Here is a 144,179-nt window from a genome sequence, read left to right as displayed (position 1 = left end):
GGGGGTGGGTCCTGAGAGAGGGAGGATATATTGCCTTGTGAGGAGACATCTCTGCATAGCCTTCCAGCATGGGTAACAATAAGGTCATGGGTGTAACAAGGGTGTTAGTTCTTAATAGGAATGGGGTGGGCCATGTCTACTAACTCTGACGGTTCAATGCAGTGTGAGAAAGTCAAAGTCCTTGTGAGCACTCACCTAGAAGACCCCATCCATGTCAGAGTACCAGATTTCCAAATCAAGGTTCATGTCTTGGTTAGGTGTTCAATCTGAAAGTCCAGCTACTCTAAGTCTTGGGTTTGGTTTTCAGAGTTCTCTGCCCACCCCTCACCCCTCCTCCTCAAATAAGAGGGAAGGGAGATATTTTGTGTATAGCCACCGAGGTCTTCTTAGCTTTCACATCTGGCTTTGAATTTTCTGTTACCCTCAGTAGTTTATTATATGTAGTCATCTGATCTTGTTAGCCATGTAGTTGCTATTCTTTCCCTATATTTCAAATCCTTATACATTGTAATCACCAGTGCATTTAAAATGCTCCCTCAGGTGAACATTTAAGCCATTTTTTTGTGGTGCTGAGGACTGAGCCCAGGGCCTCGTGCATGCAAGACAAACACTCTACCAACTGAACTATAACCCCAGCCCTCTGGTGAATATTTTAATCATTATACTACTGCCTGGTGCCAGAGACCATCTGTTTCCCACCTGTCACTAATGAGGAGACACCCATTTCTACCAGAGAGGGGAGTGATCACTCCAAAAACCCATCCTATTGGCTGCTTTTTCAGGCCACAAACAGTACCAACTGTTGCAGCTGGGATTCACTGGAAGCAGACTGGGAATTGGAGTTTGGGCTGTAAAATCTGTGTCAGGGATAAGTATTTTGTGAAGGGAAGAAGAAATGTTCGACAGAGGGAGAAGTTGAACTGCTATGTAGGTCTAAGAATGCCTTGGTCAACCCAATAAGGAACTCAGGAGCAAATAATGTTCATCAAAGTATCCTGTGTAAAGCCAAAATGGTCAAACACTGATGGCCCTGCATCTCTCAGTCACCAGGTACAGGCTGTCTTCAAAAAAAGTGTGACCTGAAGGTAAGGAGACTCCCTGCAGTTGTGGAAGGAGCTGACAGCTGTAGGCTGTCTGCTAACCAAACTCCAAACAGGTGGGCAACATGTACTCCATGAGGAGGGATTGAAGTGGCCTCTGACTATTTCTACCATGGATTTGAAAGATTAGGGTCTGAATCCTGGCACTATCACTTACTTGCTGTGTGACATGGGACAAACTGCTCCACTTTGCTAAATCACTCTTTTCACATTTTAAAATGGAAATACCTACCTCATAGGGTACTTCTGGAAAAATTAAAAGAAGCTATGCATACATGGTAGCACTCTGTGGGCTCTAAGGTGTGTTATTAATGTGAATATTTTTTATAAGAAAAATCTACATTTACTGAGATTCAAAGAACTATTTTTTTTTCCTTTTATCTTCTCTGGCCCACTTCCACTTCTTTCAGCTACCTAAATTAAATTAAAACAAATAATACACTGGATAAAATTCATGTATTTTTATCTATTGGTATAAATATGCACTCATGTAAAGATCCATGTGTGACTTATATTTGGATATTCAATAGTGCCTAGTACAGAGTTGGCTCTCAATAAATAATTTTTTCAATGAATGAATGAACAGGAATGATTATGCCCACTTTTAGAGGAGAAAAACAAAGTTATCCAAAAAGAATTCTCTGAAAAAAATACATATTTAAACAATAAATCCAGGATCCTTGATTTTCTGATGCAGCTACATTAGTAGACTATCAAGTAAGAATCCTTTAATTTGGAATGTTCTTACCAGTAGGCTGAGAATTCCCCATCAGATAGGAGCTGTCAGCTAGACAATATCCGTCTGCTTTCTTGTAATAGGCACATCCTATTAAGATTTACCTGGTGGCTTTACTATCAGTTATATCAATAAATATCTTGTTTAGATAGACATTGCTTTTTTGGGGGGGTGTGTACCAGGATTTGAACTTAGGAGCACTCAACCACTAAGCCGCATCCCCAGCCCTTTTTTGTATTTTATTTAGAGACAGGGTCTCACTGAGTGGCTTAGGGCCTCGGTAAGTTGCTGAGGCTGGCTTTGAACTCATGATCCTCCTGCCTCAGCCTCCCAAGCCACTGGGATTACAGGCATGTGCTACCATGCCTAGCTAGACATTGCTTCTTGATAACCTGTGAGAATCAAATGTGACTATATACCATAAGGCTATGTAATAGACTGTGGACATGCCTCGTTTTCCATTCATATAACTTTCTGTCCTCTCTTTTCTGTGCTTGGAAGGTAATTTCAAGCGACTATGAAGAAGTCCTATCCTTAAGGCCTTGCTTAAAAGTGCTACTTTCTCTCTGAAGGCTGGGCTTTAAGGAATCTCCCCTTTCTTTGCTACCAAACAATAAGCTCCTTGAGTGTCATGGCACAGATATTCAATAATATTTGTTGACTGATTGAATGACTGAAAGAAATATTTTTAAAAAGCACTAAAAAAGGGTCTTTCTTGCTGAATTGAAGGCTCATTTGTCACTACTCTATTGAATGTGCTGATTCGGAAAAGAATGGAGCTAATTTAATTTTCACTCTAGGTTTTTCTCAAGGTTGACAAAACTTCCTATAGAAATCATTTTTTTCTTTTTAAATAATTTCAGTTTAATAGGCTACTAGTTTAATATACATAAATATATATGTGTGTGTATATATAAATGTATATACGTGTGTATTTACTTAGTCCATGTTATAGTCAATAAATTTGTGACATTTTTTACCTAAATTTTCTTTAAAAAATTTTTTTTAGTTGTAGATGGACATGATATCTTTATTTAATTTATTTATTTTTATGTGCTGCTGAGGACCAAACCCAGGGCTTCACATATGTGAGGCAAGGGATCTACCACTGAGCCACAACCCCAGTCCCTACCTAAATTTTTTTTTTTAAAGAAAGGAATGATAGGACAGTGGTTAGAGGGAGGATATGGGAATCAAGAGTTTTTTTTTTTTTTTTTTTTTTTTTAAGAGAGAGAAAGAGAGAATCTTAATATTTATTTTTAGTTTTTGGCGGATACAACATCTTTGTTTGTATGTGGTGCTGAGGATTGAACCCAGGCCACACGCATGCCAGGCGAGCATGCTACCGCTTGAGCCACATCCCCAACCCCCTAAATTTTCTATATAAAGTCATTTCCAATAAATATAGCCATTAATGTCATAGACCTTTAATAATAAGAATACATTTTAAAAGCTATAGTTGGGGAACCTTCCCTCCCTAAAATTGAATAATCAGTAATGTCATAACTTGCATGTATAAACAGAGTCTGAAAAGTTACATCTCAATTTGAGTAAAAAAAATACCCATATCACCTACTTTGAATTGCAATCTTTCCATTACTCTGTATAGTATTTAACATAGAATTTAGTAGCTTCTGAAACACTCATTATTTATCACTACCTTTGTAGAACAGTGTGACAATTTAGAAATTGTTTTTCTTTGTTATGGAAACTTTCAAGTATACACAAAGCAGAATAATATGATGAAATGTCACTTTATATAATGAACTTCCATACATACATGTCACTGCATTTTAATAATTACCAACTCATCCCTCCACTTGTATCATCAATACTCCCTTCACTCTTCTGAACCTTACCCCACAACCTATCATAACCAGGGTTGATAGGATCCAGGTTCAAAATGGTCCTGGGGGCTGGGGATGTGGCTCAAGCGGTGGCGCGCTCTCCTGGCATGCGTGTGGCCCGGGTTCGATCCTCAGCACCACGTACAAACAAAGATGTTATGTCCCCTGAAAACTAAAAAATAAATATAAAAAAATTCTCTCTCTCTCTTTAAAAAAAAATGGTCCTCAGTGCTAGGTCCAATCACTCAGAAGCAGAACTCTATAAAGACTGAGTAAGGTGGGCTGGGGCTGGGGCTCAGTGGTAGCACACTTGTCTGGCATGTGTGAAGCACTGGGTTCAATTCTCAGCACCACATATAAGTAGATAAAATAAAGGTCTATCGACAACTAAAAAAAATATTTAAAAAAAAAAGACTGAGTATGGCTGAGAGGTAAACTAAGGTCTTCCAGCCAACCTTCACTGATCCAATCTGTTGGACTAACAGGTGTTTTCTGGCCTCTGTGTGAAATGTGCTCACTCATGCTTGAAGTTTCTGCAGGTGGGAAGGTAGTCTTTTTTCAGACCAGTGCTGAGTACTTCTGTCTCCTCCATTTGAGTGGTATGCCTTCTACAAGTCAGCTGAGTCAGTCCTCAAATCTGATAACACAGTTTTTGTAGTCACAGATGGCCCCTTATTTATAATGTTTTAATTTATGATTTTTCAACTTTACCACGGTGTGAAAGCAATACATAGTCAGTAGACACCAAAGTTGATATTTTGAATTTTGATCTTTTCCCAGGCTTATAATATGTGGTGTGAATCTCTCTGGTGATGCTTGGCAGTGGCAATGAGAGCTCTGAGTCAGCCACATAATCACAAGGTGAAACAGTCTTCACTCTACAGTGTACTGTGGGCAGCATTTTTTGGACATTATGCTTTGTGTTTTCTCATCCCATCAAATCTATAAAATATCCATCTTTATCTTCTGCTGTGTATGTAAATGGTGAGTACCCATACAACCATTCTGTTTTTCACTTTCAGGAAAGTACACAGTATATTATAGGAGATAGTCAACACTTCATTATCAAATAGGCTTTGTGTTATCTCATTTCACACAACTGTAGGAGAATGTAAATGTTCTGAGCATATTTAAGGTAAACTAGGGTAAGATGTGATGTTTGGTAGGTTAGGTGTATTAAATACTTTTTAAACTTTTTGATTCAGTATTTTTAAGAATTTTTTTAGTTGTAGTTGAACACAATGCCTTTATTTTATTTATTTGTTTTTATGTGCTGAGGATCGAACCCAGGGCCTCACACATGCTAGGCGAGTGTTCTACCACTGTGCCACAACCCCAGCCCCAATTTAGTATTTATTGATTGATGTGTTCATTTCTTTATTTCTGCTAATTTAAATTCTTTAGGTAAATATAATCCAAATATATACATACACTTACATACATATTTAAGTATATGTTTATATATACCATATATTTAAGTATAATTTATAAGTATATGTTAAAACATTTGAAGGTCATATATTTTGAAGGTTTTTTTCCCTTCTATTGAATTTTCTATTAAAATTAGCTGTGAAGCAGGGTGTGGTGGTATACACCTATAATCCCACTGGCTTGAGAGGCTGAGGCAGGAGGATCATGAGTTTAACCAGCCTCAGCAACTTAGTGAGAGACCCTAAACAATTTAGGTAGACCCTTTCTCAAAATAAAAAAAAAGTATAGTGTTAAAAGAATAATATTGAAGATCACAGATTACAATGATATAGTAATGATAGTGGTAGACTTTTCCATGATGTGATATATATATATATATATATATATATATATATATATATATATGCTGGGGATTGAACCCAGGGCCTTGTGCATGCAAGGCAAGCACTCTACCAACTGAGCTCTATCCCCAACCCCTACTTTTATTTTATTTATTTAAATATTTATTTTTAGTTGTAGGTGGACACAATACCTTTATTTTATCTATTTTTATGTGGTGCTAAGGATCAAACCCAGGGCCTCATTTGTGCTAGGCGAGCGCTCTACTGCTGAGCCACAACCCCAGCCCTCTACCATTATTTTTATACAGAAATATTTATTATATTACATACATTTTTGACTTAAGATATTTTCTACTTAATGATGGATTTGATGGAATATGACTCCATTTTAAGTTGAGAAGCACCTGTTTACTGTAAATATTTAATGTTTTCAATTCAATGATTTTTAGCATATTCACAGAATTGTGCAACAATCAGTACTGTCTTATTTTAGAACATTTTATAACTGCAACAGGAATGTCTATACCCAATTAAATAGCTGCTCCATTCTCCACCTGACCCTGGCAACCACCAATGTACTTTATGTCTTATAGATTTGCCTTTGATAAACATTTCATATAAATGGAATCATACAATGTGTGAGGTTTTGTGTTTGGTTCCTTTCACTTAGTGGACATTTTCCAGGTTTGTTTTCATGACTGAATAATATTTCCATTATATGGATATACCATTTTTGTCTATCTGTTCATCTTTTGATAGGCATTTGATAGTTTCCACTATTTGGTTGTTGTGAACAATGCTCCATGAACACTCAAGTGTAAGTATTTCGGTGGAAATATGTTTTCATTTCTCTAGGAATAGAATTGCTGGTTCATATGTTGACTCTGTTTAGCCTTTTGAATAACTGGATGTGACAGGTGTTTTTTTAAATACAAATTCAATTCTTAATTCTCAGCATGTAAATTTTCTGCTTGGATTATTCACCATCCAGTTTATTCTTTCATTTGCATCCCTGTTACTCAAATATCTCATAATCATTTGGTGTCTGCTCAGAGAATAAAAACAGATTTAATTATGAACCTTATTAAAGACAGAATATGGCAACTAAAAATAATAGAACTACACAAAAAATTGGATAAAGGAGGAACTGAGCACAACTAGTATATACACCATCTAATTCTTATTCTAATCAATTTAGAAAACAATGAAAAACTCCAATACAATGCTTATACCTTTTTTTTTTTTTTTTTGGTACCGGGTATTGAACCCAAGGGCTCAACCACTGAGCCACATGCCCAACCCTTTTTAATATTTCATTTAGAGACAGGGTTTCACTGAGGTGCTTAGGTCCTCACTAAATTGCTGCGGCTGGTTTTGAACTCACAATATTCCTGCTTCAGCCTCTGGAGCTGCTGGGATTACAGATGTATGCCACTACACCCAGCTACTACTTATATCTTATCAGTTTTAGTTCTGTTATTTTAGCAAAAAATTCAAAGGAAGTAGTTGGTCTTTAACATGCTTTATAACTTTCTTTAAGCTGCAGTTGAGATTACAAGCCTCTCTAATTTCCTGTACTATTGCCTGAATAATCCCTTTTCCTGAGTGGCCTCACAAAGATGTTGCTTGAGTTGCTTTGCTTGTGATGGTATTTCAAACAGGAACATAAAAGGAACTGGCTGGATCAGCCAACAACTGACCTGTTCTATTCTCTTCCTCCATTTACCCCAACATGAACAACTAGCTTCATCTTTACCCCATTTCTAAACTCCCCTGTTCACCCACAATACCACTCCTCAGAAGAGGATGAGAGGAAATATAAGGGAATGTATAAAAGAGCCATTCTGGGGGGCTGAGGTTGTGGCTCAGTGGTAGAGTGCTTGCCTAGCATATATGAAGCACTGGGTTCAATCCTCAGTACCACATAAAAATAAATAAATAAAATAAAGGTTTTTTAAAAAAATATTTATTTTATTTGTTATACCTGACAGCAGAAGGCATTTCAATTCATAGTACACATATGGAGCACAATTTTTCATGTCTCTGGTTGTACCCAAAGTAGAGTCACACCATTCAAACCTTCATCCATGTACTTAGGATAATGATGTCCATCTCATTCCACCATCTTTCCTACCCCACCTCCCCTCCCTTCCTCTCCCTTCCCTTTGCCCTATCTAACATTTCCTCCCATGCTCCCCACACCCCATCCCCATTATGGATCAGCATCCTCATATCAGAGAAAACATTTGGATTTTTGGCTTAACTCTTGAGAAAAATGAGAATTCTTGTGGTAAAATTTTCTACATTATATAAATTCAAGGGATTGTAATGATCCCATGGTCCAATTTGGCTTATTTCACTTAGCATGATATTCTTCAACTCCATCCATTTACCTGCAAATGCCATAATTTTATTCTCTTTTATTGCTGAGTAATATCCCATTGTGTAATATACCACATTTTCTTTATCCATTCATCTACTGAAGTGCATCTAGGTTGGTTCCACAGTTTAGCTATTGTGAATTGAGCTGCTATAAACACTGATGTCACTGTGTCACCGTAGTATGTTGTTTTCAAGTCCTTTCGGTATAAATCGAGGAGTAGTATAGCTGGGTCAAACGGTGGTTCCATTCCAAGTTTTCAGAGGTATCTCCATTCTGCTTTCCATAGTGGTTGTACCAATTTACAGTCCCACCAGCAATGCATGAGTGTACCTTTTTCCCCACATTGAGATCAGATGTTGTGACATTAGGATTTTTTTTTTTTTAAGAGCCATTCTGGGATAGATTGGCACAATAGAAAAATCTTGAGTAACTTCATGCCTTAACTCCCCACCACTAAGCTTCAACCTTTCAATAAGACTATTTAAGTTTTACCCATTTCCTGTTGGTGGATCTTTATCTCACTAAAGTTTTATCATAGAAATTTTCTTACACTGTCTAAACAGGCAGAACACAAACTGGATTTGACAGCTACAGTGATTATCCTGGTAATTCAGGGGGGCAAAAGCCTTAGCTCTTGAGTACACTATCTAAATGCAAGGGATTGTAATGATCCCATGGTCCTTAGGGTTCATAGTTGGCCCATTATAATCTGGGCTTTCAGGTCTTTCAGTAATTAGAATCCAGTTGATGAAATAAGACTTTTACTAAATTCCTCTTGATGTTAAGCAAAGTTTCATAAACATAGCAGATAATTGCTTGACTTTTATTTTAGAGTTATAGTTTTAAGAATTCTATTAAAACAAAGTGAATTTTAACAAATAGAGTCTTACAATAATTCTATCAAAGCAAAGTTTTAATTTAAAAACAAAAAGCAGATTCCTCTCAGACATATGTCTCTGTGTGTCTGAGACCGAAATGACTATAGTTTACAATGAACTAGTCATTACAAGTCTCCATGATCTATTTTGGGGCAGGCCCTCTTCGTTTGACTCTCATGGAATCTGAAAGGTTAAAAACTTGTATCATGCATACTACAAAACACTAGAAAAACAGGACCTTTATCACACAGTTCACTTTTTAGTTTATTTTTTTCTGATTATAAAATTATACATATTCATTGTGGAAAATCTAGAAAATAGAATGTGCTCTTTGACCCACTGATTCCATTTCTAGAAATCTATTCTTGCACATGGGCTCAATGATTTAATATGTTCATGAGTGTTTACTGAGGCATTGTTTTTAATAGCAAAATACTAAAAGTAAAAGAAATGTCCATCAAAAGGGTTTAATTACTGTATCTCAATGCTATGGAATGTAGTCAGCAACTTTAAAAAGTGACATTAATCTGTATGAACTAATATAGAGTGGTTTCCCAGCACATATATTTTTTTCATCATTAATTGCATCTTTTTAAAAAACATTTATTTTTTTAGTTTTAGGTGGACACAATATCTTTTTTTTTTTAATATTTATTTATTTAGTTAGTTACTTAGTTAGTTCTCGGCGGACACAACATCTTTGTTGGTATGTGGTGCTGAGGATCAAACCCGGGCCGCACGCATGCCAGGCGAGCGAGCTACCGCTTGAGCCACATCCCCAGCCCCCGGACACAATATCTTTATTTTGTTTTTATGTGGTTCTGAGAATTGAACCCAGTGCCTCACACATGCTAGGCAAGTGCACTACCACTTGAGCCACATCCCTAGCCCCAATTGCATCTTTATCACAACCAGACATTGATCTCCCTGTGGAAGAGACTGAGTCTTTTTTTTTAACTTTTAGTAGTAGATGAACACATACCTTCATTTTATTTATTTATTTATTTATTTATTTATTTATTTATTTATTTATATGTGGTTCTGAGGATTGAACCCAGTGCCTCACACATGCTAGACAAGCGCTCTACCACTGAGCCATAACCCCAGTCCTGAAGAGTCTGAGTCTTGATTGCTTTAGTGAAGTACATTATCTTAACCCAGAACTAAGGAGACAGTTCAGACTAAGAAAGATTATAAACAGTCCGTCTCTTTATCCATATAAGTTTCAACTTTCTACTACCTTTTTGTTGGGGTAGGAGGTTGAATGTTCTATTATAATTTTAAACCAAATAACACAAGCATAAGCTTTAAAAATATGAAATCCTCTAGGATTTTAATAAAATGCAACATCCCATGTCTGACTCCGCTCTATTTTTTAAATTTATTTTATTTATACAAGACAGCAGAATGCATTATAATTCTTATTACACATATAGAGCATGATTTTTCATACCTCTGGTTGTATACAAAGTATATTCATACCAATTCGTGTCTTCATACATGTACTTTGGATAATAATGATCATCACATTCCACCATCATTTCTAACCCCCCTGCCCCCTCCCTTCCCCTCCAACTCCTCTGCCCTATCTAGAGTTCGTCTATTCCTCCCATGCTCCCGCTCCCTACCCCACTATAAATCAGCCTCCTTATATCAGAGAAAACATTTGGCATTTATTTTGGGGGAATTGGCTAACTTAGCATTATCTTCTTTAATTCTATCCATTTACCTGCAAATGCCATGATTTTATTCTCTTTTATTGCTGAATAATATTCCATTGTGTATATATGGCTCCTCTCTATTTTTAGACACACTTCCTAAAAGTAACCATTTTAATCAGTAATTTTTTTAAGTCTTTTTTTTTTTTTTTAGTTTTTGATGGACCTTTATTTTATTCATTTACTTATATGTGGTGCTGAGAATCAAACTCAGTATCTCACACATGCTAGGCTAGCGCTCTACCACTGAGCCTCAACCCCAGCTCCTAATCAGTAGTCTTTTAAAATTCTTTCAGTAGGTATCAACCAATGCTAAATAACAAGCATGTGATTTAAAAATTCAAATTGTACTAGAGATGCATTTGGGGGGGGGGGTTACCATGAATTGAACCCAGGGGCACTTAACCACTGAGCCACATCCCCAACCCTTTTTGTATTTTATTTACAGACAGGGTATCACTCAGTTGATTAGGTCCTCGATAAGTTGCTGAGACTGGCTTTGAATTCAAGATTCTCCTGCCTCAGCCTCCCAAGCTGCTACGATTACAGCCATGTGCCACTGCACCCGGCCTAAAGATTCTTTTTTTTTTTTTTTAAGAGAGAGAGAGAGAGAGAATTTTAATATTTATTTTTTAGTTTTTGGCGGACACAACATCTTTGTTGGTATGTGGTGCTGAGGATCGAACCCGAGCCGCACGCATGCCAGGTGAGCGCACTACCGCTTGAGCCACATCCCCAGCCCCCTCAAGATGCTTTTAATGCAAAACATTGGTCTCCTGATACATCCACTCTATTTCTGTTCCTCAAAGGTAACCAGTTTCTTGTCCTTTTCCTTGTTTTTCTTAATAAGGTAATGTGTTCATATAGCTCATAAATCAGAACCACATTATAAAGGTTCTCATTGGCTATATCACGCCCTCTTCCTTTTTACCCCATTTTATATGTTTTTATATGTTCTTCCAATGTTTAGATAAATATATACTCCTCCCTCCTTTGTCACACAAAAGTAGAATACTCTAAACAGTGTCCTTCGCGTTTTTTTTTTTTTGGGGGGGGGGTGGTACCAAGGATTGAACTCAGGGGCACTCTAGCACTAAGCCACATCCCCAACCCTATTTTGTATTTTATTTAGAGACAAAAAGGGTCTCACTGAGTTGCTTAGTTGCTGAGGCTGGCTTTGAACTGGTGATCCTCCTTCCTCAGCCTCCAGACCCGATGGGATTACAGGTGTGTGTCACTATGCACAGGTACAGATTGCTTTTAATTTTTTTATTTTTTATTTTAATTTACACAAGAAACATAAAAGTTAGACATTAATGGGTACCATGTCATGTTTGGAATGTTTGATACATGTATACACTGTGTAATGTTTAAATCAGGTTAAATGTATTTATCTCTTCAAATCTTTATCATTTCTTTGTGGTAAAAACTTTCAAAATCCTTTCTTGTAGTTTTTTGAAATGTACAGTACATATTCTTACTATAGGCACCATAAGGCCACCCTACAGAGCCAGAACTTCTTGTTCCTGTCTAATTGCAACTTAGTAATCATTGATCAAACTTCCCCTCTCCCTCTCTCTACCCTACTTTCCCCAGCCTATGCTAACTACCATTCTATTCTCAACATCTATGAGCTCAGCTTTTTAAAAATTCTATATATTAGTAAGATCAGGTACTATTTATCTTTCTGTGTCTGGTTTATTTCACCTAACATAATGACATCCAGTTCCACACATGTCACAAATGACAGGATTTTGAACTTATCGTGACTGAATAGTATTCCACTGTGTATATGTACCATATTTTTTATGCATAGATTGAATCCATTTCTGGACTATTATTAATAAATAGTGCTTCAATTAACATGGGAGTGCAGATGTCTCTTGGATATACTGATTTCATTTCTTTTGGCTCTGTACCCAGCAGTGGGATTGCTGTATCATATGAAAGGTCTAATTTATATTCACACTCTCAATATTTAAGGATTCCTTTTTCTTGTCATCCTCACCAACATCTTTTATCTTTAGTCTTTTTGATAATAGCCATTCTGACTGGGGTGAGGTGATGTGTCAGTGTAGACCTTATCTGTTAATCAATACAATGTGCAGAATGGGGGAAAATATTTGCACACCATATACCTGAGAAGGAACTTGTATCTAGAATATAAAAATAATATATTAAAAGTAAATACTTTTAAAGCCCAATTTTTAAAATGGGAAAATAATCAGAATAGACATTTCTCCAAAAAAATACAAATGTCTAGTATGTACATAAAAAAACGCCCAAATTATTAACCATTAGGTAAATGCAAATAAAAATCACAATAAGATACAATTTCATAACACTAAAATGTTCATAATTTAAATAAGGTCTCTAGTAGGGTAGGGAGTGTAGTTTGGTGGTAGAGCACTTGCCCAGCATTTGCAAGGCCCTAGGTTTGATTCCCAGCATTACAAAGTAAATAAATACATAAATAAACAAAAAAGGACCACAATTAGTATTGATGAAGATGTGGAGAAAGTTGAATCCTCATACATTGTCAGTGGGACTACAAAATGGCATACTCACTTTGGGAAAGGTTGGAAGATTCTTGAAAAATTAAACATAAACCTACCATATGACCCAGTAATTCCACTCATTTGAATCTATCCTAGTGAAATAAAAATGTATGTCCATACAATAACTTCCTATGGATGTTCAACACAGTATTATTCATAATAAACCAAACTTAAAATCAACATATATGGCCATCAAGTGTTGAATGAATAAGGAAAATGCAGTGTATTCAGACAATGGAATACTACTCAGCAATAAAAGAAAGCAGAATATTGATATATGCTACAATTTTGATGAACATCCAAAATGTTATGCTAAGTGAAAGATGCCAGACACAAACTGCTGTATGTTATGTGACCTCATTGTTAGGTAATGTCCAGAATAGACAAATATGTAGAGAGAAAGTAGATTTGTGGTGGACTAAGTTTCGTGGTTAGGGTGAATGGGTTAGGACTCCTAATAGGTAAGAGGCTTCTTTGGGGGGTGATGAAAATATTCTAAAATTATATTATGATGGTAACATAACTTTATACCAAAACAACTGAATTGAAGGGGTGACATAAAAAGATGATAGAACAAGAAGCCCTGATATTCTCCTTTCTTCCACAGACACATTACATAATACACAGATTGTCTTTATGAGAAATCCCAAAATGAATGGAAAGGCTCCTGTGTACCTGGCACAGTGCCACATGATTGAGAAGAAAGTCCCACCTTCTCCCTGGAGAAAGAAGGAAAGGACTAGACCATGTGCCCAACATTCTGACTTTTCTAGAGACTACCTAGGGACTAATTTATGCCTTACCCAAATCTGAGCACCGATGAAAAATGATCTCAGGCTGGCTACCTTCTGAGAACAAGGTCATCTGCTGAGAGCCATAGCTAAGTAAGAATGACGCATGGCAATTTTCTTGTCAGCCTACCCCATGTTGCTTAGAGGGAGGACTCTCCATTGTGCAAATGGACTTGCCTTGGACCCAGGTCATTTGCAGTGACATTGCATGAATATTTGAGTAAGGTGACCCTGCTCAAGGACCAGGGTGGATCCGGGTTTAGGGAGGATCCTGCTGGATTAGGGTGGGTCCAGGTTTAGGGTGTATCCTGCTGGGAATAGGGAGTATCCTGGTCCTTGGGTTTAGGGCGGTTCCAGGTTTAAGGTGGACCCTGCTGGGAATAGGGCGTATCCTGCTGCCTCAGGTGCCCGCCCGCTCCTTGAGATCCCATTGAGTTCTCACGGGATTCAGAGAGTATTTTGGGATGCAGAGCCCAGTGGAAGTGTGGATTTTCCCCAGAACGTGCGTGTAGAGTGCCGGTGACAGTTTGGGAATAAAGAATTGCTGTTTGAATCTACAAGGCTGTGAATGGCTTGTGATTTTGTGCCCAGCCAGACTTCGGCAGTCATCAATTTAGGCTAGCACAATGTGCTCACCATATCCTTCCTCTCCCCCAACCAGCACAGGACAAGTGGATAAAATATCCCAAATCCAAGATTCTCCTTGGAGAAATAAATGCTTGGACTGGCACCCAACATTCCAATTTGTCAAAGGCTGCTTAAGGGACTAGATTCTGCCTTGTTTGCCAGGGATCCTTGGTGGACCTGAGTAACACTGAAAACAAAATTGAAGGATTGAACCAGTATGTACTCAACCCACCAGATCCCCTCCCTCCAGCTCAGTGTACCATATTTGAAACAACCACCAGCTCCTCCTGGCTTATTAACCCAACGAAGGGAAACAAAAGATTGAGACAGCCAATATTGAGCCTTTGTGGGTAGCTGGTTTCAGTCTTATCTGTCTCATAGTACAGAAAAGAACCAACATACTCTGCCAAGGGCTAATAAAAACAAAACTAAGAACTTGGGGCATGTTGAGCTTCAGAAAATCTACAGTCCAGCATAGAGACACCATAGGGAACAAGAGATTATGAAGTCCAGAAAAAATAAACCAGCAAGTCCCTCTTACTGGGAATACACAAACACATGTAATCCTGAAAAGAAGCATATACAGAAAAGATTTGAGAGGCCTCCAGAATCTCTAGCAAGGATGATTGAATAAATATATTCTCCTATGCAATGCCAGTCCATGAAGACTGAAAGAAGTGGTATTGTTTCCTAATGCACAGATATAAACACAGAGTCAGGAAAAAAGAAACAGGAAAACATGGCACTCAAAAGTGGAATGAGATAAATTTCCAAAAACTAACCTTAATGAAGAAAGAAAAGAAAGAAAGAAAGAAAGAGGCAGAATGCTTAGCCAAAGAAATTCCAAAATCTGGAGAAGAAAATAGATATCCAGATCTAGGAATTACCTGATAAAGAAATCAAAGTGCCTACCATAAGGATATTCAAAGATCTTGGGAGAACATGGAACATTCATGAATGAAGTAAGAATTTCAATGAAGAAATATAAAATATTTTCTTCTCTTGTCTTACTGAATATCCTTTAATTCATCCACTGGTCCTCTCATTACTTTAAACTTTCTTTACTCTTTTGCATTCTTGTATCTCTGACTGAATGACTTCAAATGATCTGACTTTGCATTCACTGATTCTTTCTTCTGTTTGATCGAATCTGTGGTTTAACTTCTCTAGAGAGTTTTTTCAATGGAAAAACTAATTTAATGAAAAATAACTAGTAAATGCAAAGATATTCAGTGTTCATGGGTTGAATGATTTAATATTTTAACATGTTATCACTACCTAAATGATACACTCATTCAGTGCAATTGCTATTAAAATCTCAATGATTTATTTTGTAGGAATAGAAAAATCATCCTAAAATTCATATGGAACCGAAAGGGTCCACAAGTATCCAAAATAACCTTGGAAAAAAACAAATTTGGAGATCTCACATTTAAACAATCATTGCACAACAATGTGAATGTACTTAATATCACTGAATGGTACATTTACAATGTATAATGTGGTAAATTTTATGTTAAATATATTTTATTGGGGCTGGGGTTGTGGCTCAAGCGGTAGCGCGCTCGCCTAGCATGCGTGCGGCCCGGGTTCGATCCTCAGCACCACATACCAACAAAGATGTTGTGTCCGCCGAGAACTAAATAAAATAAATATTAAAAATTCTCTCTCTCTCTCCCCTCTCTCCTCTCTCACTCTCTCTTTAAAAAAAAATAAAAAAAAATAAATATATTTTATTAAAATTTAAAATTTTTCTATGGATCTCAATAGATATTTCTATGAAAGAGATATTTGTATGTGCTCATTGTGCATTTAAATACTTATTATCATCAGTAACTAGGGAAATGTAAATCAAATCCACAGGGAGGTACCACTTCATACCTACTAAGATGACTATAAAAAACATGGAGTATAATAAGTGTTGATGAGGATATGAGGAAATTTGATCACTCATATTTTGCTGATAGGAATGTGACTTGGTGCAGCCATTTTGGAAAACTATTGTGTAGTTTCTCCAAAATTTAAACAGAAATGTGGCATGACTCATGAGTTCTACTCCTAGGTATATACCCAAGAGAAATCAAAACATACATTTACAAAACACTTGCTTATTAATATCCATAACAGTATTATTAGTAAAAGCCAAAAGGTGGAAACAACCCAAATGTCCATCATGTGATGAATGGATTAAAATGTGATAGATACATACAACAGAGCATTTTTCGGCCATTAAAAAAATGAAATAAGCTGCGGTTGTGGTTCAGTGGTAGAGCACTTGCCTAGCATGTGTAAGGCACTGGGTTCGATCCCTGGCACAACATAAAAATAAGAACAAATAAAATGAAGGTATTGTGTCCATCTATAACTAAAAAGATACTTTTAAAAAATGAAGTAATGATGGGCTGGGGTTGTGGCTCAGTGGCAGAGCAAACATGTGAGGCTCTGAGTTCGATCCTCAGCACCACACAAAAATATAAATAAACAAAATAAAAATAAAAAACAAATGAAATAATGAATGGTACATACTGCAACATCTACAAACCTTGAAAGTATCACACTGAGTGAAAGAAACCAAACATAAAATGCCACATATTGTGTGATTCCATTGAAAAGAAATGTCCAGAGATGGCCAATCAATTAAGGGAGAAAATAGAGAATAGGTTGTCAGGGATTAAGGGGTGAGGGATTTGAGGTAATAGATGAAGGGTGTGGTATTTCTTTTGGGTTAATGAAAATGTTCTAAAAATAATTTGGTTATTAATGCACAACTCTTTTTTTTTAGTTCCTTGTTTATTGGTACAGAAGGAAAGAATAATGACTCTCCTCTATTTACAGTACTGAATCCTTCTTTTTTTCTTTTTAACATTAGCTTTAACTAGTTATACAATGCAGTAGAATGCACTATGATATATAAATGGAGTATAACTTCTCATTTTTCTGGTTATATCTGATGTAGAATCCCACTGCTCATGTAGTCATATATGTACATAGGGTAATAATGTCTGATTCATTCTACTGTCCTTTCTACCCTTACACCCCCTCCCCTCCCTCCATTCCCCTCTGTCTAATCCTAAGTACCTCTATTCTTCCCTAGCCCCTACTTAATGTGAATTGTTATTTGTATATCAGAGAAAACATTTGTCCTTTGGTTTTTCTGGGATTGGTTTATTTATCTTAGCATGATATTCTTTTTTCCCCCTCTGGACAATAATTACATTTTATAAAAAAATTATATGTTTTAATTAGTTATACCTAACAGTAGAATGCATTTATACACTTTGATATATCATACATAGATGGGATATAATTTTTCATTTTTCTGAGTGTACATGTTGCAGAATCATATTGATCATGTAATCACATATATACATTCAGTAATAATGTCTGTTTCATTCTACCATCTTTCCTAGCCCCACATCCCCTCCCGTCTCTTCCCATCACTTCCCTCTACCTAATCTAAGGTAATGCTACTCTTCCCTAGTGCCCCCTGCCTTATTATGAATTAGCATCCACATATTAGAGAAAACATGTGGCCTTTGGTTTTTGTGAGATTGGCTTATTTCACTTAGCATGATATTCTCCAACTCCAACCATTTACTGGCAAATGCCATAATTTCACTCTTCTTTAAAGCTGAATAGTATTCCATTGAATATATATACCACATTTTCTTTATCCATTCATCTACTGAGGGACACCTAGGTTGGTTCCATAGTCTAGCTATTGTGAATTTAGCTGCTATAAACATTGATGTGGCTGCATCACTATAGTATGCTGATTTTAAGTCCTTTGGGTATAAACCAAGGAGTGGGATACTGGGTTGAATGGTGGTTCCATTCCCAATTTTCTGAGGAATCTCCATACTGCTTTTCATAGTGGTTACACCAATTTGTAGTCCCACCAGCCATGTAAGAGTGTACCTTTTTCACCATATCCTTGCCAACATTTATTGTTGCCTATATTCTTGATGATTGCCATTCTGACATGAATGAGATGAAATCTTTGAGAAGTTTTGATTTGCATTTTTCTAATTGCTAGAGATGTTGAACCATTTTTCATATATTTGTTGATCAATTGTATTTCTTCTTCTGAGAAGTGTCAGTTCAGTTCCTTAGCCCATTTATTGATTGGGTTATTTGGTTTTTTGGTGTTAGATTTTTTGAGTTCTTTATATGTCCTAGAGATTAATGCTTTATCAGAGGTGCAAGTGGTAAATATTTTCTCCCAATCTGTAGGCTCTCTCCTCACATTATTGTTTCCTTTGTTGAGAAGAAGCTTCTTAATTTGAATCCATCCCATTCATTGATTCTTTTTTTTTTTTAATATTTATTTATTTTTTTTTTAGTTATTGGCAGACACAACATCTTTGTATGTGGTGCTGAGGATCGAACCCGGGCCGCACGAATGCCAGGCGAGCGAGCTACCGCTTGAGCCACATCCCCAGCCCCTATTCATTGATTCTTGATTTTACTTCTTGTGCTTTAGTAATCTTGTTAAGGAAGTTAGATCCTAGGTCAACATGGTAAATATTTGGGCCTATTTTTTCTTCTAATAGCCACAGGGTCTCTGTTCCAGTGCCTAAGTCTTTGATCCATTTTGAGTTGATTTTTTTTTCCAATCACATCTCTTTTTTTATTTATATATGACAGTGGAATGCATTACAATTACATATACATTATATATGTAATTGTAATGCACCCATTATACATTACAATTACATATAGAGCACAATTTTTCATATCTCTGGTTGTATACAATGTATATTCACGCCAACTCGTGTCTTCATACATGTTCTTTGGATAATAATGTCCATCTCATTCCATCATAATTTCTAACCCCATGCCTCCTCCCTTCCTCTCCCATCCTTTTGCCTTATCTAGGGTTCGACTATTCCTCCCATCCTCCCTCTCCCTACTCCACTATGAATTTAGCCTCCTTATATCAGAGAAAACATTTAGCTTTTGTTTTTTTTGGGATTAGCTAACTTCACTTAGCATAATCTTCTCTAACTCCATTCATTTACCTGCAAATGCCATGATTTTATTCTATTTTTGCTGAGTAATATTCCATTGTGTATATATGCCACATATTCTTTATTCATTCATCTGCTGAAGGGCACCTAGGTTGGTTCCATAGCTTAGCTATTGTGAGTTGAACACAACTCTTATTATGTACTAAAAGCCATTGACTGTTACTCTTTAAATGGGTTAGTTGTATCTCAAGAATGTAACAAAAAATATGCTTCTAATAAATGAAAAGTTGGGGCTGGGGATGTGGCTCAAGCGGTAGCGCGCTCGCCTGGCATGCATGCGACCCCGGTTTGATCCTCAGCACCACATACAAACAAAGATGTTGTGTCCGCCAAAAACTAAAAAATAAAAATTAAAAAAAAACCTGTCTCAAAATTTATAAAATTAAAAAAAAATAAATGAAAAGTTAAGAAATATTAGCATCAAAGTACAATGTACTAAAATGAATCAAGTGAAAATTTTATTATCTGAAATTCTAAAAAATTAAGTGAATAAGCTAATGGTAGTTTGTAGATTACAGAAGAAAAACCCAGTGCAAATAATAAACATAAGTTAACAGAAATGATCTAATTTAAAGATAGGAAACAATTTTAAAAAAATGAATAGAGTCTTAAGATCCTGTAGAAAAATGCCAATAACTCCTCAGTGCTTGTCACTGGAGTTCAAGAGTAAGATTAGAGAGAAAATATAGAATAAAAGAAAGTTGAAATAATGTCTGAAAATTCCCTATATTTAAAGTCAGATGTAAAATTAAAGGTATATGACATAAAAGTACTCAAAATCAAAAAATAAGAAAATTTAAGAAGCAGAGAAAAATGATATATTGCATAAAGGGTTAAAATATATGTACTTGTTATCAGAAGACATGAGAGCAGGAGATGTTTAAATTGCTATCAATCCATATTCCTTTATCTAATGATAATGACCTTCAAGAATGAAAGGAAAACAACAATACTTCCAGAACAAGGAAAATTAAGATCATCTCTTGTCAGGAAACCTGCAATAGAAAATTAGTAAAGAGCTGGGCACAATGACACATGCCTGTAATCCCAGTGGCTCAGGAAGCTGAGGCAGGAGGATCACAAGTTCAAAGCCGGCATCAGCAAAAGTGAGGCACTAAGCAACTCAGTGAGACCCTGTCTCTAAATAAAATACAAAATAGGGCTGGGGGTGTGGCTCAGTGGTCAAGTGCCCCTGAGTTCAATCCCTGGTTTAAAAAGAAAGAAAGAAAGAAAGAAAAGAAAAATAGTAAAGAAAGATTTTCAGTAAAAAGGGAAATAAAACCAATGGACTGGCTGGAGATGTGGCTCAAGTGGTAATGTGCTTGCCTGGCATGCGCAGGGCGCTGGATTCGATCCTCAGCACCACATAAAAATAAAATAAAGATGTTGTGTCCCCTAAAAACTGAAAAATAAATATTTAAAAAATGTTTTAAAAAACCAGTGGACATTCAGACCTTCCAAAAGAAATGAAGAATACCAAGGAGTATAAATATATGAAAAACATTAAAGAATTTTTGCTTTTAATCATTTAAATATACATATGATTGTTCAATGCAAAAATGCAATTAAGAGGCTTCTATATAAAAATATATACATGAGAACTATTTCACAAACAATAGTAAAAGGCACAAATATTCTTTAACATGGACGCAAATATATTTTACATAAAATGGTAAAATAAAAGCCCTAAGTGTACTGTGAAAAGTTAAAAACATTATTTTACACCCTAAATTAATGACTAAAAATAGCACACAGAAGTATACTTTAAAAGTGAATAGATAAATTAAGATGGAGCTATAAAACAAATTCACTTAACCCAAAAGAAGTCAGGAAAAGAGAAACAAAGGAAGAAAAATATAGGAGAAAACCAGAAAACAAATAATAGAATAGTAAATATATTCTAAAACACAAATAAGATACAACTACATAACTACTAAGAATCATAAAATAAGAAGGATAATAACAATTGGGAAATAAATGAAAGTAACTCAAACTCTAATACACTAATGGTATGTTTGTAAACTGGTATAAACACTTTGGAAAATGATTTAATACTATATAATAAACTGAACATATGCAGGTCCTATGATCCAGCAATTTCACTTTCAAGTATAAACCCAACAGAAATGTCTTTTTTTAAAAAAAATTTTTAGTTGTAGATGGACAAAATAACTTTGCTTATTAATTTATTTTTTATGTGGTGCTGAGGATCACCCAGTGCCTCCCACGTTCCAGGCAAGTACTCTACCACTGAGCTACAGCCCTAGCTCAGAAATGTTTTTATTTGCTTACCAAAAGTATTGTACAAGAATATTCATTTATAGCAATATTTCTAGGAGTCAAAACCTGGAGACAACTCAAATATTGATCTAAAACAGAATGTATAGATTCTGGGATTATCAAAATGAAATAGGATCATGGTTTTGTACTGAGTCACCTTAGATTTTCTGTAATTGTATTTTCCAGATTTCCTTCCCCTATATGGTAACAGATTAGGATTGGTCAGAAAGGAAGTTGCACAAGAATTGAAAATCAAAGTGAAAGAGCAGCCATTTTTTATACTGTGAAGATCAGAGCAGGGTGCCAAGAACTATAATTTCTCAGGGGCATTGTTGCTAATATGCTGCCTCCTCTTGTTGGAAAGAGAAAGCATATAGGTCAACATATCCTCTAACTGCAGGAAGATAGCCTTCTTCAAGTTCTGTGAGTTTGGGGCCAGGTATGCTGCAGAGCCAGGTGTGATGCAGCCCCACGGTGAAAAAAAACAAGTTTTCATTGTTACTTTGTTAACAACATTAGAGGAGACAGAGACAAAGGGTCCAGCATGATCTGGGGAAATCCAGTTCCTCCTTGTGGATTCCAGAGTATCCTGGCACTCCTTACTGATTTCCTTTTTTAAATGAACTTTATTAACATATAATTTAATCTCATAAATTTACCAACTCTAAATGACAATTAAATGCTTTTTATTAAATGGATTGAGCAATCATTGCTACAATTCAGTTTCAGAAATATTTCATCACCCCAATAAGATCCCTTGTGACCATTTAGAGTTACTAATGTGTTCTTGTCCTCAGTCCCAGTAACCTCTAATCTATTTCCTGACTGTAAAGATTTTTAAGCACTTTATTGAGAAATAATTTGTACATCATATGATTTAAGTTCTCAATTCAAGATTTTCAAAAATTGTGTCATATGTGAGATTCACCCTTTAAAATTTTCAGTTATATAACACAGTTATTAACTATAAGCACCCATGTTTTACAGATGATTTCTAGAACTTGTTCATATATTATATATATATAAAATTTTCACCCTTTAACCATTATCTCCCTATTTTTCTCTTACCCTGTCCCAATGATCACCATTCTACCCTCTGCTTCTATGAGTTTGACTATTTTTAGATTCCACAAAAATGAAATCAAGCAGTTTTATCTTGTTTGTGCCTATTATTTCATTTATCATAATGTTCCATAATGTTCTCAAGTGTCGTCCATAAAGATACATATTCCTTTTACTTAAAGGTTGAATAATATTCCATTATATATGTGTGTGTGTGTGTGTGTGTTTGTGTTTGTGTATGTGTGTGTGTGTGTGTATGCCACATTTTCTTTATACATTCATTCATGGATAGACATTTGGCCTGTTTCCACCTCTTGGCTATTATGAAAAATGTTCTGATGAATATAAGAGTTCAAATAGTTCTTGGGAATCCTGATTTAAATTATTTTGGATAAATATGCAGGAGTAGGATGGCTGGGTTGTATTTCTGTTTAATTTTGGAGAAACCTCTATACTGTTTTTCATAGCAGCTGCACCATTTTACATTTCTACCAAAACTGTACAAATGCTCCAATATTTCATGTTTTTGCAAACACTTGTTATCAGTTTTTAAAAATAATGACTGATGTAACAGGTGTAGAGTGATAGCTCAATGTGGTTTAGACTTGCATTTACCTGATGATTGGTGACATTGACCATCTTTTCATGTAGCATTGAACACTTGTCTTCTTCCAAGAGATTCAAGACATTTTCCCATTTTTAATCAGGTGGAATATGATTTGAAAAAAATTTCTTCATTCAAAGGTTACCCTTTTACTCTTGTTTCACTTGCCACGAGGAAATTTTTAGTATTATGTGTTATGCTCGGATTCGGAACCCCGAAAAGACCACCAGAGATCAAGATCGATATAATCATCAAAGATGGCCAGGCTGCTTCTCCCTCCCAAAATGGCAGGAACAAGACAGCACTCCCACCTTTCCTACAGCCCAGCTTTATAGCCCAGAAAGTTACACAAAGGGGGGTTACAGATAACAGAACTCTGACAAGCATCACACTAATGGTAGTTTACATTTTTTTGCTGGCCCCAACATCAGAATTTATGAGGACCATTAGAGCCTCAGAGAGGGTCGTTGTCTGGCCAGGGAAGGCCAATATTTATGAGGTGTCACTAAAGTTTCAGAGAGGGCTGCTATCTGGTCAGAGAGCCAGGCATGGGTGAGTTCAAGGCACGGGCAGGCATTCCAAGCAGGTTCAAAATTTGCAGTAATTTATAGTAAAGCTGTCTTGTTCCTGCTGGGATGGCCACAACTCCATTAATAGCTGTGGCCAGTATTTTTATTTCTCCAGTGAAATCATTATCAATAATACTAGGGAAGACCTGAAAACCTTATAAGGTAGTAGAGGCTCTTCCAAGAATAAGGGCACACGAATGAGATGGAGGGGGACCCATAATTCCAGTGGGTATTATCTGGGGCCCTTGCATGGAGTCTAATATTGTATCGGTGGTGGCACAGAGGTCCAATCCTGCGCTGCCTGGGGTGGCTCGTTGGAGGGAGGCAATCGTGGAGAAGGATTTTGAGGTAGGTTGGGAGTTTGGGAGGGAACAAACCTTATTGCCCCTGGGTTTGTCCTGGGAAGAAATAGGCTGTCCAAGGGCATTTGCCTTAGATCTACACTCACTGGCCCAGTGACGACCTTTACCACATCTAGGGCAAAGGGTAGCTGGGGGCGGTTTAGCCCCGGTTTGAGGAGATGTTATCCCTAGGCTTTGTTTGCCTGTCGAACACTCGAGTGCAAAATGGCCAGGTTGTTTACAAGTAAAGCAAGTACGCGAGCCAGGATTGCGAAAGGCCTTGGTAAAGGCAGCACCTATGGCCAGACCCATGGCATGGGCTGCACCCACCCCGGCACAGAGTCTAATTGAAAGGGTAAAGTTTCTAAGCTGCAAAGCCTGAGTTAAAATGTAAAGGACCAGGCATTGTAAACCTGCTTCTAAACTGCAAAGCCTGGGTTAAATTCCTGTAGCTGTTAGGACAATACCCGAACTGCTCAGTAAATATTCCTCCTGATCCTCTGGTTGTTTAATAACTTAGGACCCTGTGTAGCCCGGCATGTAGGCATTCAAGGCCCAAAACCAATCAGTTTGAATGTGTACCCCGCTTAGAAGTGACCAATCACCCCTGCCCAGCCTGTTCCCGCCAATGAATGTACTAATCAAGTCTAAGAATTATTGTTTGATTTTCCCGCGGTGTATGGTGATTTGTTAAAAGAGACTGTGATGTATGCAAAGCCCCCGCCCTCCCCAAAAAGTGTACTTAAGCACTGCTCAACCCCTGCCCGGGGCTCTGGGCTGCTCTCCTTTCTTGAGTGGGCACGGAGCCTCAGCATGCTGAATCAATAAATCCCCTTCTGCCAATTGCATGAGTGGTCTCTTGGTGGTCTCTTTCTCTGACGCTTTGCCGGACCCTTACATAATAAAGTCAGAAAGTTCCCCTTTATCCTAACATCCTGACATGCCGGGTTGGCGTTTTCAAAGGCAAGATGTTTTACAAAGGTGCTTTCGCTTGGTCCAAGCAGGCGTTCTGCGGCTAGGTTAAGCTGGGCGACAAAGTCGCTATAAGGCTCGTCAGGCCCTTGTCGAATTTTTGCCAGGGAAGTGGTAGCCGAGCCCTTTTGAGGGAGGCGTCTCCAAGCATGTAAGCCAGCCATCTGAATCTGTGCCAGAAGTCCAGCAGGGAAACGCGCCTGTTTAGGGTTAGTGTCAAAGGGCGCATTGCCCACTAGCTTGACATAAGTCCAGGATTTAGAGGAGGCCTTAGTTAAATTTTTTTTTGAGCAGTTTCCCTACAGTGCTCTTTGAAATCTGCATTCCATAACAGGAAGTCTCCGGCACTGAGGGTAGCTTGGGCTAAAAATTTCCAATCATTGGGAGTAAGCCATTGTGCACTGTGGCTTTCTAATAAAGCCAATGTGTAAGGTGCAGTGGGGCCATAGTGAGCACAAGCCTTTTTAAATTTTCAAGAAAACGCAGGCTTAATTTTTTGTAGACACTCTGGGTTCTTTTCTGCCTATGGGTGACCTCCTCATCCTCTGAGTCCTGCTCTTCCTCTTGCCATCTCCCCCCCCCCCTTCATCCCCTTGATCCATTTCCTCTGCTTCCTCCTCTTGACCCTCCTCTTTGTCCTCAGCCTGGGCGGGCTTATCTGTCTGACTGCGGGTGACTGGGAAGGCGAGAACAGGCCGCTGGCGCGGCTTAGCCTTTGTATTAGACCGCCTTGGGTTGACTCCGTGCCTAAGGCTAATGAGCGGAGCTCAGAGTCAAGGGATCTTAATTCTTTTAAAAGTTGGATCTGTTCCCGTCTATGTTGGAGAGACTCTCCCAAGGGAGCCAGGTCAGGCAGGGGAAGTCGAGAAAAAATATCTGAGGGGGCAGTTGGCCCCTGAAGGGCCTGAGCACAAAAGGCAGGGGGATATAGGAGGGAGGTGGATGTGTGAGTCCTATAGACTGTGGCAGGGTCCTGAGAGGTGGCAGGTCTTCTGAATGGTAGCGAGCTGCTTCCTTCTCCAAGGTAGCCTCCTCCCCAGGGATCAATGTGTCTCCAGGATTTAAAACTGGATAAAGGTAGTTGGTAACCATTGGAGCCTTATTTATTAGGGTGGGGTTTTGAGGGGGACTAGGAAGGTTCCCAGGGTCCTGGGGAGACTGAGAAGGATCTGTGTCTATACTAACTGAAGGGCATGCCACGGGGGTGGGGGTGGGGGGGGACGAGAGGTCTTTTGCATAGCCTCTTCCCCAATCCTGACAAGTTTTAAGGTACCATTGTCAAAGAGTGAACTTTTAAGAATTTCATTAAGTTCCAGTAAGAAAAGGTGGGAACAGGCACCTTTTCTGGGCCAAAGGATTCATAATAATCTTTTAAACATTCTCCTACTCTAAGCCATCTTTTACCATCAATGGTCCCTTCAAGGGGAAACCATGGACACAATTCTCCTACGTATGAAAATAATTAATTTTAAGTCCTTTTTCTTAACACGCCCCCCCCCCCGTGTCTTGAGGGCCTCCTTGAGGCCTGACAAAAACAACTCATGTGACGAAACTGCTTGTCCCATGGTGTGTCACTCACCTTGCCTCACCTTGCATCGTCCTCACTCTCCTCCTGGATCTGTCTCTCGGTGGTGTCTGCCGAGGCGGTCGCGAGCTCCCGATTGGCCAAGTCTTCCCGGAGGACGGCGTTCCCCCTCAGTCAAAGGCTCAAGCCCCTCGGTGGGCGCCAGATGTCCCGGCCGGCAGGACACATCAACATGGGCAGTGAACCTAGATGGGGAGGAATGAAGGGACAAGAGACACGAAGGGTGACAGCAAGACAGGAGTTCTGATCAAGCTGCAAACTTTTATTGTTCACACAGGGGTATTTATGGGCTGGGGATGGGGGGAGCTCTCTTATTGGCAGTTGCTGGAAGTCTTCACAAGGTGAGATAACGCAGGATGTTTCAGGAAGACAGATAGCCGCAGGATGTCTCAGGGAGATAGATGGCTGCAGGGTATCTCCCAGGCAGGATGTCTCCCAGGGGGCTGTTTCTTGTAACTGTCAGGCTATTCTTTGAAGGAGAACTCCCTTCTAGTCCCTGGCACAAAGAGGTGTTTATTGTGAGCTACCTCGGTCCTCCGTGCGCACACAGCAACTGGTGACGCTGAGAGGCCCGAGCCCAGGGTTTGCAGCAGTTTTATACACTCTTTGGGGAAGGCAGAGACTTCACATAATGTAAGAGGGGTCCGGCGGAGCGTTGGAGGGAGAGACCATACACAAGAGACTTACTCCATGCAATTGGCAAAAGGGGATTTATTGGGGATCCATTCCAGCGCGCGCTGGGACTCTGTGCCCACTCAAGAAGGGAGCGCAGCTCAGAGCCCAGAGCAAAGGTCAAGCAGAGCTTAAGTACACTTTTTGGGGAGGGCGGGAGTCTTTGCATACATCAGAACAAATCATCATGAGGCGCGGGGAAATTGAACAACAACTCTGAGACGTGATTGGCACATTCATTGGTGGGCGAGGGTGATTGGTCATTCGTAAGCGGGTTACAAATTCAAACTGATTGGTTTGGGCCCTGTGAGGAACTGCACAGGGCCCTAGGCTAAATGGCCAGTAGGGTGTTGTCTTAACTATCTCAGGAATCTGGGTGTAACAGAGGAACTTAATACCTAATCTTTTACATTCAAGCTTTCCAGCTTAGAAACTTTACCCTTTCAATACATCATAGCATCTCTTAGTAAATCATCACACACCGCGGGAAAATCATAAAACAACTCTAAAACATGATTAGCACATTCACTGGTGGGAACAAGTTGGGTAGGGGTGACTGGTTACTACAAGAGGGGGATTCGTTTAATCTGATTGGTTTAAGCCACGAGGGGAGTACATGCTGAACTACATGGTTTCCCAACATGTTATCAACCACTATAAACTACTGGGAGGGTCATCTGGCATCCCAGGTATGTCTCTGTCTCATGCTGATTGGTGGTTGCTAGGGGGTTGCTATGGGTCCCCACCTAGCCTGACTGAGTCAGGGACACCTGGGGCAGCAGCAGATGTCTCCTGTTATTTGTAGACAAACAACTCAGCTGGGTGGGTATGTGCTTAGGAATGCTCTGTGGGTGTTTCCAAGGACAAGGGTCACGCTCCCTTCCTTGGACAGGCTTTGCTCCGAGGTAGAGGTTGGTTTCTCATATGTAGTTCTCCCTTGTCTATTTTTACTTTTTTTTCCCTGTGATTTTGGTGTAATATCCAAGAATCATTGCCAAGACCAATTTCTTGAATCTTTGTCCCTCTTATTTCAGTCAGTTTCTAGACTCAAAACCCCTTGAATGATCAGGATTCCCCAGAGGAAGGACGCTGGTACAGGACTGACAATTTATATTTTTAATCATTCTACCAGTCTTCCATCCCATTTTTCATGACTTAGTGTTAATAGATGTAATGGTTAATTTTCTGTAATGGTTAATTTTATGCATTAATATGGTGGGGCACAGGATGCTCAGGTTAAACATTATTATTTCTGGGTGTTTATGTCAAAGATTTTTGGATGAGATTAGCATTTGAACCAGTGGTCTTAATAAAGAAGATTGTCCTTCCCTGTGTGGGTGGGCATAGTCCAATCCTTTAGGAACCCAAAAAGATAAAGAGGAATTTACCCCTTTTTCTTCCCACCTCCCGCTCTTCCACAAAGGGACCTATGTCCTTTTATCAGGATAATTGTACATTAGGGGAAAGGAAATAATTAAAATTTGGAGGCTGATGAACACTAATTCTAAACTGACACTAATTCAAGGCAATCTAAAACATTTCTATTGTCACCAAAGTAGGGTATTACATAGGTAATCAATGAATTTTTAGCTTGGCTGCTTCTCACAGTGGGTACAGAGGCATCCCTGAGCCAATCCTGTGGTTATTTTCCCAGTTCCAGAACCCATAATTGGAATAGACACACTCAGCAGCTGGCATAATTACCACATTGGTTCCCTGACCTGTGGAGTGAGAGCTACTATGGTAGAGAAGACCAAGTGGACATCACTAGAATTGCCTCTATCAGTGAAACAGAAAACCAAAAACAAAGCCACATTTCTGGAAGGATTTCAGAAATCAGCACATCCGTCAAGGACTTAAAAGATGGAGGGAAATTGATGCCTAACATATCCCCATTCAACTCTCCTCTTTGGCCCATGCAGATGGATCTTAAAGAATGACAGTGAACTATCATAAACTTAACCAGGTGGGATGTCAATCACAGTTGCTGTGATTGTGATTTTATTACTTGGGCAAATTAACATATCTGCTATGAAGCTATTCATCTGGTAAATGCTGTTTCCTCCATCCCTGTTCATCAGGCCATGAGAAATAGTTTGGTTTCATCTAGTAAGACCACGATGCACTTTCACCATTCAACCTCAAGGGTTTATCAACTCTTTCAGCCCTATGTCATAATTTGATTTGCAAGGATCCTGACTGGCTTTCCCTTCTATAAGATATCACACTAGTCCATTACGTTGATAACAGTATGCTCTCTGGACCTAATAAGCAATAAATAGCAACTGTTCTAGAATTATTGGTAAGACATTTGCATACCTGGAAGTGGGAAATAAATATGATGAAATTTCATTGGCCTTCTGTCTCTGTGAAATTCCTAGGGGTCCAGTGTTATGAGGCATATTCTGATATCCCTTCTAAGGTTATGGGTACGTTTTTGCATCTGGTCCCTTGTACAACTAGAAAAAAGAACAATGCCTACTAGGCCTTTTAGAGGTTTAGAGGCAACATATTCATCATGTGGGTATATTACCCCAGTCCATTTATTGAATGACCCCAAAAGCTGTTAGTTTTGAGTAAATCCCCAAACAAGGTCCAGACTGCTGTACAAGCTGCTCTGCCACTTATGCCTTTTGATCCAGCAGATCAAGGGGTGCTCAAAGGGTCAGTGGCAGATAGGGAAGATGTTTGCTGCCTCTGGCAGGTCACTGTAGGTGAGTCTCAGTGCAGACCATTGATATTTGAACAAAGCCCTGTCATCCTCCACAGATAACTATCCTCCTTTGAGAAACAGTTCCTTGTCTAATAGGTCTTAGTGGAAACTCAACATTTAATCATGGGCCACCCCATTACTATGCAATCTGAGCTGCCCATGATGAACTGGGTGTTGTTATCTGACCCACCAAACCATAAAGTTTCATGTGCACAGAAGCATTCCAAGACTTCCAAATGGAAGTAGTATGTATGTGATCAGGCCCAATCAAGCCCCGAGGCACCATTAAAGTCGCATGAGGTGGCCCAAATGCTCATGGCCTCCACTCCTACACTTCTCTCTCTCTCTCTCTCCTCTCTTCTCATATCTGTCTCTCCTCCCCCCCCCTCTCTCCTCCCCCACCCTGTCTCTCTTCCTATGGCCTCATGGACAGCTTCCTATAACCAGAACAAGATTTAGGATGGTTTACAGATCATTCTGCACCATATTCAGGCACCACCCGAAAGTGCACAACTGTAATGCTTCAGCCCCTCTCTGGCCTCTCTGGGGCATCCCTGCAGAAGAGTGGTAAATAGAAATCCTCCCAGTGGGCAGAAATTTGAGCAGTGAACCTGGTCATGCTCTTTGTTTGAAAGGAGAAATGACCTGTTGTATGATTATATTCTGATTCACTGACTGTGGCCAATAATTTGGCTAAATGGTCCAGAACTTGAAAGGAACATGATTGGGAAATTGGTAACAAGGAAATTCTGGGAAGAGGTATGTAAATAGACCTCTCTGAATGGGCAAAAAATCATGAAGATATTTGTGTCCCATATAAATATTCACCAAAGGATAACCTCAGCAGTGCAGGATTTTAATCATCAGTAGATGGGAAGACCTATTTTGTGTACACCAGTTAGCCTCTTTCCCCAGCCGCCCCTGTCATTGCCCAATGTGATCATAAGCACAGTGGCCATGGTGGCATAGATGGTCTTGGCCTGTTTCCTGTTACTATAACAGAATACTTGAGACTGGGTAATTTATAAAGAAAGGTAGTTTATTCATCTCATAGCTCTGGAAGCTTAAAGTCAAAGATTGGGTAGCTGCATCTACTTAGGTTTCTGGTGAGCATCTTGTACTGCTCCATACATGGAAGAAAAGCAGAGAGTATGTGTGTGTGTGTGCAAAGAAAGGAGGGGACAAATGGAATCAGATGCTTTATAACAACCTACTCTCACAAGAACTAATGGAATCTCAAGAGAAAGACCTTAATCCTTCTTAAAGGCCCCACATCCCAACAGTGCTATATTGGCAACCAAATTTCAAATGGAGTTTTAGCAGGGATGAACAAATCCAAACCAGAGCAGACGATATACTTGAGCTCAGAAACACGGACTTCTACTAACCAACTCTGACTTGGCTGCAGTCACTGTTGAGTATCCAATTTGTAGCAGCAGGGACCACAATGAATTCTCAATATGACACCAGGCTGATTAGCCAGCTGCATGATGGTAGTTGATTACATTGGACCACTTCTGTTATAGAAAGGGGCATAATTTTGTTCTTACTGGAACAGGCACTCTAGATACAGATTTGTCTTCCCTGCATGCCACACATCTGCCCAGATTACCATCTTTGGACTTAACATAATTCCTTTTCAACCATCATAATCTTCTAATACTTGTCTAATATTCAATTTCTTGAGTTCAGGTGCATATGCTTTTGAGATATGCACCTGAACTCAAGAAACTCACTTCATGCAAAAAAAGTGCAGTAATGGGCTCATGCTCATGGAATTCACTGCTCTTACCATGTTTCCCACCATCCTGAAGCAGCTGATCTCATAGAATGGCAGAATGGCCTTTTGAAGACTCAGTAGTGCTAGCTAGGTGGCAATAGCTTGCAAGGTTTTCTAGAAGGCTGTAAATGCTTTGATTCAGCATTTGGTATATGATGCTATTTCTACTATAGCCAGGATTCAAGAGATGGAAACTGAAGTGGTAACATTCATTATTACCTATAGAAATCCACTATCAAAATTTTTGCTTGCTGCTGGGTGCACACCTGTAATCCCAGCAGCTTGGGAGGCTAAGGCAGGAGGATCATGAGTTCAAAGCCAGTCTTAGCAACAGCAAGGTGCTAAGCAACTCAGTGAGACACTGTCTTTAAATAAAATACAAAATAGGGCTGGGGATGTGGCTCAGTGGTTGAGTGCCTCTGAGTTCAATGCCCAATACAAAAAAAGAAAAGAAAGAAAAAAGAAAAGAAAAGAAAAGAGAAAAATTAGGGCTGGGAATGTAGCTCAATGATGAGCACTTGCTTAGCATGTGCTAGGGCCCTGGGTTGGATTCTTAGCACCACATAATAATAATAATAATAATAATAATAATAATAGGGCTGGGGATGTGGCTCAATGGTTGAGTGCCCCTGAATTCAATCTTGCCACCGTTCCTGGCTAACTCTCTCTTGTGGCATAAAATATATTGACCTTACAATGATATTTTGGTGTTGGTATTTTTACTTCATTGTATTTAATAATTATAGGATATCAAGAAGAGCAAACATCATTCAATGATTCTGGAAAAGGAGCTACTGCACTTTCTGGTTGGACATATTATAGTTTTATCATATTGGATGAAATTATAACCTTTTATTGTCTTTATTTGGGGATTAGGTAGGTTTAAGGAGATGCATATGGGTACCAAGTTGACAAGGGGTAGACTTGTGAGGTTTATTTTATTTATCAACTTGATTCCACCTGGGATTTCCTAATTTAACATTATTTCCAATTATGTCTCTGAGGGTATTGTGGAAGAGATGAGCATTTGAATTGGTAAATTACCCTCCCCAATGGGGCTGCCAGTCTTTCAATACATTGGGAGCCTAAACAGAATAAGCTTCCATAATCATGTGAGCCCATTCCTCATAATATATTTCCTGAGATACATCCCCTTCTATTGGTTGTATTTCTCTGGAGAACCCTGAATAATAAATAAGTTGTATATATCTAGCAATTGATCCATTTCTTCTAGGTTAATAATTTTGTTGGTATGTAGTTATTCATTGTATCTAATGATTATTTTTATTTCTGTAGCATCAGTTGCAATGTTTCTTTCTTATTGTATTCATTTGATTCTTCCCTCTTTTTTCTTAGTTGTCCTAAAGGTTTGTTCATTCTTTTTATCTTTTCAAAAAATATGAAATCTTAGTTTCATTGATTTTAAAAAAAAATTTAGTTTTTAGTTGTAGTTGAACACAATACCTTTGTTTTATTTATTTATTTATCTGTGGTGCTAAGGATAGAATCCAGTGCCTCGCATGTGCTAGGCGAGCGCTCTACTGCTGAGCCACAATCCCAGCTCCTCATTGATTTCTATTGTCTTTCTATTCTGTTTCATATTTTGCTCTGAATTTTATTATTTCCTTCTGCTAACTTTCTTCTAGGTGTAGTGTTAGGTTGTTGATTAGAGTGTTAGATTGTTGACTGAAGATCTTTCTTCCTTTTTCATGTAGGTATTTGTGGCTTTGAAGTTCCCTCTTAGTGTTTTTGCTATACCCCTTGAGTTCTAGTATGTTTTGATTCCATTTTCAATAGTCTCAATATATTTTAATTAAACTTGCAATTTCTTCTTTGACCCATTGGTTGTGCAGGAGTCTGGAAGTTTAATTTCCACTTACTTGTGAATTTTCTAGTTTTCTTTCCATTAATTGACTTCTAGTTTCAGACAATTGTGGTCACAAAAGATACCTGGCATATTTTCGGTCTTCTTAAAAGCTTTTTTCCATATTTTTTCTTAAAATCATTAAGACTTGTTTTGTAGCCCTAACATATGATCTGGAGAATATTTTATATGCACTTGAGAAGAATAAGCATTCTGCTGCTATCGGATGGAATGTTCTGTATATGTATGTTTCGGTTTAAAGTATAGCTCAAGTCCAATGTTTTCTTTTTGATTTTTCTGTCTAGGAGATCTATTCAATGTTGAAAGTGCCCTACCATTATTGTACTGCTGTCTATTTCTCCTGAAAACTTTTGAGTTGAGGTGAACTTTGCCATACACAATTCTTGTGACTCCTGCACTCTTTTGGTTGCCACTTACTTGGAATATCTTTTTCCATCCTTTCATTGTCAGTCTGTGTGTGTCTTTCGAAGTGAAGTGAACTCAAGAACCTGGGGCAGGGCTGGGGTTGTGGCTCAGCGGTAGAGCATTTGCCTAACACATGCAAGGTGCTGGGTTCGATTCACAGCACCACATAAAAATAAATAAATAAAATTTAAAGATATTGTGTCCAACTACAACTAAAAAAATAAATATTAAAAAAAAAAAACCCGGGGCAGGGGGGTGGCAACTTCAAGGCCAGTCTCAGCAACTTAATGAGATGCTTCTCAAAATAAAAACTAAAAAAGAGCTGGGATTGGCTGATTTTTGCTTAGCAATGTATTCCCCAGCTCCATCTATTTACTGGCAAATGCCATAATTTCATCCTTCTTTAATGCTAAGTAATATTCCATTATGTATATAGGCCACATTTTCTTTGTCCATTTATCTGTCAACTCCTCAGTTTATACCAAGGTATATTATTATTTTTTGTGCTATTGTAATGGAATTATTTCCCTAAATTTCAGATATTTCATTGTTAGATATACACAGACAGAGGAATGGATTTTGAAAGGTGGTGCATACATTCAATGGCATATCATTCAACATTAAAACAGAAGAAAATTGTGCAATACTTGAAAAAAAAAGATCTGGGGATCCCTAGTATAAAAAAATGAAGTGAGCTCTTGCAGACAGCATATAGTTGAGTATTTTAAAAAAATACAATTCAGCCACTTCATGTCTTTTGATTGGAGAATTTAATTGATTTACATTCAAGGTAATAATTGGTAGGGAAAGATTTACCATTGCCATTTTGTTCATTGTTTTTCTGGCCTTTTTGTAGATAACTTTGTGATCTGATGAGCTTCTGTAATGGAATTCTCTGATTCTTTTCTCTTTATCTTTTGCATATCTACCATAGGGTTTTTCCTTTTGTTATTACCATAAGACTTACATAAAACATCATACAGTTATAACAAGGATATTTTAAAGCTATAACTTTAATCATATACAAAAAAAACCAACTCTTTTACCCCCACACACCATTTTATGTTTTTTTTTTTATAATTTTTTTTTTAATATTTATTTTTTAGTTCTCGGCGGACACAACATCTTTGTTGGTATGTGGTGCTGAGGATCGAACCCGGGCCGCACGCATGCCAGGCGAGCGCGCTACCGCTTGAGCCACATCCCCAGCCCCCCATTTTATGTTTTTGATGTTACAATAGACAACTTTTTATATTGTGTATTCACTAACAAATTATTGTAGCTACATATTACAGCAATAGTTAATTGAGAATGGCAGTGCTCCAGACCCTGCAGGACAAGTTTTGATAATACTCCTCTAATAGGTAATCTAGCAATCTCTCCAGAAACTTATGCAGTACATTTTTCCAATTTTTTTCTTAAAAGTAAAGAATTTTTTTTTGTTCCATGTTTTAAGCAAAGGTTATCATGCATAGGTCGTTCTAGAAAATGTTTTCACCTCCAGCTAGGCTCTAGCTATGGCAATGAGTTTACCATATCTTTGGCATGAAGCTGAATTTTATGCAAATTGCTGGTTTATGAAAGAAGAGGATTGATGCTATGTCAGTTTAGTGAGGTGCTCCAGTCTGATTTAAATTCCATAGACTTGTGATTGTGGCATTTATTTTTATACTGAAATGGGAATATGAGTACTTAGGTTTCCGTGTAATGATTTTGCCAACTATTCTGCCAGTAAGTCAGTAGAAAATTCTTAATTATCTGTTGTGAATGCTGATGTGCTTCCTGCCAATTCAGTAACAATTACCACACATTGTCATCTGAAATCATCCTGCTTATGGAAGATTATGAACAAATGTTTACTGCATAAATGAATGATGTGTTTTTCTTATTTGTTTTTCATGGAAGGGAGAAAATCATAAATAAGTATATCATGACTCAGCCATCAAAAAAGTGGGTCCATCATCATTTAAAGGACAAGTCAGATGGTTAGTCACAGATGAATAGTGTCATGATGGGGGCTTTTATGAACGTGGATCGTCTTTGTTACTAGCATAAGACATAGGGTCTAGACCAAAGAACTGGCAAGAGTGATGGTTAGACCATAAGAGGTAGTAAGTCTTGTGTTCATTCTCTTTATTCCTGCCTCTAAGCAAGTAATCTCTGCTTAACACCAATTCCAAAACAAAGTCTTCATACTGAGTTGGAATACTTCCTTAAAGAAGTCTCAGTTTGGGGCTGGGGATGTGGCTTAAGTGGTAGCGCACTCACCTAGCATGCGTGAGGCACTGGGTTTGATTCTCAGCACCACAAAATAAAATAAATATATTGTGTCTACCTAACACTAAAAAAAAAAAAAAGAAGAAGAAGAAAAAGAAGTCTCAGTTATCACTCTCTATTGCCCCTTGTAGATAGACACAGAGAATGCAACATGAATTTTCTAATAAAGAAAGTAGGGGCTGGGGTTGTGGGTCAGTGGTACAGCACTTGCCTAACATGTGTGAGGCACTGGGTTTGATTTTCAGCACTACATATAACTAAATGAATAAAATAAAGGTCCATCAACAAATAAAATCATTAAAAAGAGATGAAATTTTAAAAAGAGAAAGATAAAATAATCAGAAGTTGAAGACTCTTAGCAACTGTGTTCCTAAGTAACTGCTTAGCAACTTAGCAGTCAGTGAATAGGGAAGGGTCACTTTTATTTATTTATTTATTTATTTATTAGTTTTAGGTGGACACAATATCTTTATTTTATTTTTATGTGGTGCTGAGGATCGAACCCAGTGCCTCACGCATGCTAGGTGAGTGTTCCACCTCTGAGCCACAACCCCAGCCCAAGAGAAGGGTCACTTTTATATTTGGAAGTTACATTTATTGATTTCTTTAGGATAGTAGGGTTTGGACTATTGAGGTTCTTGCCTAGTACTTTGTCTTACATTATTTCCTAGACTTTGTCAGCTTTGTTTTTCTTTCCTTCTTTGGGAGTATATTTCAAAGTCTCTAAAGTTAAAACACCACTCACACTTAGACAATGGTGCCTGCTCCTGGCAACTACCCAGGGAGTTACTAGATAGTCTTTGTGCCAAGTTCAAATTCATTCTTTTCACAGTCTTCCTGCTGTCTAAATTTCTGAATTTGGAACCTTGTGTGAATCTTTATCATCTACTACAAAATATGATCTGGTCCTCAGCCACTTGCACTACCAAGTTTTGATATAATTTTTTTTTTCATCTTAAAGTCTAAGTCTGCTTCTAGGCCCACTTTACATCAAGTCTTCTTTGTTATAGGCCTTGTTTGTGCCAAGAGTGGTTTATAAGCATTGTAGTTGTGAGATTTCTATGTGAACTGATGTAAGAATTATTCAAGTAAAGAAGGGATTAGAGGTGCTACACCCACTCCCAACTCCCTTTCTCCACCTGCAAAACAGCTATTCCAACTGGCAAATCCTCTACATTTAACAGTTACGATAAAAAATGAGTACTATTTATTCAATGGACATTAGGCACTTGTCAATTGACATAGAACCCTGAGTTCACTTTTAATGTCAAAGGACATGAAACTCAGAGAGGACACAATACATGTAGAAGTTTATATTACTAGCTTGTGGCAGATCAGGGATTCATAAGTAGGCCAATGTTGGATTAGTGACATCAACAAGATGACAGAATAAGTAGTTCTACTGTATATCTACCCACAGAAACAATAAAAAACCGTGACAGTTGGCCCAAAATACCTTTGAGAACTTCACAATCAAGGTTAGAAGTTGAAAAATCTCAGATGAGCACAAAACTGAGCAAAATTGCTTCAAAAATGGTCATGTTGGTCCCTTTCCCAAGCCAGCACAGCCGGGTGCCACAAGAGATCCATTTGGCCCTGATTTCTGTCAATGGGAAAGAATGAATGAAGGATGTATCCAGCATTCCCAGCTGTATTACCCAGGGTTCTCTAGAGAAACAGAATCAACAGGAAGTATAATTATAAAAGGGGGACTTATGAGGTTGGCTTACACTACCAGAAGCTGGATAGTCCACAATGGCCGTCTGTAGGTCGGAGAGCTGGAAGAACCAGTAGCTGCGCAATCCAAGAGGCTGAAGTCCTGGAACAAGAGGATCAGTGGTGCTGCCCTAGTCTGAGACCAAAGGCTTATGGAGAATCCAGCTTGGAAGAGCAAAGGAGCGAAAGTCTGATATCCTCAGACAATCGCAGCAGCAATCAAGAACAGGTTCAAGAAGAATCAAGTTTACATCTGCTTCCTTGTCCTTCCAACTTTTATTGCATCCAAGCCATCATCTTATTGGATGGTGCTGCCCACACTTAGGGAGGGTCTCCATTTTAGTTGGCTATCCCACATGCCAATCATTCCTAGACACACCCTCACTGACACACCCATAATCCTCTTAAACCTTGGCATCTCTTCATCCAATCAAGTTGAAAATTCAAATTAACCATTACACCAGCCTTTAAAAGTATTACCCAAGAAATCTATTTCTGTCTTCACTCAGAGTGCTAAAGTAACTAGCATAGTTAAAAGTGTCTGGGAGCAGTTAAGAAAAATGAAAAAAAAGTAGGAGGCACTGATCAGCCAGCAGGGTTCTGCAAGATTGAAAGAAGGTATATAATCCTGATACTTCTCTTTCAAGAGAAAGGAAGAGAATTGGAGCTTGAACCCAGTCTCTCAGAATTCCAGGGTATTCCCTCAAGAAAAGGGGGTGGATGAATCTTAGCAGCCTGCTAGGCACTGTGGGATTAAAAGAAGACACACAATTATGAGATTTCTCCTTTAGCAGGAAAGTAGAAAAATGGAGTGAATATCCACCCAATACATTGGCGTTTCAGCACTGCCCTAGGGAAGAGAAGCAGGCGACTCTGTTTTAATCAACTTATTTTTTTGACAACATTCAAAATTCTCCCTTCTAGCTATTTTGAAGTCTCAATACAATATTGTTAACCAGAGTGACCCTACTGTGTAATAGAACATTCGAACTTTTTCCTTTTACCTATCTATAACTTCATACTCTTAACCAATCTCTCCATATCCTCCCACCCTCCTTGTCTCTGGTAACCACGTCCTACTATCTACTTCTGTGAGATAATTTTTTTTTTAGATTCTACACATGAGTGAAATCATGTAGGAATTATTGCTCTGCTTGGCTTATTTCACTTCACCTAATATCCTCTGGGCTCATCCATATTGTCACAAATTGCAGGATTTAATTCTTTTTTATGAATGAATACTATTCTACTGTGTATATGTAACACATTTTCTTTGCCCATTCATCTGTGCATAGACAATGAGATTGATTCCATATCTTGGCTATTGTGAATGGTGCTACAGTAAACATAAGAGTGCAGATATCTCTTTCACATACTAATTCCTTTTCCTTCCCCAGAAGTGGGATTGCTGGATCACATGGTAGTTCTATTTAAACATTTTTTTTAGAAACCTCTACACTGTTTTCCATGACTGTACCAATTTATATTCCCACTAACAGTGTATGAGAGTGTTCCTTTTTCCACATATACATCAGCACTTTTGTCATGTACTATATTTTCAAATTGCTTATACTAAGTAGAAAGAGCAAGTACAAGAGATCTAGTTCATCACATGGAAATTATAATTAATAACAATACAGTATTTTATATATATTTGTTTGTTTTTTGGTTTTTTGGTACCAGGGATTGAACCCAGGAGCATTTAACCACTGAGCTACCTCAGCCTGTTTTTTTTTTTTTTTTTTGTACCAGGGATTGAACTCAGGGGCACTCAACCACAGAGCCACATTCCCAGCCCTATTTTGTATTTTATTTAGAGACAAGGTCTCACTGAGTTGCTTAACGCCTTGCTTTGGCTGAGATTGGCTTTGAACTTGTGATCCTCCTGTCTCAGCCTCCCAAACCACTGGGATTGCAGGTGTGCACCACTATGCCTGGCTTCCAGCCCTTTTAAGTTTTCATTTAGAAACTGGGTCTTGTCAATTTGCTTACAGCCTCTCTAAGTTGCTGAAGCTGACTTTGAACTCGTGATCCTCCTGCTTCAGCCTCCTGAGCGGCTAGGATTATAGGAATGAGCCACTGTACCCAGATGTATACTCTTTTTTAAAAAAATTTTTTAGTTGTTGATGGACTTTAATTAATTAATGTATTTATTTACATGTGGTGCTGAGAATCAAACCCAGTGCCTTCCACATGCTAGACAAGCACGCCACCATTGAGCCACAACCACAGCCCTGTATACTCCTGAAAATCACTAAAAGAGTGAATTTTTAAGTGCTCTTACCACAAAAAAAGGTATGTGAGGTTGTGTGTATGTCAATTAGCTTAATTTAGTCATCCCACAACATATACATATTTCACAACATATTGTGTAGAATAAATATATAATTTATGTACAATTTTTATATACAATTTTTATGCATGCTTCCATTTATATGAGTTATCTAAGATAGTCATAGACATAGAAGCAGGGAATAGAATGGTAATTGCCAAGGCCTAGTGAATAGGAAATGGGGAGTTAGTGTTTTATATGTATAAAATTTCAGTTATGCAAGATGATTAATTTCTAGAGATCTTTTGTACAACACTATGCCTAGAGTTAACAATACTGTGTTACCTGTTAGAAATTTAAGAGAGTATATCTTCTGATAAGTGTTCTTACCATAATAAAAATTATTTTAAAGAGATTGGTAAGTATATTTTTAAGTTTTATATCCAGATGTTTTAACACTGTGAGATAGAGTCCTAAAAAATGCAGAGAAAATTTTGAAATGGAAGCCAACAATCTGGACTTTAATCTCATCTCTGGATTACCTGCTAATAATATCAATAATTCTGGGGCCTGAAAAAATGCATACTGATTGGGCTAACCTCATTTTTACTTGTATGTAAATGCTATTCAACTGATTGACAAAAATTTTAGTAGATTTTGCTATGGGACTTTTTTTCATTCACATTGATTATCTTTTTGCCAAAATATAATTAATTTTCAACACGCCTCTCAGGAAAAGGCACATGGGCACATATATAGCAGGTGGCAATCACCGTACAGTTCATAAATGAAAATTTTCTCTTATAAATCTATATTTGAATAGCTATAGAGAATAAAATTGGCAGGCAGTGAATAACAAAATCATAGCTGAGAAAACCATGGCAAACTACACCAAAACCATTTCCCCAATTGCCTTTGAGATTTATGCCACAAAATATATAATACCATCTGATATGGTTATGTAAACCTCATTGTTTAGAAAAATGTATTCACTCTACTTCTCTTTCGATCCTCACAACAATCCTATGAACAGAAAATACTATCCAGTATATTAGAGTTAAGGGAACTGATATATAAAGGATTCATATGATTTGCCTATTTATCCCACTAGGAAAAAAGGCAGTTCCGAGACTTGAACATAAGTTTGCTTACTATGGCTTTTTTAGCACCCCAGAGCTATCACCCTTTATTTTCTGAAGACAACCTTATAGCAACAATCTATTGCTCCATCAATAACTAAACCATGCCTATTAAAAGTCCAACTGAGATATTGTCCAACTGAGATATTTCTTTCTTCCTCTTTTCCTTTCTTTCTTCTTCTTTTATTTTTTTCCTTTTACTCTTTCTTTTTTTAGTATAGGATTTTGCTATGTTGCCCAGGCTGGTCTCAAACTTGTGGCTTCAAGCAATTCTCCTGCCTCAGTCTCCTGAGCAGCTAAGACTACAGGTGTGTGCCACAATACCAAGCTCAAACGAGATATTTCTTATGCTGAATTCCTCCCCAATAGAAAGAGTTATAGTAAGTGTGACAATTTTTAAATATTTTGAAATTTTAGTTATGACTTCCCAGAATGTGTATTCTGAATGTTTATTCAGAATGTGTGAATAAGAACAGATAAGTTATGTGGTTGTCTGATCTGGGTAAATAGACACTAAGCCTTACATATATTTTATTTGTGGAAGAATCAATATATCATAAATATATGATTTTATCATTACATAGTAATCATTATATGCAATAATGATATTGCTTATCAGATATTGAGCATCTATAGTATGCCTAGACTCTCTGTTGAGCACACTATGTACAAGGTATAACTTACAGAGGATTCCATGAGGAAGTGCAGATGCTCAATATCTGGTAGGCAGATATCTTCCTATGAGTAACTTACTATCAGTTCTCACTTTAGAGATCAAATATTTAGGGTCCAGAGAGAATAAATAACTAGCTTGATAGTATATGGAAAAGCTAGGATTTAAACAAATTATCTCACTTTAAAATAAACTTTATCAACCAAGATGCTATACTGATTCTAACATAAAGGGTGTATTTTCATTTCAAAAATGAAATAAGAATTTTAAAACATAAAATAAAAAATAAAGGTTGGGGTTGTGGCTCAGTGGTAGAGCCCTTGCCTAGCACGTGCAAGGCCCTGGGTTCAATCCTCAGCACCACATAAAAATAAATAAACAAAATAAAGATATTGTGTCCAACTACAATTAAATAATAAATATTTTTAAAAAATAAAAAGTAAGAATAAAAGCAGGGGCACTTAGTCAAATTGCCAGCTGTTCTGAAAACAATTTTATAAGGATTATTTCCCAATCAGCAATTTTATAGAATTTTCTTTGTCTCTCTGCCTTTTGCTTACTCTTGCTCTAGATTAAACATATGTAAAGTTCATGGTAGTCAAGAGTATAATTACATCTATGCATGAATATATGTACATATGAACATGCATATATACTGATTACTTTGTAGTTCATATTCTTTTTTTTCTTTAATTTTGAAGAAATTTTAAGCATAAAACCGATACTTCCAATTGCAATCCAACCCTACGAGGTACTTCTAGCTTTCACCCATTTTATAATTTTTTCTCCCTTTTTCTAGAGAGAAGATTGGTTTATGACAACATTAACTCATTTACTCCAATACAAACAAGATAATTTGAGACTTGCTGCATTTATATTACTACATAAAACAACCAGGGCTGGGACTGTAGCTCAGCGGTAAAGCACTTGCCTAGCATGTGTGAGGCACTGGTTCCATCCTCAGCACCACATAAAAATAAATAAATAAAATAAAGGTATTGTGCCCATCTGTAACTAAAAAATATTAAAAAAAAAAACAGCCAGGTTTGGGCTGGGGTTGTAGCTCAGTGGTAGAGCACTTGCCTCGCATGTGTGAAGCACTGGGTTCGATCCTCAGCACCACATATAAATAAACAAAATAAAGGTATAAAAAATTTTTTCAGAAAGAAGATTTCAAGTTTAAATAAAATGAACCAACCAGGTTAAAAAGTTAAAGATTTGGTACAGTTCTTTTTATCTCTAGATTGAGGGTGTATAGACAAGGTGCTGTGTTCAAAAGTTACATGGGTTGGGTATTTTCAAAGTAGTTCGGTTATTCATTTGAAATACAGTTGGGTTCATTTGTTTCTATTTTAATTCAGTTTTTGGTCTACCTCCACCTCCACTCCTGCCACCCTTATTGATCCAATTTTATTTATGTAAATGAAGAACATTAACATGATTTCTAAAGTCAAAATTATAAAAATGTAAAAAACCTAGGTGTCCATCAATGGATGTATGGATGAAGAAAATGTGGCACATATACACAAATGGAGTTTCATTCAGCCATAAAGAAAAATGAAATTATGTAATTTGGAGGAAAATGGTTGGAACTTGAAACCTTTATGTTAAGTAAAATAAGCCAAACTCAGAAGTTCAAGGGTAGTATATTTTCTCTCCTATGTGGATGCTAGAGAAGAAAAAGGGGGAAAAAGGTTGTGAGGAGGAGGGAATCTCATGAAAATCAAAGGGAGATCTGTAGAGGAAAGGGACTGGGGGAGGGAGGAGGAGAGGGAACGGGAGAAATACTGTTGTTTTATTCAGCTTTATGTCACTGTGACAAAAAGACCTGAAAAGAACAACTTAAAAGAGGAAAAGTTTATTTTGGCTCACAGTACCCGAAATCTCAGTCCAGTGTCTGCTGACTCCATAGTCCTGGGCCCAAGATGAAGCAGAACATCATGGCAGAGAGCTTGGTAGAGGCAAGCAGCCCAGGACATGGCAACCATGAAGATAGAAAGAGAGAGCTCTGTTTACCAGGGAGAAAATATAAACCTGAAAGTCATGCCCTCAGTGACCTACTTCCTCCAGCCACACACTACCTGCCTATAGTTACTGCCTAGTTAATTTGTATCTGTGGACAAATCCACTGATAAGGTTACAGCTCTCAAAACCCAATCAATCATTTCACCTCTAAACCTTCTTTCATTGTCTCACACATGAGCTTTGGGGAACACCTCATGTCTAAACTATAACAACTGGGGAATGAGATTAGAAAAATTATATTGTTCTATTTTGTGCAAGTATAAATATGTAATAATGAATCCCACCACTATGCACAATTATATTTCACCAGTAAAAATATGGAAAAAATTAAAACTACAAACATATATATTCATAGATACAGGATTCCCTCCCTCATCCATTCCATCCTGTACCCTAACCTCTGAAAAAAATCTTAGATAATACATGGTTTGCATCCTGACAAAACTCAACCTTATCCACCAAAATCTTATTCCCTAGCATTTGATTTTCTAGAGTGGGCAATTAGAAAACAAAGTCTATAAAGTCTTTTTGTGGGGTTAATCATGAAAAAAAGGTTCAAAAGCACTATAATAATCTATTCCCCATAATTATAATTTTGTCATTTTTAAGAATGTTAAATAAATTGAATTATACAACTCGTAACCTGTTGGGATTTGATATTTTTTCATGAAGCATAACATGCTTGAGATTCATCCAAGTTGTTGTGTATAAGAAAAATTCTTTTTAATTGTTAAGGAGTGTTCCGTGGTATGAATATACCAGTTTATTTAACCATTCATCCACTTCAGGCCTTCTGGGTTGTTTCAGTTTTAAAGATTATAAAATAAAACATTTCCCATATAGTTGTGTGTGTGTGTATGTGTATGAAAATATGTTTTCATTTGTCTGTTATACATGCCCAGTGCAATTGTGTTGGGTTTTATGGTAAGTTTATGTTTAACTTTTGTGGGTGTGTGTGGGCAAAGAAAGAAAGTTTGGTGAATGTTGATGTCAAACATCATCCAAGAAAGACCAGATAGAAAGGTACTTTGACAAGAGAGCTCAGGAATTGTCCAGGGCCACATGCAACTTTTACACAAGCTGGTCGTGGGGGTGCAAACTTGTAATCCCAGCCACTCAGGAGACTGAGGCAGGAGGATTGCAAGTTCAAGGATAGCCTCAGCAATTTAGTGAGGACCTAAGCAACTCAGCGAGACCCTGTCTCAAAATAAAAAATAAAAATAAAAAGGGCTAAAAATGTGGCTCAGTGGTTAAGCACCTCTGGTTCAATCCCTGGTGCTCACACAGTGAAAGACACAGGCTCCGGGGATACCAGGAATGACCTCAGCCATTCACCACCATCTGGGCAAGCTTGTCATAGTTGATACAACCACCGGTGCCCTCATGCCTTGCCACCAGTATCTCTACTTCTTCCTCTGTCATGTTTTTATCCAGTGTGACAAGGAGATGATGGATTTCAGTGCCCATGATAATACCATTCCTTCCTTGTCAAACACCCAAAGACCTTTGGCATAATCCTCATAGATTCCCTGGTTCTTGTTCTTGGCCACTGACTGCAGGATGGGCAGGAACTGCTCCAAGTCCAGCACCTTCACATTCATTTCTTCACTCTTGGAGTTCCCCAGGATACCGAGCACCACAGCATTGGTGGCACTCACCACATCCCCACACTGGCTATACAGAATCTTATCATTGCACATTTGGTCAAACAACTGGAAGGGCTTCTTGAATTCTTGAATTCTTGAGTCCTCCATAAAAATCACAGATTTTGAGTGCTCAGCCAAGTGCATGTTTAATTGTATAAGAACTGCCAAACTATTTTCCAGATTGTCTGTACCATTTTAGATTCCTGCCAGCAATGTATGAAAGATCCATTTCTCTACATCCTCAATAGCATTTACTAACACCAATATTTTTATTTTATCCACTCTGATGGGTATGTAATAATATTTCATTACGGTTTTACTTTGCATTTCCATAATGACTGATAATGTTGAATATCTTTGAAGGTGTTTATTTGCTTATTGATAGTTTTCAGCACACAGATCTCCTATGCTCTGTTAGAATTATACCCAATTATTTCATTTTATTTGATGATCATAAATAGTATGAATAATAGAATGTTTCTCCACTTATTCATTGCTAGCACATATAAATATTGATATTTAAGCTGGGCATAGTGGTGCATGCTTGTAATCCCAGTGGCTTGGGAGGCTGAGGAAGGAAGATGACAAGTTCAAAGCCAGCCTCAGCAACTTAGCAAGGTTGTAAGCAAATCAGTGAGACTGTCTCTAATAAAATATTAAAAAGGGCTGGTAATGTGGCTCAGTGATAAAGTGCCCATGGATTCAATCCCCAGTTCCAAAAAAATTTGATACTTATGTGTTTATCTTATGTCCAGTGTTCTTAGATCTTATAAGATGTTTTGCTTATAAGTTCTTGGTACTTTCTTTTTTAAAAATATTTTTTGTTGTTGTAGATAGACCTTTATTTTATTTATTTATATGTGGTGCTGAGAATCAAACCCAGTGCCTCACACATGCCAGGTAAGTGCACTACCACTGAGCCACAGCCCCAACCCCAGTTCTTGGTACTTTCTTATAGATTCTGCAGAATCTTATATTCACGCAATATGATATAGAGAAAATTTTATTGCCTCCTTTCTAGTTTGTGTCTTTTCTTTCTTTCTCTTGCCTTTTTTTTTTATACTGTCCAGGACTTCCAATACTATGATGAATAAGTGGTGAAGGTATACATCCTTGCCTTATTTTTGGTCTTATTCTAGAGCATTTAGTATTTTACCATTACTTAAGAGGTTAGCTATAGGTTTTTTGTAAATGTTCTTTATAAAATTGAGGACATTCTTCTTTATTCTTACTTGAGTGAGAGCTTTTATCATGAATGAGTATTCAATTTTGTGGCAATTTTTTCTAAATCGGTTGATATATATTTTCTTTAGCATATTAATATAGTAGATTACATGGATTTTTTGAATATTGAACCACTCTTGCATTTCTGGAGTGAGCCCCACTTCACTGTGGTATATAATTCTTTTAAAATATTGCTAGATTCAATTTGCTAATATTTTCTTGAGGATTTTTGTATCTAAGCTCATACTACTGGCTTATGGTTATTATTGTTTCATTATTTTTTACTATCTTTGCTTATTGTTGGTATCAGAGTACCACTGGCCTCATAAAATGTGTTGGGAAACATTCGTTCTACTTCCATCTTTTGGAAGAAATTGTGTAAAACTGATATTGATTCTTTAAGTGTTTGGTAGAATTCTCTATTGGTGCTTTGAAATTTCAAATTTGTTTTATGAGTTTTAAAATTATAAATTCAGGGCTGGGGATGTGGCTCAAGCGGTAGCACGCTCGCCTGGCATGCGTGAGGCCCGGGTTCAATCCTCAGCACCACATACAAACAAAGATGTTGTGTCCGCCAAAAAATGAAAAAAAAATAATTCTCTCTCTCTCTCTCTCTTAAAAAAACATATTCTTAAAAAAATAAAATTATAAATTCATGTTATTTAATAATTATAAACTATTAAATTTATGTATTTCACCCTGGGTAAGTATTTTTTGGGGGGGTAGGTTTTGAGCAATTGATTGATTTCAGATTGTCAAATGTCTGTGCATAGAATTATTCAAATAATCACCTTATTATCTTGATAATGTCTGCAGTATGGATAGTGATATGCCTTCTTTCACTTCTGATATTAGTAATTTGTGTCATCTCTCTTTTTCTTCAGCATACCAAGAGATTTATCAATTTTATTGGTCTTTCCAAAGAATCAGCTTTTTCATTCATTGATTTTCTCTATTGTTTTTCTCTGTTCAATTTCATTGAATTCTGCTATTATCTTTACTATTTTCTTCATTTTCTAAGACCTGTCTTCATTTTTCTCTTGTTTTTCTTTTCTTTTTCTTTTTCTTTCTTTCTTTTCTTTTCTTTTTTTTTTTTTTTTTGGCACTGGGGATTAAACTCAGGGGCACTTAATCACTGAGCCACATCCCCAGCCCTTTATTATATTTTATCACAGACAGGGTATCACTGGGTTGCTTAGGGCCTTGCTAACTTGCTGAAGCTGGCCTTGAACTTGCAATCCTCCTGCCTCAGCCTCCCAAGCCACTAGGATTATAGGCGTGCACCACCATACTCAGCAAAATGTTTTCCTTTTCCTTTTTATTCCATTCAGCATAGATTTTATGTTCTCTGAGACTTCCTTTTTTAATCATTAGATTATTTAAATATGTACTATTTAATTGCCAAGTGTTTGGAGATTTTCCCTTTGGCTCTCCATTGCTGTTTTCTAGTATGAAACCAGTATGGTCAGAGAACAATTTACTATGACTTAAATTCATTTAAAATGGGATTTATTTAAAAAAATTACTGTTACCTAGGTTATGGTCCATTTTGGTCATGTGTCATGTGCTTTTGGAAAAGAATATATATTATACTACATTTAAGTTTGCTCTAATTTGTTATACATGACAGTAGAATGCATTTTGACACATTGTACACAAATGGAACACATTAGATTTTATAAATATAATGCTGGGCAGAGCATTAGATTCAGTGGTTAATGGTTGCACTAGTTTTCTATGGCAACTATAAAAAGTAACCACATACTGAATAGCTTAAAACATCACAAATTTATCATCTTACAGTTCTGTTATTCAGACATCTAAAATGGATCTCACTAAGCTAAAAATAACAGGGCTACATTCCTTTCTGGAGACTCTAAGGGAAAGTCCATACTGTACCCTTTCCAGCCTCTAGAGGCTGCCCATGTTCTTTGGCTCATGGTCCTCTTGCTCCATTTTCAAAAGCTGCTCTGGATTGAATTCTCTTTACATCACTCTGACCTCCACTTCTGTCTGCTTCTTCCACATTGAAGGGCCACTGTGATTACATTTAGCCTACTCAGACAATAAAAGATTATCTCCTTATTTTAGGACCAAGTGGTAAGCAACCTTAACTCCATTGGTTACTTTGTTTTCTCTTTGCCATGTAATATAAAAGGAAGGATGGTGGAATGAGATGGACATTATTACCCTATATACATGTATGATTACACTAGTGGTGTGACTCAGCACTATGTACAGCCAGAGAAATGAGAAGTTATGCTCCATTTGTGTACAATGTGTTAAAATGCATTCTACTGTCATGTATAACTAATTAAAGCAAAATTTAAAAAATTTAAAAAATAAATAAATTGCCTGTTATTTGTGTAGTTTTGTGGCTAGTTGAGCTTCCCCCTCTAAAGGGTAGAGTATAATTAAAATTTATTTATTTATTTATTTAGTAGATTCACATAGTGACTTTGTTCTCTAGGGCATCCCTGCTTTTTCAGAAAGTAATGAAAAAAGAAATATGCTATATTTGTCTTGAAGTTTTGTGTTTGGGTTCATTCTGTTTCACATTTTATTCCAAATGACAAAAAAGAGGACATTTAGGTCACTTATTATGTAAAAACTTCCTGACTCAAGTTTTCTCGTTATGGAAGTTATATGAATTCCTAAACACTAGCCTATAAAAATAATAAAAATAGAAAATTTTATTATTCATCCTGAACTCTTTCAAAAACTCTACCAAACTTTACATTTCGTTCTCAGGTACCACTCTTGAATCTAAGAAACTTTGAGTTAACTTTAAAACAGGGACATCTGTTTTAAAAAGCACTTAGGAACATTTCAGTACTTTCTTTAATAATTCATTAGGCTACCTTTAGCCTCTGTATCCCAAGAAGTCTAGGCCACTGTTTTGCTCAGTAATTATACAGAGGAACTGGAGTAGAGGTTGGTGTATCTGAATGATGTGGTTGTTAAAGTCACTTGTAAACTTAATAGCTGAAAAGGAAGTAAAGTTTCTCAGATCAACCTGCAATTGATTTCAATTAATTCTGCTTAGGTCCAAATGTGGCTTGATGAAGAAATTAGAAGTAAGTGGGAGGTGTGTCGTTTTCACACAATCACTTGGGAAAGAAAGAGCAAAAATGTTTAATATCATCATAGAGTCTTCACATCTTGAAAGAATTAAGAAGAATTAATGGTCATCTGAAATCACCCATATGATGCTAGAATCTCCTTTCTACAATACTCTCACTGAATTTTTGCTAATATCTGCAATGACAGTTAGTGAACCCAATTCCAATTTCTTACATTGATCCAAAATCTGCAGCTTCCACCCATTATTTCTACTTCTATTCTGTGAAGCCATTCACAAAAAGCCTAATATATTTTCCACAAATATTTGAAATCAACTCTTATATCCTCCACTTTATAACATCTCTAGGCTGAATGTCTTTAATTCCAAGTATTCATCCTATGACAGTGGAGGTGTTTAACAATACCTGGGAAATGGAAGAATGAGTGGTTACTCTTCTTTGAAATATTCATTTTCTACATCATTTTAAAAATGAATATTTGTGAAATAGTTACTAGGTATTAATTTTCTTTAATTTTTGCTGTGTGCTATGTTTATTTTACAGTTAAGGAAATTGAGACATGGAGAGGCTAAGTCACTTGCCCAAAATTATAGATGTAGAAATAATGAAACTGGAATTAAAAGTATAGCAACAAAGTTTGCATTATACTATGCTGTATTCTTTAAAAAGTACGTAAAAAAAGAGCACCAATATCATAGGAGTGGAACAGAGTAAAATAGGACTATCATTGCCTTTTTAGATATTACATTTCCACAAACATAGCCTTAACATCAATTTAATGTGTGGGGAGACAATTAATGTTATTGACACACTTTTGGCTTAATCTTTTAAAGTGACGCATTTTCAATCTGCATTCATGCAATTGGGAGTTTTAACTCAAATATACCACCTTATATTTCGCCCCTGTGAAATTTCATCTTTCTTGATTCAGTCCATGTTTCTGATTTGTCAATCTTTTTGAACTCTAATCTCGCTATCTAATAAAGCCATCATTCCTCCATGTTTGTGTCAACTGGAATACAAATGAGTCAGTAATACTTTCTATATCTTCTTGAGAAGATTGATGATCAGGAGAATATTGTAGAAAGTCACCTGTGACAAACCACTAGAAACGTCCTTCAAGGATGCCATAATTTCCCTTATCAGCACCCTGTGAGCACAATCATTCAGCCAGTTGCCAGTTCATCACATTGGTTAAACAGCCCATTCCTAGCTGAAAAGTAGAAACTATATAAATGTCCATCAATAAATGAATGTATAAGCAAAATGTGATATATACATACAGTGGAATATTATTCAGTTTTTAAATGGAATGAAATTTCAATACATACTGCAATATGGATGAGCTATGAAAACATGCTAAGTGAAATAAACCAGCCACAAAAGAACACATACTGTATAATTCCACTTCTTATATAATTTCTGAGATTAGCCAAATTCATAAAGACACACAGTAGAATAGACATTAACAGGGACTAGAAGGAGAATAAAAATAATGAGCTATTGTTTAATGGGTGCAGATTTTCTATTTAGGCTGATGAAAAAGTTCTGGAAATAGATAGTGGTGATGGTTTCACAGCACCATGAATGTATTTAATGACACTGAATTGTTCATGTTAAAATGGTTTCTGTTATGTTCTATATATTAGCACAATTTTAAATAGTCATCCCATATTTCTCTGCTTTTCAAACAACTCTGTCAAATTATTTACTGAAGTCCCGAAGCACTATGTCTATATTTTATGATTAACCAGTTTGGTAATGCAATCTTCCTCAATGACCCTATTCTTGAAAAAAAAAAACAAAATTAGTCTGATATCTAGATCTATTTATCTATAAATATACAATTCCAGTTGGTACCATCTTTACCCAAATATGTAACAGCATTTTTAATAATCCTTGCTATAATATTAGTTTGCATCAATAAGTTATTTTTTTAAGAAACTACTTTTTAAAGAAATCTACTTTCCTCTCTTTGGAAAAAATCTTTATCATGTATTAAGTTTCAACCACCTAATAATCATTCAAAGACTTTCCTTCCATGTTATGTATATCTTCATTTTATACATTGGAAAAAATGAGGCTCAGAGAATAATTTATGTGACTTAACTGAAGCCACACATTAGTAAGTGTCACATCCAGGATTCATCACAATGCTTTCTAGTTCTAATGTCCTTGTTTATTCCTTCAAGCTCCTTTGTCTACTTCTACTCTTGCAGGACATCTCTTTTCTCCAATCAGAGAAATAAAGGAGTATAATCAGACTTAGAATTATTCCTTCTCTATATCATCCATCAAATAGCATCATTATCCTTAAGCACTATGTATGTATCTTTTTTAATCTCCTTCCTCTTGCTGCTCTGAATATAGATTCTCTAAGAATAATTTTTTTTTTTTGGTTTTCAGCATTTATTGCAACTCTTAGATCATTTAAAGGTCTTTATGGTGACTATTCATGATTACCTATGTCATCTTCTATGTATTTGTCCTTGGTTATATTTTCTTCCTTTCTTGTTTTCAATAATTCATTCAATCAGAAAACCTTAACTGAGGACCTTATGGGCTAGATACTGAGGGTATGGATGTGAGCATGGTAAACATGGTTCCTGTCCTTATGGAGTTTGTAGTCTAATGAAAAAGGGAATTAGAGACATTTATATTGCAACATGGAAAGCACTAAATAAAGGTGAAGGACTCAAAGAGTGGCATGTCTGGCTTCTGATCGGGAACCTTCTTTGAGCTAGCCATGAAAGAACAAATTAAAAATGGGTGATGTTGAGAAAGGCAAGAAGATTTTTGTTCAGAAGTGTGCCCAGTGCCATTCCGTGGAAAAGGGAGGCAAGCACAAGACTGGGCCAAATCTCCACCTACTGTTTGGGTGGACGACAGGTCAGGCTGCTGGATTCTCTCACACAGATGCCAACAAGAACAAAGGTAGCACCTGGGGAGAGGATATACTGATGGAGTATTTGGAGAATCCGTGGAGCAAAAATGATCTTCACTGGCAGTAAGAAAAAGGGAGAAAGGACTGGGGATGTGGATCAAGCGGTAGCGCGTTCGCCTGGCATGCATGTGGCCCAGGTTCGATCCTCAGCACCACATACAAACAAAGATGTTGTGTCCGCTGAAAACTAAAAACTAAATAAATAAATATTTTAAAAATTCTCTGAAAAAAAAAATAAGAGAGAAAGGTCAGACTTAATAGCTCGCTTCAAAAAAGACACTAATGATTAATAGCTACTGCCTTATTTATGACCAAACAGAACTGTCTCTTGGCTTTTTATGTGTACCATAATTTAATTGATGTGATATACCAGAAATCAGATCATGAGTGACTGACAAAAATATTTTTTAATATTAATTTTTAGTTGTAGTAAACACAATACTTTTATTCCATTTATTTATTTTTATGTGCTGCTGAGGATCGAACCCAGGGCCCCATACTTGCTAGGCGAGCGCTCTACCAGTGAGTTACAACCCCAGCCCTGACAGAATTATTTTTGTTGGGCAATCCTGCTTTAAGTAAACTGACTTGTAGTTAAATTAATACTTGGCTTATACTCCCACTTCAGTAAATTCTATCACTGTTTCCCCTTTTTGAAGTTATGGTTGGACTTAATTAGTAATGTTCAGTATTTCACAAAAATGGTGAATGACATCTGAAAACTGGTTTATATTTAGATTTATATAACGGATTATGTGAGTATGGGGGAAATCCCTTCACTCTCTCAGAACCAAGCATGATTCACATTTGTTTCAATTTGTGCTCATTACCCTATTAAAGGCAATGGTTGAAGATAACAAAGCAGTGTCTACTTTTTTTGTTGACCATGCCAATTTAATTAGAATTCCCCGTATCTAAAATGCTATTCTTTCCTTATGGAGAGGCATTTTAGTATGGTTTATGTATGATATTAAATAAAGAATATTTAACACTTCTCACAAAAAAAGGTGAAGCACTGAGTTCTGTGAAAGTTCAGAGGAAGGAAAACTAAGGGTGCATGATGAGACAAGTGATAAGAGAGAAAAAAGCAGGGCCATGGAAATATTCCTGGAAATGACCCATGAACTGAATTTTAAAGGATTAATAGGTAGGTCTGGAGAAGAGGGCAGGGAAAGGATCACAGCAGAGGAACCAATATGTTCAAATCCCTAGAACCAAAAAAGAGCTTGATGGCTTCACAGAATATGAATAATGTGGTGTGGTTGGACTTTAAGATGAAAGCAGAGGAATACTCTGGTTGGAGGTGGAAATCACAATCTGGATCACAGCCATGCAGCACCTTATAAACTATGCTAAGTTGATTACACTTTATCCCGAACATTATAAGACGTGTTTGCTTGATTTTAAGCAGGCAGTATCATGATAAGATAAATGTCTTATTTTCTAGATAGTCTGGAAGCAAAGTGGAGAATAAACTGGGTGAGCCTATGAAAAAATAAAGTGTTAGGGCCAGTGAAGAGGATGCTACGTGGGGTGTGAGGCTGAAAGCCTAAGGGAAAAACTTGGAAAATCAAAGCAGAGTTTTCTAGAGTTTACTAGTGCTCAGGAATCAAAGAGCAGCATTAAGGACCTCCCATTAAGCAGCATTAAGGACCTCCCATTAAGCAGCATTAAGGGGGTGGGCCTTTACAAATGTTGCAGTCCTTGGGGGGCTTTGCATGAAAACAAGGGAGAACCAAATCAGCCCAAACAGTACCCAACTGCAACCCACCCTTCATCAGCTCATACTGACTGGGCTAAGAAGATTGTTCTGATTGATCACCCTTTCTATCTGCCTAGCAGATAAAAGTTCTAAGAAAAAAATAGGTACTTCCTGAAGGAAAACAGAAAACAATGGTGGGAGTCAGATTCTCTCTATTTTTACATGTGATGTCCCATGTTTAATTAAAAATATTAGATGTTCTGCAAGGACAAAACAAACAGGGAATCCAGAAATTTGAGTTAACAAAGACTTTAAAATATTGATGATTAGCTGGGCTCAGTGGCACATGCCTGTAGTCCCAGCACTTGGGAGGCTGAGGTGGAAGATTCATGTGAATCCAGAAGTTTTGAGATAAGCCTGGGCAACGTAGTGACATCCCACACAGTCTCTCATGTCTTTTCACCCTTGTAAGTATATAAGGTACGTATGTGTACTTAAAACTCTATATAAAGCTATATACACTTAAAACTCTCTATATGTACATATATAGAGAAGTTACTTATGTGTTTAAGAAATATAAAAAATAGATAAGATGGAAAATTTCATCAGAGAATTTGAATCCATAAAAAAAATCATCAAATAGAAATTCTAAATCTGAAACCTAATCTCTGAAATTAAGAACTACATATAAGCACTTAACAAAATAGAGCTGGTGGAAGCCAGGATCAGTGAATTGAAAGACAGTTAAATACACAACATCCAAACCAAAGTACACAGAGAAAAAAAACAGATAGGTGGAAAATATCTAATATTTATGTAATTAAATCTCAGAAAGGCGAGAACAAATGGGGCAGAAGTAGTATTGAAAGAGATTATGGTAAATGCAGAAAAATTCTTTTTTTTTTAAAAAATATTTTTTTTTGAATTTTTATTTTTAATATTTATTTTTTAGTTCTCGGCGGACACAACATCTTTGTTGGTATGTGGTGCTGAGGATTGAACCTGGGCTGCACGCACTCCAGGCGAGAGCGCTACCAGTTGAGCCACATCCCCAGTCCCAGAAAAATTCTTAAGAGCAGTCAGAGGCAAAAGGAAAAATTATCTTCAAAAAAGTAAAACAGGTCTTAAAACAGACTTCTCTTTTCTCCCTCCAAACATTTTGAAATCTACTAACCTAAAATCAAGGACACATTTTTAATGATGCCTTTAGATATTTTCATTATAGTTTACTGTTAATATGGTCACTTTCTTTCAGTGCTATAAACATTTCCATATTATCAATGAGTTCTCCAAAATGGGCAGCCAATATGGTATGGTGGAGATAGCACTATTCTGTCTCTAATAAGCTGTGTGATCTTGAGCAATTTAGTTAACCTCTCTAGACCTCAGTGACATTTCTCTTCTGTAAAATTAGACAGTATCCACTTTGTGAGGTTAGTGTGGAACTTAGGTGAAAATTACTTTTAATACAATATACACTGTAATATAGGAATTCTGTAAAAAACAGTCAATATTTTCTTGTTGTTCACTTTGTTTTGCTTCTTATAGAATTTTTTAAGGGTTCACAGCTAATTTGAGAGGGGAGTGCAGAGATTTCCCATATACCCCCTACCTGCCCTCACACATACAGTATCCAAAGAACAAGTAGAGTTTATCTGATGCTTCACTTTTAGCAGAAAGGGAAACAAGATCCATCATCAGATGGCAAAGAGGGTGATGATGATTACCAATTATTAGGAGCACTCTCTATGTGCCTGTTTACCCTCATTTACCCCTAACAGTAGCCATGTAAAATAAGTTCTATTATCATTCTCATTTAACACTTAGGGAAACTGAGGCACAAGGACATTAAGAATGCTTAAAGTGACAGAGTCAAGATCTAAACCAATATGAATCTGGCATTGAAGTTTGTGTTTGGGATATTAGATGACCCCCTCACCATTTGTTTATTCCAGGTTGACCATGGTCCTTGGCAATCATGTTCACACACTTAATCTGGAAGATTTGTGTTACACACCTCAGTGACACTACTTCCATGACTACCTCCATTAGCCTGACCCAGTTTTCTCTGTGATTTATTCACTCTCTTCTTTATAATTTGTACATTGATGGCTCTGAGGTCTCAAAATAAGACATTTCCCTGTGATTTTAGTTTTTCAATGCAGTTATCTTTCTACTCGTTGAACCTCCCTTTCCCACTTTGTATTTTCTCCATGTCTCAATTCATTCTCACAAGTTTTTCATCTTCTTCAGTGAATAACATGGTTTCATTTTAATAGTTAAGACTCAGCTGGACTGATTTCTAGCTTCATTATTTGATAATATCCAAAGTTCTCTGCTCTCTGGACAGGGAAATGTTCTCAGCATGGGCCTAAAGCAGAGTTGGGAGTTTCCTTATCTCTTCCCTCTTCCCTCTTCACTGTATGGAGATCTTTAGGGTTGGGATAGGAAACAGGAAGAGGAAAGTGGACTGTCATTTTCTCTATCTGTGGAAGGTTTCTTTTCTCTACTTATGGATCATAATTATAGTAGAGTCCATAGTAATGATTCCCAAAATAGGATATGTATTTTCAGAGGAGGTACAAGATAACCACTTGAAGCTTTAAGAAAATATTAGAACTTCTACCTTCAACTTTTTCTAATCCAAAGAAAAATTTAAGAGTCAGCTTGACTGATGTTTAAATATACAAATTGACATCAGAACCCTTCCTGGATTCATACATCAAGTAGTCCCACAAAAGGCTTGGGGAAATTCTTGAGTAAGTGGAGGGTTCTACAAAGCAAATGGCACATCACTAGCACTCACCCACACTTTTAGTTTTTCAATTTGCCTGTGGAGAGTTATTGTGTCTTGAATGATAGTATCTCCTCCAAAATTCAGTGCAACCATATTAAGAGATACGGCCCTTGGGTGATAAATAAATCACAAAAGCAGAGCACTGGTGAATGGGATTAGTAGCTTTATAAAAGTGATCAAATTGCTTCGCTTCTTACTAGGAGCAGAAGGGTGATCCCTAACCTCTACCACCAGCTGCAAGCAACACTGGAGATGCTCAGATGTGTTAGTTATTGGGGGCCATATCCTAGACCTGCTGAGAATCAAAAGTCTTAATGGGGGCTGGGTGTTGTAGCTCAGTGATAGAGCATTTACTTCGAAAACATGAGGTACTGGGTTTGATCCTCAGCACCATATTAAAAAAAATAAAATAAAGATATTGTGTCCATCTAAAACTAAAAAATAAATATTTTTTTTAAAAAAAGAAAGGTAGGGGTGATGCATGAAAAGCAAAGGGAAACCAGTTGGAGAGGAAGAGGAATAAGGGATTGGAGATGGGGAGGGAGAGGGGGAGGGAGAGGAGGAGGGGGAGGGGAGAGAGAGGAGGAGGGGAGGGAGAGGGGAAGTGTACAAAGAGCATATAACAATGAATCCCACGATCATGCAAAATTATAATTTACCAATAAAAATATGGAAAAAGTAAAAATGCTCAAGGTAGAAGGAATCATTCTTTTCCCCTTCCACCTTCTGCCATGTGAAAGCACAATATTCCTCCCCACCAGAAAGATGCAGCAAGCAATAAGGCATGATCTTGAAAGTGCAGACAAGGCCCTTACAAACAGCAAAGCTGCCAGTGCTTTGATCTTGGAGGCTCAGCCTTGAGAACTGTGATAAGTGTCTTTTCTTTATAAATTATCCAATTTGGGGCATATTTTTCTAATAATGGCTCAACTGGACTAACACATAGGTTAAATGTATGTATGCATAATATTATATATTTTTAGCTAATCAACAACTGACATAATATAAAAATTATCTTAGAGGTTATTTGCGAAGAATTCATGGGTTGAAGTAAATGCCAATAATGCAAGCACAAAGAAAATGGCAGAGCATATGTTTCTCATTCCCTCAGAACAGACAGTTCTTTATCTTTATTTCACAGTAAAGATTGAGACACTCTAATCACATACAAAAAAAGTCAGCCAAAGTTTTTCTAATCATCAAGACCTGTATTAGAAATATGGATTTATAATTATACTTTAACTCAAGTTTGCTTTACCATATAGTTCAATTCTACACACTTCAAAATAAATAGTTGAAATGTAAGCACCTCTCCAGAACCATTCTTGTTGCCTAGCTCCTTTGTTTTGTGATACCATTAAATAGGTGAATGGAGCTAGGTGCGGTGGTGCATGCCTGTAATCCCAGCAGGTAGGGGGGCTGAGACAGGAGGATCATGAGTTCAAAGCCAGCCTCAGCAAAAGTGAGGCGCTAAGCAACTCAGTGAGACCCTGTCTCTAAATAAAATACAAAATAGGGCTGGGGATGTGGCTCAGTGGTCGAGTGCCTCTGAGTTCAATCCCTGGTACGCCCCTCAAAAAAATTGGTGGATGGAAATAAGAGATTTCACGATAATTTCAAAGTTTCAGGTAATTGGATGAGTTATGATGTAAAAACATTTTAACAAAATGGTAGATGTTACTTTTGGACAAGGTAAATCTGAGGTCAGATGAAGACAATTAAAAAAACTGAGTAATATATTACACACACAAACAAAAAATGGTGCAGATAGATATACATACTTAGAGTTCTGTTTTGAAGAATTTGAAAAAATTGATTTGTAAGTTCAAGTTTCTATAAATTGATATGCATTGCCACAGGACAACAAAACACTGTACCATATTTTATTTAAAAACACATGCATTTTAAATGTTAAGTCCATTTATAACTAATAACACATTTTGAGTGAAAGAAGTCAGTTCCCAAATGGTGGTTCATAAAAACATATAAACACCATAGCATTTTAACTAGGAATGAAATATCTCATTAAAAAACTGACTTCTCAGCAGATACAATGGAAACTGAAACACAAAGGAATACTGTTGTCATAGTGTGAAAAAATGAAGATGGCCATCATCAGTGAAAATACCATTAAAGATGAAGCACCATAAAGACACATAGAACAACAAAATCTGAATGAACTTATAGTCAATAACCTTGTATAGAAGGGAATTCTTCAGGGCTGGGGTTGTGAATCAGTGGCAGAGCACTTGCCTAGCATGTGTGGGGCCCTGGGTTTGATCCTCAGCACCACATCAAAGTAAATAAAGTAAAGGTGTTGTGTCCAACTACAACTGAAAAATAAATATTAAAAAAAGAAGGAAATTCTTCAGGCAGAAGGGAAATAATCCCATATGGACACTAAAACATATAAAAAAATGAAGACCAATGAAGAGGTAAATATATGAATAAAGGCAGGTTAATTTGATTATAAAAAACAATAATAGTAAAAATTAGTATGGTTTAAAATATACATAGAATGAAAATGCATGCATTTACTGATTCAGAAAGCCTTTTGGGAAGAAAAGCAGATTATAAAAGGAAAGATTCATGTGTATTATTTTCAGTATCATATCTTTCCAAGAAATAAAATTCTACACAAAATTTTAAAATAAATGAATGAAATACATGTCAGTACTATGGAGTTTGAGTTGGCTTGCCCAGTCCCCAACTTCATGGTTGGGCATATGATATACATCTAGCCAATAAAATACCATGATTGGTTAAGTCGGGTATATGACCAAAGATGAACCCGTAAGAATCAGCAAACACCAGCTCTAAAACTTTGGCTGGAGTGTTAGGATACAAGGACTCTTGTTTCATTAGAGTTTCTTAGCAGTAGGACATGAGTCTTGAGATTCCAAAGGCCATCTTATCTGAAATTAATAAAAAACAGAAGGAAGCAGAGATGATAGATGGAAAGAGATGTTGGATTTAAGCTCCCAGAACCAGTCAAATCCAGAACTGGTCCAATCTCTGGAATTTGCAAGTTTGCATATTGGTGAATATTTCCTTTTTAAAAAATTAAAGTATGACCATAATGAGACAAAATGGGAACATAAGTTGAGTTAAAGAGTTTTAGAATTATGACATCATCAAGAAAGTGGAAAAGAAGTAATTTGTAATAAGAATGCATGTATAGGGCTGGGGATGTAGCTCAGTGGTAGAGTGTTTGCCTACCATGCATGAGGTCCTGGGTTTGATCCTCAGCACCAATCAATCAATCAATAAATCAAAACTTACAACTGGTATTGTCCAGAAGAAAATTTTTTTTTAAAAGAATGCATGTGGGGCTGGGGTTGTAGCTCACTTGCTTAGCATGTGTGAGGCACTGGGTTCAATCCTCAGCACCACATAAAAATAAATAAATAAAATAAAAGTATTGTGCCCATCTACAACTAAAAAAGACTTTTAAAAAGAATACATGTGTAATTCTCTAAGATAACCACTAGAAGAATAACTAAAGAATGCACAACCAACCAAGATAATACAAGAAAATTGAATAATAACAAAATATTGATCTTAACAAAAACAAAAGAGAAAAATAAGACAGACCAGTCAAGTATAAAAAATATGGAAATTAAAAACCCAAATATTGCTAATTTCATTAAGTGTAAATGGACTTGTGATGAAAATGTTCCAAGAGGGGCTGGGGATGTGGCTCAAGCGGTAGCGCGCTCGCCTGGCATGCGTGCGGCCCAGGTTCGATTCTCAGCACCACATACAAACAAAGATGTTGTGTCTGCTGAAAACTAAAAAATCAATATTAAAATTCTCTCTCTCTCTCTCTCTCTCTCTCTCTATCTCTCTCTCTCTCTCTCTCAAAAAAAATGTTTCAAGATATTGTGGTGAGACTCACATAATTCTATGTATATACTAAAAGTAATTGAATTGTATAATTTAAGTGAGTGAATTGTGTGGTATGTGAATTACATTTCAATAAGATATTTTTTTAGAAGTGAAGAGAATAAATGTACTAAACCAAATTGTCAGAAAAAAATAAGGCTCAACTATATACAATTTACAAGAGAATGGAGAAACATATATCCTGTTAACACTAACCACAAGAAAGCTGATGTAGCAGCACTAATATAAGACAAAACATGACTAGAGATAGAGAAGAATATTTCATAATAATAAAAGAATCAATCAACAAGGAAAATATAACAAATTCTAAAGCAATGTATATCCATTACAGATATAAAACAAAAATTGATAAAATTAAAAGGAGAAATAGACACATCCACAACTTATAGTAAGAGTTTGAACATAATTCTATTAATAATCAATAGATCAAGAAAATAAAATGTCATTAAGAAGATAAAGATCCAAATAATAAAATTAACATACTTCCTTCCCTCCTAAATTCTGCTGAAAACACTCTACCCAGCAACAGAATATATATTCTTTTCAAATGCAAATGTAACATTTACAGAAATTGACCATATACTGGATCATAAAGTCAGCCTCTAAAAATTTCAAAGGATTCAAATCATTTAGATTATATTCTCACCATAATAAAGGTAAGCCAGAAATTCATATCATGATGATGATTAGAAAATTCTCAAATGCAGTCATGCATAGCTTAACAATGGGGATATTTCTGAGAAATGTGTTATTAAGCAATTTCATCACTGTGTCAACACTATAGAGTATAATTACACAAACTGAGACAGCTATGACATCACTAGCCTATAAAATGTTATGGGACTGCCATCGTATATGTGGTGTGTCATTAACTAAAATATCATTACGCAGTGCATAATTGCACTTGGAAAGTAAGCAACATATTTCTAAATAACTAATAAATCAAAGAGTAAATCTCAATAGAAATTAGAGAACATTTTGAATGAATAATAATGAACATACAATATTTCAAAATTTTCAGAATCAAGGAATGCTTAACATGATATTTGTAACCTTAAATGCATAGTGTAGAAAAGAAGAAAGGCTGAAAACTAATAATCAAGATTTTCACCTCAATAGGCTATGTAGGAAAAAAAAAACTGAAAATGTATATCAAAGGAAGTAGAAGGAATAATTATGATGAGAACAGAAATTAATTAAGTGTCCAAATGCAATAGAAACATCAACAAAGACAAAAAATTAGTTTTCTGACAAAAAAACAATAAAATGTGTATCACCCTAAAAATATTAATTAATGGGACAGAGAGAAAAAAAATATCAATCATCAGTATATGAAGTCCATATAAAGTACATACTTTATACTGAAGTCCATCAGTATAAAGAAATCTATATCACTATAGGTCCTAAAACATGAAAAAATAATATCAGAATATAAAGAACACAAATTTAGACCAATGAATTAGGCAATTAAAAATTTTTTTTAGTTGTCAATGGACCTTATTTTATTTATATATTTATATGTGGTGATGAGAATTAAACCTAGTGCTTTTCACATGCTAGGTAAGTGCTCTATCACTGAACCACAACTCTAGCCCCGAACTAGATAATTTATATGAAGTGATAAATTGCTCAAGAAACAAAACTCAATGAACAGTGTCTGCTGTAGTCTGAATGTGTCCCACCAAATTCACATGTTGAAACTAAATCACTAATATGATAGTATTAGGATGTGTGGCCATTAAGAGGTGTTTAAAACTCATGAGGACTGAGCTTTCATAAATGGGATTAGTGACCTTATAAAAAAGCTTCAGAGAGCTGCCTGGCCCTTCCATATTTTCTCCCATGTAAGCATATAACATTTGTCTCTTTTTACCCTTCTGCCTTCTTCCATGTAAGGACACAGAAGCAGATGCCATATTGGAAACAGAAAGTAAGCTTTCACCAGACACCAAATCTGACAGCACTTTGATGCTGGACTTCCCAGCATCCAGAATTGTGAGAAATAAATTTATGCTTATAAATTACCAATTTTAGGTATTTTGTTATAGCAACAAAAATAAATGAAGACAGTGTCACAAGAAGAAATAGAAAATCTAGGTATGTATTATATAAAATGAAGAATTTATTAAGCACCTCCCCAAAGAATACCCCAGGATCCAGTTGGCTGTATACATAAATGTTTCTAGACATCTTAGGAAAACAACAACAACAAAACTAGTCTTCAAAATAGTTCTAGAGAACAGAAAAAGTGAATATATATGAACTCCTTTTATAAGGTCAAAATGATCTTTTAAACAAAATTTGACAAGGATTATAGAAAGGGAAGTTACAGAAAAATCTCATGAGCACATATGCAAAACTCCTAAATGCAGTATTAGCAAGTGAGTCAAGATCTATGTACAAAGACATTACAACAAAAGCCAGAGAACTTTATTCCAAGAACACAAAGCTTTACATTCTAAAATCAATAAATATATCTACCATATTAAAAGAAAAATGGGGGAAAACTTATGCTCATCTCATTAGATAAAGAAAAAAAATTTTTAAAAATACAATCTTCACTCACAATTAGAAAAAAATACTCATAGTAAACAAATAATAGAAAAGAATTCTCTTAATCTTGCAAAATATACCTATAAAATCATTAAACACTAAACATTATGCTTAATGATAAATTATTGAAAAACTTCCTCCCTGGGATCTGGAATAAGAAAGTGTTTTCACTATTTTTACTGAATATTAAACTTAGTGTCCTAGCCAACGCAATAACACAGAGAAAAAAGTTGTAAAGAGTATATGGTAGGGGGCTGAGGTTGTGGCTCAGTGGTAGCGCACTCGTCTGGCATATGTGAGGTACTGGGTTTGATCCTCAGCACTATATAAAAATAAATAGGGCTGGGGATGTGGCTCAAGCTGTAGCGCGCTCGCCTGGCATGCCTGCGACCCGGGTTCGATCCTCAGCACCACATACCAACAAAGATGTTGTGTCCACCGAGAACTAATAAATAAATAAATATTTTTAAAAAAATAAATAAAATAAATAAATAAATAAAATAAAGGTATTGTGTCCATCTACAATTAAAAAAATATTTTTTAAAAAATAGTATATGGTAGGAAAGGAAGAACCAAAACTCTTCCTATTTGTAGACAGTGTAATTATGCACAAAGAAAATCCAAAAGAATCCACAGAAAATCAAATAGAATTATGGAACAAATTTATTGATGCTGCTGCATACAATGTGTATGTAAAAAATCAAATTAAATCAAATTTTTATAAATCAGCATCAAATAAATATGAAATGGAAGTTTTAAGGATACTATTTGCAATTGTATCAAAAACATCAAATAATTAGGAACAAATCCAACAAAAGATGCCTAAGAGCTTTATACTGAAAACTATAAAATATTGAGAAAATTCATTTTAAAAGAATTTAAAAAGTCAATGTCATGTTTATTGATTACAAGAATGAGTGTGGTACAGAAAATTTGATTGAATTTCTTCTCTCATATGCAGAAGCTAGAGCAAAATAAGGGGGGAATGCTGAGGGCCATTGCCAAGTAGGAATGACGCATCAAGATTTCCTTGCCAGTGTACCCCATGCTGCTTAGAGGACATTCATGGGACATTGCATGTATGCTTTAGTAAGGTGACCTTGCTCAAAGACCAGGGCGGATCCGGGTTTAGAGCTGATCAGGTTTGAGGAAGTTTCCTGCTCCTTGAGTTTAAGGCGTTCCCAGTTTAAGACAATAGGGGTTTTAGGGAAGTTGGAGGTTGAAGATTATTGCTGCTGGGATTAGGGTGTTCCTGCTGCTTGTTCCCGTTGAGTTCTCCTGAGATTCAAATGGGATTTGGAAAAAGCCTCGTGGAGTAGGTGATTGGGGGCGGCGGCATATTGGAGATTGCCCCAGAACCTGTTTGTGGAGAGGCCGGTGTGAGTTCGGGAATAAAGGATTGCTGTTTGAATCTACAAGGTGTGTGGTGGCTCCTGATTCTGTGCCAAGCCGAGACCTTGGCAGGGGAAAGGGGAGGGGTCAGATATTAAAGATACAGGGAAGATCAGTGGAGTAGAAGAAAGAGATTGAGAGGGAGAAAGGAGGGTGGGAAAAGGGAGGAAATGTGGAATAAATTCAACAAAGTTCATTATATGCACACAACATATGTAAATATACCTCAGGGAATTCTACCTTTATGTGTATATAAAAAGCACCTACCAAAAATAAATAAATGAGTGAATGAAGATCAGCAGAATAGAGGAAGGAGAATAAGGAGAGGGAGGACAGGAAGGATGTGTGAGAATGGAGACTGAAATGAAGTACATGAAATTCCATGCATGTATGACTTTCTCAAAATGAACCCAACTACTATGTATAACTATAATGCTCTAAAAGAATCAGTATGGTAAACATGTGAATTCTCCCAAAGTTGATCCATAAACGTAATGCAATATCAGTCAAAATCTCAATAGCTTGTTTTTATTCCATTTAAAATCAACACATTGCCAGGGGCAGTGGCACATACGTGTAATCCCAGCAGCTCCGGAGGCTGAGGCAGGAGGCTTGTGAGGTCAAAGCCAGCCTCAGAAATTTAGTGAGGCACTAACCAACTTAGTGAGACCCTCTCTCTAAATGAAATACAAACTAGGGCTGGGGATGTGGTTCAGAGGTCAAGTAGCCCTGAGTTCAATCCCCGGTAACCCCCCTAAATTAGACACATTGATTCTAACTATTATATGAAAATGCAAGAAGCAAGAATATCCCAGATGATCTTGAAGAAGAAAAATATTGAAGGACTTACATTATAATATATTGAGACTTAAAATAAATCTTTAGAGATTAAACAGTGTGACAGAAAGACAAATAGATTAATGAAACACTAAAGGACCATAAACACATTCACATATATGTGGCCACCTGGTTTATGATAAAGGTGCTAGTGAACTAAAATTGGAAAAAAGAAAATAATTTTAGCAATTGGATATTCTTCTCTATATAAAACAAATGAATCTTAATACCTTACCTCACATCATACATAAATATCTATTTCAGATGTATTGTGAATCTAAATTAAAATGGCAAATCAATAAAACTTCTATAAAAAAGCAAAGAAGAATATTTTATGACCCCAGCAAAAATTATTTATTTTTTTTCCAGATGTCAGTTTTGTGGTTTTATTTAAGTACAAATAAAATGTACACATGAGCCATCTTTTCATTTTTTTCTTCACTGTGCAACCTGCCATTAGGATTAATAACTCTGGTAATCAAATTGGCTGCTCTTTCCATGAAGGCTTTGCTGTTCTTGAAGGGAACACTGAGCAATTGAAGCACAGTAAGATTAGTTGCACATCAGCAGCAATTCCCGTTCCTGGACATTGTGGACCAGGAACTTCCAGAAGCCACTGGAGCATGTGCTCCTTTTTCTCATTGCTCTCATAACCAATATGTAGCTGCAAGATCTGTTCCTTAAATATTCTCTGCATCAGGTTGTTAATACCTCCAGGTTTCTCCTAGTTGCACTTATTTTTAACATATGGGTCTGATGGGTGCTGGATTAACTTCTTTTTTTTTTTTCTTTTTGCACCAGGAATTGAACCTAGGGGCACAAAACCACTAAGCTACATTCCCAGCCCTATTTTGTATTTTATTTAAAGACAAGGTCTCACTGAGTTGCTTAGCTCCTCACTTTTGTTGAGGGTGACTTTGAACTCAAGATCCTCCTGCCTCAGCCTCCCAAACTGCTGGAATTACAGACATATGCCACTGCGCCTGGCCCCAGCTCTTTTTTTATCTTTTATTTAGAGACAGGGTCTCACTAAGTTGTTTAGACCTCACTAAATTGCTGAAGCTGGCTTTGAATTTATGATCCTCCTGCCTTAGCCTCCCGAGTCACTGGGATTATGGATATGTGCCACCATGCATGGCTGGATTAACTTCTTGGTCCTGTTTTTGACAAATTTGGACTTCACAAGAGGTCTGATGGCAGCCTTGATTCTGAATAGGGGATGGCTGCCACCTTCCTAGGAAGCACTGAAGAAGAGCACTGATTTCTTAGACTAAAAGGCACTAATCATAGGAGAAAAAAGTTGACAAACTATACTGCTTTGAGGGCTGAGGCTGTGGCTCAGTGGCAGAGCACTTGCCTTGCATGTGTGAGGCACTGGGTTCAATCCTCAGGATCACATAAAAATAAATAAGTAAAGGCATACAGTCCATCTACAACTATATAAAAAATTTTTTAAATTGAAAAACATACTGTACTGCTTTGAATTCAGTTAATTCTGTTAATTAAGAAACACTACCACCAAGCATGTTGGTGCATGCCTATAATCCCAGTGGCTCAGGAGGCTGAGGCAGGAGGATCATGAGTTGAAAGCCAGCTTCAACAACAGTGAGGTGCTAAGCAACTCAGTGAGACCCTATCTCTGAATAAAACACAAAATAGGGCTGGGGATGTGGCTCATTGGTTGAGTGCCCCTGAGTTCAATCCCTGGTACTAAAAAGAAAAGAAAAAGAAACACTATCAAAGGAAGAAAAAGCAACTGGGGATGTAACTCAGCATTAGAGCATTTGCCTACCATGCATGAGACCATGGGTTCAATCCCAAGTACTCCAGAGAAAGAGAGAGAGAGAGAGAGGGGGGGGGGGGAATAAGAAGCAATGCACAGTCAGAAACTATATTGTAAATTACATAATTGACAAAGGCTTGCTTGTATCTAAAATATATAAAAATTCCTACAAATAATTAACAACGGGGTAGACAACCATATAGAAAAATGGGTTGGGATTTATGCACAGAAAGACAAATAGATTAGTAGAGCATAAAAAGACCAGAACACACATGAATGCATGCATGCAATTTAAAAACTTCTGTACAGAAAAGGAAACAATATTGAAGACATAGCCTATACAGTGGGAGAAAATCTTGGCTGGCTGCTCTTGCAACAGAGGGTTAATAATCCAGAATACAAAAAGAATTTTTAAAAATTTAACACCAAATAATGAAACCAATCAATAATGGGCAAATGAACTGAACAGCCATCTCTCAAAAACAAGTAAGAACAGCCCACAAAAATATGAAAAATACGTTGAACATCTTTAGCAATCAGAGAAATGCAAATAAAAATTATACTGAGCCTGGAGCAGTGGTGCAAGCCTGTAATCCCATTGGCTCAGGAGGCTGAGGCAGGAGGATCAAGAGTTCGAAGCCAGGGCTGGGGATGTGGCTCAAGTGGTAGCGCGCTCTCCTGGCATGCGTGCGGCCCGGGTTCGATCCTCAGCACCACATACAAACAAAGATGTTGTGTCCACCGAAAACTAAGAAAAAAAAATATTAAAATTCTCTCTCTCTGTCTGTCCCCCTCTCTCTCTCACTCTCTCTTTAAAAAGAGTTCGAAGCCAGCCTCAACAAAAGTGAAGTGCTAAGCCCTGTCTCTAAATAAAAAATACAAACTAGGGCTGGGGATGTGTTTCAGTGGTCGAGTGCCCCTGAGTTCAATCCCCAGTACTGAAAAAAAATCTCTACTGAGATTTTATCTAACCCTAGTCAGAATGGCAGTCATATAGAATACAAAAACTAATAAATTCTGGTGAGGATGTGGGGGGGGGAAGAGAACTTATACACTACTGATGCATATGTAAATTGGTATACCCCCATGGAAATCAGTATGGAGGTTCCTCAAAAAAACAAAAAATAGAACTACCATATGATCCAGTTATTCAACTTGTGAGCATATATTCAAAGGAATTAAAGTCAGCATACCATAAAGATACCTGTATGTACATGCTTATCGTGGTCCAATTCACAATAGCCAAGCTATGGAATCAGCCTAGGTGCTCATCAACAGATGAATGGATAAAGAAAATGTAGTATATATTGAAAAACCAGCCTCTATCTCAGAGCAAAACTGTCCAAGGAAGGTACATGGCCTTTGTCCTTGGAAAAACCCACAGAGCACTCCTAGGCACATTCCCACCCTGCTAAGTTGTTTATCTACAAATAACAGGAGAGATCTGCTGCCCCAGGTGTCCCTGACTCAGTCAGGCTAGGTGGGGACCCATAGCAGCCCCCTATCAGCGACCAATCAGCATGAGACAGGGAAATACCTGGGATGCCAGATGACCCTCCCAGTAGTTTATGGTAGTTGATAACAAGTTGGGAAACCATGTAGTTCAGCATGTACACCCCTCTTGGCTTAAACCAATCAGTTCAAATGAATACCCCTTTTGTACTGACCAATCACCCCTACCCAACTTGTTCCCACCAGTGAATGTGCTAATCATGTTTTAGAGATGTTTTATGATTTTCCCGCGGTGTGTGATGATTTGCTAGAAGAGGCTATGATGTATGTGAAGTCCCTGCCCTCTCCAAAGAATGTATAAAACTGCTGCAAACCCTGGGCTCGAGGCCTCTCAGCGTCACCAGTTGCTGTGTGTGCGTGCGGAGGACCGAGCTAGCTCGAAATAAACACCTCTTTGCTGCTTACATCGATCTTGGGTCTCTGGTGGTCTTTGGGTGTCCCGAATTTGAGCATAACAATATACCTAATAGAGAATTATTCTGCCATAAGGAAAAATGAAATCATATCATTTCCAGGAAAATGGGTAAAACCAGAGAACATAAATTTAACTGAAATAAGTCAGATTCAGAAAGGCAAGTATCACACGTTTTTTTCTGGAATCTAGGAAATCTGGGGTTGGGGGAAGATGACTTGAAAGTAACAGGTAGACTACTAAAGAAGAAGCAGGGGATGAAGTAGGGAGGAGGCTAAGAGGAGATGAGGAGAGGGGTGGATATGATCAAAGTATGTTATATGTATGTATTAATATGCCACAATGAAATACAATATTCTATATTGTTGAGGGCCACAGCCTAGTCAGGATGACGCATGGCAGTTTGCCAGAAGGGAGTGGTTGAGAGGTGACACCAGGGAGCCATTGAGATGGTTATGTTAAGCTGTGTATTCAGTTGTATATGGACCCCTGCTGTGGGGCAATAGGGTGGTTCCTGCTGACTGGGGCGGGCGCCCACTACTTTGGAGTTCCTGTTGAGTTCTCGAGTGGGGTAGGCGCAGAGCCCAGGGGAGAGCTGAGAGAGTTCCCGGGGAGTGTGCGTGGAGTGTTGGTGGAGTCAGGCAATAAAGTTTCCTGTTTGAACATACAAGTGCTTTGTGGCGGCTCGGTGAGGTGATTTGTGCCCAGCCAGACTGTGGCACTATATAATTAAAATTCACTAATAAAGGGCTGGGGATGTGGCTCAAGTGGTAGCGCGCTCGCCTGGCATGCGTGCGGCCCAGGTTCGATCCTCAGCACCACATACCAACAAAGATGTTGTGTCCGCCAAACACTGAAAAATAAATATGAAAGTTCTCTTTCTCTCTCCCTCTTTCTCACTCTCTCTCACTCTTTCTTTAAAAAAAATTCACTAATAAAAACAAAGAAGTGATGGGTTGAAATGTTGCACTGAGTTTTATTAATATATTCAGTTAATGCATGTTAATAAAAATGAGGTAAATACATTTTAAAACTGACAGAAGTACAGGGAGAAATTAGATGATTCAACAATAATAGTTGGAAACTTCAACACCCCATTTTCAATAATCTATGGAAAAGTTAGATAAAAGATAAAAAGGAAATAGAAACCTTTTTAATATTTAATTTTTAATTTTTTTGGTACCACAGATTGAACCCATGGGAGCTTAACCACTGAGACACATACCTGGATCCATTTTAAATTTTTTTTCCTGAGACAGAATCTCACTAAGTTGCTTAGGGCCTCACTAAATCGATGAGGCTGGCTTTGAACTCACAATCCTCCTGCCTCAGCCTCCCAAGCTTCTGAGATTACAGGCATACCATACTACATCAGGCTGGAAATATAAATCTTTAACACTACAAACCAACTAGATCTAACAGCAAAAAGTAGAATATACATTCTTTTCAAGTGCAGATGGAGTATTTTCTAAGATACACCATATATTGGGTGACAAAATGAGCCTCAATACATTTAAAAGGAGTTAAACCATACAAAGTAAGTTCTTTGCATGTAAGAACGCGAAATTATAAATAATTAAGATAAATTGGAAAATTCACAAATATATAGAAATTAAATGACACATTCCTAAATAAATAATGGACCAAATAAGAAATCTCAAGAGAAATTATAAAATATAAAAATGTTGGGAGGAATGAAAATGTAGACACAACATATTGAAATTTATGTGATACAGCTAAAATAGCATTTACAGGGAAAATCATAGTTATAAACACCTACGTTAAAAAGAAGATTCAGCTGGGGTTATAGTTCTTGCTTAGTATGCATGAGGTCCTGGGTTCAGTTTCCAGCACTACAAAAAATAAAAACCAAAAGGAAGACTCAAATGAATAGCATAACTTTCCACTTTAAGAAACTAGAAAAGGAGAGCAAAAAAAATCCAAAGAAAGTAGAAGGAAATAATAAAGATTAGAGTAAAAAATAATAACATAGAGAATAGAAAAAAAACTAGAATGTGACCCAGCTATCTCATTCCTCACTATTTATCCAAAAGAACTAAATCAGTACACTATAGCAATACAGCCACTTCAGTGTTTATAGCAGTACAATTCACAATAGCCAGTATATGGAATCAACCCTGATGTCCATCAGTATTTTATATGGATGGAAATAGAGAATATCATGCTAAATGAAATAAGCTAGACTCAGAGAAAATCAAGAGCTGAATGTTTTCTCTCATGTGGAAGAGAGAAAAACGTTTTCTTATGTGGAAGCTAGAGCAAAATAAAGGAGAGAGTTGGCAGCGGAGAGGATAGGATATTATAAAGAGTTAGGGAAGATCAGTCGAGTAGAAGGAGAACAAAAAGGAGGGAGAAAAGAAGGGAAAGGGATAGAAAAAAGAATATATATTTGGAAATTACCCATCAAAAATAACTGAATAAGGGAGTGAAAGGAAGATCAATAGAGGAGAGGAGAGAAAACTTGGGAAGGGAGGAGGGAAGTAGAGAGTGGATATTGAAATCAAATTCTCTGCATGTATTATTTTGTCAAAATGAACCAAAATACTATGTATAATTATAATGCTCTAATAAAAAAAGAAAGAATAGAGGACATCAGTGCAAATGAAATTCGGCTTTTTGAGAAGATCAAGAAAATTGAAAAACATTTAGTTAGATTGGCCAAGGGGAAAAAAACCCCTCAATTTAATAAAAACAAGAATGAAAAAGGACATTACTACTAGTCTCACAGATATAAAAAGGATTATAGGGCAATACTATGAACAACTATATATCTACAAATTAGATAATATAGATGAAATGGACAAATCATTAGAAAGACAAAGACTATAACTGATTCTGAAATATCCTTTCAAAAGTATCAGGTTTTTAGGGGTTAGGGTGCAGCTCAGTGGAAAGGTTGGTGCCTTGCACATATGAGGCCCTAGATATGATCCCCAATACCACAAACAAATAAAAATCAGGTTTTTTAGACTTGTAGAAATTAGTTTCCAGTTTTTGAAAAATGTCCATTCACTTGATATGTTCAGGCTACTTTAGGGAAACCAGTTGCTTGCCAATTGGATCCTTTGCATGGATAAATTCATCATATAGGTTTGTTTATATCTGGAATGTTCATTGTTTTTAAAGACTACAGAGTACATTGGATGTCATCATAAGTTAGCTCTATCCTAGAGAAAAATGGTTTTAAAATATAGTACTTGAAATTGTGAAATCAAGCTGGATTTCAATTAAGTTAGGGTTTTAGTTTTAGTAAAAAAAAATTGAGCAAGTCCTATTTAACTTGACTGCCCTTTTCTGTTGACATTTTATTTTGGGTTCTAAAACTGTCTGATTTCCAAAATTTACATTTTCACTGTCTGCTGAATATGCAAATAGATGAGCAAAGTTTAGTTGTACTTAGACAAGATATCAACAATCATTTTTGTCTCATAATTTTTGTAATTTCATTATGATTTTCATAAAAATCAAGATGATTTGAAACTTACTCTTCAAATCAATGTACCTAAAATATAGGAAAGAGAGTGATTTGATACACCACTTAATATACTGTAGAAAGTATGACTTGGTAAGATCTAACAGAATCAGCTCTACACACAAGAGGCCAACACACACGTTGAATCAAAATTTCCCCTTTTGTTCACTCACTGGCCATGTTAGTTGTAAATTCTCAATCAGGAAATGTAACTTTATTTGATTTCATAGAGCAGGAAAGGTAATTATACAAAAATGTATATTTGTTCATGTGGCATGCCTAGGCTACCAATTCTTTCTTTCTTTCTTTCTTTCTTTTTCTTTCTTTCTTTCTTTCTGTGCTGGGGATTGAACCCAGGGCCTTGTGCATGTGAGGCAGGCATTCTACCAACTGAACTATGTCCCCAGCCCACCAATTTCAAATGAATAGTCGTTGGTTATTTTTTTGTAAAACCAAAGGTTTTCAATTGATTTATTAATATTTCTCGGTCTCATCTTGGAATTGTGAAATTTGGTTTCTGTATGTTCTTTCATATCTCCCCCTACCATAACAGGTCCAAAATTGTTTTCTACTTATTGTCCAGTATATTGTATTTTGGTTTTTTATCTCTCTACTTCAGTTGTATGTATCCTTCCAACTGTTATTAAAATAACATGGCCATTTTCCTTTCTCTTTGGGGTGATTTCTGGGTCAAGCTGGAGTTGGTATGGTAATCATTCTCTTTTCCTTTATCTGAACATTTAAAACACATGGTCATTATATTTATAATGTTAAGAAGTAAGGTAGCACTATCTCTAAACCAATCATAATAGTTAATCTACAATCAAAGTCAAAGACCAAATTAAAGCCCATGATTATGAAGCACTTAAGTTGCATGTTCAAGTTGCATCCCTCAGAGGGATGCAACTTGGATGACCCACTACTGTGAATAGCAAATCATGGTAACTAACATAAGTGGTCAGAGTTGAAAACAGGGCAATGACCATAGATAATCTATACCACATCTGCTTAACCATTGCTTTCAGCTTCTATTGCAGGGGACACAATTCGGGTTTGGTAAATAAAACTTGAGTGCCTATTGCTGAAAAATGCAGGACTTTCAGCACTAAAAGTGGCCTAGTTCCAAAGAAGTTAGGATGATCCGTCATCCTATCCATTCAGTGCTCTATCCAGTGGATAGAGTTTTGACAGTTTTCAAATTTAAGGTTGCTTTTGGAGGAGAAGATTAGTTAACTTTCTAAATTTCTCATTTCAGAAATGAATCTGATACTATGCATATTAAATATCATTTATGATGTACCTTTCTGACTCACCAAAATTTAAACCCATGACAATAGGGGGTTTATGTTTTCTTCACTTCTGTACTCCCTATTCTTGACACATAATAGGCATTCAATAAATATTTTTGATGAATAAATGAATTAATGCCTCCTGTAGGAGTGTGGAAACAGATTGGAAATATTACTTGGATAGTCTAGGTAGTAAGTTAGTGGAGTGGTCCAGATTAGTGATGGTAGAGGTGCCGGAGATAATGAAACATGGATTCATTCCAGGGACAGCTAGGAAGCAAAATGCCCATGATTAATGATGGAGGAGAGATTAGCAGGGAGAGGGAAGTAGAAGGTCTTAACCTGCAGAACTGGATGGACAAAGGTGCTCTTCAGTATGAAAACACCAGAACAGTACCAGGCTTATAGGGAGAAGATCATGAATTCTCTTTCATATTATTTGAGTTGCCTTTGAGATGACTAAGCAATTTTAAATTAGCAGTAGCAAAAAAAAAAAAAAGTTGGATATCTGATCCTAGAATTCAAAGGAGAGATGTTACCTAGAGAGATATTGGCTGGAGAGATAAATGTATGTGTCATCAGTTTCAGTAGGTGGTAAATAAAGTGATGTTTATTGATGATTACCAAGGAAGAAAGAGAAGGGCATAAGATTACGCTGAAACTGTTATGATGCACACATTTAATCATTCAAATTAGTGAAATTACTTGATTATAAACCAGAGCCTAAGCTAGAATTTTAAATCACAAATATTTTAAAGATTTTGAAACATAATAATTAGAAGAGATTTCCAGGTATTCTTCAATTTTTCCTTAGGAAAATTTTTCTCATTTTTAGAGATAAGGCATGTTTCACAGCAGAATAGGGTGTCCATTGGTTGCTTTGGTTTTTGTTGTTGTTGTTGTTGTTCTTGTTTTGTTTTTTATTTTATTTTATTTTATTTTTTTTGGTTAAGGGTAATTATGGAGGGGAATAGTTATGATTTTTTAGATATTTATTAAAATCTCCTGTGTACTCAGCACTGTGCTAGGTGCTATGAAGAATATAAGATATATATCATGAAGTGACTTTCCAAGTTCAAAATGAAGTGATAGAAATTAGATTAGAATCCAGGGCTTCTGATATCTAGTGGAAGTAAGTGCACTGCTTTTTTTCACTAAATCGATCATCCACTCGAAAAATATTTCTTGAGTTCCTATTATATAAAGGCACTGTTACAGGCACTTGTGATAAATCTTCCTGCTTTTTCATAGGCCTTCACTTCTGGTGACTAATAGCATTCACATTGCCCTTCATATTTAGTAAGCAGAGTTTACAGACAGTTGGGTGTGGCTTACAGCTGGATCATCCACTTTCAATTTATAATCATTTCTTCTCTTAGTGCCTGAAGGAAAAGGAAATAAGTGGTGGATTAACATATGAAGCAATTAGAGAATATATAGTAGGCATATAATTAAATGCTAAATTGCATTGCCTGAGTGTAAGTGCAACAAGGATCCAAGACCCACAGTACAAGATAGCAAGCTTAGATAGGGAAAAGTCTTCCAAAGTAGTAACCATCCCACGTTTATGCGAGAAAGTTCAGCAAACATTTGTTGGGCAGGCACTGTGCTAGGTGCTAATGATATAAAAAATAAGATGTGGATCCCTCTCCCCAAGAGCTCACTGCCTAGAAGAAGAGAGAGAATGAAGTATATATAATTTCAGTCTAATATGGTAAATAATGAGATATAGGTCTGGCCAGGATGGTATAGAAACAAAGATGAGGAGAGCTTTGCCCAAAAGGATAAGGGAAGACTAATGTGAAACTCAAGGCCAACACCTGAACTGAATATTGAAAGTTGCTAGATCTTACATAGTCCAAGAAAGTTGTAAAGCACAGTTTTAAAAAGTAAGAAGAGCATGAATAAAGAAACAAAGGCCTTTTGTCTACTCCACTTGTCAGAAAAACTGGTGACAAATAAGTACTCCCTAAGTGGAATAAGATAAAAACTACTCCATATCACTGACAATATATAAAGCTAGTTCTTGCAGCTAATATTTATAGAGGTCTATGGGCCAGGTACTGTGTTAAATCTTTTATCTGGATTATCTCACACCATCCTCATAAATATCCTTGAGAAAGATACTCCCATCATCCTCAGTTTACAGACAAGGAAATTGAGACACTGAAAATTTGGTCTGAAACTAGGGTTTGTGCACAGGTCATTTGGTTCTTTGCCTCCCAGACTAGATTATGTTATTGTGAATATTAGCTCCCCACAAATTTTATCCATTTATAATCTCTTTAGCTTTTTATCTTATAATACTTGAGGGTACTATAGATGTGTCTGATCATATTATTTAACCAATGGCCAAAATAGCTCCCCCCAAAAAAACAAAACTCCAAAAATGCTCAAGGTCACCAGGGACAATGGCAAAGCCAGTTATTAATATGTGTCCTCACTAAAGTATGTCTAGGTATGACGTTAATATGAATGAGGTCACAAATAATCCAATGTAAGTGATGAGATGCCAAAGTTATAATTTTGTTTTTACTTTTTACATCTTATTAACTATAAGTCATTGGATCTCAAACTTTTGTGTACTGTGTACCACAGTCTTACCTAGCAAAGTTTGTTATACATACAGTTACTGGGCCCCATTTTATACCTGTACTAAAACTTCTGGGGTAAAGGCTTGGGCTGTTTCATTGTTAACAAATTACTACTTGGGTCTGGTGGCACATGCCTATAGTGCCAGTTACTCTGGAGGCTGAGGCAGGAAGATCACAAGAGCAGATCCAGCTTGGGCAATTTAGTGAGATCCTGTCTCAAAATACAATTAAAAGGGCTAGGGATAGCCGGGTGCAGTAAAGCATGTCTATAATCCCAGTGGCTTGGGAGACTAAAGAAGGAGGATCATGAGTTCCAAGCCAGCCTCAGCAATGGCAAGGCACTAAGCAACTCAGTGAGACCCTATCTCTAAATGCAAAATAGGGCTGGGGATGTGGACCACCCCTTAAAAAAATGGACTAGAGATAGTGTAGGTTAGTGATAGTGTGCTCATGCATGATGCCCTGGGTTCAATCCCCAGTAATATAAAATTAAGATAAATCCCTGAAATTATTCAATCCCATTAAAGTTCCACTTTTACCCATTCTTCATTACATTCTCTTCCCCATTCTCCATGGCAAAAAGTTCTAGGGGCTGGGGATAGAGCACTGAATATGACAAAACCAAGCTCCTACCCTAGTAACACTTCTTTCCAGTCAGGAGACAGATTAAAAACACAAACAAATAAATAAGAGGTGGTACAATATTGTATTTAAGAGCCTGGACCTTGCAGACAAAACAAATTTTGTAGACTTGAAACATGGTTCTTCCTTATGCTAACTGTCTAACCTTAGGCAAGTTACTTAATTGCTCAACAATTTCTTCCTCTGTAAAATGGAACTAAGAACATTCCCTCACAATCCCCTCAGGGCTGTTGTAAGGATCTGACAAGGTAAAATACTATCGAAGAATCTATCAAGATAATGTACAAAAAAGTAGTGTGGTACAGTAATTGTCCTCAGTCAGAGTTAACTCATAATTTTGCAAGCATCAACACTATGAGGTTTATTTACTTCTCTAATATTGTCAGTAGATATATCAAATTAAGTTAAGTTTCTCTCTTTATTCAACATTGAACAGACAATTTTTTAAAAATGTTTATTTTTTAGTTGTAGTTAGACACAATATCTTTGTTTTATTTATTTATATGTGGTGCTGAGGATTGAACCCAGGGCCTCACACATGCTAGGCGAGTGCTCTACGGCTGAGCCACAACCCCAGGCCCAAACAGACAATGTTTTAGGGATGTCCATGGCTCTCTAAATCATTCCTCTGCCTGTAATCCCAGTGGCTGGGAAGGCTGAGGAAGGAGAATCCGAGTTCAAAGATAGCCACAGGGGAGAAAAAAGTGAGTCTTGGCAATTTGGTGAGGCCCTAAACAACTTAGCGAGACTCTATTTCTAAATAAAAAATATTTTTAAAAAGGGCTGGGGATGTGGCAAGTGCCTCAGCGCCTCAAGCTTCAATTCCCAGTATTCCCCCCACCCCCGGGCAAAAAAATAAATAAAAATTATTCCTCTGCTAGAGAGGCTTGTTTCCTGGGTAGCAACTATACATACACAAGCTCAAATTGCCAAACATAGAAAAGATTACAACTCCTACCTCCTTGATTAGGTACCTGAGTAGTTCCATAGGCTGGACAGAATTAGGAATGTTAAAGCCTCTCCAATATTCAGTGAAAGTTTTAAAATAAACAACCAAAACTAAGAACAACAGAGGGGGCCAAATGATGAGAGCCAACTCTGGTTGTGAGATCAACTAGATAACATGAAATAGAGATACATACAAATAACAGTTCATATTTGTTAGGGCAAAAACATTCACATACATCATTTTCTGTTTTCATGCCCCATAACAACCTTGGGCAATATTATTATTATTTGACTGAAGTGTAAATTAAGGCTCAAAATACTCAAAAGAATAGCCCCAGGTTACTCTGCTAGTTAGTGTTAGGGGATAGAGCAACAATATCCCCAACAATTCAAAACCAGTTCATTTTCTTATGCTACATTTCACACAAATAGCATTTTTGTTCACAAAAATATTTAAAATACTAATCCATCCACTTTAAAAATGAAAAGTAGAAAATAGAAGTTGTGTTCATTATACAAAATGCAAGTAGATTTTAATTCTGTTTAAATTTTCTATTTTATTTAAAGTTTTATTTAAATTAAATCAAAAAATTAAATCAACTTGTCATGGTTGCAATTTTACATTTCTTTATGTGATTATTTGGTCTCCCCTGCTACACCAAAATAAATCATATCCATTTTTACCTAACCCATAGTAGGAGATCAATATATATTCCATGAATGAATGGTTGATCCACTGGTATTGATTGTAGTCAGAAGGTCATAGGCATGTAGGTGAATTTAGCCTTTGGTTTAGGCAGAAACAGTAAAAATGCTAGGGGTAACCTATTCAAAGATACCGAAAATAGCTGGGCACTGTAATCCCAGTGGCTCTGGAGGCTGAGACAGGAGGATCATGAGTTCAAAGCCAGCCTCAGCAAAAGCAAGGTACTAAGCAACTCAGTAAGATCCTGTGTCTAAATAAAAAAAAAATACAAAATAGGGCTGGGGATATGGTTCAGTGGGCAAGTACCCCTGAGTTCAATCCCCAGTATCAAAAGAAAAAGAACTGAAAATGGGTAAAGGAGTTACTCCTCAGTTGCCAGAGAGGTTGAATTTGCTTGTGCTGGATTTAGTGACTTAAGGTCAAGGATAGGTCTGAACTAAACAGAGAAAATGCAGTAACTAAGCAGATGTTTATAGGGTAGAGAAAGTCAAGAGATTGTGTCAATTTTCAAAAAGAATAAAAGAAGGACAATTTCTTAACTGTGAGTTTCTTTTCTGTGGTCTTCAATAGATCTGTTACAAGAATATCTGGGTAGTTTAAGGAGATAGATTCCTGGACCCCAGGAAGGGATGCCAGGAGAGGATAAAAAAATGTATTTTTAACAAACTCCCTAGGTAATATTCACTTCCAAGTTTTAGGAACTGCTGGACCTGGAGCAACAGACTAGCAGAGGGTATAGTGCATGAGGAAAAATCTGCATTATATTATAAAATGAGAAAAAGAAGGCATTTATTTATTTATTTTTATGTCAGCGTTTTTGCTGCTATGAGTAAAAGACCTGACAAGAACCATTTGAGGGGCTGAGGTTGTGGCTCAGTGGTAGAGCACTCACCTAGCACGTGTAAGGTCCTGGGTTCGATCATCAGCACCACATAAAAATAAATAAATAAAAACAAAGGTATTGTGTTCAACTACAACTAAAAAAAAAAGAACCATTTTACAGGAGGAATAGTTTATTTGGGAGCTCATGGTTTCAGAAGTCTCAGTCCATAGACAGCTGGCTCCATTTCTTGAGGCTCAGGGTGAGGCTCATAGTGGAAGAGTGTGGCAGAGGAAAGGGGCTCAAGACATGATGATCAGGAAATCAAGAGCAGCACCAATCACCAGAGACAGAAGATATACCCCAAAAGCAAGTCCTCCAATGACCCAGCTTCTCCAGCCACACCCTATCTGCCTTTAGTTATCACTGAGTCAATCCCTATCAGGGGATCAATTCACTAAATAGGTTAAGGCTCTCATAACCCAATCATTTTACCTCTGAATGTTCTTGCACTGTATCTCACATGAACTTTTGGGGGACACCTCACATCTAAACCATAACATTCCACCCCAGTCCCCAAAAGTTCATTCTCATCTTCCAATGCAAAATACATTTAGTCCATTTCCAAAAGTCCCTATAGTCTCAACAGTTTCAAGATTGCCCAAAAATCCAAGTCCAAAGTCTTCACTGAGACTCAAGGCAAACTCTAAAGTGTGAGCCCCTGTAAAAATCAAAAGCAAGTTACATATGTCCAATATATAAAGGTACAGAATAAACATTACCATTCAGAAAAAATAGGGGGATAAAAAGAAGAGATGGGACCAAAACAAGACTGAAACCCAGCTGGGCAAACAAGTCCTGTAGTTCCATATCTGGCATCTGGAGCACATGGCATTGTGATATTCTCTCCAAAAGGCTTGTGTGACTCTGTCTCTCTATCTTATTTGTCAGTTGCAACCCACATGGCCTTTACATTGATTTGTCTCTTCTCAGTTCCTGCAGTTTTCCTGGGTTGATGCTCCATGTTACTGGCATTTCTTACTCTTGGGGGTTTCCACTGCAGCTTCAGCTTCCTCCTCACATCTCCATGTATCATTGTTGGCAGGGACTCAGACCCTGCTGCACTTTGCCTGGCCTCCAAGGCTTTCCTTTGAAATCTTGGTGGAAGCCTACATGACCCCCTAAGTCCAGCATCCTGCAATCCTGCAGAACCAGCACCACATGATTGATGCCTAGGTGTGCCACCATCTGGAGCAGTAGCCAAGCCTCCAGAGATGCTGGCTACAGCAGTCTGTGAGAGCCTGGGTAGCTGAGCATATTGAAAAAGCTTCCTGCAAGCAGGATGCCCCACTGTTTTCTTCTCAAAGGAGCCTGAGATGTGGCTGGTTTTGCCAATTCCTGGGATGTCCTCAAGCCATCTTTCTTACTTTCTCTGGGAAAAGTCTTTAGCATTTTTTTAGTGGCACTAATGTTTTTAACTACTGCAACTTCCTTAGCCCCAGTTTTACACCTGACTTTCAAGTCCAAATCTTTCTGTTCTGCTTTATCTCCCAAATATAACAATTAAATTGGCTAAAAACCACCAGCAATATCCAATGCTATTCTGCCTAGAAATTTCTTTCAACAGATTAAGAAGTCCATAACTTTTAAAATCAGCCTCACAGAAAGTCTCAGGACATGGGCAAAATGCAGACAACTTCTTAGCCAGAATGTAACATGAATGGCTTCTAGTCCAAATTCCAATAGAGTCCTCCTTCTCTGAAACCTCATGAACCCCTTCACTGTGCACAATCCTATAGACATTCTAGTCTTCTGAGCTCACACCAGAATTGTCCATTAAGTTCCAATCTAAAGCTTTTCCAGCTTGCATTGCTAAACTTTCCAAAATTCTTCCCTCAAATTCCAAAAAACTTCAAAAGCTTCTGAACCACATGATCAGGTTAGTCACAGCAATGACCCCACTTCTCAGTACCAATTTCTACTTTAGTCAGCATTTTCACTGCTGTGACTAAAAGACCTGACAAGAACAGTTTTAGAGGAGGAAAAGTTTATTTGGGTCTCATGGTTTCAGAGATCTCGGTACACAGAAGCAGACTCCATTCCTTAGGGCTGGAGGTAATGTAGAACATCATGGTGGAAGAATGTAGTGAAGGGAAGGGCTCACATAATGATCAGAAAGAAAGGGAGACTCCATTCATCAGATACAAAAGATACACTCCAAAGGCATGCCCCCAATGACCCATCTCTTCTAGCCATACCCTACCTGTACCTGCCTTCAGTTACCACTCAGTTAATCCCTATCAGGGGATTAATTCACTAATTGGGTTAAGGCTGTCATAACCCAATCATTTCATTTCTGAAAGTTCTTGCATTGTCTCACATATGAGCTTCTAGGGGATACCAAATATCTAAACTATAATAGTGGCCTTTCAGAATGTTTTTAGTAGAGTCATGATGACAGAATTCAGATTTTGGGGGTTCCTGACCATCCTTTAGGATCCAAAATGAAACAAAGCTTGAAACCCCATGAGCTCAAAGGTTTGGGTTACCCCCCAGATCTCTATATTTTTCTTTCATCTTTTTGTGTTACCCCCAGATCTGTACAGAGTCAATCAATCCTTGGGGTGGACAGAGTCCATAAATCCTTGAGGTATGTTTATCTATTACAGCAATTCATCTATTGTACTGAAATTCTTTTTACCTATTTTTCTTCCTCATTTAGACTCAGAATTCCTTGAAGTGAGGAGCTGTGTCTTTTCTCTATTTTAATCTCTTTTCTTTTCCAGCTTTACTGAGATATCAGTGATAAGTAGAAACTGTATATATTTAAGATGTACAACTTGATGTTTTGATAAGTAGCCCTATCTTCCTTTTCAAATCTCCAGAGTCTGGCATAATACCTGGCATACAGGAGATATCTGTTAATGCCTGGTGAATGAATGACTGGAGAGCAATTGGAGGCAAAGGGCACAGGCTAGCAGTGAAAGTAGATGAATCTTATGTTTGAAGGCAAATGAGAGTATAGCAATTGATGCTGTTGGATCAGGGAGCAGGTAGGAAATCAGTTCTTTCAGAGCATGGAATAGATGCAATTAAAAACGCAGCTTTAGATTTAGAAAGAAGAATGACAGCTCTTTCTCTGAGTCTTGGAGGAAGCATGAGAGGGTGGGGGTACAAGATGAAACAGCTTAGCTAGATGGCCCTTTTCCCTTTTAACTTCATAAGTCATGAAGTTAAGGCCTTTGCTGAGAATGAGGTACAAAAAGTGGAATCTAGAGCCTGAAGAAAAAGACTACAAGAATATTGGTTGAAGTGTACTGGTGAATTGATAAAAGATTAATAGATCCCCTGCTGTATTCCTGGGCACTAAAAGCATGTTATCACAATCAGACTTCTGTAGCCCGTGAAATAGCAGGTTGCATCTGTAACTCATGCTGATTGGGAATGGTTACCATACCTGAGGCCTGAAAGTAATTGAAGTCACTGATCTGTCCCTCTCCTGAATTCTCTGCACTTTTCTTTCACCTCTCAGTTTAAGACACTCACTGCAGTGAATCTACTATTGTAGATATTTGTCTCTTTCTTGGTAGACTGTAAATAGTTGAAAACAAGGGCCATAATTTATTCACTTTTGTGCTGTACCTTAGCATAGTGCTTTGTACATAACAAGTAGCAGATTCTGTATCAGGCACACACCTCTAATATAGCATTTATCACATCATACTGTATTTGTTTTCTTGTCCAGCTCCCCTTTAACACCATGAGTTCAAGGGCAGGGAAAGTTATATTGGTTTATATCTCCCTTGTGTTTAGAGCTTAGTTTTGCAAATGTTTGTTGAATCCAATATTGTCAAAATGAATGCAGAGATGAAAGAATGAATAAAGATAGAAAAATGTGGAGATCTGGGGATAACCCAAAAAGATGACACACTGCACAGGCTCTGCGTTTTTGTTGCTTACATAATCACCTGTCTAACCCTGACATCAGTAAGCCTGTAAAGCTGGTGGGAAATGATGCCGGGGACCTGTTTTCACATACACTGCAAATGTTTGGAATACACATTTCAGATCTTCTTATCAAATCTGGTCACTCCCTTTACAGCACAGAGTTTGGGTAAAAGGGCTAAGGGTTCCTTGCAGTTAAATAACTGCTTTGTCCACCTTTATTGTGTACCTATTTGAATGGAATCAATGTTACCCCACTATGGTCACTGTTTTCTTGTAGATTACAATTTAGGGTTGATATTGCAGAGAAAAATTAAAAGACTAGGGAAGCAATGTAGAAACAGCATTGAATAAAAACTGGAAATCCACATTCACTGCAGGAAAAACAGCTAACTTGAAGGGAGTCTTTAAATGTTCACTGGTTAGAGCTCCCCCACCCCACTTTTTTTTTTTTTTTTTTTAATAAGACTGGCTTGCAGTCTGTGAGGCCGATATAAAATAACAAAAGCTGGACCCTTATTTAGGGCATACTATGTGCCCTGGCATTAGTCTAAGTGTTAGTTTGTTATCTAATTTCTCACAATCATCTTTTGAGATGGATACCAGTATGATCTCCATTTTGGACAAGATGAATCTGAGGGACAGAGAGGTAATATATAACATGATCAAGGTCACAAAGCTTCAAGTAACAGGAGCTGAGAGTCAAACCCAAACAGTCTGACTGCTATACACCTAAAAGGAAAGCACTGGTTTAGGTGTTTGGTTTACCTGTGTGGGTTATAAAGAAAAAAACATTTATCTTTTCTGACTATGGTGATCCCAGTATTTATATAGAGCCTGTTAATGCCAGGGATGCCAAATCGTGCTTTGGTTGCATTCTCTCATCCTTCCTCACAATACGCCCCTCAGGTACTATTTTATCCCCATTTTAAAGACAAAAAAAAAAAAAAAAAGAAAGAAAGAAAAAGATTTAAGGTTCAGAAGTTAAAAATGATTCGCCCAAGGACTGAAATGCAGGCAGGCAGACTCCCTATGAGCTTCTCAGTCTTTCCTGGCGGTAAAATGATGCGAACGGAGGACCTCAAAGGGATGCCACGAGAGTACAATGAAATAATGGATGTGAAAAGGCCTGGGTGAACAAGTGCAAGGGATAAGGCCTACCACTTGAATCTCTGTTTAAAACCGGTTACACAGGGCCCCTGTCCAACGGTTTCTAGTCCCAACCCTGCCCCTTCTTCGCCCAACACATAGTGATATCTTTGAATCTCTTTCTCTATCTCCTCAGATCCTGCCCCTAAACACTTGGCGGAGCGGCAGAGCGGAGAATAGAAGGTACGCGCGCGAGCAGGAGGTGGAGCCTGCCACCCAGATCCGTACAGGGGGTGCCCTGGCACATGCGCCATGGCCCTGTGGCTTCAGTTGCCCCGTCTTTGCAACCAATCAGGATCCGCGGCGCGCTCGGAACGTATCAACGCTGTGTGGGTCGTGTGCGTGCAAGGGGGGCGACGTAAGGGCGCTCCGCGAGCCCGTCTCTCCTCGAATGAAAGGAAACAACCTCCGGCGACAGAGCCCCGCTCTTAGGCACTGCTGGAGAACCTAGACCGACTTCTTTCTCTTTCCCCTCATTGGCGCTTCCCTCCTGCCGTCCGCCTCTGGGCCCGGCTGGTGAGTACCCACGGAACCCAGGGGCCCCCCATTCTCTGCCCGGCGGGAGAAGACAAGGAGGATGGCGGTGGCCAGGCCGCCGCCCCTGCCCGTTGTTAAGGGGGGGACTCTTGGTGGTCTCGCTTTATTGTCAGGGACCCCAGAAGCGACGTTCATTGTAGGCGCTTGGCAGAGAGGCTGCTGAGAAAAGTGCTTCAGAGGTGCGAAGGGAGAGGTTAAGCTTAAGCCTTGACTTCGGGGGAGGGGGCGCAACATTAGAGGAGGGAAAAAATTGGGAATTTTTAGTCTTTACTGTTGCTTAGGACATATTTGGGAAGAAAGGAGACTCCCAGTTTGGGAAGAGTGAGAGGAAGAATTTTTAGGATGGAAAGAGGGTTAACCTTACGGAATGAGGAAAAACTCCGGGGTGGGGGGAATTAGGGATGAAACTGATGTATAGGGCAAAGCTTATAGCGAAGAGTGTTAGAGGAGGATCTCCTGGGGGAGGGGGTGTAAAGAAAGTGGTAGGATGATATTTCCTGGATTTGTGAGGATTGGAAAAGGATGATTAGGGGACCCTGACTTTACGACTGAAGGGAACCTGCCGAAGTGTTTTAGAGGAAGATAGTTTTTCGAGTTTATCTAGCGCTTGATTAGAGGGAGATGTTGGAGTCTAGTGTGAATTGGGGACTAAATAACGGAGAGGATCCAGTATGTTATGTGTACCATCTTCTATTATACGAACAGCCCAGTATTCTTTTGCAATTTCCATTCGCTTCGATATTCTACTTGGAAGTTTAAAAAAATCTTTTGTTTTTGAAAAACCTTTTTATTTTCATGTGCTTCCTGCGTAATATCAGGTCTTATTCATACAGTTCAAATTCTTTCTCTACCCTTGGGTTTGAAACAACTGGAAAATTCCTTTAGTTTCCTTTTGAATAACCGCAAAAAGCAGTGCGAAGCATGTAACAATATCGTGCAACCAAATTCAGGTGCCCTTCCGGTACATCTCTTATTCGTTTATTTCTCTGCACTGTAACTTTCCTGATAGAAATACTGCATCTTTTGAGGATCGCTTTTATGTATTTTGACCTGTATATTTCAGCTTGCTTGCGTGTGGAATGTTTTAATCTTCCGGAACTGCAGTTTTTTTTTTTTTTCTGTGTGTGTGTGTGTGTGTGTGTGTGTGTGTGTGTGTGAAAATGCTCTTTCAGATAGGCATTGGATGAGCTCTCGAGTTGGTTCTTGAACGCTCTCCTTGAGGTTTCAGGTTATTTCTACCTTGGTGCTTCACAGCATCTTATAAAATCAGAAACGTACGATTGTTTCAGCCTAATGAGTCTGGCTTTTATATTTTTCATATATTTAAATTGTGTTTTTCAAGCAGTTATTGTTGCTTCCTTATTTTTGTTTTGTAACGTTATCCATGATGATGTTTTCTTTTAAGGAAAAAGGTTTCATTGTTGGATGAACATATCAAACTTTGATCTCTGCATGCCCTGAAAAACCTTTTAAACTAAAATTAAAATGCCCTATAGCTGTAGATCATTATGACCACTCCCCCATTGATCCTTGGAATGCCCTTATTCTACTTAGCTAGAGACCACAAATATGATTGACAGTATTAGATAAAAGTCTGTATTTTTATGATAAAGACATTTTTGCTAGGAGTCATTGTTTCCATGAGGTTTTCCACTTCATGTTTTATAAGGAGGCTGTGAAAAAAAATAGCAAGATATGCACAGATGCATTATCTGAATTATAGTGGAAAAATCCATTTAGTCATTGCACATTGGGGAAAGTTTTTAATTGGTTTTTTGCACTTTTTGTGTGGCTCTGTTCACTTTACAAATTAAATTTAAACTGATTAAAGGAAAAATATGCTGAAATACTTTTTAAGGGAAAATAAAATGTACCTTTTTTTTCTCTTTAAAATCTTTAATATCCAGAAACCCAGGTTCCCAAAATTAGGATGAGAAATGTACCTATTTATAAAGTGAAAAAGGCAGAATTCAACATGGATGGAATTGGGGGGATTACATTTCACAATTTTGAGAATAAAAAGTGATTTTCCACTCTAGGAATTTCCTTTATCCTAAGCCATTTTTATAGCCAGTGCTAGGATTCTATAGAAATTACACATTAAAGATGTCTGTACAGATTAGATTTATAATGTGCCATCCTTTCAACTAGCCGGGATGATCGGGAGAAATGCTGAATACATTACAGTGACTTCAGAGTGCCTATTATTCGTTGCATGGTAGTAAAAAAAAAATACTAATTTAGAACCCAGACAGCATATTTTGGTGCTATTTATGAATCTTGGTATTTTGTATAGATAATTCTAAAGATTTGGGCAGCTATATTCTTGATAAAGCAACTGAACACATACTTGCCTGAGCAAATGCAAACACACTTCCCCTTTTGTTTCTTTTGTTTCTGTTATGTCCTTTCCCCCCTTTAATCCTGAAAGTATTTGCTGCCTGTTTTCAATCAGTTTCACGGTTTATAGCCAGTGCTATGAATTCAGTACTATTATAAAGTATCTGATGCCACTTGGAAGACTGAGGTATTTAAAATTATAGATAGCATTAAGAGTTTAATAAGCCCATCAAAGCAAAGATTGTCAGGGCCTTTGAAGTTTTGTTAAAAAGAAAACCCTAGATATAAATGAGTGAGATGACATGTTTTCTTTGTGGCTTCATGTTAAATTTTGATTAAGTATCCAGATTTTTATATTGAATAGTACCAAATGGTTTGTAGATACAGTGTTGCTGCTGCTACTACTATTCTTGGTGAACAGATGCTTCTCAGAAAACTATAGTGTGGTGTTAGTGAGTCAGTTTTTTCAACGGTGTTATTAAAATGTTTGAGTATAGAAAATGGAAAGAATTTAATACATTAATTTTAAGACAGCAGTGTAAGATTTTATTGATTGTGATGCATGTGCAACTGGGATTCTGAACTGCTTAGTCCTATTGACTTGGGAAAATACAAATCAAATAACTGATTTTTAAATTTGTTTAGTATTGTTCTGAAAAATCCATGTTGAGAATGATGATCTAAATCTGAAACCTACTGTGTTAGAGCTTTTCTTCCCTTTTTCTGTTTGACTATATAACCTATTATTATAACTTAATCAAATGTAAGGCTTATTCAGAAAATTTTCCTTCTATTACACAATATTACTAATTTACATATGAAAGTTACTGCATTTAGAATACCAGTGTCAGTTTGTGACTTAATTAATAAGCAGACTTGAAGTAAATCACAATCATATAAGTGGTTTTATAAATAATGAAATCCTAAAGACTGAATTTTTTGGTAGCTATTAGAAGCTTAACTTTTTCTTGAAAAAAGGAATAGAATAGCCAAAATTAATTTATTAAAGATCATATGCATGTTTTTTTAAATTTGCATTTTAAAAATAAGTGCTCCAGAGTTATGGTTAAGTAAATTTATATTACTTTCATTGTTTTATAAATATGTGGACTCCAAAAATTGTGCAATTATAGAATTCTGTTCCCTCTGAATATTTTGTAGTTTTCTCAAGTTTTTGTATTTCTTTGTCTCCTTGAAGGGGTACCTAACCATACTTGAAAAATATTTTTCATTAATTACACAAACAAATGAATATTTACTATTGTGCATTTTTAAATCCTCACAGAATAGTTCTAATTATTTCACATATCCTCAAATTTGAGAGCAGTTTGATTTTTCTCATTAGTCTAGACTTTATTTAGGGGTCTCTCTCTCTCTCTCTCTCTCTCTCTCTCTCTGTGTAAAATTGAGACATTTGGGGGTTTTAATATTAATTTATCTATTACCCAGTAACTTTAAGTGTATGTATTGAAACCTAGTTCAAACATTAAACTACTTACATGAATACGTATAAACTGATATTAAAATGAAATTAACTGTTTTGTTGCCATTTTTATTCTCTGTAGCATTTCTTGAGACTTAAAGTGGCATTCTAAAGGCAATTTAAAAATCATGTCAAGCTCAATTGAACAGAAAAAAGGGCCTACAAGACAGCGCAAATGTGGCTTTTGTAAGTCAAATAGAGACAAGGAGTGTGGACAGTTACTAATATCTGAAAACCAGAAGGTGGCAGCACACCATAAGTGCATGGTAAGTATAGAGGCAGCCAACCAAGAGACCTTGAAACCATTCATGAGAGAATCTTAATAACACATGATTATTCCCAAGTACTTTTTTAAAAAAAGCACTCAGTTAAAATTTTAAAACATGGCTTAACACTAATGCTATGCCATTTTTACTAGAAAATCTTTTTCAATTTAATATTTTTTTCATTGATTTACTATATAATAAATTTATATGTGAACTTTAACTTTTTTTAAAAATGTGATTTATAGCTCTTTTCATCTGCTTTGGTCTCATCACACTCCGATAATGAAAGTCTTGGTGGATTTTCTATTGAAGATGTCCAAAAGGAAATTAAAAGAGGCACAAAGCTGGTAAGTTGGTATTTCTGCCTCTTGAGTATAAAAATTACTTTAAACTCATTAAGGATGAAATTGCTTATTTTAGAGTGTATTGCATTATTAACTGAGTATAATTTCAATTGCAGGCTTTTTTTCTGAGCCAGCAAAATCCAATGCTGGGTTTAATTTATTTACCACTCAACAAAAAAGAATGAATCAACTTTTATATTATTCAACTAATTTTTTCTTTTCTAAAGGAATTAAAATCTTTTCAGAGGCTGTGTTTGCTTAGAAAACAAGCAGTTTGCTTAATTTGCATGTATCTTGTGTTAAAATTATCATTCAAGTATATTTTTCATAATTCTAGTATGTTTTCCTTTTCTTTCATTAAAGTTATTGTGGTCATTACAAATGAAGATGACAGTGTCCCCTCAAGAGGGAAATGTTAGCACTTGCTGAACAAGGTATTTTACTGTGGCTCTGCTATATGACACAGCATTTATCACTTCAGATAACTTTTGGAAAAATTTACAGGAGCTTTTCTAAAACTGTGCTAGAGTAATGTTCCTGTAGTTGTCTTTACTACCAGTAACCAGATGGGCAAGGATTTATATCACTCTATTGGAAAAATACTGTTATCTTAATTGGTGTTTATGACACATGGTTTATTTTAAAACATTTAATTAATTGAAAGATTTATTTTCATTTGATTATTTGTCTTGTTTGAGCTCTTTATTGAAATTACATCCATAAATGTACCTTTACAATTTTCATTGTTAAATGATTTATTATTTTAAAGATGACTTTGGCAGAACATATATCTGTGTTCTTAGGCACTGATAATCTAATTCACAAAGAATCTGAGATGCTGATTTTCAGATGAAATGATTATGGGAACAGTTTGATGATAGGGATAATGTATTTTGAAAAGTAGTCTTCTAGTATTGGGGTAAAAGCAATTTGAAGAAATATAAGTTCAAAGAAAACATTTGAGTTGTTTTTTTTTTTTTTTTGATAAGTAGTTTCAGATCCTAGTGTTAGTATTGGTACAAATGAAAATTCAGGGGTTATACCATTTTTGTTGTAATGAGACCTCAATTGCAAACCTTTATCTTTCCTACCCCTAAAACTGTAAATAGCAGGTTATTTCTCTGGGTCATGTTTCCCTTGCCTCCAAAAAAAAGGGATAATGACAGTACTTGCCTCGCAGAATTATTGTCAGGATTAAAGGAGAGACATTATATAGGACTGAGCATGGTGCTTGGCATACAGTTAGTAATTGATAAATAGAGGCTACCACTGTAGTTATTGCTTGTAAATAAAAATAAGATCCTGTAAATATCATTGTGGGCTAATGAGAAGCATGGTAGTCTGACAAGTCATGAGGCCTATTTAAAAAAAAAAAATTGGCACTGCAGATGGTAACCAGGGCCTCATCAACGCTAAGCATACATATTACCACTGAACTACACCTCCAGCCCCAAAGCTATTTTTTAAATAACTGCTAAGAAAATATTATATAACCTTATACAAGCGATTAACTTATTTGTTGTTTCACCAACTGTAAATAGATAATGCCATATGACTGCTTACTACACAGTTATGTTGCATGACTAAAAAGGTCTATGAAAGATATAAAGAATTACCTTAGAAAAACTGTTTTGGAAGTCCTTTGACAACATTGGCATATAACATTGAGGGATACCTCAGAAGGGCAGCACTTCCGAGCCTGGATATATCATTTTGTTTCCTTTCCTTTTTCTCAGATGTCAGAATTTAAATGACTTATTTAGAGGATAGGATTTATATGTTTTACTCATTTTTTTCTGTGGGATTAAACTCAGGTGTTCTCTGTCACTGGTTTACAACTCCATCCTTTTTTATTTTGAGATGGTATTTCTAAGATACAGAGAGTGGCTTCGAACTTGTGATCATCTTGCCTTAGCCTCCTGAATCACTGGGATTACAGGCATATGCCACCATACCCAGCATGTATTTCACTTTGAAATAGTTTTTAAGACTCATTTTAGCCTTCAGTTTTGTTCCTTCCAATATACTGTTGATTTTTTTAAAAGAAGTGATACCAAATAACCAAAATTCCAGATTATAGTTTTCTTCTTTATTTTCCCTGTATAAATTCATCTAAGCAATAGAAGGGCTGTAAATCAAATAGGAAGAGAGAAAAAATGAAGAGCTTTTTGTAACTAGATAAACTACGTACAAAATTGACAAGAAACTTCCATAATTGACTTTTTAAGGTATTTTATCCTGTAAGCCAGTTTGCCCCGGTTCCTGTTCATCTGGATTTCTAGGTGAAAAGTAGGTCATGAATACCCATTGAAAATAACCAAAAACAGGAACACTGGCTCCTGAGTGCTTTTGAGATAGATTCCAGTCTGTACCTGGTGTTGGCTCCAAAGGTGCTTGCTTGTCCCAAAGATAAGGACAGAAAGAAGAGGTGAGGGCTTAGAAGTGAAAGGGTTTAGGCAGCCAGGTTAGTCAGACCCTTGTAAGGAGGGGAACACTCAGTAAGGCAGCAGGTACATGTATGTAGTTCTTACATTCTTGCAGCCATAGGTAGTTTTCCAAGGTTTTCACAACAACCAAAAGGATCAGAAGAGGAAAGGTATTTTGCAGGAACATAGTCATCTTTTTAAAATATATAGCACCAAAATGGAACAGAAAAAATTTGCCAGAGTATTAAGGCTTTATCATTTGAAGTCCTGTTTTTAGAGTTTAGACAGATAAATGTTTTTCCAGAATGATTTCCAGTTCATACTGAAGCCATATGGAGATATCACATCTGTACCATCTATTCTTATTCTCTAGCCATCTAGCCAAGAAATGCAAATTCCCAAGTAAAATTATGAGTTACCATTGCTTTTTAAAATTTGTCTAAGGAGATTCTTGAGCAGCATATTTGAAGAACATAAACTCTTTGAGCATGAAGCTAGTTGGTGAAAGCACTAAGAAGATTGACATTGGATAGCTACTCTTACTAATTGGTACCAGTGTCAGATATATCACAGATTGCAAGAACAGAAAGAGTTCAGGAGGCCATTTAGTTCACCTTCTTTACCCCTAGGCAAGATTATCTACAAGCCATCCAAGATAAGATTTTTGTCTGCCCTGTTCTTAAATATGTCAGGAAATTGTGATTCCGCCTAAGTAATCTGAAACAGGACCAGTAGTAATATATAACATTCTTTAGAGTTGAGAAATTCATCCCTCTGTATAACTCAAATATCTCTTAACTGAAAGCCACTTATTCTAGGTCTGTTTCTTTCCATTAAATAAATGGTTGGGTTTTTTTCTTTCTTACTAAAAATTCTTCATATGCTTGATGATTTTTCTTGGGTCACTCCTAAACTTTCTTTTTCAAACTAGGTTTTACTCACATAACTTATGAAATCCTCTGATCATTTTCTTTACTGCTAGTAATATAAATAGCTAATGTTTATTGAATTCTTTTTTTTTAAAGAAAGAGTGAGAGAGGAGAGAGAGAGAGAGAGAGAGAGAGAATTTTTTTTTTTTAAGAGAGTGAGAGGAGAGAGAGAGAGAGAATTTTTAATATTTATTTTTTTAGTTCTCGGCGGACACAACATCTTTGTTGGTATGTGGTGCTGAGGATCGAACCCGGGCCGCACGCATACCAGGCAAGCGCGCTACCACTTGAGCCACATCCCCAGCCCTTGAATTCTTAATATGTGCTAGGGACTAGGCTAAGTATTTTAAATGTGTGATCCTATTTATTTATCACGATCAGACTGAGATAGGAAAGTATTCATTCTCATGTTACACAGGGAAACTGAGGCTCAGAAAAGTTAAGTAACCTGACTGTGATCATATAGCTAGTTAGTGGCAGAGTTGGGATTTAGATCCTGAGCTAGTTAACTCCAAAACCAGAACTGCTAATCACCAGGTTGTACTGACTTGTCTTTTAAGCTGCCCAACCAAAAATCACATTTTAAAAAATGTGGTGGTTAAGGCTGGGAATGTGGCTCAGTGGTAGAGTGCTTGCCTAGCTTGTGGGAGGCCCTGGGTTCTATCCCCAGCACTGCCAAAAAAGAAAATGTATTGATTAGATGAAGATAGAAATAGTGCCAAATTTAGAACATACTCAGACTCCTACTAATTAATATGTTCTGCTAATAGCATTATCTTGTTAATTTTTAGGACAAAAACCCTATACAAATCCTTCATAAAACTGTCTGATTCCTACCCTCAAGGTTTTTTTTGACACTTCTGAAAATGAAAAGACTTAGTTCTGCATAGTCTTTATTTACTATCAAGGGACTGTGAGACACTCCAGAGTAACAGGGTGTCTGACTTTGAGATAGATATTGGGCATGCCATGAATCTGAATATGGGTTTTTTGTTGTTGGTGGTGGTGGGTTTTTTTTTTTTTTTTGCAGTTCAGGGGATTGAACCCTGGGCCTTGCACATGCTAGGCCAACACTGTACTACTGAGCCACATCCCCAGTCCATGAATATGTATGTAAGATAGTTCATAATATGTGTCTTTTTATTCTGTTTGGGAGGGATCTTGCCTATTTAGGAAATTAAGACTGTTTTCTAGATATAATAAGATTTTTATTTATTTATTTTTTTAAAAAATATTTATTTATTTATTAGTTATTGGCGGACACAACATCTTTGTTGGTATGTGGTGCTGAGGATCGAACCCGGGCCGCACGCATGCCAGGCGAGCACGCTACCGCTTGAGCCACATCCCCAGCCCTTAATAAGATTTTTTAAAAAATGGAATGAATGCAGGAAATAGGTGAGCCATACCAAAACAGGTCATGGAGATAGACAGTAATAGATTAGAGTAGTAAGGTGAGAAGACTGCAGGGTCATTAAACATCAGACAGGAATTGCAACTCAGATAAGAGGTTATAGGGAAGGGCAAAACAGGATTTTTCAGGAGAAAAGTGACACACAACAGACAGTGTACAGAATGAAATATGATGGCAGCATATTTGTCTGCTCTGCAGAGATGTCCTGCGGGCATCTTAAACTTAACCTGTCTAAACCAGTATTCATAGCCTCCCCACCTTGAAACCTGATTCTCATTCTCTTTCTGAATCTTTTACCTTCAATTCTTCCTTTCCCACATAGGTCAAGTCAGTTCTATTTCGGGGATGTCTCTGCCTTCTTTCTTAATGTGACCCTATATCTAGTCTTCTTCTTCCCATCTTTGCAACACACGCACACTACTGGTTGATATTTGATCTCAACCCCAGCCCTTCCAAGTGACTTCTGATGTATGTCCTTAGTTATACACCATTGCCCTTGGATGAGGTTGGCAAACTTTTCTGTAAAGCACCAGATAGTAAATGCTACTATCCCTCCCTAACTTAAAATATTTAATGATTTCTTAACTACATGCAAAATAATATCCAGAAGCTTTAGCCTGCCCTTGATATGTCTGTCTTAATACACCTTTTCCATTTTTATCTCATTCTCTAATCCTTTACCAAACATCTTCTGTGCGCTTGTGTCCATTTGCTGTGCATGTACTGATGTCCAACTCTGTTTATCGGTCCTTTTTCCTCTCAGCACTTCAGAGAAGTTCTGTTTTCTGAGGTTCAGCTCAGAATTCAAAGTTGCCTCTGCCATACAGTAAGTACAACACAATATGCGTTGCATTTGGTACACATGCACAGGCCTTTCTTCCACATTATGCTGTGGACTCCAGGAGAGTAAGACTATATTCTCTTTGCCTAGCATAGGATTATGTGGGGGTAATGCATGGGGAACACTTAGTGTGGTGCTTGATGTCTCCTTTGTGCTCAATAGTATTCTAATAAGTAAGTGGGCACTCATTCATTGCTGGTTGAATTTCAAGAAAGAAAGGGCTTCAATTGGATAATAGTGTGAAGCCTTAATAATGGGCTTGGTATAAATTGACCAGGGAAGTCATGGCATAGCATGAAATTCCTGTTTTGGTTAATCACTGTTTTAGTGTTGTTTGCAGCTTTCAGTGGTTTGAAAAGGGAGGAGAGAAATAGATGGAAAAATTAGCTTGGTTATTTCTTCAGGATAGTGGAGAGCTGTATATGAATCAAATATAAGGGTTTCAGGTTTCACCCTTCATTCCCCAAGTATGATGTTATTTTTGTGGTTTCCTTAGGCATTATATTTGTCAAGTCTTCTGTACATTACAGTTTGAATTTATGTATCTATTTATTAAATACTCTGCACCCAGCACAATGCTAGATATGTTGGATATCAATGTGAACAAATATAGTTTAGCCTTAGAAGTAAAGTATGCCACAAAAAAGCCAGGAAAGAGGACCACAATTCACTGTACCTGAGAAGGCAGAAGGGTCCATAAGAAGTGAGATTTTAAACATGTTCCACCAGGAGAGTGATTCCAAAGAAGTCAAAGGGAGAAGAGTTTCAAGGAGAAAGAAGTGGTCAAAAATATTATATAAGTACTAAATTCCAGTGCTGTTTAAGGTATAGCATGTGTGGCTCATTTAGCATTCAGTAAGGGCAAAATGAGGTGCCCACAGTGTAGGGAGTGCTTCCATTTGCTTTCTGCACACACACAGGCAGATGATAACAAGTGACCATTAGTACTACTAAATCCTTAGAGCAGTGGTACTTAATCAACTCTGCTAAGTTGGAAAAGGACCAAAGGGGAATTTGCAATCAGCTATCTTTTGAAAAAGGTTCCCAAGTGACTTTTTTAGAAAAAATATTTTTAGTTGTAGATAAATTATTTTATTTATTTATTTTTATGTGGTGCTGAGGATCTAACCCATTGCCTCATACAAGCTAGGCAAGCACTCTACCACTGAGCTACAACCCCAGCCCCCCCCCCCCCAAGTAACTTCTGATGTATGTCCTTAGTTATACACCATTGCCCTTGGATGGGGTTGGCAAACTTTCCTGCAAAGCACCAGATAGGTGGACACAGCAGCATTGTTTGTATGTGGTGCTGAGGATCGAACCCGGGCCGCATGCATGCCAGGTGAGCGTGCTATCGCTTGAGCCACATCCCCAGTCCAAAATGCTGTTTTTTAAAACTCCATATTAGAGTATGTTATGAGTTCATGTTTCACCCTCCTATGCAGTGCCATTCATCTTAGGAATTTTTAATAAATGATTTGAATAGCTGTCAGTCAGCCAGATAGTTCAGAGGCTACTCTGCCGTCTAACTATGTTGGACATGTGTGACTTTACTATAAAAGCAATGAACCTAGAGTTATGTAGCATTTGGGGCCATCTCTGAAAACTTGCCCCAAGTGCACTGTCCAGCTTTTTAGTTCTTACTGGAGTTAGACATAGCTTCTTTAAAAAAACAAAAAGCAAAAAACTGTAAGGTAAGCTATTTCTGTTTATTTTGACTTGTATCTCCTGTGGAAATATCCTTGGTACCCTGTCACCTTCTCCAAATGCTTTTGGCATTTTTTTCTTTGCCTTACAGGCTCAGGAACATGGCTGCTTTTTTGTACCCTCTTTTACATGCTAGGTGCATTTGTAGATGTTTTCTTGAAGCAAAGTGTCTCCAGAGTAGTTAAGTGCAGTACTTAGCTGTGAAAATTTGAACATACACCTTGGTAGTCAGTTACTGACATGCATAGTGCATATTGAACAGTAATGCTGGATGAGTTAAGCTGTAGAGAGCACTTCCTCCCTGGGTTCCATATGGTTCTATGTAGCCACAAGATTCCATGTTCCCCCCCAAAGCCCTCTCTTTCTGCCTATATTAGAAGTTGGCAACCTCATTTTCTGTTTACTCCCCTATAGCTATTGTGAAAGCACTATTCTTCATTTGTTCCTTAAGACTTTTTGCAAACTGAATTTCAGTCTTGGCCTAGTTCAGTTGACTGAAGAGGAGGTATGTCCCAGTCTTTGGTTCCTACTGTACTTTAGCTAAGTCTTAGTCCTCTGAGTTCCTTGTGTCCCCTCTCATTCAGGACTTAGTTCCTCTTTCATCTGTAGTTCAGCTCCTTAAGATTCTGATTATGTGGCACAACTTAACCTTAAGTTAGTGTGGTTTCTGACAGTATTATAGAGAGATCACACAAATATCTATAACAGGATGGGCCTATTATTTCCTAATTACCTGAGATTGGAGCTGGTGATTAATTATTGTGGTTTGCTAGGTCTACTAGGTAGCAAACTAAATAAGGTGATACAAATAATAGAAAAAATATTATCAATGAAAAAGTTTTTACCTCCCTTTAAAATAAGAACATGAAATTAGGATATGAGTAGGATAAGCTGAGAATGTTTATACCTATGTTGGAGGAAAGAAATTGGCTCTCAACAGAATATTTGAGAGGTGGGTCAGACCTTTTGGGGGCAAGCAAGGAAGTCTACCATTGTTCTTGAAAAACATATTCCTGTCAGGTTAAGTTTTCTTTTTCCAAATTTGAAGGAGTCATGGGTACAGTGCAAGCATGATGATAAATGGAAGTTAACAGTCATTCTGCTGAGGGGCTAGTAGGGACTGTGGCAAATTGGAAATCAAAACTTTTTTTATGAAAAGTGGAATACTACTTGGGCTGCGGTTGTGGCTCAGCAGTAGAGCATTCACCTAGCACATGCGAGGCCCTTGGTTCAATCCTCGGCACCACATAAAAATAAATAAATAAAATAAAGGTATTGTGTCCAACTACAACTAAAAAATAAATATTAAAAAAAGAAAAGTGGAATACTAGATACCATTACTTGGTGCAAACAACAATGCCTTGCTTAGTGGTGGTGTTTGGTGGGAGTTTCTGTTTTCCAATTTTTTTTCAAGGGAAGACCTCTTTGGTTATGTATTATTTCATGTAACTGTGTGTGTGTGTGTGTGTGTGTGTGTGTGTGCGCGCGCGCGCGCGCACGCTTATGCAGTACTGGAGGTTAAACTCAGGGACTTGCACTCAACCACTGATCTACATCCTCAGCCCTTCTTTTTATTTTATTTTGAGATGATCTAACTGGGTGAATCTGGCTTTGAACTTGTAATCCCCTTGCCTCAGTCTCCCAGGTTGCTGGGAGTATAGGCATGTGCCTCCCTGCAACAGCTTATAACATTTTTTTTAAAAAGTTGTACTAGCCAGCTGCCTGCTTTCCTAGATTCTTTAAAATTTTCTTTTTATCTCTTATTTCCCAGTCTTGTGTCTAGCAGAGCTAGTATCTCCCCCCAAACATTCTTGCCACCACTCATTCTGTGGGCCTTCAGCTGGGTTGTTCTTCCCAATTTCACCTCTCCTGATCCTAAATCAGACAGTTTATGACTGTTTTAGAAGCATCTGAAGATAATTATGTAAAATCTGTAATTATTAGAAACATGAATGAGAAAAATATGCTGTCAGTTATTAAAATCTTCAATAACAGAGTAAACTTAAAATCAACAGATTGAGCTCTACTTTGTATGGTACAGTGTTAGTCTTCAAAATAATTCAGTCTAGAAGGAAATGATGGATTAAATCTATGCATTTATAAAAATAATTAGCTATATGCAGGAGTAAAATGGTAAAAGCAAAAATGAACACTGTGTATCTTGTCCCATGGGAGTTCAAGTGAAAAGGATTATTTCATTGGTTGGAATACAGCATAGTAGATTTAAAGATAAGTTATTTTCCCTCTTTCACTCACAGGTAAGCAAACAAATATAAGTTTTGCATAATAGTTTTATTCTGAAAAAGTTTTGCTATATGTTAGTACCTTGCCAGAAATATGACTGTTTATTTGTGAATGCTGCATAAAGTAGATCATGTGAATTCAGCAAAATTCTTACTCCTAATCTTGAGAAGAATTGTATACTCTGAAAATATTTTATTGGTCTGTTTTCCTTTTTCTTCCTCCAGTGAAACTGACAATAAAAATAAAGTAAGCTTTTACTTACTTTAATAAAAAAAAAATCCCATGTTGGACTGGGGTTGTGGTTCAGTGGTAGAGCGCTTACCTAGGATGGTTGAGGCCCTGGATTCGATCCTCAGCACCACATAAAAACAAATAAACAACAACAAATAAATAAAGGTTAAATTCTTTTTAAAAGTATCCATGTTGCTGTAGTTAACTGGTTATTTACAAAATGGGTTTATTTTACCATAGCAGTTAAAACCACTTGCTTTGGGCAGATCTGGATTTATAACCTGCCAAGAAAATATTTTGGACTTTTGGTTTCCTTCTCATTCTCACCAAACTGAAAGACAGGTATTGGAAGCATTTACTGGAGTATTCCCAGTATGGATTTGTTTGTTTGCTTTTTTTGTGTGTATGATATTGGGAATTGAACCCAGGGCCTCACACATGCTAGGCAAAGACTCTGCCACTGAGCTGAATATGCCCAGCCCCAATATGTTTTGTTTGGTACTGGGGATTGAACCCAGGGGTGCTTTACCATTGAGCTACATCCCCAGCCTTTTTTAATTTTGAGACAGTGTGGTAAATTGCTGAGGATGGCTTTGAACTTCACAATCCTCCTGCCTCAGCTTCCCCAGTTGCTGGGACTGCAGGTGTGCACCATACACTGCACCCAGCTTTTTTTAAAAGTATTTTTTGCATAACAAAGTACTTTTCCTGTTGTAAAAAAATCACAAAATGCAGGAAATTGTGAAGAAAACTAGAACTAACCACACAGAGATAGCTACTTCACATTTTGTTATATTTATTTCAACCTCTTTTCAATTACCCTTGTCTCATTTTTTTCATTTGTACATAAACATTTTCCTATGCCCTTAAAACTTCTTTGAAAAGATTGGCTATAGAGTACTCCTTTATGGGTGTTCTATAATTTATTTAAACGTTTTCTATTGATTTCAATAGGCTGTTTTATATTTTGGGTTATTCTCAATAATTCTGTAATGAATATATTTACATACAAATTGTTTGCACCTTACTTTTTTCCCTAGATTTGTAGATGTAAAATTATTTAATCAGGGGGCATAAATGTTTTCTTTTTCATTGGTCCATTATAATTATACATAATAGTGGGATTCACTATGCTATATTCATACGTGCACTTAACACAATTTGATCAATCTCATTCCCTCGTACCTTCCTTTCCACTCTTCTCCCCCCCCATCTCCTTGCTCTACTCTATTTATCTCCATTCTAATATTATTATTTCATTTAGTGCATTATAATTATATCAGAAAGCATGATTCACTGTGGTATATTCATACATGAACATAGCATAATTTGGTAGATTTCATTCCCCAGCAATTCCCCCCTGAGGATATAAACTTTTAAAAAGCTCTTTATTAAGTAAGGCAAATTTCTTTCCAGAGAGTATGTACCAATTTCCAGCAGTATACAAGAGTGTCAGTCTTACTGTATCTTTGACAGTGTTGAGACCAATGCAGTATTTTTAACAGCACCTGTCCTTTCAGTTTTACTTGCTAATTAAATTCATTTTTTTTCAAAATGAATCTATTCAAACCCATTTGGGGTATACTTTCAAGATAAACTACTTATAAAATTCTTAATGAAATGAGGTAATGTTTATTAAGTTAAAAAATTAGATTGCAAAATAATATGCGTAGATGTAGAAGAAAATATTCACAAAAGCATTGCGAGTGACACTGTAAGGTGTTTCTAAGAGGGGAGTATGAGTGGATTTTTAAGTTTTCTTTGTTCCTTTTTGTATTTTACAAAAAATATTCATAATAAGTATGTTTTCTGATGAGAAATGTAACTTACTAAAATAATAAAGCTTTATAATTAAATTGCAGTACAAATGATTTATCTCCTTCAGAAAATTTAAGCCATCCAAAAACTTTCTGTGCTTGATGTTTTGGCACAGCTTTTCTTTTTACAGTAATATTTTGAAGTTTCTATTTTCATTTGAGGAAGTAGGATATATGTTGAGTATTAATAATGGGTACTAGCTTTCATGTTTTCTGGGAAGTACCTGCATTTGAGAATATTTCTGGTTTTGCCTTGTATGTGAGTAGTTTTAAAATGAAAGTTTGAGAGAATTTGAGTGTTTGACTTGCTTAGGGAAATGTAAGAATTTTTATTGGAATTTATATTAGCCTCTGGTACACCAAAATTGCTTAGGGGCCAAGTAATCCAAAAGTTAGAATGGTAAGTGTTCTTTATGTTCAGATTAATAAAGAAGAATGAGAACAGATTAGAACAGAGTATCTAGCAACCAATGAGCAAATTAACAGTTTTTTTAGATTCACCTTTCTGTGGATTTACTTTGGTATGGCATTTACAGCTTAGGAGATAGCCTCATTAAAATTCCACTGAGTACTGTACAATATAATATGTGAACCAAAACCATTCACTATCATTGTTATGTACTTTTTAAAAATATTTTTTCCTAAACATAGAGCATGAGGTAGTTAATTGGTATGAATTACCCAATAAATTTAGGTGAGTTGTATTAAAATATGTTGAAAGAGTGTATTCTTTTGTGTTTGCCTGAATTCATAAACAAAAAGTAAGTAACAGATTAAATTAGACGAACATATTTTCACAGTATGAAGAACTTGACATCACAAAATATTCCCAGAGCTTGAGGTATTGAAAAAACTACTTAATTATTTTATCTTCTTTACTTCCCTCACTCTAAATTGGTTTTCCATATTCCTAAATAGCATTGACATTTTTTCCCAAAGCTTCTCATCATTTTGATTCAGTGGAAATTTTAAGGAAAAAAAATTTTTTTTCAATATGAGACATTTTTCCCAGTTACTCATATCCAGGAAGATCTGAAATCCAAAAAAAAAAATAAAATAAAAAGGTCTCTTTTATATTATATATATAGCTCTCATCCCTGATTTACATTATTTCAAAAAAATTTAAATGTTTTTTAGTTGTAGATGGACACAGTATCTTTTTTTTAATTTGTATTTGGTGCTGAACCCAGGGCCTCACGTGTACAAGGCAAGTGCTCTACCACTGAGCTACAACCTCAGCCCTCAAAATTTTTGATCACAGTAAAATAATAAGTATTTAAATAACATTCCAGTTTTTAACATGGGGGGAATACCCCTAAAATAATTTTATTCAATTTATTTCTAGGAGAGAAAAATAAGAAAAATAACATTAATTATGAGATTTTTCAATAACCAGTTTCTTTTTCTTGACAGAAATTGATATGCCTCTAACCTGATATCATAGTCTTAGCCAAATTACATACTAATAATACTATTTTGTTGTTTTGCTGTAGATGTGTTCTTTGTGCCATTGTCCTGGAGCAACAATTGGTTGTGATGTGAAAACATGTCACAGGACATACCACTACCACTGTGCATTGCATGATAAAGCTCAAATACGAGAGAAACCTTCACAAGGAATTTACATGTAACTATTTAACTTATTTTTGTTTTAACAGTCATACTTTCTTTAGAATTTTGTACAAAGTTTTTCCTATTTCAAAGCATTTCATCATCATCATAAAGGGTGTTTTGATAAGTAATGCTTAAAGAAATGGTGGAAGAAGTTTTATAAGATTTTTTGAATCCAGCTTGTGAGTGGGGTGAAATGTACTGCTCATTTTCTTAATCCAAAGAATTAGTTTAGTTTGCTTACTTGATAATTTTTTATTTCTTAATTTTTTTCATAGGGTTTATTGTCGAAAACACAAGAAAACTGCCCATAACTCTGAAGGTACGTCATTTAGCTATTTTCCAATTTCAAGAAGGAATATGAGTAAAATATGTGTAATGGTTCCATATTAATTTTTGCCACTTGATGTATACCAATATTAAATACATTTAGGAGAATTGAAGAAAGTATTAGGATGAACTAATATACAATAGTGAAATATATAAAAATTTTCTTTTCTTTTTTTGATACCAGGGATCAAACCTCCAGACACTTAAGGACTGAGTCACATCCCCAACCTTTTTTTTTTTTTTTTGAGACAGGATCTCTCTAAGTTGCTTAGGGCCTTGCCAAGTTGTTGACGCTGGCTTTGGACTTGTGATCCTCCTGCCTTAGCCTCCCAAGTCACTGGGATTACAGCCATGTGCCACAACAACTGGCAAAAATACAGATTTTTATGAAAACTTTTACTGCAAAGTTCTTATAAAATATACATTGAAAATGTCTTTTCTCTGTAGAAAGAAATGATGCTAGGGGGTGACATGTTTCCATAAGGGTCATAATTAGAATCCTTGCTTCCATGAGATAATTACAGATAATGTGATCTTAGGAATACTAGTACATAACTAGACTTTCTGTTACATTGTGTTATCCTTATCCATGGTTTTACTTTCCATAGTTTTACTTATACCTGGTCAACCATGGTCCAGAAATATTGAATGGAATATTCCAGAAATAAACAATTCATAAGTTTTAAATAACTTTTGTTATATCATTTTAATTTATCTATTTTATCATTGGTTATTGTTGTTAACCTCTTACTGTGCCTAATTTGTAAATTAAACTTTACAGGTATATATATATATAGAAAAAAACAGTACATATATACTATCCACTTTCAGGCATCTACTGGGAGTCTTGGAACATGACTACTGTACTTTTTTAAAAAATACAGACATGTTTATAAGTAACCAATTTTAAAATGTAAACTTTGAAAGTTATTTCATAGTTTATTTCCACTTAAATTTATACAAGACCAGATTAGTTGTTTAGTTGTGTGTGTGTGTGTGTGTGTATTTTTTAGCCAATCTTGTACTTTTCTTTAAAAGACATGGAGAAGTTCTTAGATTGAATTCCAACTTGTTTTGAACAGATGGTTTTGATACTTTTACTAGCAGTATAAAATAGCTTAGATTTAATCAGAGATTTTTCTATTCTTTCATTTAGATTCGAGATCTTTAAAATGGTTGTTAGCTTCTGAGAACATGCTGCTTAAATTTAAAATGGATTGAGAACTGTTGTTTTAGGAAGTTGTTTCTTTTACAGAGACTTCACTATTAGTGTTAACATTAAAATTATGTTAAATGGGCCATATTAAAATGGCCTTTTTTGATCTCTTAGATCTTGACTTTTATTATACAAAATAGTATTGATTTCACATCTGAACTCCAGATTAATCCATCTATTATAAAGTTCTGGTTAAAAATACAATCATTTTGTACATGTGTTGAAATATCATGATGTACCCCATATGTACAAATATTATAGGTTAATCTAAAAATTTTTAAAGAAAGGGAAATTGCATGGAAATGAAGGGAGACCCTCATTGCTATACAAAATTACATATAAGAGGTTGTGAGGGGAATGGGAAAATAAACAAGGAGAGAAATGAATTATAGTAGATGGGGTAGAGAGAGAAGATGGGAGGGGAGGGGAGGGGGGATAGTAGGGGATAGGAAAGGTAGCAGAATACAACAATTACTAATTGGGCATTATGTAAAATTGTGGATGTATAACCGACGTGATTCTGCAATCTGCATTTGGGGTAAAATTGGGAGTTCATAACCCATTTCAATCTAATGTATGAAATATGATATGTCAAGAGCTTTGTGATGTTGTGAACAACCAATAAAAAAAATAAAATTAAAAAAAAAGAAATGTTTAATATGATAGAAATGCTAATTTCCCTGATTTGATCATGATGTACATGTATCAGGTTATACTGAACCCAATCAATATGTACAATTAAAATAATAATTTAAAAATAAAAAAAAATTTAAAAAGTAGTCTGGCAAAAATTACTCTTAGGTAAACAGACTGGATAAATAATAAGGACAAAATGCTTTTAAGACCATAAAGTGTGACTTTAAAAAAACCCTTCATAGTTCTTTCCTTCTGTTTTTTTTCTTCACTTAATTCTAGAATTGAATCCAAAAATCTTTTGTGAATGGTTACAAGTAGGTGCTGGGGGTGTAGCTTAGTGGTAGAGTACTTGTTTAGCATGCACAAGGCCCTGGGTTCCATCCCCAGCACCATTTAAAAAAAAGTTATAAGCAAGTCTTCCCACCTTTTATTACTTCAGATTTTAAGTGTATTTATTCAATACTCTTGAGTTTTCAGTGGCCATATATGTTAACATCTGAGGATCGAGACTCATGACTTATATATGAGCATACTGGGACAGGATATTTGAGATATTTAAGAAGGATGATTAATATATCCTGATTAATATAGCCAGCTCCCATTTTATTCTCTAGATTTCTGAAGCTGATAGTACCATCTAGTGGTAGAGAAAAATCACTGCAGACTATATAAAGTACGTAGAATAATTTTGACCACCTTTTTGCTCTGTCAAACTTATTAGTGAGAGAGATCTAATTTTAATTTTTTCAAGAAAATTTATTTTAATGTAACTGGAAGGATCACTATAATTTCAAACTCATGATACAGTTGATTTGAATTTGGGATTTAATGTATACTTCTGTAGAATACCAGGACTTCTTGTATCATAGGCATATAAAGTGTGCTTATACTCATAACTGTAGAATTTGAAATGTAATTTAATATTTTTAAAAATTACAGAGTATATTTTTGTTGTATTTTTGGCTTTATCACATTCATCTGCCTCAAACTTATTTTATATTGAGTGCTTTGTCAGAAACAGAACTTCTAGTTGTTCTAATGGGAAACATATGTTCTACTTTATGATTGTGATTTATGAGAGGGGTTATAGGATTGTATTTCAGGGACTATTTTTGAGAATTGTACTACACTAGTCTCTAGAGCAATACCTGTGGTAATTTCTTGATCATATGCCATCTGTGGTTCAGTACTGCTGATATTTAATATAAGATTAATGCTATGTAAATTAATCTGCCATGTTAGCTTTATATGATATGCGCTCTTTTGGAATATTAAATTCAAGAATAATATAGCAATTTGATTTTCCCATCTTAAGTAAAATATTATTTATTATTAAATACTTAAAACCCATGGCATCAGTATTATTCAGGAAAAAAATGGATTGTGAGTTAACAGAAGCAATTTTTTTCTTTAATCTGTAGCCCAATGTCCTTAGCTGCTTGAATGAAGTTTTGAGCTATCACTGTATCACTAGATTTTTAAAATGCCAGTCCTTGGAACTATATATTTGCCTCGTAGTTGTGATGGCCTTAGATAGGCTTCCTGTAAAATGACTTGAAATGTGCAAGAAAGCATTTCTGATTAAAAATAGTTCCCTATCAATGGTGACAGTTAACTGAGTACAAGTTCCCTCTGGAATTATACCCAGGTAGATACTTATTTCACCCACAGTGTGTGAGGCCTGTTATGTGATAAACTAGATGGATCTCTGCACCCCAGAAGCTTAAAATCTTACTTGAGAAAGGTTCTTAAATAAGTAATTGCACAATTAATTGGTTACCATTGTGAACCTTTATGAGGAAGAGATGAAAGATACAGAAAAGAGAATTCAGCATACGAGCAAATCAACTGGCCTGGGATATGAAGTCATTTCCATTTTAACAGGAGGGAAAGAAGAAGATAGGAGGCTCCTATCTGGTCTATTTTCTCTGGAGAAATGTAGGAAGAGATATAGGAGTCTAAAATAGGAGAGAAAAAAGAATAACTTTGACTACCAAGAGAGGAAGTTGCTTAGAGAAATTTAATAGTTGAGGCTGGTATTCATGAATTTAAATAGCAGTACCCAACAGTTAGGTCATGTGACTTTTCTTCCAACAATTCAGGGTCCTGAGTATAGAAAGTGGTTAGCTGGTTAACTCAGACTTGGTATTTTGTCAAATGGGTTCAAATGAGGAAGTAAAGGAATGAGGGAATTTAGGATATTTATTGAGAGAAATCTGAGCTAGATAGGGAGAGAAGTGGAGAAAAGAAATAGGAAAAAAAAAGAAGGAATCAATGGACAGGAGGTCCTGATAGGGTTGAAGAATACTTTTGAAAGCAAGCATTTTGGTCACAAAGTACAATATAGGAGTTTCAGAGGTAAAACCATTTTAGATTATTGTAAGGTATCAGGGTGTGACTATGGTAATTAAGTGATTGACAGGATACATCACTGAAGATCAAGGAACTGAGTGGCTAGTGTGGCTTGGATTGTCCATGTGGACAGTTGAAATCACCTAAAGCAGGATTTGAGATGGAGAAAATGATTGTGGACTGTGTTAATGAAAATTTGATGCCTGTGGTCACGTGATTGGGAATTATTAGCAACAAGGAGAGGAAGTAAATAGCATAGCTCGTTTCTGTTAAAGAGTGCAATCAGACTGTGGACCAGCAGAATTGACATTCCCTGGGAGCTTACTAAAAATGCCTAATCTCAAACAGGGCATTGTGGCACATGCCTGTAATACCAGCAGTTTGGGAGGCTGAGACAAGCAGATTGCAAGTTCACAGCCAACCTCAGCAATTTAGCAAGTCCCTAAGCAACTTAGTGAGACCCTATTTCAAAATAAAATATGAAAATGGGCTGGGGATGTGGTTCAGTGGTTAAGTGGCCCTGGGTTCAATTCCTGGTGCAAAAAAAAAAAAAAAAAAAAAGCCTAATCTCAAGCCTTACTTCTATTTACTAAATAGGAATCTCCATACTAATTAGATTCCTAATTGTATTTTGTACCCTTTAAAATTTGAGAAGCAGTGGCTTAGCTGAATGGCATGGACCTCAAAGAGGTAGGGCTTTCATGAGAGGGTAGAGAATGAATGCCTTGACAACGCTATCTTGTAGAACTTTCCTTAACAATGGAAATATTCCTTATTTGCACCATCCAGTGTGGTAGTTACATGTGGTTATTGAGTACTGTATTTAACTGATGTCATGTCTTTCTAGTCTTAATAGAAAATTTATACTTTAAAAATGGGCAGGAATAGCCAGAATTAAACCTTACATCTTGGAATTGGATGTAGCTCACTGGTAATGTGCTTGCCTAGTACATACAAGGCCCTGGGTTCCATCCCCAGCACCACCACCACAAACAGCAACAAAACCCCTACATTTTAAGTGTTTTTCCCTGTGTGTGTCTAGTTAATAACTATATTCTTTACCATTTTAAGACAGTATTTTAAAATATCTAGTATTGATAATAGCAAATTGCTAAATTGCTCCAACTTTTTACTTCTACTGGTCTCTGTTTTGTACAGGTATTTTATTAGGATAGATTATCATCACTAAACATTTGGGCACCTGCAAGAAACCATGGATAAACATGAAAATGGTTCATTTAAAATCATTTTCATTAAAAGGTTAATGCCTTGGGCTGGGATTGTGGCTCAGTGGTAGAGCACTAGCTTAGCATGTGCAAGGCCCTGGGGTTCGATCCTCAGCACCACATAAAAATAAATAAATAAATAAAGATATTTTAAAAAATAGGTTAATTCCTGTGTACTTAATAATTTATTTTGAGCAAAATAAAACTTTGATATGATAGGAAAAGGTATCTAGAATAGGTCCTGAGTTTTTTAAAAATTTTTTTATTATTAATTGTTCAAAACATTACAAAGCTCTTGACATATCATATTTCATACATTTGATTCAAGCGGATTATGAACTCCCATTTTTACCCCGTATACATATTGCAGATTCACATCGGTTACACATCCACTTTTTTACATACAGCCATACTAGTGTATGTTGTATTCTGTTGGGTCAGATGGTGGTTCCATTCCCAGCTTTCCAAGGCCGCACTAATTTGCAGTCCCACCAGCAATGTACAAGTAAGTGTACCCTTTTCCCCACATCCTCGCCAGCACTTGTTGTTGTTTGACTTCTTAATGGCTGCCAATCTTACTGGAGTGAGATGTTATCTTAGGGTGGTTTTGATTTGCATTTCTCTGACTGCTAGAGATGGTGAGCATTTTTTCATGTACTTGTTGATTGATTGTGTATCCTCCTCTGAGAAGTGTCTGTTCAGGTCCTTGGCCCATTTGTTGCTTGGGTTATTTGTTTTCTTATTGTTTAATTTTTTGAGTTCTTTGTATACTCTGGATATTAGGGCTCTATCTGAAGTGTGAGGAGTAAAAATTTGTTCCCAGGATATAGGCTCCCTATTTACCTCTCTTATTGTTTCTCTTGCTGAGAAAAAACTTTTTAGTTTGAGTAAGTCCCATTTGTTCCTAGATGCCCTTCAATAGATGAATGGATAAAAAAAAATATGGCATTTATACACAATGGAGTATTACTCTGCACTAAAAAATGACAAAATCATGGAATTTTCCTGGGAAATGGATGACATTAGAGCAGATTATGCTAAGTGAAGCTAGCCAATCCCTAAAAAACAAATGCCAAACTAAGAACAGCAGGGAGGAAGAGCATGAGAAGAAGATTAACATTAAACAGGGAGGAGAGGTGAGAGGGAAAGGGAGAGAGAAGGGAATTTGCATGGAAATGGAAGGAGACCCTCATTGTTATACAAAATTACATATAAGAGGAAGTGAGGGGAAAGGGAAAAAAACAAGGGGGAGAAATGAATTACAGTAGATGGGGTAGAGAGAAAAGACGGGAGGGGAGGGGAGGGGGATAGTAGAGGATAGGAAAGGCAGCAGAACACATCAGACACTAGTATGGCAATATGTAAAATAGTGGATGTATAACCGATGTGATTCTGCAATCTGTATATGGGGTAAAAATGGGAGTTCATAACCCACTTGAATCAAATGTATGAAATATGATATGTCAAGAACTATGTAATGTTTTGAACAACCAATAATAAAAATAAAAAAAACGATTATGTGTATAGAGACTGAATGATAAAACAAACGTAAAATATTAACATTTGTGGAATCCAAGTAAAAGGCATTAAGTCTGAAATTAAAAGATACAGTAGTAATAAGTGCTAGAATTACATTGACCATAAAACCCCATGCTTTCTGAGACACGGTAAAGAAATCTTTGGTGTCTAACCTTGGAGACTGTGGTCTTGATTTTATTCAGGGACTTGTGGATTTCCTGATTGACAGGTTAGAATCTTTATTTCAGAGATTGCCTGTTAAATCCTGTAACTCCATGTATGTTTCAGGAAATAGGTCACTATAGTTATAGTGGAAGTATATTGTAAGAGTGTTATAGTTTATATAGATTTAAAGTCTTTGCTTGCTGTAGTATTCACTTAGTGTTTTCTTTGTTCTTTTTCTGAAGAATGCAATGCAGTTTCTAGTGTCCAATACTTTTATTAAATGGAAACTTAGGAAATTTTAATACATGTATTAAAATGTCATACTGGACTACATAAATATGGGTGATTCCTATGTGTCAGTTAAAAATACTTATTAAAAAATCTAATTAAAAAAGTTTAGTACCATTGAAAATGTTTATGAAGTACTGGGTAGATAGTATCATACTGATCAATAGTGTGGGCTTTTTAATTGGATTTATATTTGAATTTTAGCTTTGTTACTTCCTAGTCATATGATCCTGGGCACATTATTTGATGTTTCTCAAATGAGAGCCTTAGATATTATATCTGTAAAATGAGGATTAGATCCCCAGCACTGTAAAAACAAACCCCACCTATCTCATAGGAGTATATAAAGCTTTTAGTAGTGTTCCTGGCACATAATATTGCCAGTTACTGTGTTCTGTATCTTTGTTGTCATTATTGTCCTTTAAAACTCTGCCTGCTTTTATTACCACTTATCTTTTCATATGTTCTTCCTTGAAAGACAGTGGAATTTAAGTTGTATTTCTGATTTAATTTGGAAAATTTTAGGAACATATGCATATTGTGATCTTTGTACCACGTAGAATGAACTAACTCCGTATTCTTTTGTATTCACCAGATTTATTGACCACCCATGTGCAAAGTACCATGAGGCATTATATATGTTCATTTTGATTTAGCGCATTACAGACTTTCATTGTAGGATATTTCATAGTACATGAAAGTAGAGAGAACAGCATAACAAACTCCCATGTACCCATCACCTGGCTTTAGTAATCTTCAGATCATGGCCAATCTTGTTTCATTACCTCCCATCTGGATTATGTTGAATTAAATCTCAGACATTGTATTTCATTTTAGCATACTTAATTAAGAATAATATATTTTACATCTTTTTATATGCATATGTAGGTACCTAATGCAAAAGCATAAAATGTATAATTTATCTGATATCTTTCCTGAAAATGCAAAAAGCTGTTTACTAGCCACACAGAGCATGCAAAGTAAATGCACATCACAGTTGCACTGGAGAGGCAGGGCAAGTGACCACTTGTTTTCCTTTCCATAAAGATACTCAGCAGAGGTAGTGATTAATTAATGCCTATCCTTGTTCTTTTTTTCTAATCCCAGTGAACATTTATTGAGTGTCTGCACCTCAGGGAATTTAGAAAAGAATCCTTTTGTGGACAAAAAGCTTGTAATCTACACATTATACAAGAGTAATATGTAACAAATGAATAGAACTTTATAGTTTAAAAAGTGTTTTTGAAAGTAATTTCTTAAAGCAATCTTGTGAGGAAGGTATTAGCTTTAGTCCCATCTGATACATGAGGAAACTTTGCTTTGCAAATGGTTAAGTAACTTAAACAAGTTAAGACCTATTATATGGCAGTTAGACTTTGTGTCCAGGGGTCCTTTCTGCTCCACACTGTTAACTGATGTGAGAACTGAGGAGGAGGACAGAAATGGAACATAAACCAGGAAGGATGATGAGGGAAACACTCATTAAGGAGGAAAAGAGAGCTGGGGTTGTGGCTCAGTGGTAGAGTGCTTGCCTAGCATGTGTGAGGCACTGGGTTCAATTCTCAGCACCACATATAAATAAATGAATAAAATAAAGGTTCATCAACGTTTAAATTTTTTTTATTTTTTTATTATTTTTTTTTAAAAGAGAGAGTGAGAGAGGAGAGAGAGAGAGAGAATTTTTAATATTTATTTTTTAGTTCTCATCGGACACAACATCCTTGTTGGTATGTGGTGCTGGGGATCGAACCCGGGCCGCAAGCATGCCAGGTGAGCGCACTACCGCTTGAGCCACATCCCCAGCCCCTTAAATTTTTTTTAAAGAAGGAAAAAAGAGCTGGGGTTGTGGCTCAGTGGTAGCACACTTGCCTCACATGCATGAGGTACTGGGTTCAATCAATCCTCAGCACCACATAAAAATAAATAAATTCTTTGTGTCCATCTGCGACTAAAAAATTTTTTTTTAAAAAAAGGAGGAAAAGAGAAATCAGTAAAAGGACATACAGAGCTTTACAATACTAAAAAGAAAAGAGAGTTGTTGTCCTGGTAAGTTGGCCCCTCCTCTGCACCATAACAGAGGCAAACCAAAGGGAAACCAAGAGGGGTCTTGCCATTCTTAAGCCACATAGACATTTGAGGGTTGTGTTCATAAGAGGCTGGGAATGTTGGGTGGCACAGGAGGGAAGATAATCTTATTTTGTCACCTACATTATCAACTTGAATTTTTAGAAATCACTGCTGTGTCATATTCATTTGTTTGAATAGTTACATCAATGTTGTACAAAGATCACCTGTACAGAAGACTATATACTTCAAGGAGGCTTCTGCTGTTTCTGGCTCTTATAACTCACTTTCCAAATTCTTTTGCTAAAGGCAAACAGTACTTCCAGTTTCTCCAGTATCTTTCCCGAGAGATTCTATTCATACATAAACATACATAAACAGTTCTTTTTCTAACTTCAGGAGCATATTGAAGCGTGTATTTCTTTGATGAGTTTTACCATTTTAAAGGTATATCTGTAGTTACTCATTGACATATATGTGTCCCACTCTGGCTTTTTGTCCTTGGCCAAAAATATTTGATCTTTCTGAACTTTCTTATCTGTAAAATGGGAGCATGGAAGATGACTGATACAACTTTATAGGATTGTGAGGCTCTCATGAACCTTATATAATGTTTGTAAACTGCATAGCACATCTGGCATAGTAAAAACTCAAAACATTGTATTTCTAGCATGTGTGTATAGATTTTTATTTTACAAATAAAAGTTAAGATATTGTATAGTGAGCAAAGATAAATGGAGAAAGATGTTCATTACAACACATGTAATAGCAAAAATAATGAGAAGAACTTACAGGTCATGTAATAGTGAGCTGGTTAAATACAATGGATTACTCTTTGTTCTTACAAGGAAGGAAGTAAATTTGCATATACTGACAAGAAAGGTCATCAAGCTACGTTGAATAGAAACTGGGGGGTGCAGAATACTATGTTTGGGATGCCATTTGTAGCATATCTTTTTTGGGATACTGGGAATTGAACCTAGGGGCACTTTACTACTGAGCCACATCCCTAACCCCCTTTTTATATTTTATTTTGAGGCAGGGTCTCACTAAGTTGCTTAGGGCTTGCTAAATTGCTGAGGCTAGCTTTCAACTTGTGATCCTCCTGCCTCAGCCTCTCAAGTCACTGGAATTACAGGCATGTGCCACTGTGAATGGCTATTTGTTGTATATTTTTGAAAGACATTTGCATACTCAGAGAAAATAATAGCTAACATTTATGAAGAGCTTCTTATGTGCCAGGTACTATTCTAAGTACTTTATAAGAACTAACTCATGCAGTTTATTCAAGAACCTTTTAAAGTAAATCTCCTATTGTAGGACATCTCATATGGCAGATCTAAGGTTCAAACTGAGACCCTTGACCTATGAGGCTTAGAAAGGGAACTGCCAACAATGGTTACCTCCCTGGGAGGGAGGGAGAGAGGGAAGGAGAGAGGCTGACTAAGGGGTCAGCTGGAAGTGCAGAGCAGGTGGAAGTGAAGGTAGGAGGAGGATTTTAACTTCTTGTATGCAGGTAAATCTTTTGTGATATGAAATGAAAAAAATAGTTTGTTTAAATGTTTTTAAAAAGTTGAACAATTTTGAAGTGGGAAGAGAAAAACCAAAGAAGCAGTAGGTAGCAACCATGAAAAATTCACTACTTTTAAATTCACATTTTCATGTGAATTTTCAATTAATTTTTAAGATAAAGTCCTATAACTGAAATCACTGGATCAAAGGATACAAACTTAAAAAGTCCCTAATACACATTGCTATATCACTTTACAGAAAACTTGTGATGGATCACGTTTTCATCATTGATGGGTGAACATTACTCCCTCTTTACCACATTAGGTATTACAAATTATTGTAATTACAAAAGTAGCACAGTGCTTATTGTTTAAAAAATTAAATAATAAAAAGAATACTATTAAAATTAGCTTCAAAAGCTCTCTTCTCACCCTCAAATCACATTCTCTAGTAGTAGCTAGTAATGATAGCTTGTTGTACGTATATTTTCCCAGAGACATTTTTATATACAAACTTATATATATGTGCAATTGCACATTTTTAAAAAATGGCATTATACTGTATGCATATCATGTTATACAACCTGCTGTTTTCATTCTGTGATCTATTACAGACCTCCTTTCTTATCACTTGTCAGCATACAGATCTACGTCTTTTTTTTTTTTTTTTTTTTTTTTTGGTATTAGGGATTGAACCCAAGGATGCTTAACCACTGAGCCACAACCCCAGCTCTTTTTATGTTTTATTTGGATACAGGGTCTCACTGAGTTGCTTAGTGCCTCACCATTGCTAAGGCTGGCTTTGAGCTTGCAATCCTTCTGCCTCAGCCTCCCAAGCTCCTGGGATTATAGGCACACACCACTGTGCCTGGCCCGACCTCATTCTTTTTGATAGTCATATTCCATAGAATAAGTGGAACCATATTTTATTTGTAGATTTGTCTGTTAATAAAAATAGGCTGCCTACTTTTTCATGATTACAAATAATACTGTAACAATCTACCTTGTACAAATAAACTTATGTACTTAATATAAGTGACTGTGGGATAGTCCTAGAAATGGGGTGGCCAGGTCAAAGGTTGTGCTTTTAACATTGAAATAGATACAGTCACATTGATTCTAAAACTATATACCCAGTTTATGCTCCCACCAGCAGTGTCTAATGCCATATACTTGGCTGGATAATATCAATCTTTAGTTTTTGCTAACCTGATAATCTCATTTAATTTTCATTTCTGTTATCACTAGTAAGGTTGGGCTTCTGTACATAAGTTTTTAGTCATTATTTTTTTCTGTGAATGGCCTGTTTCTGTCCTTTGTACATTTTCCTCTTGGGGTTGTCTTTTTTTTTTTTTTTACTTTTTCTTTTTTTAGTTGTTAATGGTTGATTTATTTTATTTTATTTATATACGGTGCTGAGAATCAAACCCACTGCCTCACACATGCTAGGCAAGCGCTCTACCTTTGAGCCACAACCCCAGCCTTTGGGATTGTCTTTTTAAAATTGAATTGTAGAGTTGAGCGTAGTGGCACTGTCCTCTAATCACAGTAATTAGGAAGGCTGAGGCAGGAGGATTGCAAGTTTGAGGCCAGCTTTGGCAATTTTAGTGGACCCTGTCTCAAATGAAAGGTCTGGGGATGTAGCTCAGTGGATGTGAGAACAGAATAAAATAGAAGGCATTCTCTATAATCTAGGTGTTAATTCTCCATCACTATAAGCAAATGATTACCAATTTACTTGTTTTTTTCCCATGTTTGGGATTGAACCTAGGGCCTCATGTATGCTAGGCAAGTTCTATACCACTGAGCTACACCCTCAGCACAATTTGTCTTTTAATTTAGTTTAAGGTGCCTTTTGCTATACAAAAGTTGCTAATTTTTAGTCCCATCTCTCAATCTTTTCCTTTATGGCTACTAAGGTGTCCCAGTCTAAAATTTATAAACAAGAATTCTCTATTTTCCTCTCTTTACATTTATAGTTTATTTTATGATTATATTTTAATACATCTGTACTTTTTCATATTGTATGAGGAAAAGAATCTCATTTTTTAAAAAAATGGGTAAGCAATTTTTATCATGTCGTCCCCCCCATCTGAAATACCACCATTATTATCATATTCTCAAATCTCCCTATACACATTGGCCTGTTTTGAAACTTTCTGTTCTCTTCCTCTGTCTATTCTCGTGCTAGTATTTTCAAGTGCTGTTGCTTTATATTATATTTTTATTTTTATTTTTTTAAGGGGGGGGAGAGAGAATTTTAATATTTATTTTTTAGGGTTTTTTTTTTTTTTGGCAGACACAACATCATTGCTTGTATGTGGTGCTGAGGATCGAACCCGGGCCGCACGCATGCCAGGCGAGCGCACTACCGCTTGATCCACATCCCCAGCCCCTATAGTATATTCTTCTGTGTTCTTACCTATTTACTTTTCCAGAAATCAACTTTAAGATCTATTTTATTGGAATTTCATTAAATTAGGTTAGCAAGAACTGATTTCTAATGTTGATACTTATCGTTCATCTAGAAGCATGACTTATTCTCTCCATTTAAAAGGGACTTATATATTTTCATTTCTAACACATTTTTGGTTCATTGTAATCTTATAATTTTATAATTTTGAAGTTTGCTTTATTGATAGATAAAAATGATGTATCATTTAATTTGTGTTTTGATTCTAGAGAAGTTACATATTTTTAAAGTATGTTTATTAACTTCCTATGCTCTGTAAATTTTTTCATCAGCTCCTTGATCCATTATTCCATTGGGGTCTTAATCATATATGAGCTTATTGTGTCATAAGGATACTTATCCTCTGTCACAGATACAGGAGACACCGTTCCAGTTTATTGTTTGCGTTTTAATTTACCACTTCTTTTTACTCCCCAGAAATTTGAAAGTCTAATGTAGTTAAGTGTATGAATCCTTTGTGATTTTAGTATTGCTCTTAGAAAGTCCTGTAAATTTTTTTTTGCTGAATATTGCATGTTTATGAGAAATATGCCATATGAAAAACTAGTCATATTGGCCTGATAAAAGAATCAGTTCTTAGTTTATTTATAGATGTTTAATAATACAATATTGTGGTATTAGTGATGTTCATTTTCATAACAGACAACTGAATATGTTGTATGTATACATATGTATATATGCACGTGACTGAAATGTTTTATATACATACACACAAATATATTTGAATGATTGGAACATTTGGTTATCATTTTTCATTTTAAGAATTTTAATTTTTGGCAAGTGTAAGTAATTTTAGTAGAACCGTGTATAAATTGTTTAGTTTGAATATTTAAATAGGCAATATGCTCTGATATGATATTTGATATAGTGTTAAGGTCAGAAATCATTTTAAGTTGAATTTTCTGTCTTCACAGGAATTTATTTGCATGAATTAGTTCCCTATTAAACACTGTCCAATAACTTGAACCTCTACCCCTTGACTCCCTCTAATCCAATCATGGTTATATAAATTTGCATTCATGTAAATTTTTATTAACAGTCTTACAAACACTTATATTTTCCCTGAGCTTTTATATATATAAGTATAATAATTGAATTGCCCATTTATTATAATGAATATGCTTTTATTTCTAAAAGCCAAAAATACTTTAGAGTATTGTACAGCATCTGGAGAGTAGGAGCAGATATGCTCTCATTGAGAATATTATTATTCTCAATATACTAATAATATTCTGTAGAATAATAATCAGTAACATGGTAAAGGAAGATTCAGTACAGGAATTAGAAGGCTGTAACTAAAACTTACATAGTTTGATCTTTTTGGGTTTTATTCATATAACATATTTATTGAACACATTAGCACTAACCATTCTACATCAAAGAATAAGAGGAACAAACCCCTGTGTCCAAGGAATTGACACTCCAGTGGGAGAGATAGATAACAAACATTTCAATAAATAAATTCAAATATTAAATCTGGTAGAGAAAAAGATGTTGAAACATAGCAAGGCAAGAGAGAAAGGAGTGACCGAGGCCTGGGGGATCAGAAAGGAGGTTCTTTAGACAGAATGATAAGGAAAAATTATTTTAGTAAGTGGCAGTTGGGATGGGATATAGTTTGATCTTAAGATGAATTAACACTTAGTTCTTATACTCTCTTGAACACTAAATGCATTATTTTATATAAAGAAGGTCCTTAATAAAATATTTGTAGTGAATGAAAAATATTGTAGTGAATGAAACATCTATTAGTGGTAGAAATTCTTTTAAAATTGCTGGGAAATGCAGTTCTAAAATTTCTACATAAATTTTGTTTAATTCATTAAAGTATACACAATCAACTTGCAACATACCTAGTCAGAAATTTCTTTTGTACTTAATATTCATTTAATTACTTGATCAGTTAGTTCAATTGAAGATAACTTGCTTGCTGAATTTGTTCATTCAGTTTTCATGTGGTTGAAAAGCTAGAACAGTGCTGTTCAATAGAACTTTGCTGTAGTGACAGAAATAGTCCAAATTTGTGCTCTGTAATACTTTTGCAAGTAGTTACATATAGCTAATATGCTCTTGAAATGAAGTCAGTGTGCCTAAGAAACTGAACTTTTATTAAAATGGATGTAAAAGAATTTAAAAGCCATACAATCAAGATCATAAAACTTGGGGCTAGGGTTGTGGCTCATTTTTTTTGCAGAATACAGATTGAAAGGAAATAAATAAGGTTATAGTGATTATCATAAAACTATATGTTGTATTTATTTTGTTAAATTTGTCTGAAACAGTAGGTTGCTATATTGAATATATTATAAATCATTTCTCCTCATTTTTGAATACAATTTCAGTCTAAGGAAAAGTTTGTGTCCTCAGAACCTGCAAACTAATGCTCATTTTAAGACTGGTCCATATAAAGCTTTTGTTCATTTTTAAGCAGCTGATTTAGAAGAAAGTTTTAATGAACATGAACTGGAGCCCTCATCCCCAAAAAGTAAAAAGAAAAGTCGCAAAGGAAGACCAAGAAAAACTAATTTTAAAGGGCTGTCAGAAGATACAAGGTCCACATCTTCCCATGGAACAGATGAAATGGAAAGTAGTTCCTATGTAAGTGAAAAACTATTGGATTTTTACTTTTTGTTGCACCATGAATATTTCATTTAAACTTTTTATGTAGTTAAGGTTTATCATTTGAAATGTTAAATAAGCTTGAAATACTGATAGCATTTCTGAAGTGTGTTTTTTTTTCTTTTATATTTGCAGAGAGATAGGTCTCCACACAGAAGCAGCCCTAGTGACACCAGGCCTAAATGTGGATTTTGTCATGTAGGAGAGGAAGAAAATGAAGCAAGAGGAAAACTGCATATATTTAATGCCAAGAAAGCAGCTGCACATTATAAGTGCATGGTAAGTAAGGTTCTTTTTATGTGCCTAATTTAAGCCCAAGCTTTTGTGAAAATAATTTAGCTAATAACCAAACATGGCATATTTACCTCTAGTATTTATGTTCTAGAATTATGAATAGTAATATCTTATAATCTCAAATCTTAATAAACTTTAGATTTTTAAAAAATAGCTTTTATGTTTTACTAGAATTTGAAGTATGCTAATTATAATTATATGCAAGATAATCCATAATTATTTCACAACTGTAAGAATTTAATTTATATAAACATGTTCTCCACTATGATAAATACTGCTGTTGTTTTACTTAATATACTATATTGCAGTTATTATTTATGAGCCTGTCTTTCCCAATAAATTTTTCAATGCCTCAAAGATAAGAATAAGGTGAGGACAAATTTTTATCTTTACATCCTTAGATCCAGGCCTGACTTACAGAACACCTAAATGTGTTCAATTGTATTGAATTATTCATCCCATTATATGATTAGTTCTTTTAAAGTTATATTATTTATATCAGAAGTTCTTGACTAAAGTGCATATCAGATTTACCTGGGAAGCTTTTTCCAAATAAATGTACCTTGGACCCCTGTGGAATAGATCCCACACATGTCTTTTTTACAAAACAAACAAACAAACAAACAAAACAGGTGATTTGATCTGTATCTCTGAAATTTGTCAACTTAAACTATTTCTTAAAACTGTGGAAATGGGATGTTTTCCCCCAGAAAATGTGCCCCTCCAGTGCTAAATAAAGCATCACTGGTTCATGGGGGAAAAAAAAACTGGAAATGTAAAAAGGTTGAGACAACAGGGTGATATTGTTGAAATCTTCATTGTTTGAAGCAGGGTATTTAATCTTGTCTCCACAGTGGCAATCTTAAGTTTTTTTCAGTCTTTATTTTGGGTTGAATTTTAATCAAATATATGAATATATTAAAAATATTTGTTGTTATTTGATTATTATGGAAAAATATATTTTCACTGGAAATTAATGCAGCATATTTATTATTATCTAATCTCTTTGTTATAAGGATTCTGAATGGTAATATTCTTGCATTTTTCTTCTCTAGTTATTTTCTTCTGGTACAGTCCAGCTCACAACAACATCAAGAGCAGAATTTGGAGATTTTGATATTAAAACTGTACTTCAGGAGATTAAGCGAGGAAAAAGAATGGTCTGTGATTTTTATATTTGTGTTATGCAACATTATTCTTGACTCTGCTTTAAATTAAGAACACACCTCAAATTTACCAGTCATCAAGAAATTTAATATAAAGCAGTTCATATGTTAAAGCACAGTATATATTTGACTTTATTTGTAACATAATAAAAAATACTGATGTTACTGAAACTTACTCTTTCTATGTAACTTCATTTCTTCAAAGATTTACATGGATTAGGTTTACATTTCAGGGTATTTGAGTGCTCTTTAATAAAATAAATGAAAATATGAATGTAACCCACTTTATTAAGTTTAAACTGTTATATTGTATAATTTTGCTTAATGAAAAATTCCATAAGTTGAATATAGCATTGACACCTTACCCATGTTGTTAATACTTTTTCTTTTCTTTTTTTTTGTCTTTTGGTACCAAGGATTGAACTCAGGGGGCACTTGATCACTGAGCCACATCCCTAGCCCCATTTTTATATTTTATTTTGAGACAGGGTCTCACTGAGTTGCTTAGAGACTCACTTTTTGCTGAGGCTGGCTTTGAACTTGTGATCCTCCTGTCTCAGCCCCCTGAGCCACTGGGGTTACAGGCATGTGCCACCACACCCAGATTTTCTTTTCTTTTTAAAGAAAGGAAAAAAATTTTAGGGCTTCTGTTTAATGTACACATAAACAGTTATGTCTCTTAAAATGTTTATGGTAGCTTTAAAGCTTCCTTTATAAAATGTACTTTAGTCTCAAGGGGTTTTTTTTGGGCGGAGGACAGTACTATTGATTGAACCCAGGACCACTGAGCCACATCCCCAGCATCCTTTTTAGAAAAAAAAATTTTTTTAGTTGTAGTTGGACACGATATCTTTATTTTATTTATTTATTTTTTAATGTGGTGCTAAGGATCGAACCCAGGGCCTTGCACATGCTAGGTGAGTGCTCTACCACTGAGCCACAACCCCAGCCCTCCCCAGCCCTTTTTTATATTTTATTTACAGACAAGGTCTCACTAAGTTTCTTTAGGGCCTCACTAATTTGCCGAGGCTGGCTTTTGAACTCACGATTTTCCTGCCTCAGCCTCCTGAGCTTCTAGTATTTTAGGCGTGTGCCACTGCTCCTGGCTAGTCTATTTTTAAACATGCTGAATTACTAATAAGGAACTTTGACAAATATTGGCATCTTTATTGATCACTTACTCCTTTAAAGCTTATGCAAGTGGAATGTCAGTGGAATACAAAGTCTTTTAAGACAGCAGTTATCTCTAGAAGTGACTTAATGACGATTTTTTGTTTTGAAAATTTTTCAGACATCAAATTTACAAAGACTAGTAACACATCCAACACCTTAATTCATCATTTATCAAGGATTTGTGGCACTCATTTCACGATGCCTTTAATTCTTGTTGCTTGAAGTATTTTAAATCAGAACTCAGATTTCATATCATTTCACCTCTATCTAGTGCAGTATAAATCTCTTCACTGGACAGTTTCTTACCTAACAACAATATTGTTACACCTTCTATATAACAGCTAATTCCTTGGTGTTACTTAATACCCACTTCATACTTATATTTCCCTACCTGTCTCCAAACTGGCTGTAAGGTTGATTTATGTGAATTGGGTTTCAAAGGAAGTCCATGCTTTACATTTTGTTCTTGTCATTTCATTTTGTTATTATTTTTGCAATACTGGGGAATAAACCCAGGGGTGCTCTGTCATTGAGCATTACATCCCCAGCCCTTATTTATGTATTTATTTATTTATTTATTTGCTTTGAGGCAGGATCTCACTTAAGTTGTGGAGGCTGGCCTTGAACTTGCTATCCTCCTGCCTCAGCCTTATGAGTTACTGGGATTACAGGTGTGCACCACCATGCCTAGCTCTACATTTGGTTTTTACATATCCTTTACATAATGTACAGCACCCTCTCCTCCCTCTCTCTGTTGTTTTGGATTTTTCTTGTATGCTACTGACTTGAAGAAAATGAATTAATTGTCCTTTAGAATGTCCTACTATTTTATGTGTTTGCTTTTCATGATGCTATTTATCTCTCTAGCCTCCATATTTCCATTTAAAGTGGGAGATGCATGCAAAGCTTGATTAGATTCATTTTCATCTTTTTTGGGGGGTGAGATCATCCACATCCTACCTATCATATCAGATAGGTCATAATGACTGACTCTTGGTTTCAGGTGGTAAATCTGATCCCTCTACTGTGAAGGTACCCTTCATTCTTTCATGTAATGGTTTCAGACAATTATCATCTTTGTCTTACTCTATTAGAATTGACCCTTTCTTTGTGGAGTTTCTTTTGAGGTATGAAGATTGTTGTTATCTGTTCCATTTAGATTCAGTTCAGTTTAGTAATAAAGAGAACTCACAGTACTAAAAAGAAATAAGGGAAAATCATGCAGCAATGTCGTGTCATTAAAAAATCCAAATAAGTGAATAGGACAACCGTTCAATTCACTTACTGTTTTCTTCTGTACTGTTGAAGGTTAGGGTAAATACTAAAGGATTTTCCCATGTGTGCTCCAAAGGAAATTAGTCCATCATGATACCTCCTTACTGCTCTGAAAGTAAAAAGGCATCTAGAGTTCAGTAAATTTGAAAACTATCTACTATATACCCCTTCCTGGAGAAAAGGCTGTGAGAAGTTCTGCAATAAAGTGATCTGCTTAACCCACTGTTTCTCAAACTTATTTGACTATGAAATTCTTTTTGCAACAGGCACTTTCAATCTCAGAACATTCTTTAGGTGAGGCTGATCAAGGCCAAAGTCAGGAGTTTTGGAAAAGATTTCAGCCCCTTAATTTCTGCCCTTTTGTCTACTTGGTGATGATCTCTCTCTGAAGGGATTGCTTTCCTGTTTCCTCATTCTTCCCCCAATTAAAATAGGAAAGGATCTGATCTCAAGGAGGAAAAGAAGTCAGACCACTGAAATACATCATCTTTTTGTGTTTGGTATCAAGGATTGTCATAAGACACATGGGAGGTGTCAGTTCTCCCATAGTTGGTATAGTTTTTCTGACAAGCTGGAAGTTTTTAATTGTTAAATAACATAAACATCAGGGTATGACTTAATTAGAAGGTTTAAGTTGCCACATATTATACTTTGTTTTTTTTGTTTGTTTGAGACAGGGTCTCCTGGGGCTCAAGTGATCCTCCCACCTCAGCCTCCTGCATAGCAGAGACTAGAAGTGTGCACCATTGCACCTGGCTGTAACATTATTTTAATTATGTATTATAAGTACAGTGTACTCTCTTTTGATAGAATATTGCTGCTGTTTTCTTTATAAACTGGAATAGTTGGCTGAAATATGACTAAAATAGAATAAATAAGATTGCCTAAACTTTGGAATTCTGCTTACGATCATTCTTTCTCTTTCTTTTAAACAGAAATGTACACTTTGTAGTCAGCCCGGTGCTACTATTGGATGTGAAATAAAAGCCTGTGTTAAGACCTACCATTACCACTGTGGAGTACAAGACAAAGCTAAATACATTGAAAATATGTCACGAGGAATTTACAAGTAAGAAAGCAACATTTGTCCATTTTCCTAAACATGTCAGTAAGTAACTCACTTAAGTAGGTTACCAGTTACCTCTTTGGTGGCATTTAGTCAAATATAGAATACTGAGCCTATTATATAGGGAATCAGAATTGTGATTGGCTTTTCCTGTGACTATATATCCCTGAATTAGCATTCATTCATTCATCCAGTATTATGCTTACTCTGTGGCAAGCATTGTGCTAGGAGCTGGGTATACAATAGTGATCAAGACAGACACAGACTGCGTCCTTTTAAAGGATACAGTCAGATAATTGGGAGCACCCTATTTTTACATGACCAGACAATAAATACACAATTACAAACTACATAAGCACTCTAAAGTTACAAAGTGCTATGAGAACATATGACAAGAGAGCTAACATAGCCTGTAGTAGGGAATGTTTAAGAATTTTCTGAAGGAATCAGCACTTGAGCTGAGATAAGAAGGATAAAGGTGAAGATGGGGAGGCATTCTAGGCAGAGAGAAAAGCAAGTGTGCAAGACTTTCGGGTGGGAAAGGAGCCAAGGAAAGATGGGGAGATGAGTTAGAAGGCTATAGCCGATGATCCAGGTGATAATTGTTGGTAACTTTGACTAGGATATAGTTGAAGATAGAAGTCAAAAGATTGTCTTGGAAAAATGATGAATGAATATGGTGTTGGGGTGTAGTTCAGTGAAATAGCATGTACAAGACCCTGAGTTCACTCCCCAGCATAGCAAGGGAAGAAAAGTAGGATTTGGAGATTTGGGACTGCAATAATACTTACTTTTTTAATGAATCTTCCACTGTGGGCTAGTGGCATCTATAATGATTTCATTTGTTTAGTCAAATGTAGAATAATTTGATAGGGATACCTGAAATTTAATTTGCCTTTGAGAGTTGTAAAGCACTTCTGTATTCTCACATGCCTAATATGCTGTAAACCAATAACTTCAGGGTCTGGTACTATGTGTAAAAAGCAGTTTACTCAAGCAGTCATCAAATCATTTGGGTTGCCTTCATAAGTTGCTGATGCCATATTATAAAATTGACCAAATTTTGTTAGGGCATAAATATTTTCAAAGGAGTTCCATTAAGCCTTTAAGAAACAGATAATATCAATGTTATTTGAAAAGAACTAACACATAACAAGAGATGGGAAATTTCTTGGCTCATTCTATAAAGCATGCTTAACTGTGATACCAGACCTGACCTAACAAAGATACATTAAAAGAACAAACTGGAGACCAATCTTACTTTTATAAATATATATATATATATATATATACAAAAATCTAAATAAAATATTAGTAAATTGAGTGCAGCTCTATCTACAAATTTAAAAGATGTTCAAAATTAGGACATATGTTAATGTGATCTATTATAACTAAGGGTAAAAAAAAAATCCTGTACCTTCCCAATAGATGGTGAAAAGACATTTTATAACATTCAATATCAATTTATGATTTCTTTTTGGTATTAGGTATTAAACCCCGGGGCGTATGTAACCAATGAGCCACATCCCCAGCGTTTTTTTTTTTTTTTTTTTTTTTTTTTTTTTAGTTTTATTTAGAGACAACTCTTGGTGAGTTGCTTAGGGCCTCACTAAGTTGCTGACACTGGCTTTGAACTCATGATCCTCCTGCTTCAGCCTCCCAAGCTGCTGGGATTACAGGCATGTACCACTGTGCCCAGCCCAATGTTTTGAATTTTAAAGTAACATAAAAAGAGTGCTCTTGGTAAGCTAGGAATATTAATAGGGTGAATAGGAGAAAATAACAAATAATTTAGAATTGAAATAAGGAGCAATGGTCCTTATCCAGGGGTGATCCTCAGAATCACCTGGGGTGGATGGGGATCATGATTGGGCCCCACCCCACAGAAATTTAAGTTCATTAGGTCTGTGTTGAGGCACAAACCCTTTATTTTATGACTTTTCAGGTGATTCTTATGTTCATCTCTAACAGAACCATTAGACTAAATGCACTATTTTTTTCTTTTTTTGGGGGGAGGTACCAGGGATTGAACTCAGGGGCACCCAACTACTGAGCCACATCCCCAGTCCTATTTTGTATTTTATTTAGAGACAGGGTCTCTGCCATAGTCTGGCTGGGCACAAATAACCGAGCCGCCACAGCTCAACAGGTCTCACTGAGTTGCTTAGCACCTTGCTTTTTGCTGAGGCTGGCTTTGAACTTGCAATCTTCCTGTCTCAGCCTCCTGAGCCACTGGGATTACAGGCATGTGCCACAGCACCCAAACTAAATGCACTTTTATTGAGATTAGGAGGAAGACAAAGGAATCAACTACCACCATTACTTTCAACATTCTTCTCAAGGGTTAAGCTAATGTAACAACAAAGGGAAAAAGGACTGTAGGTGTAGCTTAGTGGTAGAGTATTTGCCTAGCATTTAAGAGGCTCTGGGTTTGGTCCCTAGCAAAGCAAAAAAGAAAAATGTATAATAAATGGTCTGGGGTTGTGGCTCAGCGGAAGTGTGCTTGCCTTGCACGTGCAAGACCCTAGGTTCGATCCTCAGCACTACATAAAAATAAATAAGTGAAATAAAGGTTTTGTGTCCAACAACAACTAAAAATAAATATTTTTAAAAATGTATAATAAATAAAATGATCAGTGTCAATTATTGATGTATATCAAGAAAATCCAAAGGAATTAATTCTGAACTTATTAAAATTAATAAGGCTGCACAATATGAAATGACTTTAAAAAAAATTCCAGTTAGAAAATGCAAAGGAAAAATGTTCATCATCCATAGACACAAATTAAAGGTGAATCTTTTCCTTCTTTTTTTTTTTTTTTCAGTACTGGGAATTGAACCCAGGACTTCATGCATGCTAGGCAGGTACTCTACCACTGAGCTTTTGTATTTTGAGACAGGATCTCCCTAAATTGCCCAGTGTGGCCTGGAACTTGCTATCCTCCTGCTTCCACTGCCTAAGTAACTGAGATCACAGATGTGCACCACTGCACCCAGCTTAACCTTTTCCATCTATAAAGAAAAAAGGACTCAGACAAAATATATTATGCTTCTTGACAGAATAGCATTGAAAATTATCTATTCTCACCAAATCAATCTATTATTTAATATAATTTTAAACCAAATCCAAAATTTTTGACCATTTTATTTAGAAGAATAAGTGTGATATAATTTTCTACTTGTAATGATTAGGTTTACTTTATGTAATGGGAAAAATATCAGCTTCAACAAGGTAGTTGTTTCTTACCTCAGGTGGGCAGAGAAAAGAAGTCTAGATGTTGGGGAGCAGTTTATCCGTGTCATCAGGGACCCAGGTTACGTATCTATCATCTTTCTGCTTATTCATCCTTAGAACATCCTTCCACATATGTGTGTATATATTTTTGTACGCACAAGAAGATCTCTAGAATACATTCAGCAAAATTAATGGTTACTATCTACCATTAATTGCAAAGGGATGGAGGAAAAGAGACAGTTTTACATTTCCCATTGTCTGATTCTATGGTTTATGATGAACTGTGTACTGTTATTTAAGTAGCCATTTTTTATTTTTGAGTACCCAGGATTGAACCCAGGGGGCGCTTAACCACTGAGCCACATCCCCTACCCTATTCATTTTTAATTTTGAGACAGGGTCTCACTAAGTTGCCGAGGCTCACTTTGACCTTGTGATCCTCCTGCCTCAGCCTCTTAAGCCGCTGGGATTACAGACATGTGCCACTGTGCCTGGCAGCCATTAACATTTTAAAAGAACAAGCCCATTTTATACATCTAAAATCTAGTATGTGAAGAATTACTGCATTTACATTTTTATTTTATTTAGCTATTTTTATTATAATTATCTATTTTCATTTTGGAAAAAGTAGAGAATTAGGTAAGAAAAACGAGTTAATTAATTCTACTACCCAGAGCTAACAATTTTTAAATTTTTTTGGAATATTTTCTTCTTGATGTTTGTGTGATTGTGTAAATGTGTATATTTATAAAAAGATTCTTATATATACTGATTCATGATCTGTTTTCCAATTACTATACTGAGACGACTTTTTTCTGTGACATTAAACAGTTTTATATGTATTTTAATGGTTACATAGTATTCTATCCTGTGGATATGTCAGTTAGTTTCATTGTTTCCATTCTTGGATATTTAGAGGTCTTTTCTTTTCCCTTCTTTTCTCTTCTCTTCCTTTATTCTTTTGCACTTTTTGACTATTAGAAAACCTAGTTTGAGTACTGGGGGTGTGGCTCAGTGATAGAGCGCTTACCTAGCATGTGTGAGGCCCTGAGTTCAATCCTCAGCACTACATAAAAATAAATAAATAAATAAAGGCATTGTGTACAACTACAAAATAAATATTTAAAAAGAAAAAGAATACCTTATTTCAGTGTCCATTTCTAAGCAAAATTATTTGCACAAAGATCCATAGTGATTTGAAATGCTCTTTCTTTTTCACATTAAAATATATTTTTTGGGCTGGGGTTGTGGCTCAGCAATAGTAAACTCACCTAGCATGTGTGGGGCCCTGAGTTTGATCATCAGCACCACATAAAAATAAATAAAATAAATGTAACCAATTAAAAAATAAAATTTAAAAAAATGTTTCTCCAATCTGCTTTCAACATGGGTTGCAGACAGAGACCTTTCAGTTCAAGTGAGAATCTATATGCAAGTAGTTTGAGGAGAGAGGAATGGGCAAATAGGAAGAAATGCAGAGGGATATTTCTGTATAAAATGGCTTCCTTTTAAATATGGCTTTCCTTCCTTTACCAACCCTTTCTGGATTCTGACAATATATTCATATTAAAAAGGCAAGGGAGGAGTATGTTTGTTGTCTTCATTGTCTTTAAAATGATTTAATATGAATTTTTTAAAATGTCAGTTTCCAACCATAAAATAGTGAGTTCTGTGACAGCAGGGATCTTGTTTGACCAACTGACACCTGTGACCTTGGTGCCTAGACTGGTAAAATAACTTAAGCAACTATGGAAAATATTCTGTAAATGGAAAATCATTCCATAAAAAGATTAAAAATTTTCCGACAACAAGGGACTTGTTAATTTTAGATGAAACCTTTCTATTCAAAAGATTTTTCAAATGTACACCAAAATAGAATGGTATGACAATTTTCTCTATCAGCAGTTACCAGGTTATTACCAGTTGTTTCATCTATTGTTTTTTTCTTGAAGTATGTTAAAGCAGAATCCCAGCTCTCTTGTTCTTATCTCTACATACTTTAGTATGCATCTCTTACAAATATGGGTATATCTTACAAAATCAGTGTTCCATTATCACATATTATAAAATGAACAATTCCTTATTAGTATTTTCTCATACCTAGTCCATTTCCACGTTTCCCTACTTGTCTCGCAAGTGTCTTTTTAGATTTGATTTGCTCAACTATTCAATACATCAAGGTCCATCCACTGCATTTGACCTGTCTGCTAAATCTATCTTAAAATAGAACTATCCCTAACTACTCACATTTTTTCCATCTTCTTGAAGAACCCTAATAAGTTATCCTGTGAAAGTCCCACATTGTAGATGTCTGCTTGCTATTTCATGTTGTCTTTAACTTATTTCTCCAACCTTTCCCTCCATATTTTGTGTAAACAATAAGCTGGTTCAAAGGCTTAATATGATTCAGGTTATAATTTAGGCAAGATGCATCATAGGGATACTGTATAAGGAATCTAACTCTTGCCATTTGAACTTGTGAAATACAAGACGTAATTTCCAGTGTGCATCATTTGAAGAGTAAAAATTCTCCATAGCTCTTTGAAAGTTATTGAAAATGTTTTAAGACTCAAAAATGAGAAAAACTGGATTGAAGTAATTTGTTAATATTGTACTCCCAACCCAACTTTTGGCTTTTATTCTACTCAAATATTAGACCTACTTTAGATCATCTATTTGACATGTGAATTTCTATATAATCTTTTATCCATTATTGACCACAAGAGGGCATCCAGTGAACATTTTCTAACCATTGTTCCATCGTCATATTGTGTGTAATTCACCTAAAACTGAGCTCAAATCAGCCCACCTTTCTCTGATTCTACAAAATCATTTATATTGCTATTTTTATTAAAAACTTAAATGAATTTCAGGTTGGGAATGTATGTAGCTCAGTGATAGAGGGCTTACCTAGTGTATATGAGGGCCTGGGTTCAGTCCCCAGCACTGCAAAAATAAATAAATAAATAGATAGATAGATAGATAGATAAATAAATAGATACATAAATTAAAAAAATCAATTTTAAGGGGCTGGGGCTATGGCTCAGTGGTAGCATATTTGCCTGGCATGTGTGATGCACTGGGTTCGATTCTCAGCACCACATATAAATAAATAAAATAAAGGTCTATCTACAATTTATATATATATATATATATATATATATATATATATATATATATTTAAGAAAATAAAATAAATTTCAAATACATAGCATATTATATCCAAGTAAAAGGTTGTTGAAACAGCATGATACCAAAGAATCACTCAAAAGATTTTCAGTGGAGAAATCTGGCCTTCACCACCACCTTAACCAAATGATCAAGCATCAGCATCACTAATAGCAGAAGGTTTGAAATTACATGCCTCCTGCAGTATGCAGGATCACCTAAAAAGTGTCTTGACTGAAAAACAAAAGTTAAACCTAAAGCTAATCAAACCCTTAGACATTCTTCCCATTTAATATGAAATATAGGGTGAGAGAACTAAATAAAACAGTAAAATCACAGTGTGATGAAGTTGACAAGCAGGCTGGTCTGATTCTGTCCAGAAAAGTCAATGTTGTGAGACAAAAAGAAGTTGGAGGGACCAGACTAGAATGAGAGAAACATAGCCTAATTCAATGCAGGAAAACTATTGGATGATTCATGAAGGTATTCTAGTATAGGCTTGGACACCAGTGATGAAAAGACATTTGAAGATTTTGAGAAAAATTGTTTCATTAAATGTGAACAGAAAGTATCAGTTCATATAGAATATATTTCTTGATATGTGACTGCAAATTATGGATATGAAACAAATTCATAGAATTTGATTATTCCTTATATATACACCCAAAAGGTATATTTTTAAGTTGGCCAAACACCTTGCTTTTAATCTGATTGGCCAGAATGAGGAATTGCCTTATGATAACTGTCATCATAAACTAGAGGTTTTGAGATAAATTTGTTATGTCAATAATATTGTGTTTTCCTACCTTGCAGATAGAAATGGACCTGTAAACAATGGTAGGGCATTTTTAATTGGAATGAAGAAATTCATATTTTATATGGGCTCAGACTTTATCTGCTAAATATGATATGAGTGTATTCTCATTGAAAATGACAAAGAATTTTGAGATTTTTGTTTTTCCTCATTGTAGACTGTATTGTAAAAATCATAGTGGAAATGATGAGAGAGATGAAGAAGATGAGGAACGAGAGAGTAAAAGCCGGGGAAAAGTAGAAATTGATCAGCAACAACTAACTCAGCAGCAACTTAATGGAAACTAGGTATGAATGTTAATTATATGGGATCTGTTGTCAGGATACAATACACACTTGATAAATAAATACACAAGTAATGGTATGCAGTAAGATATTTTAATCCTATTATGTTTAGTTAAGAGCATGTTACTGGAATGCTGAGGATTGTGTAGGCTTGCATAGTTGTTGTTTTTCTTTTTTTTAACTAGCCAATTTTGTAACCATAAAAACAAGCTATCTACTTTATCAATAAATATAGTTATAATGTCAAATTAGTAAAATATTCTCACTCCTCAATAACATTATGTTGATTGTATTCCCCTCAAGCATCATATTTTACATATTTTTATCATCTTTTAAACAGGTTCATGGGACAGAGTTAGAAAACTGGGAATGAATAAGACATCCATAACTACTATTCTTTTTTCACTGTTTTCTAAAATTAAAAAGGGTTTGTAACTTTTTACTGCCCAACTATTAGATCTTTCATTGAACTGCCTAAAAACATCTTGTTTGTAAATGAGCCTTCACTAGACGGCGAGTTTGACATGTTGGTATTACGTAGCTGTAGTTTGCAGTTTCTGGGAAGCAATTGAAATACTATTAACCCTGTGTATAGTGTCAACAGTTAAAGCAGACATTGAAATGAAGTAAGCTATATTTCTGGACTGAACAAAGTTCTACTGTTTAGAGTGTTTAAGTTTGTTTAGTGGATTCATGCTCAAGGGAAACTATAAGCAAATTTTACTTTACAATGCAAACATGCCGCTGGTGGCAACACATGGTAATTTGTGGATTTTTTTTTTCACACTCAAGTAATGGAGGCTAGAAATGAAGAGAACCTTCTTTTTCTCTTGGCTTTGACAGCACATGCTAAAAATCTCTTCCAAGAAGTGTGCTGAAGCTTTTCATTTGGTTCCTGTTAACGTTGTTCTCACTGACCAGCATGGACTCGGGCAACTGGTGATTATAAGCTATGAGCTCCAGTGCTTATGCCAAAATTCTCTCGACAATACACTGCTTGTCTTTCCATGTCATACAAAGAGCTTCTGGCAAAATGATTGAATCCTTTCACGTTTAAACTAATATTTGGCAACAGCAAATTAAACCTCTTTCTGATTAAGGGGTTACTACTTGCTAAGGACTTTAGACACCATGTCTGAAACCCATTCCTCCCAAGTGCCCTGTTGTGTGAACACTTCACATATTGGCCCAAAGTATGTAAGGAGGTCTCGTGTGTTATAGGAGTAAAAAACAGTCTTTGCAGAAAACAGTATTTATTTTTAATTTTGTGACCACTATTTTAGAAACTTTATTTAATATTTGTAATGTTTTCAGTCATTGCTTTTGTTATCTATTAAATAGGCTTTGGGGCCCTGCTTTTTTTCTGGCAGGGCTCAGTGTTGTTTTATTCATCATCACAATTGTTGATGAAAGCCTAAGAACCCACCCAGCTTTTTAGAAAGGATTTTTACACTGGCATTTCCAGCTAGTGATATTTTCTTCCACTTCTCTGCTGAAGCACATTTATATGTTTCTTTATGGCAAAACCAAAAACAACAACAACAACAAAAAAAACTTTAGTTGTGGTCTGCCTGATATTACCATAGCACCTCAATACCAAGGGTAGGATTCTGATTTCTGAATTATTAGTTAACCTACCACAGTAAAGCAGATTTGCAAATAAGAAACAACATGCTAACTTGACTATACATTGAGATATTCTGCAGCTGATAGATTTAAAAATGTAACAGGTGGAAAATTACACTGTGCTTAATGACTGAATTTTTTAACTGCTAGTCCCTTAAGATCATGTTTGTCAAGTGTGTATTTACACATTTCCTTAAATCAAGGGACTCTATGCGTGCTTTATTTTAACCATCTTTATTGTTATTTTTAGAAGGAAACTAGCTTTAGTAGTGGATTGCCCTCCATGTTTTCTCTTTTTGCTCTTAATCTGTCATCATGTGTATGTGATTAATTTTCAAAGTTCATCATGACTTGAAGTGCAAGGACAGATCTAAATGTTTGTTTACCAAGCTATGTGACTTTTCCCAAAGGATCTGTACTTTATTTCCTTAAAACGGCTTGAAAAACCATTATTTTTTAAATCTTTAAATCACTGTGTCTAGATCATTTTTACATTGTGTGCCATAGAACTTACCCACGGAGAAACAGAGCTCCTTCATTTTTGGACAACTACTGTAATGATGTGTTTTTTTTTAGGAAAAAATGGAAGGTGCCAGGGGTAATCATGGCCAGTCAATAATTATATAAAGGACTTCAAATACTATAGCTGTCACTTGATGGATTTGTTATGTAGTAAAATGTACAACTTTGTATGGGTTTCTTTAGCCCTTTCTCTGCCACTAGCAACCAGAATAGCACTTTACCTTTTGGTTGGCTAGATAAGTGGCTGACTACCTGTTTTTCTCACTGTGGTGTGATTGGCTAAATAATCTTTCATTAAAATTGAAATGTAAATTACAGTCACATGAAAAATCACCTTGGGTTGTAAACCTCCAATATTTTGATTCTCTATCCATGTTTTCATCACATGCTGAGTAAAAGTGCCTTACAATGTAAAAATTGTACAGTACTTATGTTCCCAAGTAGCATCATCATATTCTGGGTAGTAATTCCATTGTGGTATTAATATTTAGATAAATGGACCTCAGCAGTGTATTTACTGTACATCTCTTAAGTCTTTAACTGTAGTTTTAATAAGCATGACATTATTTGATAAGTATATGACATTTACATCATTTCCAAAAATACTGCCATTACTGTCTTTTATGTATATTTTAGCCTGAAATTTTGAAGCATCTTTTTCTTTCTTTCCTTTTTTCTTTTTGTTTTGTTTTATTTTTGTTATTGATATTAAACAGTGTAATCTTTGCAAGCGTATATTGAAGATTATTCTGGAGCATTTATTGCCTTACCAGAAATGTTAGTAAGAAATGTTCTTTAGAGTAGAAAGATAGACTTGAGTTTCTATACTTTAATAAGAGCTCTTTGTTCCTGGGGGGAGGTGGGTGGGGGGTGAATTTTACTTTCATCTCAATTTATTAAAACCCACAACTAAAATAAATTTCATTTCAAGGATCAACAGTTTTAGACTTTCAGATAGTAAATGCTCAGAAGTACATGCTACTCAAGATATTAAGAGATCTGTAGATCTACTATTGAATCAGAATCTATGTACTTGAACAAATGTGTGAATCTCAAATGTCTCAAAGCAAAAGAAAAAGTGTTCTAGAGTGTTGTTGCTTTTTTAAAAAGCACTAAAGTTAGACCAAGGTATAGTTTTGTTCTGAAAGACATTTAGGTTAATTGTAAAGATAAGGAATGCATCATGGGTCAAAAATCAAACATTCCTCTCATGTTATGTATATTTTGTTCCTGTTATATTGGCTTTATTTTCAAAATTGTAGTTTGTAGTATTAGTTTCCTTTTATTGGTATTCTTGCATATACTATTCATTCAATAAATGAGTTATGACTTTCATATTTGTATGTCTTTTTTGTGAAACATATAATGAAGTTTATTTGACACCAGGTATATTTTAAGGTGAAATGTCAGAGGGTTTAGGGATGTAGACCAGTGGTACAGCACTTAGCTAGCATGCTCAAGACCCTCAGTTCAATCCCCTGCACTATCGAGAGAGAGAGAGAGAGAGAGAGAGAGAGAGAGAGAGAGAGAGAGAACGAACGAACACCTACCTCAAAAAAACTGTTGTAGGGGAAAGAAAAGTATGGGAAGAAAAAAAGTTAATTCAAATTCACAATATAAAGGTTTTCTCCAAGAGAGAGAGAAACAGCAATTTTTTAAGCACAATACAATTGCATTACATTTTGGTTCTTCTAGTACATTTCAAGATTCAGCAGTTTTAGACTTTCAGATACTTAGTACTTAAAATACTGGAACCTAATTAGAAGATGATTTTGAAAATAAACACACCAAAACTCCTAGTATAATTTATGTGACAGATTGCAGGAGTGAAGGATTAATACCCTTGTCATAAGGGATTCTACCTCATAGGCTTACATTTACTCCCATTACCACGGGCATCACGCTGCTAGTACAGTACTCCTGTATTGAGATTGGTCATGTCCAGGTAGAAATCAGAGTTTTAATTAGTGGAATATGCTCATTCCATACATAATTCCTAACCTGCTTTCTTAATCAGAGGAGGGGAAAAAATCAAGTAACAGGTTCTGATTAATGCTGAAACATAGGATGGCAGGTTTTACTGCAAATGCTACCTAGTAGCACCTGGCACATGCATGTGTCTGTACATTTAAAATCGTTATTAAGTCACATTTTAATTACCATAATAAAAATATGGAGATGGGGTGTTATGTGATTTTCTTAAGTTAACAAACTGTTGATAGCTTGTTTATTGTTTTGTTTTTCTGGCCAGCAAATGGCCAGTCTACTTACATTCCCTCTTATATTTATGTATTAGAGTCTTCCATTATGGAGGCAAAGTACTGCTTTGTATATCAACTGATGTTATATAACAGCCTTGTCCAGATACTGAAGTATCTGGACATTGAGAATGTCAGGCAAAAATGTATTCTTGATTTTTATTCAGAAGATGAAAATTATAAAGTACTAATGACTGTAACTTATTGATGACATTTGGAAATGAGACATTTCTGCATATGGTCAATGTGCTAAAGTCAATCAATCAGACCTGGGTTCTTGTCAAAAGACAGCTGGTCCACAAACTTCTAGATTGTGTTTTTGCCCATACCTCTCCTATGGCTGTTTTTTTTTTTTTTTTTTTTTTTTAATGATGGTGGTTAGGAGACCGAGCTAACTAGGTCTACTGTGTGAATGAAAATATTCTGCTAAAGAGACATACATGGAAACAAAAATGCTGTTTGAGGGAGTAACCATTTAAATGGGACCACAAAGATTAGAAATTTAAGAAAGTGTTGGGGCTGGGGATGTGGCTCAAGCTGTAGCGCGCTCGCCTGGCATGCGTGCGGCCCGGGTTCGATCCTCAGCACCACATACCAACAAAGATGTTGTGTCCGCCAATAACTAAAAATTAAATATTAAAAAATTCTCTCTTTTGAAAAAAAAATAAGAAAGTGTTAAAGAGTGATGAGACAGAAACAGACTGTGCTATAATATGGATACTGGATGTAGAGATTTTGTCTTTGAATTTTTATAAAGTGATCTGTACATAAGAGAAAGTTGTTTCTGAGTATTTTCAAATCTCAGAACTATATGCAGGTTTTTATTTATAAAAGTAGTATATGCCACAATATGAATGAACCTTGAAGAAATGCTAAGAAGCCAGACACAAAAGATCACATATGATATTCCACTTATGAGAAATTTCCAGAGAAACAAATCCACAGAGACAGAAGGAAGATTTGTGGTTACCTGGGGCTACAGAGATGGAGGAATGAGGAGTAATTGTTAACAGGATTTCTTTGGGGATGGTAAAATGTCTGGAATTAGTTGTCAATGGTTGTACAATGTTGAGAGTATACTAAAATCCATGAATTATACACTTTTAAGAGATTGTATTTTATCTTTTATGAATTTTACCTCAATTTTTTAAAAAAACCTAATATATGGCCATTGCACAAAATAAAAAATACACAAAGGTGGGCCAGGGATGTGGCTCAGTGGTAGAGCATTTGCCTACCATGTGGGAGGCATTGGGTTCAATCCCTGGCACCACATAAAAGCAAACAAATAAAATAAAGGTATTGTGTCCATCTACAACTAAAAATATCTATAAAAATACACAAAGGTAGATAAAGCAAAATGTGAAAATATTCCCCCCTTTTTCACAAGCCTGCTACCCAGTTCTTTCACATTAATAGGATCATGCTATTAAGTTGTATACCTTGTCTTTTTTACTTGAACACATTACAAGGTGCTAGTACATCCAGATTTCTCATTCTTTTAAGCAGCACCAACTCTGTGGTGTTTCAACACATGCCTGTCTAGTTCTCACATACAACCCTATGTTCTTATGCAAGTAATTTCTTAGGTTAAATTTCTAGAAGTGGAGCTGATAAATCAAGTGTATATACAGTTAATTTTTGATAAGAATTACCATCCACAAAATTTGTACCACGTCAACAGTTCATCCATGATGATTAAGCTTGCCTGCTCCTCCGCCTCAGAAGAGTGCTTCTTAATGAAAAGAGGTATGGTGCCTTTTTTAACATACACAGTCCATAGGGTTTTGATTTTATTGTGAAACCCATATAGACCATTTCAAAGTGATGTGTGAGCTATCTTTGGGAAACCAAGCACTATCCTTCATCTGTAAAATAAATTCAGTCAAAAGGTTAGGTTTCATATGTATGATAAACAGGAGTCATCAGGCAATTATTTCCCTTCCTCTTAATTTCTGAAAAGCAAAAGATTGCTTATCACTGCCCACTGATGGCAGGTGAACCTGTTTCTCTGTGTCCAGGGTCACCTATGGCTCAGTTCAGTCCACTTGAAGGGGTCATGTACTATTTTGTTGCAGAACTTCTATGATCTTTATTTGTCATGTGATGGCTCTTATCCCCACAATTATGGCCTTGTATAACAGCTGGTCAATTCTGGGAAAAAAAGAAAAAATTCATTTGAACTTTCTGCTTTTCAACTACGTGTATGGGCCTTGCATGAATAAATTCTAAGACTAACATGAAAAATTGATTTGATGCTTTTGGCTCATTTACTAGGAATTTTTTTTCTCATGTAGCAATTTCAAGCAACAGTTGCTTATATGTCTGAAAAGAAATTACTTATAAAAATAACATGGATACTCAATTATGCTGGTCAGCCAGCATGGCAGTTTCTAAATAAAGAATAAATTGAATGTAGTCAAGGGTGAATAATGTCACATGAAAATTGTTTTTTCCTAATTCTCAAGTCACACTTGTGCTAATTAATATTTGTAACTTAGTTATTTTGAAAAGGACAAATCAGATGTATAACATTACAAAACAATTTAAATGTTTAACCAGTAACCCAACCTTTGATCATGTTTTGTTCTATTGATTCTTCATAGGTTTGATAATTAAATCTTGAAGGAAGAGCAACAAAGTAGGATGACTTCATTAGAGAACTCTTTTTGTAACTTAGAACTGCAGTAGTCATGTGAACTGCTATCATTTTCATTTCAGGAATTAGCTAGACAATTTAACACAAAGGCTTATTTTCAAATGTTCCTGATCCTTAAGCCCAATAGGATTATGTTCTATATTTAGTATTGATTTAGTATTACCAGGAAATAATAATTCTTTGAACTCTGGTCTCAAAAGATAAGTGGTTTCTGAAAAGTTTACAGATCAGAGAGCTGGAATTTTGGCATTATCCTCAAATACAACATTCTTTCTGGACATCTCTTAGAAGAGTGGTTCTTATGCATGTCAACCTATCCCATGTATCCCAGTGGCTTAGGACAGCTAGCCAGTGTGCTGGGGTTGCAAGGAGAAAATGTTAAAGAAAACATATGTTGCTCAGGAAGAAGGCTTGACAGATATTTCTTCTCCCTTGGGAAGAGGCAGGGTAGAAGACAAAGGCCTTACGGACTTTTACTATGGTCTTTGGAACACCTCTAATAGCTGGGGTCACTCTATTCCATGAAATGTGGAAATGTAGCCAATAGTTTATAGGCCCCTTACTAGAAAGATCCAACACAAAACTTGAAACAATCACATCTTTATTCATTTTTTTTCCTTTGATGCCCTCCTGGAAACACTCTTACCTCAATTTCCACCCCTTTAAGACCACTCCTTTTTCTGACTCTTGTCCCTACCCCTAACCTACGTGTCCTTGGTTGTATTAGTCAACCTTTATCACTCTGACAAAATACCAAAGATAATTATATCTATTATAAAGAGAAAAGGTAACAAAGCAAGGTGATGCATACCTGAGGTCACAGATACTTGGAAGGCTGAGGTGGAAGGATCACTTGAGCCCAGGAATTTGGGTCCAGCCTCAGCAACCTTACAAGACCTGCCTCAAAAAAACATTTATTTTGGCTCACAGTTCAGAGGGTCTAGCCTAAAATCAAGTGGCACATTGCTTTGGGCAACTAATGAGGCAGCAAACCACAGTTGGAGTACATGGTAGAGCAAAACCGCCCAGCTAATCAGCCAGTAAGTAAAGAGGAAGAAACCAGAGTTCCACAATCCCCTTCAAAGACACACACCCCCAGTGACTTAATTCCTCCAACTAGGCCCCACCTCCTAAAAGTTCTCCCACCTCCCATTAGTACCACCCTGGAGACCAAGCTATAACATGTAGACCTTTGGGGGACACTTATCGAAGCCATAGCATTGGTATTCTGGTCTTTGCCATATTATTCTCACCCATAACCATGATCTGCTACAAACTGTAATCTGTGTGTTCCACATGGATATCATCTTCACTCAGTCACACTCCAATGCTAAGGCTCAACTCCTTCAGGACATTTCTATCCAATCCACTGGCTACCTAAGCATGAATCCCAAACTAGATTTTCCTGGTCTGAGTTTTAGCTGTTTAGTAGTGATGCCTTCAGATAATAAGGTTATAGTTGGTCTACTTTGATCTCCACATCCACTTCTGCCAAATTCCTCAGATTCTATTGGATCTGTCTTCTCATTTCTTACTGATGATAAGCTAGGGTAGATTCTACTTTCTTATTTTAACCTTTGGCCTAGCTTCCTAATTTCTGCTCTGTGCCCATGTTTATCAGAAATTTAATCACTACTTCTTTTTTTTCTTTATTGAGCACTTTTTGGCCTCCATTCTTTCTATTCAGTCTAGATGTAATGGTAAATCACCTCCATTACTTTTTTGTTGTTGTTTTTGGCAGTACTAGGGATTGAACCCAGAGACACTCAACCACTGAGCTGCATCCCCGGTCCTTTTTATTTTTATTTTGATACAGTGTTTCACTAAGTTGCCCAAGATGGCCTTGATCTTGCAATCCTCCTGCCTCAGCTTCCTGAGTAGCTGGGACTATAGTTGGGAGCCACACCTGGCTTTCCATTACCTCTTGACACTACTGGCCACTTCTCACTTCTCTCAATTTTCTTACCCCCTTTTACACTACCATCCCTATCCCTAGAGATCAGCTTAACTTTTCAGCTGGGAAAGATGACTTGCTAGGGAAAAATCACAATTATGCAGACTAATACCACAAGTATTTAGTATTTAGTCTTAGGTTCTCCACATCAGTCTTTAGTCCTTTATTTACTTGCTTTTCCCACTGTACCTAGAAACTATTACAAACGTGTGTATATAGACTCTAGATTTGGTGGCCAGGGCTCAAATTCCATTTAAGTTTTATTGATTTATTGAACCACTCTACCTCTTATCTCATTTATAAAATGCAGATTAAAAATAGGACATTATAGAATCCATCCTGAGCAAATTTTCAAGACTCCTAAAAATAAAAAGAATTGGTAGTGTAACTCAGTGATAGAGGATTTGCCTAGCATGTATGAGACTATGGGGGTTCAATCCCCAGTACCACAAAAAAAAGGTGGGGGAACTTGACTCAGACTTGATGATCTGGGGAAGAAACACAGACTCAGAACTCTCCCATCCCCTAATAAACTATCCCTTGTACCTGTGTCCTCAGTTCCAACTTTTACCCCACTTCTCTCATTTTCTTGAAAGCCCAGTCCACACTTGTCATCTCCACTTTCATTTTTTTTTTTTTATTGCTGGTTCCTCAACCCTCTGTGCTTGTTTCTATTCAGCCACCTGCACTTATCAACTACACTAAAACTGCTCCAATAAAATTTTCCATGAAGATTACAAAACCCAACAGGTCTTTACTAGTTCTTGTCTTCTGGACTCTGTTTGATGTTCCTGACAGTCCAAGTGCTGTCAGTTGGTCCTCTGCTAATCTGCTTTTACAAGTGACCCAAGAATAGAAGTAACACATCAGATGATAAGACCAAGATTGACAAATTCTTTCAGAACTGACTTTACATGGACTATCTGCCTATACCCTTAACCTCTAGCAGAAATTGACTAGCAGTCTACTCCAAATCTGGTACTTTCTTGGCAAAGGAAAGACCTCCCAGTTATAAGAGGGTGAACTGTAGGCATCCAGGTGTGAAAGTATGGAAGAAAATAGAGAAATGGGAAATTGAGGCCAATTATATAAAGGAGCAATGGAGTTGATTAACCAACTTGTTTATGAAAAATACCATATGGTAAAGACAACTCTAAGTTTGAAGCACATGAGAAAGAATGTATTTATGTATATGTATACATGTGTAATTCTTGCCTAGTAAAAAAAATAAAAGATAAAAATCATACCTACATATAAAACCTGTGAAAATCACCAAATAAAGAGTGGTGAGACCAAAAGCTTGGGAGTTATATACAACACTACAAGCCCCACCATATTTCTCCTCCAGGAGCCCCTTCTGCCATATCCCTGAATGATATCTGCTTTCTACTCAAACATTTCTTTTTTTTTTTTAAGAGAGAGTGAGGGGAGAGAGAGAGAGAGAGAGAGAGAGAGAGAGAGAGAGAGAGAGAGAGAGAGAATTTTTTAATATTTTATTTCTTAGTTTTCGGCAGACACAACATCTTTGTTTGTATGTGGTGCTGAGGATAGAACCCAGGCCACACGCATGCCAGACGGGCGCGCTACCCGCTTGAGCCACATCCCCAGCCCTCAAACATTTCTTGGTACAGAGAACTCAACCCACTTTAGGATTGGCCAGTTATAGTGTTCAAAAAATGTCCTCCTTGGACCATAAGTTTGAGGCCAGCCTTAGCAATTTAGCAAGGCCCTAAGCAACCTGGTAAGACCTTGTCTCAAAATAAATAAAAAGGTCTGCAGCTGTAGCTCAGTGGTAAAAGCTCCCCTAAGTTCAATCCCCAGAACCTCCCCCTCAAAAAAAAAAAAAGTCCTCCTTGCAAATTTCACCTGTTGGTTCTCCTGGTTCTGCCCTCCAGGAAGGGCACACATAAGCAATGCATGGTAGGGAGAAAGGGATGGTCTGAAAAACCTGGGTTTGAATTTTATTGTTTGCACTCATAACAAGTAACTCTTGGCAAGGCATCTTTCCCCTTCTCTCAGCCTCAGCCCCCAACCATCTGTCAAAATGGGGGCAATATCCTATAAACCACTGGGTTGTCTTAACCTAGTACAGAAGATAAAATGATCTTAAGTGAAATTAAATGGTTTATGGCAGATAGCAGTGCTTTTTATTCTTTTTTTAACAAAAAAGTAAAGCTCCCATAATCCTACTACCATAGGTCACTATTATACATTTTGTAGAATATTTCTGACATTCTTTGCCTACATATAAATATATATAATTATTTTTAAATGGGCTCTTATAAACATTAATCTTTTCTCACATAAAAT

At 36.3% G+C, this 144,179-nt stretch overlaps 1 protein-coding gene and 2 pseudogenes across 3 annotated transcripts; 1 reads left to right on the top strand and 2 right to left on the bottom strand.

Annotated features, from left to right (window-relative positions):
* Positions 1–45,733: 45,733 nt before the first annotated feature.
* On the bottom strand, positions 45,734–46,011 carry LOC113194519 (myosin light polypeptide 6 pseudogene; annotated as a pseudogene).
* A 20,869-nt stretch (positions 46,012–66,880) lies between these two features.
* LOC113194520 (large ribosomal subunit protein eL32 pseudogene) lies at positions 66,881–86,041 on the bottom strand (annotated as a pseudogene).
* A 130-nt stretch (positions 86,042–86,171) lies between these two features.
* On the top strand, positions 86,172–136,333 carry Phf6 (PHD finger protein 6). 3 transcript variants are annotated; one of them, XM_026405622.2, is made up of 11 exons: positions 86,172–86,303; positions 90,230–90,413; positions 90,659–90,760; positions 103,860–103,993; positions 104,256–104,299; positions 120,188–120,354; positions 120,511–120,654; positions 121,725–121,829; positions 125,219–125,352; positions 132,724–132,853; positions 133,191–136,333. In XM_026405622.2, exons 2-10 carry the CDS (start codon positions 90,276–90,278, stop codon positions 132,851–132,853), a joined length of 1,098 nt encoding a protein of 365 aa, XP_026261407.1. In that variant the 5' UTR covers positions 86,172–86,303; positions 90,230–90,275; the 3' UTR covers positions 133,191–136,333. The 3 variants fall into 3 exon arrangements, with proteins under 3 accessions (XP_026261407.1, XP_077649944.1, XP_077649943.1); XM_077793818.1 differs by having other exon boundaries at positions 120,185–120,354; positions 133,643–136,333; XM_077793817.1 differs by having other exon boundaries at positions 120,185–120,354.
* Positions 136,334–144,179: the final 7,846 nt, after the last annotated feature.

The sequence above is a fragment of the Urocitellus parryii genome, chromosome X (genome assembly GCF_045843805.1).
Source record: "Urocitellus parryii isolate mUroPar1 chromosome X, mUroPar1.hap1, whole genome shotgun sequence".
Classification (NCBI taxonomy): domain Eukaryota; kingdom Metazoa; phylum Chordata; class Mammalia; order Rodentia; family Sciuridae; genus Urocitellus; species Urocitellus parryii.
This window is presented reverse-complemented; position numbering and strand designations above follow the sequence as displayed.

Coding starts and splice junctions, on each gene's coding strand:
- Phf6 (XM_077793818.1), top strand. CDS start 90,276: ATGTCAAGCTCAATTGAACAGAAAAAAGGGCCTACAAGACAGCGCAAA. Junction 90,414..90,658: donor CAGCACACCATAAGTGCATG/GTAAGTATAGAG, acceptor TGTGATTTATAG/CTCTTTTCATCTGCTTTGGT. Junction 104,300..120,184: donor AACTGCCCATAACTCTGAAG/GTACGTCATTTA, acceptor TTCATTTTTAAG/CAGCTGATTTAGAAGAAAGT.